We start from the raw sequence: 122293 nt of genomic DNA on the forward strand, positions 1-122293 counted from the left end.
TTTGTGACAACCGATACATGCATAAGAGATAACCAGTGGATATACTTAGTCAACATCAAGATGAAGATCAAGCAAAGATTATGTCAATAGATTCAAGGGTAATGGTTTATATATTTAACTCCAACCGATACTGATTGTTCTAACCGGTATTAGTTGATTGTGTGATGAGTTATCACTAATCATGATGAGTTATCCCACCGACAATTTTTGGCGGTATTTTTGTGATGAGTTATGATCACTTGACCAGATACACTGCACCTAGGAAATTGTGTTTTGATTTCTTAAGGCCAACATGAAATCTAAATGTCTATATATTGACATCAAAATGAATTATTCCATATGTATGTATGATAAGAGTGAAAGAGATATGTTATGTGCGAGAGACCGAATGTTAAGTTGCAGAGTATACTGAAGAGCAGTGTTGAATATAATTAGAAGGATCTGATCAAGCAAGTATTGTGCTATTCAAACAGATCAAACCAGTCCTGTTGTTTTCTAACAATCACAGTAGAATTCAAATCCCCTAACCGGGTAAGCTCTAACAAGCTTCAATGTACAAATCCTCTAACAAGTGATCCATTAGTTTGGGTTCACAAATCCTCCACCGAGGTTACTCCTAACAGGGTACTACCTTTCACAGGGTATAAGCTTCTAATCGAGCTTTGGGATATCTAACAAGATTCGCTCCTAGCAGAGCACTTTGTAGACCCTAACCGGTCAGTTATCTATTACTACAGATAGTTAACTTGTGAGTTCCATCTCACCGTGGTTTTTACCTATTTAGGTTTTCCACGAACAAACACTTGTGTTATGGTGGATGTTTTACTTATTGTGGATGTTGTTATATCATTTTGGATTACATTCATTGTGTTTAAAAGTTTTGTTAAATTCATCTACCGGTTAGAGTTTTAAGTAGTTCTATTTTTGGTGTCACTGATTCACCCCCCCCCCCCCTCTCAGTTCTTTTCAAGTCCATCAATTGGTATCAGAGCCTAACTTCTTTGAAGCCTAAACTCTTAGAAGGAAACCTTGAAACCACCATGGGGGACATGAGCTACCTTGAGATGGCTAGAGAGCTAGAAGCTAGCGAACATGAGCTTGAAAACCTAAGGGTCAAATTGAAAGCTTCGCAAGTCAAGAGGAGAGAGCTTACTGAACAACTATTGGAGATATCTGATAATAGTTCTTCAGATGTTGCCAATATTGATTCTTTAGCTGAAGAGGTTGAAAAGTTAAAGGGTGGAAAGATAAATCTGAGGAGAGAGCTGGAAAGTCTTGCTATCCGCATGAGTCAGGAACTAGAAGCCATAAGAGCAGCTGAAGATCTTAACCAGGAAAGAGATCATGAGATCGCCAAAATCAAGCGAGAAAATGCTACCTTGCATGAGCATTTGAATGTTGAAATAAAAGAAAAGGAGAACTTGCAGTTAGATCTTGAATTAGCATCATCTCTAATATAGAACCTATCAAAGCATAATGAAGATCTCACCAAACAACTTACTGAAGCAAATGGAAAATTGGAGAAGTTCAACAGAAGTTCTATCTTGCTAGATGAACAAATCCAATCACAAAGAATGAAAGGTGATATCTCTGGACTTGGTCATCACACATTTGAAAAGGGTGAATCCTCTTGTAGAAAGAGCAACACTTTTAAGAACAAATATGCTCCTAAGGTCAAAAAGCCTACCGATAAGAAGATCTTTAAACCTATTTGTTGTGTTTGTCATAAATCTGGTCACATTGCAAATGTTTGTAGAGACAAACCTAACATAAATACAAGTTTCAATACTAATGCCAGGCATGTGTCTAAGAAGTTTGAAGGTCATTGCTTCACATGTGGAATGTATGGACATAGATCTGTTGAGTGCAGATATGGAGCAAATAATCATGTATCGCATATGCATCCTAGACCGAATGGTAACTGGATGAGGAATTTTGACAACCGGGTCAACATGAACTGGCAAAGACCCTACGGCAACCAGTTTAGTCCATTTGAGATGGAAAAGGTAATGAATGTCATTTGCACCATCTATAATAACTTTGGTCATGTGGCTATGAACTGCACAAGAAGAACTGGGAGAGGAAATGCAAGACCTTGGAAATCATCTAGTATAGCTTGCTATCACTGCAACAAACCAAGGCACTTAGCAAAATTCTGTAGATCCAGAAATAGCAAACTGGTCAATTCTTCTAAGGATCAGAAAGGAAAGCAGAAAGTAAATGTTGAAGAAACTAGAGAGGAAATGAACCAGATATGGAAGAAAAAGAGTGATGACTCACCTGTTGAAGAAACTATTCCTTCACCCACTGAAGAGAACCCTGCAACAGTGAATTAATCTTTTTTTGTGGCTAAGGGAGCTTAACGATAAATCCATCTTTGGACCCCCTGAGATAAATGAGTGGTAAGAAAATTTTGAAGCATGAAATTCTGGTAACCTTTTGTCAACATGCTATCAACCGGTCTTCTCCTTGAGCGGTGAAATTAGGGTTTGTAACCCTAACGGGCGAGCATTTAATGCAGTAGGTAAAAATGATAAAATCGAGTTTTCACTTTGTTATTTTTACCCTAACACATTCAAGAGAGAAATTTGGAGCGCTTGCTAAGCTAAGAAAGATTGTTGGCTGATAATTGTCGAAGTTGCATTGTGATTTGTAATCAAGTTGATTTGAAGGTTTCAAAAGATCGAACTAGTGTGCACTTGGGCATTCAACTGGCAAATGAGGAAGCATGCGTGAAATAAGGTATTTATTTAAAAATTCCTCTTTGAATCTTGTTCATCTGCAATGACATCATCTTCAAAGTTTGTAGAAAGGTTAATGATTACATCTGAGCCAATGGAAGTTATAGAGGCAGAAAGAATTGTGTCGTATAATGAATTGTCACAAGTTCCTAGTGGATTTTTGGTTAGAGGAGATTTGTCGAGTTATATTGATTGTAAGATTGAGTATCTAGGATCACTGTATATTTACACTCAATTGAAATCCCTTTGTGATGAGAATGGAAAGATTCAAACAAAGTATGCTAGGGTTTTTGAGAAAGGATTTCATAATTCCGCTTATTTTCTAGAATATTTTGAGGAAGAGCATCAGAATCATTTTGAATCGGGTTCATGGTGAGAACATGTACTTAGAGAGAACTCACACAATTACCAAGGAATCCATTCAGGTTGTAATTGGTTATTTCTGAACCGGTGAAGTACTTGAGCTGAGGTGAATTTTAAAAGAGACGGTATTCTCTCTAACCGGTTCAACATCTGACAAATGTGTTTTTTCTGTTAACAATATCAGAGACCCGACTGTGAAACTGGCAGCTATGGTGATAGGCTACCGGGTATTTTACTCTAGTAGACTAAATAGGATTCCGTCAACAACAATACATACAACTCATACAATGATAGCTGAAAATGCAAATTATGATCTTTGTGAGGCTATTAGAAGACAATTGTTTCTAAATCTACAATCTATCAAAAAGGACAGCAGTCAAAAGTTCAAGTATTGACAGCTATTGGTCAGGTTATTCTTTTATTTTCAAAATTTTCTACCGGGAATAGGTGATATTGAATGGTCAAAGGACCTACCGATATTTGCTCAAATCAAGAACAACATCAAGGTTGTAAATAATACTTTTCCTGTTGCTATGAATAAGTATTTTAATGAGTTTCAGAAGAAGATGAGCATGAGAATGAGATTGCCTGAAGAAGTGGTAAGACATTTTGCAAAAGATATTTTTTTTATAGTTACCATTGATTTTTGTTTGATGCAAGCAATTGAGTCGAGAAAAGAAGAAATGGAAGATATGAGTTATGAGGTGAACCATGACTTACTGGTTGGTTATGCTAATAACCTATTAGTGTCTCCTAAAGATAAAAAGAAGGCAAAACTGGACATTGTGGTAGTCCAGGATGCACAAGCTAAAACCAGTATTGTTCCTGTCACTAGTGGAAAAGGAAAGAAAAAGAAAACTGATGAAGCACCTCCGGTGATGAAGAATACAAGGGTGACTCGGAGTATCCAAACCAAGAAGGAACTGACAACTAAAGTCTATACAAAGAAAGAGAATGAATCAAGGAAGAGAGGTCAAAAGTTAATTCTACAAGAAGAATCTAAGGGTATTGATACTGTGGAAGAACCTAAGAAGATGAAAGCTACCAGTAGAGTAGCAAAGTCAGTAAAGGAAGTGTCAAAGGCAACTGTGCCTATTGATATCTCAACTTTCAAGCCAAACACCCATTTTGAAAGAACAATGAAGACATTAGGGAGGAACAGATTTGACAATGTCAAAGAGCATTTTGATTCCTTCACTGAAGATGAGAATAAGAAAATCATTCAATAGGTAATCACTCATTTGTGTCATTACGGTAGATATCCACATGATCTTGAAAATGATATCTCAAATTCCTTCTACATTATTTTGTTAAATAAATGGGAGGAAGCTATAAAATTGGAAAAAGAAATTATTGATGAGATATTTGTACAATATTTTCCCAACTTATCTAAAGATGGAATAAGTGCTTTAGTTGATCAGTACAAAATTCAATTTTCTTTCAAATCAAGGAGATTGAAGATAATTAGTGGAAAAAGGGCAATTATTGAGACTGAGACGCATCAAATAGCCTGTGAAATCAAACAGATGCAAGAGCTCAAACAATCCTCTAAGGATAAGGAAGATACTGCTAATCGACCAAAAAAGGATGAAAAAGAGATTGTTCAAGCAGATTTGATCTATCATATCAAGGATGACACCATTATTCATGTTGTTGAGGATATTCAGAATACAGTTGATCTATCTGGAGACAACACTGCACCAGATATGGAGCCTCCTAAAATCACTGATATACAGGTTACATTAGTTGAGAAACCGACAACTCAACTAAAACTGGTCAATCCACCAGAACCTGAACAACCGAAGAAACCGCAATCTCCACCGTTTTTTTAAGATACTCACTCAGAAGGAGTCTATAGAAATTGTTGACACATAGACTTCTGAAAAGAAAACAAAGAAAAATCTAGAGAAAGCAATCATTAAGGTTACATCCTCTGAACTAGAAAATCCATAGCAAATTGATGAGGATGATGATGATGATTCATTGATCATTGCAGGGCCTATCAATGTTGACAACTTGAACGCATCTGAAATGATGAAGATTGCTAATGTTATGCAATCTAGAGCACATAAGAAGAGACTTAAAGAGAAAAGGGTTGAAGCTGAAACAATTCAGAATGTAGTAGATATTCTATCTGGTCTGCTACCAGACACTTCTACAGCACATCTGACAACCCCCATCAACAAACTTGGTTAGTTAGTTGCAGATGCATCTAATCAAATCAAGTCACTTGAAGAATCTACTCTAACCTATGCTGAGAAAAGTCACAAGTATGGAGAAAAACTTGCAAAGGACATTGATACTGGAAAAATGGCTTTGTCACATAATAAAGATTTGTTGAGAAAAGCTATTGAACAGGAGGAAAGTATCTTGCTTCTACCTCTAATGTTTCTTTTTTTATTCTGATATTACTAAAAGGCGTACAAAAACAGAGCAAGAGCTAGAAAGGATATGCACTACATATGTCCCGCTTCATGACTTTATTTTTTCTTTTAACAAATTTGTAGATGATTTGCATAACAAGTTGGATACTTATGATCATGAGAAAGCAAAGACCCTCTAGTCACTAAGGGAATTAAAGAGTCAACTCACACCACAAGTGGACATACTATAGAGAGCCTACTCCAATGCAGAAGCTATCTTAGCAACTCCAGAAACCTATACACTGGATTCAATGAAAGAGTTCCATTCATAGATAATGTCTACACTAGAGTACACTGAGAACGTGCTAGCGACATGGACAAATGCCATATCACAATTGAAGCAGAACTTTAATGTTATTTTCATGAGACTGGCGAGTGCATGATTCAAGTTTTTTTTTTAAGTTGTTGTTGTATATGCTGAACACTTTGATAAAAATTATATATATATATTGCTTTTTCAATTGAGCATTGTTGTCGAAGGGGGAGTAGAAATGTGTATGTGTGTTTTTGAAAAAAATTGTATAATGTATGTATTAAGGGGGAGCATGTTTATATGTGTAAATTTGTTTTTTATGCACACTTAGTGGTATTACTGTAAAATTTTCTAAGTGTTGACATCAATGCCAAAGGGGGAGATTGTTGGCTTGATGATGATTGTAATATATTCATCATATGTTGTCATTGATGAAACACATAGACACACATATGTTTATAATGTCTACCGGTGTAACTTTGAGTTGTTGCCACTACAACCGGTATACTAAGAGGTTTATTTATAACCGATACTTTGTGACAACCGGTACATGCATAAGAGACAACTAGTGGATATAATTAGTTGGCATCAAGATGAAGATCAAGCGGAGATTATGTCAAGAGATTCAAGGATAACGGTTTATATATTTAACTCCAACTAGTACTGATTGTTCCAACCAGTATTAGTTGATTGTGTGATGAGTTATCACTAATCCTAATGAGTTATCCCACTGAGAATTTTTGGCTGTATTTTTGTGATGAGTTATGATCAATTGACTAGATACACTACACCTAGAAAATTGTGTTTTGATTTCTTAAGGCCGACATGAAATCTAAATGCCTATATATTGACATCACAATGAATTATTTCATATGTATGTATGATACGAACGAAAGAGATATGTTATGTGCGAGAGACAAAATGTTAAGTTGCAGAGTATACTTACGAGCAGTGTTAAATATGTTTAGAAGGATTTGATCAAGCAAATATTCTGCTATTCAGACAAATCAAACCAATCCAATTGTTTTCTAACAATCACAACAAAATTCAAATCCCCTAACTAGGTAAGCTCTAACAAGCTTCAATGTACAAATCCTCTAACAGGGTGATCCATTAGTTTGGGTTTAGAAATCCTCCACCGAGGTTACTCCTAACAGGGTACTACCTTTCACAGGGTATAAGCTTCTATTCAAGCTTTGGGATCTCTAACAAGATTTGCTCCTAGCAGAGCACTTTGTAGACCCTAACCGATCAATTATTTATTATTGCGGATAGTTAACTTGTGAGTTCCATCTCACCATGGTTTTTACCTATTTGGGTTTTCCATGTACAAACACTTGTGTTATGGTGGATGTTTTACTTATTGTGTATGTTGTTATATCATTTTGGATTACATGCATTGTGTTTAAAAGTTTTGCTTAATTCATCTATCGGTTAGTGTTTGAAGTAGTTCTATTTTTGGTGTCACTGATTCAGCTCCCCCCCTCTCAGTGCTTTTCAAGTCCATCACTTTTAAGTTTAAAGCTATGTGGCTAAGAGACAACAATATCAGATCATTGGTTGAGAGTTGGTGGCGTTATACTCTGGAGAAACCCGGTAATAAAGCGTTTATCTTATTCAAGAAGCTGCAATACTTAAAAGAACAATTTAAAAAATGGAACAGGGAGTCTTTCAAGAACATTTTTAGTGAGAAACTAAGGATAGAAGAAGAGCTGAAAAGGCTTCATGAATAGATCATTAATCAGGGAATGGATGAGGAGGTTTATAGTAGAGAAAAGGATCTAAACAAGCGTTATTCTGAAGCCTTAGCAAGAGAGGAAACTTTTTGGAGACAAAAGTTCTGGGAGACTTGGCTTAAGGATGGAGATAGAAATACTAATTTTTTCAAACTTCAGTGGAAGTTAGGAGGACTCAAAACAAGATTTTTTCGATTAAAAATAGAAATGGTGATTCTATCTCAAATATGAATCAGATTAATTTGGAGGCGGTTAGATATTTCTCAGAGATTTTCAATAGTGAAGCTGACCTTGGAGATGCTCCTCATCCCATTTTGGATGTAATCCCCTCTTGTGTGATGGAAGACCATAACAAAATGCTTATGGATCCGGTGTCTATGGAGGAGGTTAGAAAAGTTGTCTTTGGTTTAGGATCGAACAAATATCCAGGACCGGATGGTTTTCTTGCTCTTTTTTACCAAAAGTTTTGGGATATTCTTGTAGCAGATATTCTGGATGTGGTGGAAGAATCGAAGAAAGGGGGCTTTGTGTTAAAGGATTTCAATAAAACTTTCATTTCTTTAATCCTGAAGAAGGTGGCGTTCTCATCCTTTGATGATTTTTGTCTAATTTCTTTATGTAACACCATTTGCAAGGTGATTTCAAAGGTCATTGCTAATACACTAAAATTGGTTTTGGAGTCTATGATTTTGAGTGAACAAAGTGGTTTTGCCCCAAGTAGATCTATTTATGAGGGCATTATCCTTGCTCATGAGGTTGTCCACTCTATTCATTTGGAAAAAATAGAAAAAATGATGGCCAAGGTAGATATAAGGAAAGCTTATGATGAGGTTAAATGGAATTTTCTTGTACAGGTTTGTCAAAATTTGCTTTCAATGTTGAGTGGATTGCATGGGTCAATGGTTGCATTAGTTCTCCACATTTTTTTGTCATTGTAAATGGTAGCCCCCGGGATTTTTTTGAATCTAAGAAAGGGATCAGACAAGGGGATCCTCTATCTCCCTTCCTTTTCATTATCATGGCGGAGGTGCTCGGTAGGGTGATTTCTAAAAAGTGTAGTGAGGGCTTATGGAAGGGCATTAAAATTGATGATGATGTGAATCCACTTTCTCACTTACAATTTGTCAATGACACTTTCCTTGCAAGAGATGCATCTGCCAGAGAAGCTCGAGTTATGAGGAGGACTTTAGATGATTATGAACAAGCATTTGGGCAGCGAGTTAACTGGTTTAAATCTGAAATTTTCTTTTTTAACATAGAGCCAGCTAAGCAAAGGGAGATTTGTAGAATTTTGGGCATGAGGTTGGGGAATCTTCCAAGTAAATATTTAGGCATTCCACTTTTTGGTGGAGCAAATAAAACTAATTTATGGAAGAACTTGGTTGATAGTTGTCTAAGCAAACTGGATGGATCGAAAAGTTGGTGGTTAACCTTGGCTGGAAGGATTTTGATAATAACGTCTGTTATTTCAGCCATTCCCATATTCTCTATGATGTTTCTAAAGATACCGAGTAAGGTGATTAGTGTGATTAAACAAAGGATGAGGAAATTTTTTTGGAATGGGGAAAATGACCAAGATAAATTCCTCTTTTGGGCTAGGATAAAGTTTGTCAATCTAAGTTCAAGGGTGGAGCAGGCTTGAGGGATTGGCATAAGATGAATGAAGCTCTTGGAGCTAAGTTGGTTTGGAATCTTTACACAAATCTAAGTCAACTGTGGGTTAAGGTTGTGAGAGCAAAATATTTGGACTCCTTAGAGGATTACATAATTTTTACTATTAGAAATCCACCCAAAGGCTCGGCTATATTGAACTTCATAGTAAGTTGCAAAAGTTTAATTATTGACCACCTAACATGGCAGATTGGTAATGGCTCTAAAGCTAAGTTTTGGGAAGACTCTTGGATAGGGTTGCCAGCCATCAAAGATATTGCATATTTTTCAGCTATTAAAGACCATTTGTTGCCCCTTTGGGGTGATCGAGTTAGAGACTATATGGTGGCCATTAATGGAGCTTTAGGGACATAATGGGTTTGGAAAGATCTGTCTACAACTGGCTTCTCAGAGTGGCTACAACTTCAGCTCAAGGAGATATTAGATCGAAGGAAGATCATATTCATAGGGAAAGAGGATAGAGTGGTTTGGTGTGGTTCTCGGGATTGGAACTACTCAGTTAAATTGGGATATCAACTTTTAGAGGGTAGGGAGGAGGATCCCTCAAGGGTGTATGACTTGTTCTAGAGAAAACATTGTCTACCAAAACTAGTGCTTTTACATGGCTAGCAGTGAAAGGCAGAATTCTTATTGGGGGAAGAAGGAAATGACTCGGGTTTATGGGCCCTTCTAAATGTGTTATGTGTGGTGCAATGGAAGAAATTGTGAATCATTTATTGCTTCAATGAGATATGGCTGCAAGGTGTTGGTTGAATTTGTTAGAAAAGTTAAATTGGCATAGTCCTTTACAACACACCCTTAAAGAGGTTTTTGAAATTTGGCCAAGACAAACTAGGAAATTTGCTCTCTCAAGTATTTGGCTTATTATCCACCTCTAGTTATATGGGAAATATGGAAAGAGCGCAATCATAGATTTTTTTTGGATAAAGGGGAAGAGGAAAGAAGATTGCATGGTAGAATTAATCATGTGATTGAAGAGGTTGTAGGATCAGCGGCTTCTCAATCTTGTTCAATGACCATCCCCTTCACTTTAGAGGATAGAAGAATACAGAGTTCTTGGCCTGGCATTAAAATAAGGCATGGGTCATGTTCAAGCGATAATGCTAGTAAAAAGATGAATTCATGTATTTCTTGGAGCCCCCTGGTGAAGGGTTGGTTCAAGGTTAATTTTGATGGGCCTGCTCAAGCCAGTAGAGGTTTGTCAGGGGCTGGGTTTGTAATTAGGGATGAGAAATGAGATTTAGTCAAATGTGGATCTCAGAGGTTAAGGAGGAGCACTAATAATGAGGTTGAAGCTCATGCTGCACTTTTAGCTGTCAGATTGGCTCAGGGTTTAGGGATTAGGAATCTGCATTTGGAAGGGGATTCTTTGATTATAATTCAGGCTATTATGAATGGGGCAATCAAAGCTTGGCATTTGCAGGGTCATATTTCATTGATTATTGAAGATTTGAAGTCTTTTGATAACTTTAAGGTGAGCCACATTAGAAGAGAAGGTAACCACATTGGAGACAGATTATCAAAATGGGCTTTATCCTTTGACCAAGAAAGTGACTCAAGGATGGAATATTTTCAAGGAGCTCTTAATTTAGAGGAAATGTAAGTTTTGTGATTCCTTCTCGAAGTGCTTTGTCATGTTATAAATGTGATAGAGTGGAATTTGAATGGCGTAGTGTCATTGATTTGTAAAGGACAATTTATTGCAAATGTGTATTTGATCTTGAGACGGTGGCATCATTGCAATTTCTTCCTCTTTTTTTGAGTGATGGCAGGTGTACGGGGTGTTTTGGATCATATCATTTCAAACTCATTTTATAGAAATGCAGTGGTTGTCGAATGTGTGAGGGGTTCTAGCAGCGCATGTCTTAAGTCAGAAAGGACGATCTTAATTAAGATGACAGATAGATGAGGTGAGATGGATAGACTCTTAATCATTTCTTTGATGTTATTTGAGCCCCTGTTTTCATTTAAATGTAAGTTGAAGTTGTCGTGCGAAATAGACATAGCTTCTTTCTCTAGTTTGAGTGAAGGAGAGCGGATAGAACAGAGCGATTTGGAAACCATGGAAGTGAACTTTACAATCAACACTAAGAAACAACAGAAAGGCTTCAAGGGTTATGTTAGTAAAGAGAGGATGCATGAACTTCTTCACTTCAAGGAAGAGGAGACGGTAAATGTAGCGTTAGGGGTTTTGGGGAATTTATTCATGGAAAATATGATGTGTTGGAGAGTGAGTCTCGATGTTATATCCATGATTATTGCTTGGGGCTTAGAATTGGGGAAAGACATTGAGGTTGTTAAATGGGTTGCCACATCACTATTTGAAGAAGAAATGTTGGAAGGTTTGGATTCCATTTTGGAGTGGTCTGTTCCAGGGGTAGGGATTGATTTTTTTGAAGGGTTTGAAGAGGTTAAGGATGCAAATGAGTTTGGAATTGTTTCCTTTGTGAGGTGGGTAGGAAAGGTTGATAAAGAAGCATATGAGTTGGAAATTGCACAGGCCTAGGAGAGGCTTAAGGAAGTGATTAGGTGTCATGAGAGAGAGGAGAACGACTGGATTCGAGCATGGCCGCGAGAGATTCATAGATGATGTCGATCCAAAAACAAGGGCAGACGGTGGGGAGGTGATAGAAATGTATGTGGGGCTTGTGAGTGGAAGGAAGCCAAACAACAGACTCACTCCTAACAAATTGAAGTTGAAGTAGGGTGATAGGTTTCGTTTGGAAAAGGTCTACTTTTTTGTCTTATGTAATATAGTTTGTTTAATATGTTCTAAGTTACTAGGAGATGAACATAGGTCTATTTTTTTGGATGGTTTATAGATCAAGTTTTCGGGCGGTTCTTTTGTAGATGGATGGCTATATGTAGTTTCTCTATATATTAGGGTGGTTTACTTTGGGATGTATAACAGAGTGTTTAGTTTGTTGGGGTATTGGTGGTCTCTCTTTGTTGGCAATTGTTTTTTTTTGTTACTTATATTGGGCTATTTTGGAGATTAAGGTGTGTATGAAGCCTAGATTCTACTCTATGTAAAATCTTATTTTATTCTATATTAATAAAATCCAATATTATTACTGGCCAAAAAAAAAACTACTGAAAAACTACAAATCACTAAGATAACTTTATTATCTTAAATCTTGATATTCCAAAAAATTTATAAACTTTGTTAATGTCAAAATATTTATAGAGCTCGAGCTATGAGCCATTTGCACTCAGAAATATCCATTATATCCATTATTGGCATCTGACAACAAAAATAGCATAATAAAGATTTTAATTCTATGGGTATTGAGATGACAATCAGTAACACTCCTTTCGCCTTTTTGTAATGAATAGGGGACACACCATCATGCTAAGGTCATGATTTGTTCTTCTTAGAAGCCATTTTTGAGGGATTTTTATTGCACTAATTTTTGCTTGGGACTTGCATGCAACTTTGTCTAGATGTGACATGCATTGGTATGCGCAATGATGTTAGAACTGGTAATCATGGAATGAAAAATTAAGAAAATTTCTTTTATATAGAGTTACAAGAAGGTTCGATACTACAAGAAAGTAGTTTTTATATAAGAGATAGGCTTGGGTCAAGGAATCAACTGACAAAGTATCAAGAATCTATATAGGAAAAACAATTACTTGCTTTTTTAATGTCATGGTATAGTTGGTGAAATGGGTCTTGTTTCAAGGGTTCTGAACTTCCTTGCAAGGAGCATCAGTACTATCGTATTCTGTGAAAGTTCACTTGCCATTTGCTTGAGTTTTATGTTTTGCATATTCTAGGTATATTCACTTACAAGAATGCATATCAACTTTCTTTTCTTTAGGGTGTGGTACATTGTTCTCCACCGCAAACAATTTCAAGTGTTGTCTAAGAAACTTAGTCCATTGACAAAACTAGGTTACTAGTGGGGCTCTAATGGAAGTTTTAGAATGGTCATAATTCTTTTGGACTTTTGGAAAGGGTCGCATGTACCCTGGTGCTTGAATAAGGCTACATTGTGGAATTTTCCCTATTTCTTCCATGTAATATTTTTTTAACATGGGTGTTTTCCAGTGGTGTGTTCTTTGGGCATGAATTCTGCATGTTCCAAACGATATGCTTTTCTCATCTAAAAGGAAAAGTTGATCAAGGAGTTATGTTTCTCCGAGTATGAAAAGTTAATTCTAGAATGAGAGACACCTCTTTTGGTTTACATTGTATAGTACCAAAGAATATTTACAGTTCTATCTCCAAGTGTTCTTTATATAGTCAGTCCAAGCCATTGAATTGGAAACTTGACATATATTGTTGTTTTATTCCTTGACGTATAGGATGTTTTCAGTCACATTTCCTTGGTGTTCTTTTTAAAATTTTCATTGTTTAGTTTGGATAACCCATCTTTTCCCCTTTGATGGATTATCTTTGCTCTTCTCCTCTAACAGACTATCTTCCTTTGTCAAGTGGCTTGTTTCTCTTTGCTGGTGGGTAATCCTTTGTCAAGTGGCTTGTTTCTCTTTGCTGGTGGGTAATCCTTGTCTGCACCGCTTCTTGGCACAATATTTCCTTTGTAATCTTCAATTTGCCAACAAAACCTCTTCGATTTTTTGCTAACTTAGTAGCTCCATCCTTTGTTGTCCATTCATCATTACATTCAATGTTGCATAGCTCCCCTTTCTACCAAGTATCAACGTTAGCATGGTTTGCAACTTGGTTTGTTCTTCCTTCAAACTTTCTTCATTAGTGGAAATTTCCCACTGACTTTCTTGGTTGTTAGATCCTACTTCTACTAACAATCAATCATAAGATCCTTCAACTCAGATCAGTTGCTCTACCAAAGTAGCATTGCATGGGTTTGTCATTGGTTTGACAACTCTCTTTGTTAGGAAAAAGCCTTCTTGTAATCTCCCATGTCAACACCTCTTAAACCTACCAATACTCGTCGTCTTCTCTCACCTCACATCTCATATAGATACGAAAACATGACTAAATCTATGTGGTCTTAAAATGTGCCAAGCACATGTTTGTAAGCTCGAGGAGATCCCCAATGACCAATTATTGCTATGGGTTCCCCATGAGCCCCCTTGGATGTCTCAGATTCATTGATCAATTTGATCACATGGGTTTGACACCATTAGAGACTATAACTACCATCATTTAGTAGAATGAGGTTGCTTGTTCCCCAACTTCTTGCATGTGCATCCTCGCGATCATGGATTTAGCATCTCTCTCTAATCATCAGCTAGATGGCCTGCATTTTTTAGCATGGCCATTGTAATGTTTGGACCTCCATTTTATGTATAAATATGGGTTGTGCTTTCATCTATCTTCTAGCTATATTTATTGAAATATAGGTGCTTCTTTGCTTTTGCATTTTTTAGCATGGCCATTGTAAAGTATGGATCCCCATTTTATGTATAAATATGGGTTGTGCTCTCGTGTAATTATCTTCTAGCTATATATATTGAAGTATAAGAGCTTTTATGCTTTTGTTCCTAATTTTTTTTCTTGGAGTGTGTCCTCTATCTTGATATTTTGTGTGATGGTTGCTTGCTCATGGTTGTCAAGTAAAAATGCACTATCAATATGAATTTGAAAATTGCAATCCTTGTTGATGCTTGTTAGGAGTTTTGCATACAAGTAATATCATAGAATTGAGTTGAACTAGTCTCAACCATTATGGTTGGTTAAATGTTTTAGGGAGAGTTAAATGATTACTAGTCTTGTGTCACATCGCCTCTTTATAAATAATTCTCTAACTCTAATCTCCCTTTTTCTATGTAAAATATTCTAAACCTTTTTCCTTCCTATTAGTAAAGTATATGTACAATAGCATTGGACTAGTTTTCAGTTCTACATTTAACTTATTAAAATTCAAAAGTGGAAATTGACCTTCTTTTAAGATTCTCATTTTTTTTAAAGCTATAGGCACGTGTTTCTATATTGTGAGGGTTTCTTGGAACTAGAGAATCCACAAGCACATATTTTCCTTTGGGCTTGGTGAGTTGGTTTGTGGACTTGTCTTTGCACTTGGGGAACTGATTTTCTTTGCTTGTCGAGGAAGACAAATTCTCAATGTCTTTTAAGAATTGCCTCTACATTTCTCATTTCTATAGTGTCCAACCCTACTTGGGGTATGTTGATTCAAAGCAATAATGATTTTTTGGCATGGTTGGTTGGACTTGACTTGGTCTTCCATTGATTCTTCATTTGCCTTCCTTTGAGCAATTCAATTTTTGTATCTTGGCAACATCAACCCTTTGAAGTAATTATAGAGATGTGCCTTTTTTATGAGAAGGATCTAAATAAGATCTCAAGAACACCCCTAATTTTTACATATAGATTTGTTCTTGAGAGATTACCTCTTGTGCAAAGGAGTAGAGTGTTGTCTCATTCTACCAATCATTTACCATTAGATAGGGGTCACCAAATACAATGAAATGAGTTATTTTTTGCTTGGAATATTGGCAACCCACTTTAAATAATTGAATACATAATTGAGATGATTGCTTCTGGCCTCATTAAGGATCCTCCCACTCTTTTGTGGGGATGATTCCATCTATTTGATCAAATATATCCTTAATGTTGCCAATGTTTGTCCGCTTAACCATGTTATTTTTTTTTAAAAGGGGTAAAAATGTATTGAATTAGGAAAAGCAATACAAAACCAAGGCTCACAAACTCATCTAAAAAAGGGGACCAAGAAAAATCACAAAAGAGCGTCCCCAAAAGGGGCACCACTAATCCACCATATCATCCCTAACAAGCTTCTCTAGATCTTGAGTATACGCGGGGGACAAATGACCCCAATTACCGATGTTCCAACCATCTAACCCTTTCAAAGCTCACTTGGCCAAACAATCAACAACCCTATTCCACTCATGTGGAACATAACAAGAGACAGACTCGAATAACTCTTTCGAATGGAGGATTTGACGTCCCACCATAGTCATATGCTAATCAACATCATCCATCCTTTGCTTATTTAAGATATCCACAATAACCCGAAAATCAGAATCGCAGATAATCTTACTCCATCCTAGAGTACATCCTCTCTCAAGAGCTAAGAGAGGAGAAAGAGCTTCCATGTAGTTATTAGATTGATGACACTTATACACTGAAAAGAAAAAGATATATTACCAGAGCTATCCCGTCCAACCCCTCCAACTCCTGCATGCCTTGGATTTCCTCTATAAGACCCATTCGTATTAATTTTAAGGGTCCCCATAGGAGGAGGATACCACTTTCTATTATGTTGGGCCTTCTATTTAGAAAGTCGAACTCTAACCTATTGCCTCCTAGAAAGGTCATCATTGTAATGCTCATAAAAAATATTCAATTTTTTGACAACATGCAAGTCTCTAGAATCAACTTCCTCAAAAAGATCACATTTAGCCATCAAATTTTCCTGTATCATGTGCGCAACCCGTAGACCCACTTGCTCCACCAACATTCTCTTATCTTGGAAAATCCTATGATTTCTTTCAAGCCATAACTGCCATATGATAAAACAAGGCTCAATTTCCCATGTCACCTAAAGGATTGAAATCTTAGCAGGAGGACGACCCAAACTATTCCAAAAATCAACCAAAGAGTCAACATGAACACAAAAATACTTCCAAACTCCCCACCACCAGTGCCACATATCCCTAGAAAAGGAACATTGGAAGAAGAGATGAGAACAAGTCTCCCCACTGTTTCTACACAAAAAACAAATAGAAGGCCCCTGAAATCCTCTCTTGTAAAGATTATCCTAGATAAGATATCTATTCTGAGCAACTAACCGCAATAAAAAAATTATGCTTAGGACAAGCCATTATGTTCCAAACTTGCTTCCCCCAAGACATATTTGTCCTACCAAAAGCCAAATTGTCTAGTTTTCGATATCTCGAAGCCACCATGAACTTACCCTTTAGGTTGGGGCCCCAGACAATAGTATCTACTCCATTGAGTGAATTACACATTCTATCAGCCAAAATTTCAGCAAGTTCTTGTCTATCTTCAATTGAGCCACCAGGAGGCCACTAATGTGGTTCTTTCTATCTAGCCACTTCTTCGTGCCCTAAGCTCATGATTACTTTGAAATCCTCAACTCTGCACCATCCTGCCTCAAGAAAGCTATTGCAAAGAGCCTACAAATGAGGAAAGTGAGAAATAATAGGAGAAAATCCATCCCAAGAATCCTTCCAGGAACAAAGCTTCAACATCCTTGTTATAGATCCATAATAGACCTTGCTTGAATAACTGTGCTTCTCTCTTAAGAGTATGCTAGATCATAGATCCACTTCCCCTTATATTGTTCAACCCAACAATAAGAATAATAACTCTAGTTGAAGTCTTAACCCAAAGTTTGGACATTCACTTGGTAAAGTCATTATTTCCATAACTAGTGTTCATTTGATTGTCAACCCAAGGACGTAATACTTGAAATGGGTCTGCACTATATATGCACTAAGTTCCTGCAATAGCTACCCTGCATTACTGCAGCAACTAACATCTAGGTGGAAAATATAAGAAAGAATTGAAACTATTGAAAGGCTATAGGAAAACTTCTACATTAACATAAATTCATTCAAGCAATACTAGCTAAGTTCAATGCTGCTAAAAAGAAATTACTTTCTTTTGGTTTGGCTGCAGGAACAGTCAATGGATCTGTTTCCAATGGCTGCAGGAACAGTCAATGCAAGAACGTCTACTGCAGCTAAAGAAGAAAACTAATTTTAACAAAGGCACGGGAACACTCACCAAGTGGGCCCCCTTGGATGAGTTATTCCAGGCTTCCCAAAAACAACTCTAAGTGCTCATAATAACATATCTTTATTCATTGTTCTTCGGAAGTCACTACATGATTCAGCATCAAAAGAAACTCAAAACACTTGTAACTTTATTTCTAAAATCCTCTTCTCTCTTTTCTCTCTTTTCTATTTAACCTATGAAAAGAGATAAAGACCTTTATTTAAAAGAAAATAATTACTTCCTATTACACAGCTCACACCAATTAGAAGAGGTGGATAGCTAATCAAGAAAGGAAATAGTCGGAGTTAAGTCACCGATAATGTGGATCTAAACCGAACCACAGTCATAACACATCGTGGCGGTTTTTTCAACACTAATTAGTAAACATTGTGCAATTACTTTTCCTATGTCATTCCTTATGCTCATCAGCATTTCTGTTGATTCGATCTTTCAATCTCCTCCTTAAATATCTCCTACAGCAATTGCCGCGATAGGAGATCCTTCCCAACAACATCAATTTATTCCTACAATATCAAAAAGAAAGAACATACAATAACATACACATCTATTTTAATTAATCAAAACATCTATTAATTTCACACATGATATTGCCTAAACAATCTGCATGGCAACGAGAATGAATAACATGGCTGCAGGAATAAAATGACAAAGACAAAACATGTTTTAATAGGTTCAGGCTAACATCTTAAATACATATAGTAAACTTTCGATACCTCATTACTACTATGTAAATCAAAATATGAGAAAAAATTAAGAGTTCTGAGGATAAAAATATGCTAATGTATCAACTCATCATGCCCCCCAACTTTAAGGTCTTGTTGATCCTCCAGTAAGAGGAAAATTCTTGATTATGGTACTAACTCTTAAGTCACCAACAATTCCTTGACCTATTCCTCCTGAAGGCAAATTCAAATAAAACCCCTTCATCTTTTCTATTCTAGACTATCTGGCCTCTTTTGTAGCTGCTTCATAGGGGTGATCTGTAACCTTACATCCCAACAATGGCCACATAAGTATAGGGGCTTGAAAGATAAAAGGTAACCAGTTATTGGTTTTCATCCTGCCCAGTTGGATATATTTAGGGGCTCTTTGCATAGCTGCATGAAAATTTGGCAGTGAATGAGGTTCTCCTTGTTTCAATTCTTCTGGCAAATTATTCCAGCATTGAGTTAGGCCTTCAATTGCAGTTGCACTTTCATTTTGAACTAAATTCTCATATGCTTGGAATATTTATTCCCTCATTGGCAACACTAGATTCCTCACATCTTGCCTTACCAATAGCTTCTGCCATTCATAATAGACAACTCTTGGCTCTTTTGCTTCCTTCCTCAGTGATAATGGACAATCAAATTCAACATCCCTGTGTGTTCTGGCCTGTGCTCCCATGTTGATCTCATTCTGAATCCATGACATTAAGGTTTTTATGTGGATATCACAAATGTATAACAAGGGATTCCACTCACTACCAGAAGTTACAACATAGTTATGTAAGTAAATCTCACACAATAAATTTTTCACAGCTATTGGGGAAGTCTAATAGGCATCATAAAATTCCTCAAGAGTTTCTAAAGAAGGGCTAAGGTCCCTGATAATGCAGTTTAATTTAAAATTTAAATACCGCTCTTTCAAATGCAGAGCATAAACTCTTGGCGGTTCCCTACATTGCATTAACTTCGGGACCATACTAGTGATTGTATCAACTTTGGCTTCTAATACTTCAATTTTATTATCCCTTTTTTCAATTTCCTTCTGTTGTTTATTAATAATCCCCTATAATCTAGCCCTTTCTATCTCCCACTGCCTATAAAATATTAATGCAATAGATAAATTGTTGAGAGATGACGGAGGTCTAATAGCTGCTACCTTTGGACGTGGAATTTCTTCAACAGGTTCCTCAAGCTGTCCTGCCACATATGCTAGACTTGAAAGTCTGTCAACATCATCCTCCTTCTGAATTTCAACCTCTGTTGGGCTTTCTTATTCTGATGATTCTACTAAAATAACCTTTGTTGCATCACTTACTAGACGAACTTTTTGGGTAGTACTCCTAGTTCTTCTTGCATAAACCTTTGGAGTGGTTGCAGGAACGGTTTCTACCTGCAGCTTTGCTACAGGAGTATTTCTCTTCGGTGTACACCTCTTGGCTACAGGGGAAACTTGAGTTTCCTGCGGCTGAACCATAGGTTCATATTCTGCATTAATTCCTTCTAATTCCTTCCCTTTTCTTTTAGAAGATGTCGATTCTCTTTGAAAAGAAGTGGAGGGCTACTCCATGTTTGTCTCAACCATCTCTTCCTCCGTAATAGTCACAGCTCCTTCAGCGATGAGCAATTCATTCTCTGCAGAAATTATGGGAGAAGAGGGTTCTCCCATTTCCTCCTTTTCAACTGCTAACTCATCTGCAATAGGAGCATCTTCAACACTAAATTGCAATATGTCTTCAAATACCCCCCATTCCATCTATGAAACATCCCTAAGAGAACGTTCTACTAGCAATTTTATCAAACCATGATAGCTGATAGAATGATTTCCATTCTTTTGTGTTTCTTTGGCACTTGTGGAAATGAGGTGATATAAAAAATTTGGAACATTCTCTCTCCGGCCATGCCGTAAATGATTAAGTAATTTGAAATGGGGTGAATGTAAATTTGAATACCTCCCTTCACAAGTAATGTACTTCATTACATATAAAGCCTCCTGGGGCCACTCTGCTGGAAGGGAAACCCTCCTGGTTCCTTGCTTGTCCACTATTAGAGGTCCATCTGTGGGGCGTGTAAATTCTACTCTGGCGCTTCTAGCATCTTTTGATTCTGGAAACAATTCTCTTTCCTGCAGCAACCCTGTAACCTCAGCTATCCGCCGCTCTGTAGCAATGACCCTTAATCCTTTAACAGTAGCCTCCCCTTTGTTAAATGAATGCATAAACTCAGAGGCAATTTCTTCATTATAATCCGTTATTTTCATAAAGTAGACAATCCAATCATGCTGTCGGAAATAATGCTCACAAAGAGCATCCTGTAGCAATGCATCATGGATTATTGGTTCATGGCGGATTGGATCTCCACCCATTTCTTAATCTGTAGCTGAGAAACGAAGAACCAAAATACTCTACAGACTGAAAATTGAAACTTCCTTACCTATTTCCAAATTTGGCGGCAGAATTCATTACTTTCTTATGCCAAAAAATATCTCATTAAAGGAATGATGGCAAGTAATCAAATCAAGGTACTGAAAAGGACGAGTAATTACTCATTTTGGAAACTGGACCATAAAACACCCCCCCCTCCCCAACTTACTTTGGCAGGTGTCCACATAGGCTGAAAGGATTCAGGGAAGTGTACGTGGATTTAGTAAAGGCAATAATCATAATGAAATCATAAATGCCTAGTTAAATTAAAATAAAATATGTACATACCTGCAAGTGTGCAAAAAGAATGGCGAATGAAATGAAATGACAGATAAGGAAATGAGATGGGATGACGTGGATGGAAAAATTTATTTATGGAGAATAATATTTCCATAAGACATAGAAATATTGTTGTGAAATGACGTGTGGAGAATTATGAAGTGGCAAGTATGTTCACTACAGAGGCTGAAGGAACCTTACCTCCAATACTTTGTTCAATTGTAGAAGGAACTTGACCAGTTGTTGCAGGAACTTGTGTTTGATCCTTTTTAGCAAATTGTTACAGGAACTCCTCTTTGCTGGCATTCTTATGATAAAGACGCAATCTGTGACCATTTACCAAAAGCTTGAACCAAACCGGGTCAATTGTTGTCAAACGAACAACTCCATTGTTGAAAAGTTCCTCTATCTCATATGGACCTAACCATCTAGTTTGCAGTTTTCCCATATTATCTTTATATCTTGAGTCATACAATAGTGCCCAATCACCTGCTTTGAACTTTTTCCCTTTTATGTATTTATCATGCCACTTGGCTCTCTGATTTTGTATCAGTTCTGTTTGTTGGACGACCATTTTTCTCCATTCATTCAAAGCATTTAATTCCTGAATATGATCTTTTTGTGCTTCAGAAAGTGTTATATTTAATTGCAAAGTTATCCTCAGATTTTATGCTCAAACTCAATAGGCATCATTGTTGTTTTTCCATACATCATCTCAAAAGGTGTAAAACCAATCGGTGTCTTCCAAGTTGTTTTGTATGCCCAAATTGCTTCTGAAAGTCTCCGAGACTAGTCTTTTTTTATGAACAACTACTGTCTTGGTAAGAATTGCCTCAAGCTCCCTATTTGTAACCTCTACTTGTCCATTAGCTTGTGGATGATATGGGGTAGATTTTTTGTGCCTTATACTGTATTCATTGACCAAGACTACAACAATGTTGAAGTAAATTGTGGTCCTTGGTTTGATATAATTTCCCTTGGTACTCCATATCTTGTAAATATCTCTTCATAAAGGAACTCAGCCACCTTATTATCTCTTGCATGTGTGATGGCACAAGCTTCCACCCATTTGGTTACATAATCAGTACATACTAAAATGTAAGATTTTCCATTAGAAGGGGGATCAATTGGGTCAACAAAATCTAATCCCCATTTATCAAACAGTGCAACCAATATCTGTGGATACAATGGCATCTCATCATATTTAGTAGGTCTCCCCATGCGCTGACATCTGTCACATTTTATTGAATATTATGCTAAATGCTTATATAATGTTGGCCAATAATATCATGTATTCAGTAGTTTGAGTGTTGTTCTTTTAGCAACAAAATATCCTCCACACGGCTCATCATGACATGCATGCAGGATATCATATGTTTCATCTTCTCTTACACATCTTCTCATGACTTGGTCAGGTCCAGTATAAAACAAACAATCAACAATCTATGATAAGTTAAAGCTTTTCTCAACTAGCAACCTTCTTTATTTAGGGGAGAAATGAAGTGGCATTTTGGCAGCAACTAAATAATTGGCAATATCAGCATACCAGGGAGTGTGGGCTTGTATAAGGAATAGATGTTCATCCAGAAAAGCATCATCTATTATTGTAGGATCTTCCTGTAATTGAAGCATTGAAAGATAATATGCAACCACATTGGACTTTCCTGGTTTATCAATAACCGTAATATCAAATTCCTGCATCAATAATAACCAGCGAGCTAATCTACCAGTAATTGAAGGCTTATTCATGAAATATCTGATTGCAGTATGATTAGTATGCACAAATATGGGATACCCTATTATATAGTGCCTGAATTTGTTGAGTGCATATATAACTGCTAACATTTATTTTTCAGTGGTTGTGTAATTTAACTCAGGCCCCTGCAAGTTCTTGCTAATATAATATATTGCACTCTCTGAGTTATCAACCTTCTGTCCTAAGATTGCTCCTATTGCATAATCAGATGCATTTGTATGAATTTGAAAGGGTAAAGACCAATTCAGACCTTTAAGAATTAGTGCTTTGGTCAAAGCGTGCTTGAGCTTTAAGAAAGCTTCATTGCATGAAGAAGTCCATTTAAATTCCATATCCTTGGTAAGTAGAGAATATAAGGGACTTGCAATTTTGCTGAAATCTTTGATAAACCTTCTATAATATCCAGCATGACCAAGAAAACTTCTGACATATTTTTGCTTTACCGGTGCATTGATATTTTGAATAACTTCATTATTTGTTGGGTCAACCTGTATTCCTTTTATAGAGATATGATGACCAAAGACTATATCTTCCTGCATCATAATGAAGCACTTCTCACTTTTTAATGACAAACTATAGTCTTCACAATGTTGCAAAAGTTTCTTCAAGTTCTCTAATGCTTCTTCAAATTTAGAACCATAAGCTGTAAAGTCATCCATATAAATTTCCATGATGTCTTGGGAAATATCTGAAAATATCCTTATCGCTGCTCTTTGAAAGGTGGTTGGAGCATTACATAATCCAAAAGGAAGAAAAAAATATGCATATGTTCCCCAAGAACAAGTAAATGTAGTTTTCTTTTGGTCCTCTGGGGCTATCTGAATCTGGTTGTAGCCACTGAATTCATCAAGAAATGAAAAGTATCTCTTCCCAGCCAAAGAGTCTAATACTTGATCCACAAATGGCAATGGAAAATTATCTTTTCTTGTTGCTAAGTTCAAAGCTCTATAATCAACACATACTCTCCATTTTCTCCTTTCTTAGGAACTATTACCAAAGGTGATACCCATTGACTATCATAGATAGGATAGATAAACCCAGCTTTTAACACCTTTTGCAATTTCTCTTTAACTATCTTTTAATGCAGGATTGATTCTTCTTTGTGGTTGTCTAAGTGGGCTACAATCTTCTTTTATGTAGATACGGTGGGTACAAACTGTGGGATCGATTCCATGCATTTCCTTGTAATCCCATGCAAAGGCATGTTTATGACACTTAAGCAAGTCCATGAGTGCTACTTTTTGAGTATCTGCAAGATCATTGTTGATATTCAAATATTTATTCAAATCAACTTCTATTTTGATAGTAAGATCAATCTAGGATATATCAGAAAAATGAGAAGTACAAACTTCCTGCAGCAACAGAGTATGCAATATATCAGTGGCTGCAGGAAAGTCTAAATTTGCAATATTTGGTACCAACTCCTACAATTGTTGTTCTTGTTTTAACTCATTTGTCAGAATTTTATAAAGAATTGAGTCTTCATGATGGAATTGCATGAATGGTCCTCTATTAATCATCATAAGGTGATTAATAGAGTCAACTCCCTCAGATTCTTCTCCCATAGTAGGCCAAATGGCTTGCTATTGATCAACTGGGGCTGAGCGGGAGAATACAAAGCTAATGTTTTTATAAAGTTCCCATCCGAAATAGTCATATCCCCTGATCTACATCCAATATATGCATCATTCGTGGCAAGCCAAGGTCTTCCCAAAATCACCGAATATCCTCCTAATGTCACCTTTGGAGACAGAATCATAAAGTCTGCAGGGTATTCCCAGGAATCCAAAGTAACAACCACATCTTCAATCATACCATCAGGTCAAATTGTAGAGTTGTCAGCAACTTGCAGGACTGTAGGTGTAGGTCTAAGACTATTTATTTCAAGTTGCTACATTACTTCCCTTGTCATCACATTAATGGCTGCCCCTAAATCAACAAAAACATTCCTTATATGAGTGCCAATAATGACTATATTCACAACAGGATTACCAGGATCAAAATATTTAGGAATTGAAACCTTTCCTAGCATAATATCTATCAGTTGACCCATCACATGCACTGTTTGCGGATCCTTCTTCTTCCTGCCAGGTTTTTTTAGACATGCCTCCCTAAGTGCCTTACTGTATATAGGAACATCTTTTATTGTTTGTAACAATGGGATTTTAATACATACATGTTTCAGTTGATCTATGATATCAAAACCTTGCTCATGTTATGTAAGAACTTCTTTTTCTTGCAATCTCTGGGGAAATGGGGGTAGTCTCTGTTTTTGAGGTATTGTGGTTGTTGGATTAGAGATTTCTTGTTCTTCTTGCATTTCAGTTATAACTGGAGGAGATGGATTAGGCAGAGTTGTCCCGGATCTGAGGTGAATATCACTTATAGATAGAGAATAGGTTGGGTATTGATTAGGATTAGCTGAATAAACTTGTTGTTGTTGCTGAGATTTAATATTAGGATTTATCATTGGCATTGGCTGAGTGGGCAACTACGTTGGTTTCAGTGGAACAACAGTGGCTGCAGGGAGGCATTATTGCAGGCGGTTGTGGGTGTTGAATAGGCTGTTGATATCCAGAAGATTGGGTAGTCCATGGTTGACTCCCCCTCCATTGAGGAGTATGTTGCCAATTCCCTTGAAACCAGTTCCCTTGTGCCTGAGGTGGATACCAATTTCCCTGTGGCTACTGCCACTGTGGCATTTGACTAGCAAAATGTTGCCCTTGGTCTTGAGGACCATACAAGTTTGGATAATTACCAAAATTTTGAGCATATGGAATTCCACTATAACTAGAAAAAGAAAGTGGATCCGAAGGCATACCTTATCTTTGGAAATTTGGCCTTCTTTGAGCAACATAGAAAACTTGTTCATCCTCACCTTGTATAGGCTTGAAGTCAGGAACCTCAAGATTTGCAACCATTTTACATCTGCAGTCCTTTTTTCTTTGTCTACAATGAGGGCAAAATTTTGCAAGAAATGCATCAGCTTCTTCATGCTTCTTCTTAGCTAAGAGTGTATCCAACTAAGTAGCCATATTGTTTATGATTTCCTCCTTAAAGTCCTTCAACAAATGGTTGTTCCATTCTAGAAACTCCAGTACTAGATGTTGATGAAAGAACTCCTGGCTTGAAACATCTGTTTTTTTAGAAGTTGATCTTGAATACTTCTTACAAATTTGTCCTATTTCATTCCATGTAGATTATGTAATGTCACCTCCTCCCATAAGATCCAAAGCATTAGTGCATTCATCACTGATTCCTCTTAAAAATATCAGCTTGAGGGAATCTTCATTTAGAGTGCTATGCTTGGACTTTTTGATACTAAACAGATACCTTTCCAAGTAATCCCCAAGACTCTCATCTTCTTTTTGTGTCATTCTAAAAATATCATCCCCATGGTGATCAATACCTCTACAATAGTCTTTGTACTTTGCAAGAAATAATCGTTTCATCTCGTCCCACGTATTGATTGTGCTACTACCCAAACTCATAAACCATCTTAAAGAGGATTCTTTCAAAGTGGCAGGAAATATTTTGAGTCTATGGGCATCTTTAGTATAATCAAAACTCCTATAGAGAACATCAAACTCAAACAGAAATGTGTCTAGATCCTCTGTCACTAATCCATAGAATTTAGGCAGGGAAGAAGCTGGAATGTTCTTGAGATTAGCATTATCATGCTGATCAGATATGGGAAACTCAAATGTTGGGTCCAAAGGTGGGGGTGGATTATTCCCACCAGGAGGTGGATTTCCTTGCATTGGACTTGTGTGGGGAATTCCCAAATGAAATTCTTCTTCTGCTGGTCCAAAAAGGAAATGAAGGTTGCCTTCAAGAAATTCAGATTCAGGGTGGTTCAAGTTCTCTGGGGTTTGATAAAGTTTAGCAAAAGGATTTATATCTAGGGAATTAATTTCTGCATGATGAGGATGACTAGGTAGAAATCTACCTCGAACATCTCTTCTTCGCCTATGCATGCAGGTTCATAATTTTTTTCGACCAATCAGGTATGCCAAAAAAAAAATTAACTGAAAACTAAAAAGACAATAACCATAACAGGTTCTTAGTTTGACACCATCCCCGACAACGATGCCAAAAATGTTCAACCCAACAATAAGAATAATAACTCTAGTTGAAGTCTCAACCACAAGTTTGGACATTCACTTGGTAAAGTCACTATTTCCATAGCTAGTGTTCATTTGATTGTCAACTCAGAGACGTAATACTTGAAATGGGTTTGCACTATATATGCACTAAGTTCCTGCAATAGCTACCCTCCATTACTACAACAACTAACATCTATGCGGAAAAGATAAGCAAGAATTGAAACTATTGAAAGGCTACAGGAAAACTTCCGCATTAACATAAATTCATTCAAGCAATATTGGCTAAGTTCAATGCTGCTAAACATAAATTACTCTGTTTTGGTTTGGCTGCAGGAACAGTTAATGGATCTGTTTCCAATGGCTGCAGGAACAGTCAATGCATGAACGTCTACTGCAGCTAAAGAAGAAAACTAATTTTAACAAAGGCATCGGAACACTCACCAAGTGGGCCCCCTTGGATGAGTGATTTCAGGCTTCCCAAAAACAACTCTAAGTGCTCAGAATAACATATCTTTATTCATTGTTCTTCAGAAGTCATTACATGATTCAACATCAAAAGAAACTCAAAACACTTGTAACTTTATTTCTAAAATCCTTTGCTCTCTTTTCTCTCTTTTCTATCTAACCTACGAAAATAGATAAATACCTTTATTTAAAAGAAAACAATTACTTCCTATTACACAAATCACGCCAATTAGAAGAGGCAGATAACTAATCAAGAAAGGAAACAGTTGGAGTTAAGTCACCGATAATGTGGATCTAAACCGAACCACAGTCATAACACATCGTGGTGGTATTTTCAACACTAATGTCTACTTGAGTAAGACATCAGTAAACATTGCGCAATTACTTTTCCTCTCTCGTTCCTTACGCTCATCAACATTTCTGCTGATTCGATCTTTCAATCTCCTCCTTAAATATCTCCTACAGCAACTGGCGTGACAAGAGATCCTTCCCAAAAACATCAATTTATTCCTGCAATCTCAAAAAGAAAGAACATACAAGAACATACACATCTATTTTAATTAATCAAAACATCTACTAATTTCACACATGATATTGCCTAAACAATCTGCATGGCAACAGGAATGAATAACATGGCTGCAGGAATAAACTGGCAAAGACAAAACATCTTTTAATAGGTTCAGGCTAACATCTGAAATACATATAATAAACTTTTGATACCTCATTACTACTATGCAAATCAAAATATGAGAAAAACTTAAGAGTTATGAGGATAAAAATATGCTAATGTATCAACTCATCATATATCATATCGAGGAACTTTCTTTCCCTCCACTCCCCCAAAATATTTAATATTGAGGATTTTATCCTATCGTTGATCCTGATTTATACACCATCTCCAAAAAAGTTTAGCAGCTAGAGCCCGACCAAGCATACCTGCATGTCGCAAACCAAGACCACCCTCCTGTGTTGGTCTACACACAGAATCTCGTTTAACCAAACCCCACTTTGAGGAAAGTAAATTACCTGTCCATAAGAACTGCTTGTGGAGAGCTTCAAATTCCTTGATAAAGCCTACAGGAGCTGTCTGAACAAAACATCTATAAATAGGGAGAGCCTAGACCATAGATTTCAATAGAGTCACTCTCCTAGCCGTTAAGAGCCATCTATTAGTCCAATGACTAACCCTACACTGAAACTTATCTAAAATCTCCTGCCAGAGCCCCTCCGATAAGAGACTTACAAAAAGAGGAACTCCAAGATAGACAAAAGGAAGATCACCAATTTGAAATTTCAAAATTCTAGCAATCTTGACCTGAATGGGAACAAGAGTATTAAAAATGAAGATAAAGGATTTCCTTTCATTAATCTATTGACCATAGGCTTTCAAATAAATATCAAGTGTCTTTCTAAAGTTGACAGCCTCATTGATTGTGGCCATACCCATTAAAGCAATATCATACACAAAATGGAGGTGAGAAGAAGGAGGCGAACCATGGCCCCAATTCCAACCTTGAATCAAGCCCTATGATAAATCCACCCAATCCTTTAGCCATTAAAATGAAAGGTAAGAGGAGAGGGGGTCAACTTGTTGAAAACCTATCATAGCACCAAATAACTTAGTAGGCTCATTATTAATAAGAAATGCAAAAGATGTGGAGGTGATGCAACTCATCATCCAACCAATCTAGTCAATTCCAAAACCAAAGGCATTAAGCACTTTATGCAAGGATCTCCAATTGACTCTATCATAAACTTTGGCCATATCTAATTTTATAAACACAGCCTTCTCCTTAGAGCTAGCCATAGAATGTGTAGTTTCTGTAGCAATAATAATCCCATCAAGAATTTGTCTTCCTACCACAAAACCCCCTTTCTCTTCAGAGACCAATTTATTTAGCCATGACTTGAGTCTTTCCATGATCAACTTCATGATTATTTTATAAACCAAATTACACAGAGCTATAGGCCTAAAAGAATCAATATTTACAAGGGCTAAAAGCCGCCCTAAGCACATGCTTTGAGGTGTATACCGTTGACTACAAGGGGGAGCTCTTCACCATTGAGCCTTGCTATATTGAAAGAATTAGTCTCCTTGCAACCTGTGATCACATAGGGACCGTGATGCTAAAAATGTGGTAAATAGAAAGGCATACACATATAATGAGACAATAAAACATAACGAAAAGCTCAATTGAAAACTAAATTAAAGATGCAAACCATAAGCCTTCCTTGAAATGTCTCATTTTCCTCTATTCTTGAGGACCTTGAAGGTATTGGATTGATTGGCTCTCAGCAGATTAATGACCTCCAAAGTGGCAACTCAAGAGTTGAGTAGCTACTTGATCATGATTGATTATGCAAATGATATGAAATGCATGATCTAAGAAACTAGATTAACATCCAAAATGCTAATTACTAGATGATTGAAATGAAAATGCCTATAGTAATGATGCTAAAACTATGAATGCAAGGGATCCTCATTGCTCCAAAATGGGGGATATTTATAGGAATTCCAAGGCTGAAGCTAAGGTGGCAGGAATCGACGGTCTAGATCTGATTTGAAGATATCAAGGGCCAAGATTGAGGAAGTTGGAGAAGAGGTTGGAGGAAGGGACACTTGTCATCTTTGTGGTGACAAGTGTCAAGGAGCCTTGCTCATGAGAGGGCAAGTTTCCAAGGGAGGAGACATGTGGCAAAAGTGCCATGTGTCTCAAGGGAAGAATATCCACACCATAGGAGGTTAGGATAAGGAGGTTAGGATGTGCAAGATAAGATAGGGTTAGTTAAACCCAGGGTTAGGTGGAATGGGTTAGGTTAGGTGGTTAAAAGTTAGGAGCCATGTGCTCATTTGAATTTAGAAATTCAAATAATTGGAAAATGGTAATTAATCTTAACAAACTTGAGTTTGTTAATTTTAATTAGGAATTAGAAGAATTGATTTAGATGGAGGGGAGGATTAATTAATTTAGATTGATTAATCAGAAGGGGTATGAAATGAACTATATAAATAAATCATGTAGATTTATTTACTAGCAGATGAATAAGGGAATTAATCAAATTTACTTGTGAATTCGATTAATTGGGAAGGTGGATTAATTAAATAACTATGTATTTAATTAATTATCTTCAGACCATTTTTAGGTGTATACAGGGACCACTCCATATGGCATCAAATTTTGAATGTCTCCCTAGTTTTGCTTTGTCAGTTTCCCATTTTAGGACAAAATCTCTAACTTTGAAGGTCCTATGAATGACATTCTTGTCTTAAGTATCTCTCCACTTGCCTCTGATGGACGTCTAGAGCCTTTTTGGCTTTCTCTCTGACCTCTTCTAGCTCTGTAAGTTCTGCATACCTTATTGACATGACATCATTTTCTAAGAGCTCCAACTAATGTGCCAAATCTAGAGATGGCAATTCAAGGGATAAGGGAAGCCTTGCTTCCCTTCCATATACTAGCATGAAAGGTGAGTTTCTTAAAACTCTTTTAGGAGTAATTTTATCAGCCCATAGGGTTGAGGTGTCATGATCTTTGATTATCTTCAAGAGTCCTTTTGACGATTCTAATGAGATTTTTGTTGGAGGACTCAATTAAGCCATTGCCTTGGGGATAGTAATTTGATGATGTTTTCAAAAACACATCATGCTGGATTGCTCATAGGTTGATATGAGATCCCACAAAGGCCTTAGGATTGTCTAATATAATGGTGGAAGGGGCTCCAAATCTAGTTTCAATTCCCTCAAGGAATTGAACCATTGAGCTCTCAGTTGCATCCTTTAATGCCACTGCCTCTGTCCACCATGTAAAGTAGTCTGTGGTGGCCAAAATCCACTTATGACCAGCACTTGATGTTGGATTAATGGGGCCAATAAAATCAAGCCCTCATTGAGCAAAGGATTGATCAACAAAGATGGGATGAAGAGTCAAAGATGGTAACTTTTGTTTGCTTGCAAAGAGTGCACACTCCTTGCACTATCTAACCCATTTGTGGGCATCACCAAATAGGTGAGGCCAATAGTAGTTTTCCCTAATGACAAAGAGTGCACACTCATTGCACTGTCTAACCCATTTGTGGGCATCGCCAAATAGGTGAGGCCAATAGTAGTTTTCCCTAATGATCTTCATGGTTGTGGTTCTTGTAGAGAAATGACCCCTTGCAAATCCATTGTGAAATTCCTCCAGCAACCTGCTGGTATGATCTCCTTGAATGCACCTTAGAAGAACACCATTAAGGTCTCTCTTGAATAAAACATCATCCAGCAAAGCATAGGGGATAGATTGTAGTATGAGACGTCTCCTCTTGGTTCTATCAAAGTGAAGAGGATAGCTCTTGTTGTGACCTTTTCACACATCACCCCATTGCTAATAGGGACCCCCTCTTTTCTTGCTTTTAACGTGTTTAGGTTGAGGTTTTGGTAGCTTAGTGGGCAATTTTATGTTTCTTGTGCCCAAGTCTCAGAGTTTTCATCACTCCTAATATTGTTTAGGGTTTTTGAAGTTATAGGATCAAGCGCGTGAAAATTGAGATTTTTTATGATCCTAGTTTTGTCTAAGTGTAGACCTTTTGAGCGTTAACATGTTTTTTGAACATCCACGTCGGTGATTTTAAGTGCTAAGGCATTTTTAGACCTTTTGGAGTTGTTTTCTCACTCCTAGGAAGTTAATCAAGTTGATTTCGCACTTTATCCCGATAGATTTCCTTGTGTTACACTCCAATTTATTGGTAAATTTGCCTGTCCAATTGAGTTTTATTGAGTTTTGAAATTTCCTAGTGATTTTGAGTGGAAAAATCATCATTTTCCAAATGAAAATCTATATTCTAAGGGTTAAAAGGTTAAAATTCCATACTAGAGGTGCTTTTCCCCTCATATTCCTGACTACCCATGGTTTTCCCCACTCAAAATCCAAATTGGACATGGATTTCCCTTGGATTCCATACTTGCCTCATTTTTTTACCACTGTGAATCCATACTAGGATCGATTTTCCCCTGGATGCATTAAATTTTGACTAAGTGTTAGGATTTATCCCGACTACCCACAATTTTCCACCAGGGAGTATGGATAGGATTGCAGATGACATTTGTCTTGATTCCACACCTGGGTCGAAATTCCACCAGGTCTTTTGTGACAAGTTTTTGAGGATTTTTTTGCAGACACTCAGTCTTGACTCAAGTCGATTTTCCACTGAGAGAGACTTTTTATGTTTTTAGTCCGGATTTTCATCCAAACTGGGTCATTTTCCACTAGAGGGGTACTTTTGTGTGAATGACATTATTTTAAGTGGAATTTTCATTCGACCTAGATCGATTTTTCCCTAGACTCCATTTCGGCACATTTGATGATTTTCAATGGGATTTTTTATCCCTACTGGGATCGATTTTCCCCTGGAGGGGATATTTTGACAATTTTAAATGTTTTTAATGGGATTTTTCAATCCCTACTTAGATCAATTTTCCCCAATTGACCCATTTTGGATTTAAAATGAAATATTTTAATAAAGTGAGCCCCATTTAATTATTTTTTAATGAAAAACAATGATTATTTAAAAAAATAAAAATAAAACAATTAATGATTTTCAATGAGCATTTAATGTTTTCAACCTTCTAGAAGCAAATCAGTTTCTACCAAGCAAGTATAAGAACAAGTGTTTTATCCCACATTTCTTGTGTGGTGAGAGATGATGATGAATTTAAGTTCAAATAGAGAGAGATCCAACATTATTTTATTATTGATTTTGCCAAGTATATCCATGCAAGGGCGATTTTTTCTCTGGTTGGCGATTTTGGAGGAAGTGTTTTAGTGAAGTGATTGATTAAAGACTATTCTTGCTAGGATTTTCCTCATTGCCATTTATTTTTTCCACCTCGGCAACTTTTGGTGGCTGCCATTGATGACTTTGTGCCATGATTTTTGGAGAGATGACGTCATTTTTGGTGAGGTAGCGATTTTGCTAAGGAGGGCGATTTTCCTTGATGTTGCCATCCTTGCTTGATGTTCTCATATTTGATTTGGCAGATTGGAGTGTACTTTGATGACATTCTCAGACTTGTTCTTTTGACGTCATAGTTCAAAAATTTTGATTTTGGTTTTGTAAGTGTTTGGTGCCATATTTTGGTGGATTCCCTTCATGTTTGGTGGTTGCCATTGTTCCTACTTGTTGTGATCATTGCGGATCTTAGTCTTGACACCATTGTTACAGCTGGTGTGACCTCCATTGTTGGTTGATCATCAATTTCTAGACTTATACTTTATTGCCCAGCCAACCACAACTTCAATGATTTACACTCGGAGGCATTTTGGGGGTCATTTTCAGTAAATCCTCAGACCATTTGAGAGTTGTCACAGGTCTGCAATTTTATTTTGGCTTCTTGTCCTCATAAAACTTAACTTATACCAGCCATACCTATGTTCCCAAGTTTGATTTCTTTCGCCATCATGATTGATTTTTATCAAATTTGTACATATTTTGAATGATTGCAACATGTTTTGAGAGGTTAATTTGTATAGTTGTAGGTTGTCTTCAGACTTGTTGGCAGCCATTGTTGACTTTGGAAGGTGTCCTTAGACATAATTTTGTGTGAAAACACAACCTTTCACATCTTTCCCTAGTCACTCTTGATCCGGTATACTCCTTTGCACTTTAATTTGCACAAAATTTCTAAGTATAAGGAGGTGTTGATTTCATGAGGGTTTCATACCCTGACCTTGTCACATTTTGTATTTAAATTGTTGAAATCTACCTAGAGTGTGGATTATTTTTCTGATTTCCATACCCTAACTAGTCCAAATCATTAAGAAGTCATGAAATTTATTAAGAATATTATATTTTCCTAAGTTCTAACTTCAAGCTTCGTAGAGGTGCAATGTCGAAGTCCGAACTTAAGGAAAGGAGAGAACAACTAAAGATACTTGAAACTGGATTCTATCCAGAATCCAGGATGCCATCCAGATGGAAGGAGATTACGGACATGAATGTGCATTTTCTAAACCTGAACCAGATGCGATGTTTGGAGTTGGAAGCCAGATTCCTTCCCTAACGTATGTGAACATTACGAAGAGTGGTATTTTTCAAGTTGCTAGATTTCCACAGTCCATACAATGCAGTGAGCTTATCTTGGAGTGTGCACGATGTTATGATCCTCGCTTATGAATGATCAAGACTCCTAAGGGCATCGTCATTGCCTACCTTGTTGAGGATTTGATTGTTGAAGTGTTTGGAATTCCACATAGAGCAGACGTGAATGATGTAACTAAAGATGAATAAGAAGACCGATATAAGAAGAAGATTGATGTGTGTAAGACCATGGTGAATAAGGATTGGATGATCGAGCCTAGACCTCATCATTCTAAGGCTCCCAAGACACTCATGTGCACAAATTTCAAAGAGGAATATAGTGATTTAGTATTCTTGCTTAACTGAGTGATGGGGATGTCACAGGGTGCAATATACGATGGATGGATGTTTTATTTCATCAAAGATTATCTTAGAGGGACATTGATAAATTGGTCTAGAATCATAAGGGATAATCTGGACTTTCAGTTGAGGAATGTGGAGCGGTCCAAGTCATTCGTCGTGACTTCCTACAAGGTATACATGCTTGCATAGTTTGTTACATACAAAGGATTGCTATGCAAAGGTGAAGTCGGGAATGGGCAAGGACAATTTAGGAGTTATGAGTGTTATCCGCAACTAAACATGTATAGAATTGAAGATTATAAGAAAGTGCATGATGTATTCATAATGTACATCACGTGGATGCTGCAAGGTGGAATCCATAGGAGGTTGTCCAAGGAGGCAACAGAGCTAATAGAGAAATATGGATCGTGGTATATACAGTTTCCCACTTTCATGTACCTTAGGATTCATGGGCTTCAATCCGAACCCTACAAACTTCCTAGGTATCCTTTCGAAAAAATGATCTTGTTGGAAGTGGTCAGACAACTTCTAGAGTTTGATTCCATTCAGAAAGAGAAGCATAGGACAAGCATGGCATTCCCCATTTCAGTTAGGAAAACGTTGGAGGTTTGCTAGTTTGCCTTAGCCACCAGCACTACGAGTGAGGAGCTTGCATTCTACTGATTTGAAACATACAAGAAAAGAGAAAGATTTGATCCAGATAAGAAAGTTGGAAGGATCAAGGGAGAGAAGTTCATCCACAAGGAAAACATAGAAGATTATTGGGCCAACTTGATGGACGAGCGGGCAATGAAGAGATGAATGTGGTCCACAATATCAGTGGATTTCATGAGGAAGTGTGGAATTTTCCTCATTCCTAATTAGGTGTTAGATGATAAAGATCATACGCATCCACAGTATGAAAATAAAATGAAGAAGGTGATCGTATTGCCTAATTGGTCAGAGTCAGAGGACATAGATTTGAAGATATTGATGAGAGAGGTCTTGAGTTTCTCTCGAGCATGGGTGGATATTCAAATGAATAAGTTAGTTGATATGAGTGTTTCCTTCACTTATGAAAAGATGTAGCTAAAAGAATCCACTTTCAAGGATGATCAAAGGACTATCAGTGATGTCAGGATTCACGCGGATGAGGAGAGTCAAGCTCCCAAGAGAAGGAAGAACACACTAGGAGGAGTCAAGGCTAGAGGGAAGAAGATTAAGGAGGTCAATACGAAGAAACAAAGGACTATCATTCCTTCACCTATCATTTCTTCACCCCCTCTCAATGTCTCATCAATCAAGGAAGTTGAAATGACAGAACAGAACAAGGAGACCCAACAATGTTCCAACATAGTGATACTACCAGAGAATATTTAGGATTTACATGCCACAACGACATTTTCTCCACCAAATGAGAATAATGATCAGTCGAGATCCCCTACTGTCCTTTTGGAGGTTAGTTTGGGAAATGAGGTATATGATTTGACCAAGAACAATCCTGATGATGATGATGATGATCCTATCTCAACATTAAGAGGGCTTGATCAAGAGATGTGTCTCGATGATGGTATGGAGATGGCCACTATTCCTAATTGGCTGATGAAGAGTATGGAAATGAGTAAGAAAATGATTGAGGTACAACCTATTCATAACATTGATGACCACTTAGCTAGGAGCAATAATGAGCCAAAACCTACGAGAGCTGAGATCTTGTCACACATAGGTAGAGATGGGACAAGAATGCGGATTGCACAACTGATTGTTCCTATTGAAGGTGTGACAATGAACATTGCTACTCCTATGGATTTCTAGATTACTTGAGTTGCCCTTGGCCATACTAAAAGAGAGAAAGAATTTTAGGAGATTGGTGATAACCTTAAGGCGATCAACACAAGATTGGATAGAGAGATTCAAGAGAAAGAGAAGTACAAAGAAGAGAATATCAGACTTAGAGAGTACATTGCAAGGATAAGGCGTAAGAATCCCACCCTTATTTCCCTTATTGCAGTTGATTATGGACTACATTCACACTATGAGGCAGTGAAAGATACACTCTCGGAGGTGGAGAAATGGATTGAAAGTGCAAGAAAATAGGCAAATGATTTCCTTACTTAGTTTGTCCAGGTATATGATAGGACAACAGGGCTTATGTTTAGAATCCAGTATTTGGAGGAAGTTTGGGAAGAATTATGACCTATCCAGGAGAGGAATATTCCATGCCTCAGAGCTTCAAAGAAGATTCCCAAATCCACATTGATCTGGGAGAATATTATGCAGAGTGGAGACAAATATGATTTCCATGGCTAGTATTGTTCATTGGCCATGAAGAAATCAAATTATGAGAACACTCAGTTGAGTTGTACAGAGATGGAAGGATCAATTCAGGATATTCAGTTGAAGATCCTTGCCTCAATTGAGGAGTTATTAGGTGTTGATGTTAGTGATGATAGTGGTTTACACTTAGCCGAATTAAGAGACAAGATGAAACTTATGTATTTTTGTCAATTGGACTCTTTAAAGAAGAGTCAGATGGATGATTTGGTCTCTTTGTTGATTCATGTTCATAGTTCGCAAAAGCTCATGCTAGATTGGGATAACACTTTGGATGCTTGCTCAGATGCATTAGATGTGATTTATTTACAACAAGATACCTTACCTAGCATTTTCATGGAGGAGTTAGATTCTGTATTGGCTAGATTCTTGGAGTATGCTAGGAGAGAGAGACATGCAGGGAGGAATCTTCTAGAAGATTCCCTATTTGATGACTAGGTATCTTTCTATTGGGTCATATGTTGGTGGCACCGTTTTTTATGTAAACCCTAATTAGGGAAATTCTAGGGTTTTGTGTGGCATGATCTTGGCCCTTGATTTAGTTTTAATCTTGGCCATCCATTTTGTATGATACTCTATATATACCTCATTGTCTCTCATTTGTAAGAGAGAGTTTTTGTAGAATTGTTGGTATATGCTGCAGCTATTTGAATCTAAATCATTGTTCAATTTGTTGGTGATTTTACTCTTCAAGTGTTGTTTTTCATTCATTGTTCTCAATCCTCCAAGTTAGATTATAATTTATTTTCATGTTTATTAGATTGAGTGGAAGATTTGTTGAGTATATTTGTGTGGAATCCTTAATCCATACCACTAGCATCTTGTCGTTGGTAAGTGTGCCTTGTGTGGTCAACTGTAAATTTGAGTAAGCTTAACTTCAATTATTATGCGTTCGTTGACAAGAGTCAACTTGGATGGTGTCAATGTTTGATGGTAATAATTTGAAAATCCATAAGTATACCTTAGATGATTGCACTAAGCTTGTGTCAATACCTGTATGTGAGACCTTTCCTAGTTTGATTCCACTAAATTTGTTCATCATTTCTTACATTCGTAGGATTAGAATAGATTTCCTGAACCCTATTCCTTTTGCTCATTTTTTAGTAAGTCTTAAGTCCAGAACTACAATGCCATATCCTAAGTTATCAACACACCTATTCCACATATTTTATGATCAAAGAAGATAATTCTAACATTTGTGTAAGTCCCCAAGTGAACACAACAATTCACATCGACCATTGAGTTACCTACTTGTCAAGACCTGACATGTAGAAACCTTGGAATCATTTTAGTTTATCTTACCCTTAGCATCTAAGGTGATTTTGTTCAAGAGAGGGTAAATTACCTTGCTATTTTACTTTGAAATGTTATGTGCATAAAACACAAATCAACAACTCCCATCTCTTAGGAAGGCAGACATTGTCTCGAACCAAGCAGTTTGCACATTTCCTTGATCTTCAATTTGTTCTTCTTCCTGCAACAAGAGGGAGATCTTTGTATTCTTTCCAAATGATGAATTTAACTTTTCACAGAGTCCTCTTCCCCTTACTAACTTGGTGATCTTGATATCAAGGTTATACTCCATGACCTTAGGGATCCATCCAACTCTCTTCTCACCTATGTCTTTGTTGAGAAGAAAATCCTTCGCGTTGGCATGAGGAACTAGGAGCTGAATTCAGTTGTTTGAGAGAATTTGTTTGAAATTTTTTAATGCTCCCACCACTGTGACTTCCTGCTTCTCCACATAGCTATACTTGAGCTCATAGGCCTTTAGGCCTTCACTGAAAAAAGTTATGGGCTGCTCCAACCCCTCCTGGTTTAACTATGTTAGGACAACATATATACTTTATTCTCCTGCTAAGGTAGGAGCTTGAGCAATAGCCCGCTTAATATGATCAAAGCCTTCCTTTTCTTCTTTGGTTCATTTGAAGGGTAGATCGTTCTTGAGCATGGCGGTGAGAGGCTTGGCTAAGGCTGTAAGGTTTGGAATAAACCTTCTTACATAGTTGATTCTCCCAAGGAATCTTTGTAATCCTTTCTTGTGGCATGGGAGTGAAAGAGACACAATGGCTTCCACTCTCTTTGGGTCTATGGCCAGACCATCCTTGGATACAATATGTCCTAAGAGCTTGCCTTGATCAGTGGCAAATACACACTTATTGGGGTTCAAGGACACACCATATTCTCTGCACTTTTCGAATACCTTCTAAAGGTGAACAAAATGGTCTGATGCATGTTTGGAGTACACAGTAATATCATCAAGTTACACAAGTACAAATTCTTCTAATACTTTGTTAAAGGCCATATCCATGGCTCTTTAAAAAGTGACACCTGCATTTGTTAGTCCAAAAGGCATTTTGTAATAGGCGTAAGTCCCCCATTTAGTGGTAAATGCAGTTTTAAATTGGTCTAATTTTTGGACTAGGATTTGATTATACCCTGAGTATCCATCCAAGAATGAAAATCTTTCCGAGCCACTTACTTTGGCTAAAATTTATTCCATGGAAGGGAGTGGATAATGATCCTTGAGGGAGGCCCTATTGAGTTTTCTAAAATCTACACACAATTTAATTTCCCCTCTTTTTTTAACTAGAACAAGATTAGCTACCCAAGAAGAATGCTTGATTGGAAAAATATTGCTAGATTCTATAAGCTTGGATAGCTCTCCTCTCATCAAAGGCTCAATTTTGCGGTTTATAGGTCTTTTCTTTTGTCTAATAGGCAAGTTGCATTGGGATCTAGCTCTATGTTATGTTGAGCTAAACTAGGATCAAACCCTTTTAGATCCTCATATGTAAAAGCAAAAATATCATTATACTATTGGAAAAGATTGACAAAAATATCTTGGTCTGTTTGGGAACATACCTTTCCCAAGTTAAGAGCTTTTCCCTCTGCTGTGATAATTGATTTGTAGTCTCCCTTTCTTGCGACCAGGTTCATAGCTTTGCCTTTCACTTGATTATCAAAGTTGAAGATCCCTTCCAAGGTGATCAATCCCTTAGGTAGCTTATTTGAGCTCAGCTACATAATTTGATCTCCATACTGAACCTGCAACATGCTTTGCTTCTTGTGTGAGAACTCTGCTTCATTTTGTAGGAAGCTCACAATCTGCTAATCAGAATTAAGGACTTGCCAATTCACTTGGTTATCAGGTACTGCAGGTCTTACTACAAGTCTAATTTGATGTTCTATCTCTACTACAACAGGAGATGGGATGTCATGCTGAGCACCCACTATTGCTAATCTATCAACATGCTTGTTTTGATTTCTAAGGATACTAAAAATATTGAAGGCTTCAAATCCTTTAATTAGGTCCCATGTTCTATTCTTGTAGGCCTTGAGAAGGTTGTTTTTGCTGGTGCTTTGGGCTCTAATCTAATTCACAACCATCTTACTATCTCCAAACACCTTCAAAGATTTGATCCCTCTTCTTTGTGTCATTTGGAGACCCAAAATTAGAGCTTCATACTCGGCCACATTTTTAGTGCAACTAAAATAAAGTCTAAAAGAAATTAATATTTCTCCCCTCTTAGAGAAATAAGAAACACATTGGCCCCTGCACCATTCTTGATCCTTGAACCATCAAAGAACATATCCCACAATCCATAAATGTTATTGCTTTCTTTGGATAGATTTGGGATAGGGGCATGCTCTTAGAGGATGCAATATGTACCTTTGATCTCATGAATGGGATCAAACTAGAATGCATTGTCCCACTCATCAAGTAGGCAATCAGGAACCTCCTCCAACTGAGTTGCTGGCTCTCTAATTAGGACTTCTTCATTATCCTCACGGAGAGTACAATTCATGTTGATAGGGCTTGGGGTATAGGGTTCAATGTGATCATTGGCAATAGGCTCGGTCCTCATGGTTACTTTTGTGTCATATCTTGTCCTAAATAGCATATGTGACTAATTAGTAGATAGGTAGCCACCTATCTTAGCAGTGAATTCCCAAAATAGATAAATGGCAAAATGGACAGGGAGCTCAATCACTGAGATGTCTTGCAACACACTACAACCCATACTGACATGCAAGGTTAAATTTAAATCTTTAATGACCCCCATGGGTTGGACTAATGTGCCATCAAGTTTCATAACTCCTCTTGTAATGGGCTCATACTTGATACCTAGGCGGTCAGCTACTCCCTTAGGCATAATTGAACTACTAGCCCCGCTATTTATCATGCAATTATGAACAAGTTTATCTCCTATGATTAATGAGAGATAAAAGGGTGGGGGCTTACTGATTTTCTTTTGATTTTCCTCCTCTAAAGGCTACACCAGGCTTGTAGGAGTCGAAGGGTTGCCTCCTTTGCTTAGGGTTTCTGCAACATTCATATCTTTTAGGGCCTCTTGAAGTAGATCTCTAAGATGAATAGAGAGTGCATCCAATGCAGAAACATAAAGGCTAGCCTTCTTCATTTGCTCTACTATGCTAAATGGAACAAAAACCTTAGTAGAGGTCTTTGTAGCAACAATATCCAGCTTTGATGTTGTGGAAACCTTTGGTTTCTCCCCTTGTGTACCCTTTTGAGTCGACTCTTGTTCTTTATTTGTAGTAGCCACCCTGTCAAGAGACGTTGGTATTGGAGCTTTTATGACTGCTTGTGGAGCTTGAACTACTGTAGTAGAAGCAACATTAGGATCTATGGCCCTCCTCTTTGCTCTTGTGTTGTTGGCCACATTATCCCCAATTGTCTGATTCATTCCACAAAATCAACCTCTTGCCAATTCATGAAAGTTGTATCTCCTTATGGATGATTAAAGAAATCACCAAAATGTTGTTGGCTCACTTTGTGCTATTAGGGCTTGAGAAAACTCACCATTTTGACATGAGGTTTGATTATGGGGCTAATTGCAATGACTGCGCCAATCATACTCTTGAGCAAGGTTATTTTGTGTTGGCACTAATGCTTTTGAAGTGTTTGCAGCTGATTGATTCAAACTATTTAAGGGCCCGGGATTGTTCCATTGATTCTACCATTAGTAATTGGACCTCTGCTGATAATTCTAATTTTGTTGTTGGTAGGGCTTATTGCTTTGAAATTGTTGCCCCTTCATTATCACCAACTCATTGCTAAGTACCTGCACTAAATTCTTAAGCTCTTGAACCTCTGGAGGCAATGGGGTAGGTGCACGTGTGAGTAGATGGCTTGTGGAAACCACTAGTATAGGTGCCAATGTGAGCTATTGTGGAGGAGCCTCTGGGAACAAGGCATTGGCTGCCTTGGAGACAACTTCATTTCTTGTATTAAGCAATTTTCTGCCCTTATGCCAATATCATATGCTCCTAGGATATTATCTCCTCCCATTGATTGAATCATAACAACTATATCATTATTTAAAGCCCTGATAAAATATAGGAAATCATGATTGGAAGAGGGCTTAACCAATCCAGGGATCCTATCCCTAGTCTGTCGAATTCTCTATTTGAAGTCTCCCACGAACTCATGGGGTGCTCTTTTGATAGTTGTCAGATGCTCAACTAGTGACAAATGGTCACTCTTGTCCTCAAAGTGTTTGCTTAACTTCTCTCCTAGTTCATCCCAATTATGAATGGAGTTAGGAGCTAAACCCTTATACCATTGTAGGTATTTTCTCTTGAATAATGAAGCTAGGAGCCTTACTACAACATTGTCCTCTGTCACATCAAATACAATATAGATGCTTGACACATCTTGAATGTGCTCCTAAGGGGTGACAAATGTCTCTCCAGTAAAAAATGGGATAGCCTTTGAGGATACTACTGGAATATCATTCCTTTGGGCTATAACCAAAGGTCTACCACCATTAAAGGTGACAGAGGTGTGTGCTCTAGGGATTGTCATGTGAAATAATAATCTATTGATGTGAATAGCAGGGCCTTTAGGCTGAGAAGATTTGATAATAGGGGGAGTAGAATGAGACCTTAGGGGTGTAGATACTTTTGCTTGGGTTCTCCTTGTAGGTGACAAAGAATGTTTGTCGCTTCTTCTTCTTCTTCTAGAATTAGAATTTAAAAGCTAAGAAGACTAAAATTTACCTCTAGAAGATGCTCTAGTTTGAGGTCTTGGCATGAAAATGGCAGCTGGTCATCACCAAGAGTTGAATTTGATCCTGAGAGTCATCAAGTGCTGAATGGGATTGCCTCCAAAGGCAAGAATGCCAAGAACAACACTGAATCCTTAGAAAGAATATTTTGAAAAGGTCTCACCGGGCATGCCAAAAACTGTTATCACAAAATTGTGCACCCTTGATGAACCCTCAATCTCATCAACCCTATAACACATGGAAACAACCTCCAAGTGTGGGACCTTGCAAGCTTGAGGTTGAATTTTCGCAGAAGGCCAACTTCCTATCAATCTGATATGCAAGTGTTGGTCTAAACCAACACATATAAACTTATTCTATTGATTTGAAAGGGGAAAAGGGAGAAGGAATGCATGAAAGAGAAAATAAAGTTTGCACCTAGATGGAAATGTGATCTCCCTGCCTATAACTGCACATAACACCAAAAAAATCACCTCAGGTATGCACAAAATTCTATCCAAGTTTTCCACCTAAGTGCAAGTGAAGGTTGGAATTCTTATGGAAGGGAAAAATGAACTAAGATCAGTTCACAATATGACATCCAAAGAGGGTCAACACAATCACCTATACTAAGGAAAACACATATGCATGCATTCAAATAAAAAAGTAACTAGTAACACAAGTTGTAAGAATTGAATCATTGCAAAATGAGAAAATTGTATTGATGCAAGGCAAGACAAAATTACAAGTGCAGAAGATAGACATGAATTTCTACAAGAGAATGGAAGAAGATCACTTCAAAATTTTCAAACTTGCCTTTATAACTAAGGCAATACTCAAAATGAACTCGACCAGAAACCCAAACCCTACTACAGTTAGGTTACAAGATATCGACAAGAAGATCAGACCAGAGAATGATCTAATGTCGTGCAAGTACAGTATGAGAATGACCATCATCGTTGGGGAAAAGCAAAAAAGACTCTGTAGGCAAAGAAGGTTGTGATATGATTTGCATTGGGATGGTGTCCACAGGCACAAAAGTCCTCAAACCACACTGAATGAGCATGGTGGCATCCAAAATTGGGCTTGCAGAAGTCACTTCTTGAGTTATGGAGATGATCCCTGGTGGTTGGGTGCAAAATGGATCAGATTTGGAGCATTGATCGATTAGAAAATAAATCTCAATCATTGAGTCAACAACTACCTCTATATAGAGAATTTTAATTCCAACCACCCCCCACAAGTTGAATACCCACCGCTGATCATGAGATCTTGCGTGAAGATGGGCACACAAGATCTCTTCACATAGTGCCCATTAGGCCCAACATAAGTTTAAAACGAAGCTGTCAAATCCTCCCTTTATGAAAATTTGACAGTCCAAAATGCACCATGTAGCAGGTTGGCCCTACTATCACATCGTTCGCTAACTCGTAAAACAAAACTCCATCGTTGAAAAGATTATGTGGGGAAGCGAGAGGAGAAAATAATAAGCCATGCTTACTTGCAAAATAGCAACATGGAAGTTGAAAACCATGTTGGGTAGCAGGGGGGGAGGAACAAAATAACAAGTCTCCCACTCACCTATAAAATAGCAAAGGCAGAAGATGAAAAATGTGCAAGGAAGCGAGAAGTCGTAAGCCCTATGCCAACTTGTGGAAACAAAGAGGAAACTGACTGCCAAAAACCTTGCCAGCCTTGAGCCGGTAATCTTAAGTGAATGTGACTGCCTCGAAAGGTCAATTCAAAAATAGAACTAGGATCCCGGGCAGGAAGAAAAAATTAGGACTTAGGATTTAGGGTTTTAGGAGGTCCCTAGGGGTTTAGTTGCATGATTTCTTTCCCAGTCAGAAGGGTGCCTCAAAGAGGAGATTTCAATGGCCTGGGTTGACATGGAGAGGTCAACAAGTATTTCTGCTATCCTCCATCCAAAAGCAAGAGACTGAAAATCTATCCAACCTCTCACCTATAGCCTCCACTCCACATCTTCTATTATTCCAGGTAAACATTTCATTGGTGGTTTTAACATCCACTAACCTCAATAATTCAATATTGTTCCTTAAAAGCTCTGCAGAAGGATCCAATCTTGAAATTCCCTCCCTTTTCTCTTCCAAACATGAGATCACATTAAAATCTCCTGCCAGAATCCAAGGGAGGAGAGGAGAAAGAGAACAAACAAATCTTATATGTGACCAAAGCAATGAGTTTTCCATAAAATCAGTTGGAGCATAGACAATAGTAAAAAGAAGAGTCTCATGAGATTCAAAGCTTGTGGCCAACAAAGAGACATAAGACTTGCTATAAATACACCAAAGTGGGACAATCTTATGAGGATCCCACAAGAAAAGGCTAATCTCCAAAATTTCCTTGAGCCCCAATGCACTAACACTAACCTTGAGGCCAAATCCTAAGCACCTTATTGAATATACCATCAATAGATAACTTGGTTTTTTGAATAAAAACCACATTAGGGGAATAAGAAACAATCTGATGGTATGATGAAAGAATAAGTATCCAGTAGATTACTGAGAGGGGGGGATGAATCAGTAAATAGACAAACTGATACAAACTTCCCAAACTCAAACTCAAACATACAAAGTAAAATTATCAATGAAATACCACTGTCAAGATCAATACTCATAAGAATATCTATTGACTGTTACAACAACTTAACAATAAACAAAATTTAACTTGTAAACATCCAAATGCTTTATCATATGCCAATGCTTCTGGTTAACATGCCTTATCAAAAATAGTTAAGCAGTTAATCAAATCAACCATAAGATCATAACCACAAAAACATTCACCACATCATACAAGTATTTATATGTGGAAGACCCAAACAGGTAAAAACCACTGTGAGATGGGACACAAGATAATATTTGAACTCTTCTGAAGTTCGCCCTGTTAGGAGCCAAGCCTGTTAAAGTTTTTACAAAAGTCCTGTTAAGAACTGATCCTATTAGGAATCACTCGATTAAGGGATTGACTACAAACTCCTTGTTAGAAGCAAATACACTGTGAGGAGTAACCTCAGTAGAGGATTTGGAAATCCAATCTAATGAACCACCTTGTAAGAGGATTTAATAAGTAACCAAGCTTGTTAGAGCTTACCCGGTTAAGGGATTTCAATTCTGTTGTAATTGTTAGAAAACAACAGGAGTTTCTTGATCTGTCTGAATATCACTAGATTTGCTTGATCAGATCCATTTAAGCTTCTATCTGCCTTTACTCAAATTGTAGACTCATTCTCTGGTTCGGCAACCACACACTCAACTAATTTCTGCCAACTCTTGCCAACACTAAACAAAACAACTTTATCGACCTTAAATACAAATCAATTAGGTCGATAACAACAAAAATCTAATCCTCTCATCGAGATTACAAACAAGTCGGTATAAGCATGATCATTGGATTTCATAGCAATCTCAACACATTAATCAAGAAAACCTCAACCGCTCCTTGATTACTGCTTCATCGAGCTCAATAACTCATCACGTGCTTTGCATTATATGCAATACACTTTGCTCATTCCCTAGACAAACAAATAATTGACCTTGTCTTCATACAATAACCTTACGCGTCACCATCATTACCGCTCAACATCTGATCATAAACCAACATAACCAATTCAACAGCCTTAATCAGTTAGGGTTTAACAAAAACAACTGGTAGGGTTTACCAGTTACATAACATAGAAAGGCTTTAACCTTTTACTCTGGTTACCGGTTCAACTCACAAAATTACATACCAGTTTACAATATCCTTCACAAATCTCTTCCTACCGGTTACAAGACAATATCAATAATAACAACAATATCAGCAATATCATTACCGGTTCAATTGACAACAATGACAACATAACATATCATTAATGCAATCTTCATGCAAATGCCAACACAATCAACTCTTGAATAGCCTTTTGTCTAGGAATTTTATTTAACCCCCTTACATTCCATGAAAGAACAATCATTTCTGGGATGGAGAGAAGTGGGAATCAATACTCTTCATAGATCTAGCTTCCACTAGAGTCTCGCCCACTAACTTCACCTTTTCCCCATCCTTCATCCTCCCCACCTTCTGGGTCTTCTCTGGAATGCCTTTTTGAGATCTTTTTGGTGAATTCCCAATCCCATAGGGGCACCATTACTTTAACTAGTCCCTTGTAAATCTTTCTCCATAATAGCTTCTGTGCTAATAATACTTAACCCTTCTTTGCACCTATTTTCTTCATAAACCCCCACATCACCCGAGTTCTCCAAAGGTAAATCGGTGTCAATTTTCCCACCCAGAGCATCCTCAGGGAGGATAAGTTGAGAAACATTTCCCTACTCATCACCTGGAACCCCAGCCTCTAAAAGTTTCTAGCCCATAGGAAGATTAGCAATAACCCCATCAAACTAATTGAAATCATCTAGAGCCTCAAACCTCTTGAAAATCTCATCACATTGTTTATCTTGTAGGTTTCTCTTTTGACCTCTTCCCCTATTACGGGTTTTAACCGAGATGAAACCCTCATTGTCCACAGAAATAGAAGCCTTCCCTTTATCCTGTTTAGGAGGTGCATTAGCCTACTCATTTCTAGAAGCCCCTGCAAATTTATATTTAGGACACATATGTTGCAAATGCGCATGTTCATGACAAATTCAACACTAAAATGACAAAGTTTTTAAACTAAGCTATTTGAACCAAGAATTTGGGCCTAACTAAATTTCCATGGAATTAGGTAAAGGCTTGCTCAAATCAATTATAGCACAAATAGGAGCATAAGTAATTACCTTCTTTTCCATTTTTTTGTCTTGAAGGCTCTATTGGCTTACCAAGTTGTGCAACAACTAGATTGAAGATGTCATTTCTCTAGAACTCCAAAGGGAACCACAAAATCCTCACCCAAACTGGGACTCTCGAAGGAAGCTCTTCTGTAGGGTTGAAACAAACATGCTATGGATTGATGAAAAGTTCTATCTAATTATAAAAATAGGGTCGCCCTTCAAAAGCCTTATTTCTCTCATACATGCATGAAAACATCGCCAAAAAAAACTATTAGCAACCAATATAACTTCCATTTCTCCCTCCAAATTCCATGTATGACAAGCCCATGACTCCAGGAAGAGATACCTGAATCCTCATGAACTTACATATTAGGGCATGATTACATAAGTAAGTAATATCCTCCTCAACAAAATTAGGAGGAATAACAAGAAGATTTGAGCTACTGTCACTCTTAGCTAGGAAACCATTTACCTTTGTTGGCCTAAAACCCCTTGCTTGAGTAGAATTTTCTCGCATTTCTGTACCAATTATTTTGAATATAGGATTCTCTCGCATGAAAATAATAACTATTATTTTTCACTGCATCTTTGAATGGCATGCCAATATCACCCAAAATTCTTCTTTGGGAAGCCATGCAAGGCCATCCCACACGGAAGACAAACACACAAAACCCTCACCAAATCGAGGGTAATACAAACAAGAAAAAGAATATGGAAATCCACCCACCAAGACAAAATGGCAGAATACCCAACTCCCAACCAACAATCACACCACCAAACCCCCAAAAGAATGCAACCTAACCATGCAACCACCACACACAGCAAATAAATGGAGACAACAACCTCACACACCCCCAACACACACCTCCCAAACACCCCTCGTAACACCCCCTCCACGAACTCACATGCACAAGGAATCAAATAGCTAGACACACCCTCACAACACGTAGACACCATGTATTCTTTGACTTCCACTTCACCATGTTATTGATGTAGATTTCAAACAGATTTTTTGTGGCCTCTTTTAAGGGTAAAGTGTTGGATTGGTTTTGAATGCTTCCCATTGGAAGTCTCATAGACTAGGATTCTGTAGGCCACTCTTTTTTTTGTCCATTCTAAGAAATGTGAAGACTATCTTTTTCAGAGCAACTTGTAGCTATAAATCATGCCTCGATGCAGTCCCTTTTTTACTTCAACTAATGCTTTTATTCAAAATGGGAGAGGGTCCCTTTTGAGATTAGGATGCTTGGATGAATGTCATTCTTGTACTGTTTAAGGGTGATGAACCTTCACATTGTAGTTAAGATCCAGGCCATGGGTGGAACAAAAATAGATGAGGCTTTTGAGCTCTCATTGTGAGTGGAAAATAATTTAATTTGTCTAGGAAGGATTGCTCCTTGGCATGCTTTGTCTTTACACCCCAAGATTTAATTCTTGTAAGTGTTGCTCAAATCCTTTCTTCTCAATAACAAGATAACCTTTGTTGGATCCCATTGGTCTCTAGATGTTTTGACTACAAGGAAAGCATGATGGAGACTGTGTGGGAATTTTTAAATGAGGGAAAAATTGCTTTGCCTTTACACCCCAAGATTTATTCACTATCAGCCCTAGTCAACCTCAATTACCTCCCTTTGCTCTAATATCCATTCCTCCATAACAACATAATATTTCTTGGTCCTCGTCAGTTTCCAAATCCTTTAACTTCAAGGAAAGTATGGTGGAGATTGTGCGGGCAATTTCAAATGAGGTTGTATCCTTGGAATGAAGTCAAGGCTAGCAATTTTATGGAAATCAGCTAGGATAACACATATGATATCGACTTGCTTATTAATTGTACCACCTTCCCTAACCTCATCTTATTCCTCTTCTTCTTACCTCATGTGCTTACCAAAACTTGAATTGCCACAAAAATATGTAGGAACACAAATGCCATCATCTTAATACCTTCACAAAATGTGTTGTTGGAAGATATTTCACCCTTGTGTTTTGGTGCATCGCCTATAATTCTAGGCATAAGTTGATTTTTGTGCCACATACCAATGAAAAATGTACTACACTTTATGAGCTTACCCCCACTCAACCTTCAATCTCCACAAGAAACGCTTGGTATGTTTGAGGTTACTTTGATGAACTTTATGTCCATGGCTCCTAGAGGAAAAAGTATTTGTCTTAATGACCTTCTCATGACCACTTACATGTGCTAAGAAGAGGATTCTTGATGAAGCTAGTTGTCTTGGTACCATCATTACTTCATCTTAGTTGGAAAGAATGGGATAGAAGGTCACTAATAAGGGAAATTCATCGGTAATGTTTTACCTTTGTAACATTTGATGTTGCTACAAAGTTCACTGCTTTCACAAAAACCCCTACATTTATAGCACATCAAAAGTTCATTATTGCTACATAAGTTAAAGTATGAATTCCAATTCTCCTTGTGAACCTATTGATTGCTCACATTTGTTACCTTATGTTCTCATCAACTCTAAGTCATTTCAATTCTAATTCTCCTTGTGAACTTCTATGCTCTATGTGGGAAGCATTGTCTCTGCATGGTCAAGTTGTGTTGGTAGTGAAGTTGTAATGTTCTAGATAGAGAATGAAGTCATTAAAGTATGCCAACGGCTAACTGATTTGAAAATCAATTATAGACATTAGGGTGATTGTAAGAGGGATATATATGCCTCCCACAACCTGAGACAAGGTTGGTTGTTGTGACTATTGAAGATTGGCAATAAGATTTGTGTGCTTTGTTGTGCAAATTCACAGTTTCCTGAGATAACAATCATTTTTGTATGAAATTGTACGAACATAGGGTGATCTAATGTGGCATGGTTGGATATAAACATGAGCTATCTTTCATTTGTGCCTAGTTTGGTTTTATTTAATTTAGATTTGACAAAGATATTGCATTTCTTCTGACTGGTGGTTTGAAACCCTCCATTCCTAGGGTTTTGGCACAAATATGTCCATAACCCCATACTCCATCAACAATTAGTGATTAAATTTGGTGAAAGTATGGGGTTAGGAGTCTGGTGTAATATTTTTTGGGTGGCAAAGCAAACAATGGCATTTGCCAATCAGAGGAGTCAATAATCAGTCTGGCATCTCTATGTGGCAGACTATGAAAGTGTGTGATTAACTGAGCATGTGAGTGAATTTTAAGAGGTTTGGGCATTGTTTGAAGGTGGAATGTGTGGTTTGGAGATAAGACAAAACCTTTGAGTGTGGTGGTTGGGTTGGGTGAAGAGTTTTGAGGGCACTTACTTTGGAAAAGTGACCTAATTTGGGTATTAGGTCTAGGTGAGTGTTGTGGGTTGACACCATTGGTCTAAAGCACCATAGGTTGGTTTTGGGATATGTTTTGGGAAGTTAAAATAGGTGTTTAAAAGTTCATTTGGTTTGTGTGAGAAACCAAGGGGTTGGAAGTTGTGATCCAATTTCACCCGAAGTAGGGCTACTAGGCCTAAAAGACCAGTATTGCAATTCATACCAAATAGGGGTTTGTGATCAGGGTTGGGGTCACAAATTGATTCATGAAATTTGTCTTGTCCAGGAAAATGAGTCTCTAAAACACTACCACTTTTTTGTCATGAAATACCAAAGTGTCATTGATGTGTGTGTAAGCCTTAGGAACAAGGTTGAGTCCCTTGTTAAGTAAAGGGTGTTGTGAAGGTTTGTTCCTTGTTTGGGTTGTTTGGCTAGGGTCTTTGGGAACTCTGCATCATATTGGTATCAGAGCTAGTTTGATTGTTGGGAAGAAATATTTTGGTGTATGCTGGAAGGTGAGAGTGAAGGAGAGGTTGGCATAATGCCTCCTAAAGTAATGATTGCAGAAGTGGCAAGAATATTCCAAGAGATGAAAGAAATGTGAGAAGAGAAGTTCAAGTCCTTAGAGGCCAAGGAGAAGGAAAAGAGAAAGGAGAAGGGAGGAGGTGGTGACACTGAGGATGAAGAAGGGGAAGAGAGGAAACCCCAAGTTTAGGAAGAAGAACTACCTGCAAATCAGAGAAAGTTCATATATGCCTTGAAAACAGTGAACAAAAACACCTTTGATGTCAAGATGGATATTCCTACATATATTGGGGAAATGGATGTTGAGGAAGTTGTAGAGTGGATAGATGCCATTAATAACTATTTTGAATACAAGGAAGTGTCCGAGTATAGGAAATTAAAGTTTGTTAAAACCAAGTTGAAAGGGGCTGCCTTAACCTGGTAGAACTACACTCAAGGTGAGAGAGTGAAGATGGGAAAGGAGCATGATCAACTCTTGGGATATAATGATATCCAAGATCAAAGCACAATTCACACTCATTCATTATGATTATCAGATCTATAGGAGGTTGCAAAACTTAAAACAAAAAGATTTGGATGTGTCTTCATACACGGAGGAATTTCACAAACTGAGTCTAAGGGCAGGAAATTGTGAAGATGAGAAAGAGAAGGTTGATAGGTACATGAATGGGCTCAAATTCAGTATACCAGATGAAATGAGTATGGTGATCCCTAGAACAACAGATGAATGTTTTCAAATGGCCTTGAGTGTAGAGGATAAGTTTAGAATAAATGGGGAACAACAAAGTAGGGGCAAAGGAGGAAGGAACTTTAGAGGAAGAGGAAGCTTTGGGGGAAGAAAGCAATTTCAAAAAAACCATGGTGAGTTCAACCACCAAGAGAAAAGTGGAGATTTAGGTTCAAGAGGAGGCTTTAGAGGAAGGAGACCCAATGGAAGGGGTAGGTTTGGTGGATCGGGTAGGGGTCCAAGTGTCTTCACAAGAAGATGCTTTAACTGCAATCAGGTAGGACACACTGCAAGCAAGTGTCCTGAGAAAGCGTCGAGCTCTCATGGAGGAGAGAGAAGGAACCAATTGATCGAAGAAGATGATTATCAAAGTGTCAATACCCCACTCAAAGAAGAAGACCCAACAATGCATGGAGAAAGCCTAATGATGAGAAGGACCTTGTTGAAGGTACGACATGTGCAAGAACCCCCTCAGAGAAATACCTTGTTCAGGACCACCTGTATAGCCAATGGAAAGGTATGTAAAGTCATTGTTGTAATTGGTTCAACCAACAATTTGGTCTCAGTAGAGATGGTAGACAAGTTTAAGTTGAAGAAGTTACCCCATCCTAACCCTTATAAAGTGTCATGGTTGAGTAAGGGACAACAAGTCTTGGTTGATGAGCAATCATGGGTGGAGTTTCAAATAGGAGAGTATAAAGATAAGATTTTATGTGATATAATCCCTATGGATGCATGCCACCTCTTATTGGGGCATCCATGGCAATATGATGTACAAGCTCAACATGATGGGAAGAAGAACTCTTAAATTATAACCAAGAATGGAGAAAAGTATAAGATGAATCATTTGTTGGATGATGGGGCAAATAAGCAAATAGGATCAAATGTCATGTTGGTGAGTGAAAAGGAGTTCTTAATAACCTTGAAGGAGAATGATAACTAGGGGTATGCTTTGATTTTGAAACCAAAAGACAGTCCTGATCCGCATAACAGTGAGGAGAACAACATTCCCAAAGAGGTCCAACAGTTGTTAGAGAAGCATAAGGGGATAGTAGTTGAAGAGATACCTAACACCCTGCCCCTAATCAGGGATATAAGCCATCAAATTGAGCTCATACTAGGGGCTACACTTCCAAACAAACCTGCCTATGAGATGACTTCATCTCAGGATGAGGAAATTGCTACACAAGTACAAGAACTATTGGATAAGGGGTTAGTAAGGAAAAGTCTTAGCCCATGTGTTGTTCCAACAGTCCTAGCACCCAAAAAGGATGGTAAGTGGAGGCTTTGCACAAACTCAGGGGCCATCAACCAGATCACTATAAGATATAGGTTCCTAATGCCCCAGATTGAAGACCTAATGGATTGCTTGGGAGGGGCATGCTATTACTCCAAGATTGATCTCAAAAGTGGCTACCATCAAATTAGGATTAGGTAAGGAGATGAATGGAAGACTGCCTTTAAAATGAATGAAGGCCTCTATGAGTGGTCAATTATGCCCTTTGGGCTATCCAATGCACCAAGCACTTTTATGTGCCTTATGAATGAGGTGTTGAAAGATTTTTTTGGTAAATTTGTTGTTATTTACCTTGATGATATACTTGTGTTTAGCAGGTCAAGACAAGAGCACTTGGAACACTTGGACATGGTCCTAAAAAAGTTGCATGAGGAAAAGTTGATGATCAACATGGAGAAGTGTTTTCATGAAAGAAGAACTTGTGTACCTAGGATTTGTCATCTCCAAAGGCAGCTTGAAGATGGATCCTACAAAAGTGGAGGCTATCTTGTCATGGCCAACACCAAGGACCATAGGGGATGTGAGAAGATTCCATGGATTGACTACCTTCTATAGGAAGTTCATCAAGAATTTCAGTCATATATGTGCACCCATTCTAGATACCATCAAAGGAGGAGTTAAATGTAAGTTTTCTTGGACTGATGCAACATATAGGACTTTTGAATACTTGAACAAAGGGTAGCACAACAACCCATACTTGTTTTACCAAATTTTGATAAGTTGTTTACTGTGGAGTGTGATGCTAGCAATCAAGCCATTGGGGCTGTCTTGAGTCAAGAGGGTAGGCCAATGGCCTTCTTTAGTGAAAAACTTAATGATGCAAAAAGGAAATACTCAACCTATGATTTGGAATTATATGCCATGGTGTAGGCATTGAAGAAGTGGAGGCATTACCTCCTACCTAAAGATTTTATAGTCTATACAGACAATCATGCTTTAAGTTTCTTGAACGGGCAGGAGAAATTGAACCATAAGCATATGAAGTGGGTAGAGCACCTACAAGCCTACACATTTACCATCAAACACAAGAAGGGACAAGCCAACAAGGTGGCAGATGCATTGAGTGGGAGGGTGTGTGTAATGCAGGAGAGTCAGTTACAGAGTATGAGGATTGATTCCCTCAAACATATGTATGAAGACGATGCAAATTTCAAAGAGATATATGAGGTTTATCAATAATTTTCAAATTTGTGTCATTCTGAATTCTCTGAGTATTTGTTGCAGAATGGTTTGTTTTTCAAAGGGAGTCAATTGTGTATCCCTAAATGCTCCATGAGGGAAAACATTATAAGGGAGAAGCATAGTGGCAGTTTGGGGGGACATTTTGGTCTCGAGAAGACCCTAGATTAGGTGAAAAGATTTACTATTGGCCTAGGTTGCAATCAGATGTTAGGAAGCCTGATGAGGGTTGTCACATTTGTCAAAGAGCCAAGGGGACATCATCTAATGCAGGCCTATATCAACCACTCTTTATTCTTAATACATCATGGGAGAGCATCAGTATGGACTTTGTATTGGCTCTACCTAGGACTAAGAGGGGATTTGATAGCATTTTTGTAGTGGTGGATAGATTTAGCAAGATGGCACACTTCTTGCCATGTAAATGTACAAATGATGCATCCAGTGTGTTCTTTAAGGAGATTGTTAGGATACATGGTCTACCCCTCAACATTGTCACGCATAGGGATTCCAAGTTTGTGGGCCATTTTTGGAGGACTTTATGGAAGAAGCTTGGCACTCACTTGTCCTTTATTTCAGCATACCACCCTCAAACTAATGGCTAAACTGAGGTGGTAAATAGATCCTTGGGTAACCTATTGAGGTGTTTGACCAAACAACATGGAGAAGCATGGGACATGATAATCCCATAGGCAAAATATGCATATAATGACTCCACAAATAGGAGTACAGGGTTGAGTCCTTTTGAGATTGTGTATGGTGTTCATCCAAGGGGGATTTTGAAACTCAAAGATTTGCAAGACTTTGATAAAAGGAGTGCACAAGGTGAAGACTTTGTTGTGACTATGAAGGACATTCATGACCAGGTAAGAGAGACTCTACAAAAGAATGTGGACAAGTACAAGGAAAAGGCTGATGAAAGAAAGAGAGATGTGCAATTCAAAGTAGGGGATTTGGTAATGGCTCATCTAAAGAAGGAAAGACTTCCAAAGGGGCAACCTACCAAGTTGTTGATGAAGAAGATAGGTCCATGCAAGATAGTGCATAAATTTGGCCAGAATGCATATGAAAATTGAACTATCCTTGGGCCTAGCCATTTCTCCAATTTTTAATGTTTCTGATTTGTTTCCATACAAAGGTGTTGTTGTTGTAGGTTCTGATGCAGGTTTAACATCAGAAGAGGATGATGATTGGGTGAAGGACCTACCACCTAGCCAACCATTGAAACTAGAGTGCATTTTGGATACCAAGGAGGTCAAGAATACTAGAAGAAAGTCATAAAAGGAGTATATGGTTAAATGGAGTGGTTTACCTGATGAAGATGCGACTTGGATGAGTGAAGAAGACATCTTGAAGCATGACAATTCTGTTGCAGACCTGGTCCCTCAAGGGACTTGAGTTCTTTCTACCCATGAGAGTATAGTGCAGGAACACCTAGGTGATTAATGGAGTCTATGAAGGATTTTAATTTGTTTTTGTGTTTCCCAATGTCTCAAGGAAGTAATAAGGTCTTGTGGACCATTCTACATCGTTTCACACATATTTATAAGGCTCTGGTGCCAATTATTCATTTGTAACCAATCAGGACAATCAAGAATTGGTCAACCTTGGTCAAAGGCCCCCCAATGTGTGCAAGTGGGTGAATATCAATGTATTTCATGTTTTTGAGCCATATGTGACCTATTGAGGATGGTTTGATGTATTTAGGAAGGTTGGATAGGTTGGAGTCAAATATTGCAAAAAAGTTGCATGACAACTTTTGCAACTTTTGTTGTCAAAATGCAAAATGTGTATGCCAACAGCTAACTGATTTGAAAATCAGTTATAGATGTTGGAGTGATTGTAAGAGGTATATATATGCCTCCCACAACCCAAGGAAAGGTTGGTTGTTGTGACTATTGAAGATTGGCAATAAGAATTGTGTGCTTTGCTGTGCAAATTCATGGTTTCTTGAGATAGCAGTCATTTTTGTACGGACTTGTATGGACATAGGGTGATCTAATGTGGCATGCATGGTTGGATAAACACATGAGTTAGCTTTCATTTGTGCTTGTTTTGGTTTTATTTCATTTAGTCTTGACAATATATTTTATTTCTTTTGACTGGCGGTCTGAAACCCTCCATTCCTAGGGTTTTGGTAGAAATATGCCCATAACTCTGTACTCCATCAACGACTGGTGATGAAAGTTGGTGAAAGTATGGTGTAAGATTTTTGGGGTGTTAGAGAAAACAAGGATATTGGCCAATCAGAGGAGTCAATAATCATTCTGACATCTCTATGTGGTAGATTGTGAAAGTGTGTTATTGACTGCTAAATTGAGCATGTGAGTGAATTTTAAGAGGTTTAGGCACTTTTTGAAGGTGGAATGTGTGGTTTGGAGACATGAAAGAACCTTTGAGTGTGGTGGTTGGGTTGGGTGAAGAGTTTTGAGGGCACTTGCTTTGGAAAAGTGACCTAATTGGGGTATTAGGTTTAGGTGAGTGTTGTGGGTTGACACCATTAGTCCAAAGCACCATAGGTTGGTTTTGGGATATGTTTTGGGCAGTCAAAATAGGTGTCTGAAAGTGTGTTTAGTGTGTGTGAGAAACCAAGGGGTTGGAAGTTGTGATCCAATTTCACTCGAAGTAGGGCTACTAGGCCTAGAAGACTAGTATTGTAACTCATACCAAATAGGGGTTTGCGATCAGGGTTGGGGTCACAAATTGATTCATAAAAGTTATCTTGTGCAGGAACATGAGTCTCTGAAACACTACCACTTTGTTGTCATGAAATACCAAAGTGTCATTGATGTGTGTGTAAGCCTTAGGAACAAGGTTGAGTCCCTTGTTGAGTAAAGGGTGTTGTGAAGGTTTGTTCCTTGTTTGGGTTGTTTGGCTAGGGTCTTTGGAAGCTCTGCATCAATCCCTCAATAGAATCATTAGTTGTACTAAATGTTGATTAAAAATGTGAATAAAGCTTTCAATATGAAATTAAACTAAGTACTTGCAAATCTAAATTTGAAAGATGACAATCACTAAAGAATGTGATTGCAAAATCAAAGAAAGAAAGAGAGAACCATAATATAGTTGACACCATATAAATGTGGAGAAACCCCTAATGGAAAAAAAACCACCACAAAAAGAGTGACAAGTATATTATTAATCCAAAGATAGATTACAACAACAATACACTTCTTTGAAGAATTTTGTAGAATCTAACAACACCTTGTTACCTACACAATTGGACAAAACTTTTTTATATTTCCACTAGCTCAAGGGCCCAATTTACATAACTCTTAGGAGTGAATACCATTATAGTATCACAATACAACAAGCAACAAAACCACTTGGAAAAATACCATGCCTACTTGGAATCATGCATGTAGCCCAAAATAGCCACTTACAAACGCTCTTATAGCTGTCATAAGTCATCTCACCAAACTAAACCAAGCCAAAAATATATTTTCATTAATGTAGTCATTGTAACTTGTAACATTTGTCATAACTGTCATACATGCATTGACAACTCCTTACATGTGTCCAACAACTTAAAAATAAAAGATTCCAAAGTGGATGCTTAGCTATTTTGTCATTTTCCTAAATTCCTAATGGTAGCTGTAAGTTTGTCTTTACAAGAGCTCAATGACCATTGTTGGTTAAACGGTTTCACCTCTTATGGATAAATTATAAATAATATTAGGAGAATAAATAATTTAAGGATTTACAGGGTTGATGACACCTAAATGCTAACAATTTACACTTTCAAGTATGAGTTTGCTTGGTAAAAGGAGCCACCATCATTGCAAAGAATTGGGGAATAGGAGAATCAGAGTGGTGCAATGGACATGTGGTCAGACAAAGGTACATGATGGTGAGTTTACTGATTTCATGCAGAGGATTATCATACTTCTATACAAAAGAGATAAATAGGTATTATTTGTATGAATGTTGCAACATAGTGTTTCAAATAGAAGAGTATACAATCCTCCTATATTAATTTATGATCCTAGTTATTAGCTTTGACATACATGTATATATTGTTCAGGGACAAGTAATCCAAAGGAAGGGAGGACTATAATGTGCACTTTTTTCGAATGATCACCCATCAGAGTCATCTAGCCAATTTTTATTCCCATAAGTCAAGGTTGGAGTTACAAGGGAATAAATTAAATTAAATTAATTATTTTAAAGTTGTCCCAATAAATTAAATCATAAGGATAACTTTATTTATTTAAAATGACTCAAATAAAAAGATAAAAAAATATTATAAAATTACTTTATGAAATAAAATGTTTTTCTAGAAGTTACGAGGAGGTTAAATTAGATTCTTCTAGAAGATGCAAATGGGTTTTTAAAAGGGGATATTGGCAAGTCATTTGACAATTAATTCTTGACTTGATATATTTTTAGAATTGTTTTTTGAAGAACTTGTGATGTAGAACCAAAAAAAACCCTTAGATCTTTGGTAGTTTGAGAAAAACCTAATTCTATCCCTTCAGTGGACTTTATTGAGTGAAATTTATACTCTTTGAAGACAAATTTTTGAAATATTAATTTAATTTTCTGAATAAAAGAAAGAAAGAAAGAAGAAAAAGAATACTTAATAAATAAATTAAATATTATCAAAGTGGGTTGAATGGTCGACTATTAGCATTATTTGTATATTCTCATTTTTTGGCCGATTAATATCTGGCAGAATCAGAAATAGGTAGTGGTTACTGGCACCTGAAGGTCCGCAGAAAAATTCGAATTGAACAATGTTGTCTGGACGCCCTCCAACAAGGAATCGATTTATCATTATATGTTTGCCGTGAAGATAATTAGGGCGACATTTTGATGCATATCGAAGCTCTTTTGTGAAAGGTAGCGTGGCAATGGAGGACAGCTTTGGCGTTTAAAAATTAAAATTATCACAGTGGAATTGGTGGATGTATGCTGGCCGACGTCCATGGTTCTGAGCAGATTGGAGTAGAGGCTGAATGTATCAGGACTCTAGCGTGGGGAAGAATGATCAAGGCGCAGCTCTGTACAGTCAGTTTATGATAGGAAGACAAATTAATACCTTCCCCCAAGATTTCAGCTCATTTCCCAGGCGTGAACTTACAGATTTGTAAGGTTAGATTGTACTATTTATAAACTGTCTCTGATATCTGCAATTTATGCTGAGAATCCTATATTGTTTCCACATTTCCATAGAATAAGAAAACAAAATCTTGCTTCAGTCTCTAATTAACTTCTGTTATTATTACTGCTGCATTTTCCTATTCAAATCTGTCCCGTGCACACCTGAACATTAAAACATCAAAACTGAATATAAAAATTTGTATAAGTAGTTCATATAGGCCCTCAACTCATCTCCCATTTGTTCATTCATCATTTTGTTTTGAGAAGGGTTGTCACTTGCTGCAAGTTTCCTTTCTCCTCTCTCCGATGTCCTTTGAGCTCTTGGCTAAGTTGCATCAACTGTCTTTTGTCCCTCAGGCTGGCAGGAATGATGCTTTGATACCGATTGTAATGTCTCCAAATTGACCTATACCTGTTTTGGCCCAAAATTAACAATTCCAACAATATAATTCACTTTACCAATAGCATTCTAAAATTAACCCATTTAAAGTTATTGAGTTTGAGAGTTAATGAACAATCAACATCATATGAAATGATAAATAAAGTTACTACTAGATCCTAAACCCTAGCTTATTCCCCATAACCAACCATAGTAGAGTTTGGAGAGGAAAACCACGTTTGGGTGCCCAGAGACTGTTCAACCCAATTAAGCCGAAGAGTGCGAAGCATCCAACTAAGACAACTCGCCCTTGGCCCACAAATGGTATGAACATCCAACTAAGACAATTCCATCCACTTGGGGTGGCCTACTCAATTCCAGGAACCAGTCAATTGTATCTCCCTAACATATTTCCTTCCATTCCGTGTATGATTGCTTGTGGGAACAAGGAATAGATAAATTTATTAATTACAAAAACATAATAGATTGACAAAACTTATTATTATCTCGGTCAAAGATATATTAAAGAGTATAGATACATAATAACATTTATCCACATTGCATACCAAATACTTTGTTAATTCACAAGTCTGCTGTTTGCCTGAATGTAGATAACTTATATCAATCTGATCTGCTGCTTACACTCAGTGTATGAGAAATCCTGCTCCTGTTCAATGCTTTCCTCCAAATGAAGCTTCTCCTTAAATATCCTTAAAGGAAGATGAATAGACACCTCCCTTACCCTTTCACCGAACATTATGTCTTCTCTAAGGTAATCACTGCCTCTTACCAATTAACCCCATGCCTCTTCACCTCACGTGGCCTTTGGAAACCAATCTTGTTAAGTGGATTGTTAACTCACAAGTTGCCGATTAGAGAAGGGACTCTATTGTGTAGTGATCGGCTTAGGAAAATAGAAATGGCGAAGTCTTATCAATAAGGCCATTGTCTGCTTATTGACACCCAGCAATAGTTTATTATTTTACTGTCTCTGGGTACGGTGGAGATGCATCATGGCGGGGCATGACAGATGATTAAGTCTTTTGGTACTTTTCCTATTTTGCCCATTTTTTGCCTTTTTAGAGCATAGAGGCTTTTTGATAATTGGGCTTTTTGAAGGAAATGAGAAATTCCATAGGGGAGACTTATGCAGTTCTCAATTGGCAACCCTTTTTATATGTCAATCATATCTGCTTTCATCGGTTCATCTCTGCTTTTATGGTTCTTGTATGTGCACTAATCAACTGTGAGAAAACTATGCATTAACTCCGACAATAATGTATAGATGATCTAAAGTCCTAGTACCTATGGGTTTGGTTCTTGTTTAAGATACGCATATAAGAAAACTTAATGGATTTTTGAACCCATTTTTGTTGCCATATCATTGCATTGTTGCACATTATGCCTCGTTGCTATGGAAACAACGTGGGAATTGGACAAACTAGACGATGATTATATGGTGACATGCATAAGATGAAATTGTTGTACACCCCAATGATCATGTCATCTTTTTGGGCAAGGAAGTGCGAATGCCACAAGTATTTCAAATATAAGTTGGTTCGGCTCAACCTATGCTTGAATAAAGAGTTATATAGCTATGCAATAGGGAGTTTATTTAGCAACAAGCTCACCTAAAACAAAGTGGTGCACAATGTCCATCAAACCTTGCTGAGCATCAATGCCTTTTGAAGCTTAGGCGAGAATGCCCTTGATTCCCAGACCAAATGTGTAGGAATTGAAACTAGTGGTTTCGAGTCTAGAAAAAGAAGCAACACAATGAGAATCTATAGAGGCTGAGGCAAATATTCTGCAAAAGTATAGGTACCTTTTCTTTTACTTGAGGAGGTGAAGCTTTAAACTAAGGCATTGTTGAGAACCATTTGAAGAAGTGTAATAGGTGTGATGTGTGGAGTGTGAATGACTAGAGATCTCACAAAGTAAAAGCATGGTAGCACTTTTGTTCAAATTTGATGAATGGGTTGCCCAATTAATGATTTTCTTGAAGCTGAACACATTTTGCAGCTCTACAGTGAGTACATTGAAAAGCTAGACAAGAGGAAGCTCCGACATCCAACTCCCAATGCCTACAATGTTGAGTCAGAATATGATTTAGATGGGAGTGAAATGGTGTAGCAGGCTATAGAAGAAGCACAAAAGTAATAGCAAATTTTGAAGTCCAACAAGCTGTTGGGATAAAAGAACTCCTTTGTGCACATAAAGAAAGACGTGGCTTTGGAGTGCAGTTGTTTGGAAGGTTGGTTTTAACAGAGTTTGGGTTGGCAAGCTTGACCAAAGAATAGTTGAAACACTTCAAGCTGATACCACCCCTAGAAGACATGAAAAGGCTAGATTGAGAAGCACTTACCATGTGGCTTTGAAATTCCCTACGGAAACTCATTGTTTCACATTCATCTAAAGCACCCAACATCCCCACCTCCCAAGGTTCCAAAAGAAGTTCTCTCATTGCAGTTAATTCTAGCAAGCGAGGAGGTTTCGAAAGAAGTGTTGCTACTTGTTACCAAATAGACTGAGATCAAAGGGTTGCAAGTGCAAGAAGATATCAGATTGATTGACCTTGAACCTTAACTAGAGTGCAAGAGAACTGGAAGAAAAAGGTGCTCCACACAGTTTGATGTGTCCCTATCAAATATTGGAAGACAATTGAGATCCAAATGGTGGCACAAGGGAGCCTTGAGTGAAGTTGTTGTATCTTTGGGAATATTTAAACTATAGGGGAAGTGCTTCAGTCGAACCGTAACACGAATAAGTCCACTCAACTGAGGGCTTTGATGAGGAGGAAATTGCATTGCAACTAAAAGGAACATAGGTAGGTACAAAAGTCCCTTCTCCTTTCCTTGTACGCTCCATAAATATTGTTTCAAATCTTGTACATTCTCCTTTCTATTCTCATATCTTTGTGCATTACACCCTGAGCTTGACCTTAGTGTTTCCTCTATTGAGTTTGCTTGTGTTACTATTGAAATTGAACAAATTATAGGTCAAAAAAATCTCTCCTCGTTTCGCTTAAACAATGGAGGCCATTACTATTGTGTAAACCACCATCCCTCCTATTCGTCCTTCTCCATGTTCGGATCTACCTCTTACAAATTCCTCCTTGCATAAAGCAATGTTTCTGGAGCCTCCTGTTGCATCTTCCCTGCTTATTGTTAATTATGACAATTTTTCTTCCACTGTGAATGCTTCACTCCTCCCTTTCCTTTTGTTTTAACTATGGAGATCGGTGAAATGCTTTTCGTGGGCATGACGATAGCAATAGCCTTTGAGCATTCTCCTCTTCTCTTCCCATCATCCTTTTTGTTTTCTGCTTTCATTCATTTTAACCCAAATATTGTCCCTTACTCCCTTGTTCTTCCTTGTCCTCTGCCTTATTTCTGCCTTCCTTTTAATTCCACATCCCTTAAGTTGAGTTTTTTTCTATTCTAGCAAATCATAGAGTAGTTCTAGAGACTCCAACAAGAAGCCTCTTAGTTTTTAACAACACTCTAGTTCCAGCCATTGCAGACAATCACACACTAGTTTAGAACAATATTCTATCCTCTTAGTTGAAGCATGCATCATGGGAGCATTTTTCCTAGAGTCCAAAGACTATTGAAACAAATGCAGCTAGAATATTGGTTTGTGGGTTTTGCCTTAGTTCATTTTCCATATGACAACATGGTCAAGGTCCACCAAAAAGTTAACAAAATTTTACTTTTCGAAGTGGACCTAACTAAGAAGAGAATTGCAAAAAGTGCCTGTTGATGATTTATAGCTTCAGTCGGATAAAATTAAATGTTAAATTGGCCTTAAGGCCTTCAACATTTAATAATATATATCATTATGTTATTTATTATTATTATTGTTAAATTGATTAGATAATAATAATTATTACTATATTTAATTAATAACATTATTATGTAACTAAGTAAATATAACATAAATAACATTAATATTAATATAAATTTATTAAGTAAATTCATGAAGCAAGTCTTTTTAAATCCGTGTTATTAAAGGTAATGTGGAGGGGCACGAATGGCCCCGTGGTCCCACATAGGGTCGTGACCCTATATGGTCCCACGGAGTCATTCAAATACCCGTGGGTATCCACATGGATGAGGACAAGCAGAAAGGGAACAAAAGCGGAGGACAGTGAGGACAGCGTAGGACAGTGCAGGGTACAAAGTACTGCGACTGCGACAACAACACTAAACCTGCAGACCAATAAGACATTATCACAGGAGTAAACATCAACATGGTATCAGAGCCAAGTTTCCTTCTATAAAGCCTAACCGCCTGAAGGAAGATCCGATTAAGACCCGATTGATATCTCCTTGAAAGTTTTTATTTTAAAATGACGAATGGAATCAGATTCAAAGACAGACTTGAAGGTGCCTCAAACTATGATTCATGGAAACTACGAATGATGTTGGTACTAAGGAAGAATGAGTTAAAAACAATAATAGAGAATCCTTCTAAACCTGATGGAAAAGACGAACAGAGTCAGTGGGAAAAGAACAATATTAAAGCAATGGAGTTATTAGTAGATGGAGTAAAGAGTCATCTACTACCTATCATTACAAGGTTAGATTCTGCATATGACATGTTCAAAGCCTTGAAAGACATGTTTGAGATTAACAACACGAGCAGAATACTCACACTTAAAAATCAACTTTCTAATATTAAAATGAGTAAAGAAGAGACTATCACTTCATATTTTATGAGGATAACAGAATCAATGAACTAGCTCTCATCAATTGGTCACATTTATGATAATAAGGAGCTAACTATGATAACTCTAAATGGGCTCCCTATCTCATGGGAAAACTTTAGACAAGGAGTTGCTCAATCCAAAGTTCCCAAATTTGATAGACTAAAAGCTGACTGCATTCAAGAAGAGTGTAACCTAATATCAAGAGGAATCATGAAACCCGTTGATGAAGATGTTCAAGTTCTAGTCTCTAGTTTGAAAAGGAAAAAGGACAAAAAGACATATGGTAATCGATCATTCAAGAAGCCTAGAGACTTCCCTAAAGTACAATGTTTCATATGTGACGAATATGGCCACATTGCAAGAACTTGTCCTCTCAAACTTAAACTACAAGCTTCCCTTGCTGAAGTCAGAAATTCAGACGTATGTTCAGAAAAATATGTTCTCTAGAAGAAACTCAAGATACCTTGTGATTGAGAGGGAGCTTACTAATAAAGATTGAGCACTTCTGAGGTAAAATTGTAAATATTGATTATTATTATTAATGCTAATAATTATTTTATGGGCCTTGTGTAAATCATAAGGAAGTGACGACTTCCAAATGATTTCCACTTGTATTTTTTGAGGTTATTGGAAGGTGACGATCTTACAATAACTCAAGATTGTGGATAGAATTGCCGACTGAGGCAATCCACACAAGAGCTTGTGGATAGAATCGCCGACAGAGGCAATCCACACAAGAGCTCATGGATAGAATCGTCGACAGAGACAATCCACGTAAGGGCTTGTGGATAGAATCGCCGACTGAGGCAATCCACGTGAGAGCTCATGGATAGAATTGCCGACAGAGGCAATCCACACAAGAGCTTGTGGATAGAATCGCCGACAGAGGCAATCCACACAAGAGCTTATGGATAGAATCGCTGACAAAGGCAATCCACTCAAGAGTTTGTGAATAGAATCGCTGACAGAGGCAATTCACATCTTGAAACTATGGTCCCAAGATAAGCATCATACGATTTATGAATATTGCTCCCAATATCTTTTATCCTCCCTAGCTAAGAGGGAGTGTTGATGATTTATAGCTTCAGTCGGATAAAATTAAATGTTAAATTGGCCTTAAGGCCTTCAACATTTAATAATATATATCATTATGTTATTTATTATTATTATTGTTAAATTGATTAGATAATAATAATTATTACTATATTTAATTAATAACATTATTATGTAACTAAGTAAATATAACATAAATAACATTAATATTAATATAAATTTATTAAGTAAATTCATGAAGCAAGTCTTATTAAATCCATGTTATTAAAGGTAATGTGGAGGGGCACGAATGGCCCCGTGGTCCCACATAGGGTTGTGACCCTATGTGGTCCCACAGAGTCATTCAAATACTCGTGGGTATCCACATGGATGAGGACAAGCAGAAAGGGAACAAAAGCGGAGGACAGTGAGGACAACGTAGGACAGTGCAGGGTACAAAGTACTGCGACTGCGACAACAACACTAAACTTGCAGACCAATAAGACATTATCACAGGAGTAAACATCAACAGTGCCTTCTATCTTAACAAACTCACACATCATATGAAGGATGAATGGAGTACATCAAAGGCACATAAAGGGTAGTCGGACATGGCTCAAAGAGAAATCAAGAATCTTCAAGCAAAAGAGCAAGTCCTTAAGAGCCACTTCTTCGCACAACAAGCCTTTATGGAAGAAAACTAGAAGTGTGCCATGTTGCATGAAGCAAATATCTCATTAGAGGTAAAACTAGAGGTGCCAGAAAGAGAATAAAAGAATTGGAGATTGTAGTAGATACATCTTAGCTGATTGATAATCTCCTTTTATCCTTTTAGGACCGAATAAACACTGTTGCTAGGATCTGATTTGGGATGGTCTCCTTTTTCGAGGACCTCAAGGAAAGAATTACAACATTGACTGGCATTCTTTTTGTCGTGAAGGCAACACTCTCAAATAAGTTGGTAGAAACCAAATTTTTGGTTCAATAGCTATAGTCTTTACCACAACTAGTACTAGAACATGAAGGTGTCAAGGGTAGTCATGAGGTGGCTACACTAATCTTTAAGTCCTGAAGTATGTAAAACAATTTGAAATATGTTAGAGGGCAGTGGCCCTCAGAAAGGAACACAAGCAAGAAATGTAGGCCATATTTGAATGTTTGATCGAGAAAGTTCCTTCTTTGTGGGTTGTGGATGATGTTCCATCATTTGCCAAAGCCTATCAACAAGTCTTAGCTATGGAGGTAAAAACTTTGACTACGAGGCTATGTGCATGTCGGAAATTCTTATAGGGAATCCTCACAACATGCTATTTCTTCGGTTGTCTTAAAGAAAGGCTTAGAATGTAGATAAAGATCCAAAAGATAACCTAAACCCAGGGCACCCACTAAGAGATCTCAAAGAGAGATTCCAGGTGTGAATCTTGTAAGTCCAAGTTGGGTTAGCTTGATGAACGGAAGAAGTCTTATTTGGTTTGCTAATAGTCATGGTTCAATAAGTCACACCATGTAACTAAAATCAAGAGACCTACGGATAAATAAATGATGCAATTGGTTCTTTGGTAGCACCTGCTCATCAAGTAGCAAGAATATGGTGATGGAAGGTGCTGTTGGAAGACATTTGTTTGTATGCCAGGGCAGAGGATTAGGCATTGGTACCTACAGTGTAATGGGAGTTCTAGGAACCTTTGCAAGCTCATCATTTTGTACGAGGGAGAATGATTTCTATTCACAACTCCTCGATGATGTCTGGCTAGATCCTAGGGCATGTGAATTTCTGGGGACATAATGACACAAAGTGACTGATATTTGGTTTCATAAGTTTTCTTTAATGTTTTTGTATGTTAAAATTAAGGAAGTTTTGCTATACTTCATAACTAATATGTGTAATAAAGCAATTTTTTCCTAAATGGATGTAACTAAATGCATGCAATATTGAGATGCAAATTAACTATATGACCTTTTGTATCTTCTTTTGCACTAGTGTAGTTTATTTAACTTTTACGATTTCAAATGGAACAAAGTAATTGAAACAAGAGAGAGCAAACAAATTTTTTGATTAACAAAATGGTAAGACGATAACACTCAATGCAATCTAGTTTTGTTATGTGATTTTAAATGCTTATGATAGTAATATACAAACAATGATTCAATTCCCAATGATTTAACAATGTTTAACAATGTACAAATGCTCAAGGGAAATTAAAATCAGAATCGTATGTTACTATTGTGTAGATCTGAGATATAAATCAGCAAGTAGGAGTGTTTATTTTATGCTCACAATAATGCTTGAATGTTTTTTAAATATATGGCAACGTAAAGCAATGTTTTGTAAATATCTAAAGGCTGTCCAGGCATGTAATCGAACATACAAACTAAAGCAGTCACTGGCTAGGAGGGACCTCAAAGAGATCAGTCCAGACCGGTCAGCAAGAGTAAACACAACAGAAACACAGGGACATGATGGAGGCAATGCATAATAGATTGAATTATATCATGAAAATTGTTTACAACCAACCGGTAACAACCGGGTTACAAAAACCGGCTCACATGCTTGCTAAAACATGCTCAAAATATAGAACAAGGTCACAACCGGGACCTCCAATCTTAAGATCTATCTTCTATGCTCAGTCTAACTCTTTATTACATTCTAATGCTCTATTACAATGATTTATACGATCCAAGGGGATCCGATCGGCCCAAAAAGGATCAAAACCCGAAGAACAAGACCTAACGTGCAAAACCAACAAGGTCGACTTCCGCCAAAGAAATTCCTTCAGAAAATCCAAAGGATGAAGTGTAGATCACGGGAAAAGTTCAGCCACACACGAAGGAACATCGGAATCAACGCTTAGGGCTCCGCAAGCTACAGAAGGGATCCGGTAGATTACCAATGCAAATAGGTCCAAGCAATCGGTAATAGAAAACTATCTCGGAAACCGGTAGCGATAAGTTGCCGGAAAATGATCCAAATGCTCCACGGTTTGGAAATAAGGAAGATGATTAGGTCTTCAAGTAAAATCCAACTCCACAGGTTCTGGTGAGCCAAATACGGGACACACAAAAAAAATGCTGAAACTGCAAACAAAAAGGAAATATTTTTGGTTGATGCAAGATTGCTATGAATCGGGGATGGTCTTGCATCAGACATCCGGGGTTGTTGAAAAAAAGTGAGTCTCTCACTTTGATGGGGTCAGAGGAAAACCAAGGCGTCTACCTCTGCTTGAGAAATCCAAGATGAATCTTCAACTGGTTTGTCCTTCCACTTCACAAGATACTCCTTATACTGACTGCTCCGGGTACTACGCTCAATCCTACTGTCCAAAATGTCTTCAATCTGATCCGGTTCCTTTCGGGGCAACTGTTTCTCCAAGTTTGCAATACTGACCGGATCACTAATCACCAATCTAAATCTTTATTCTAATTTCTACTTCTTCTATACTCATTTGCCCCTTGAATCTCTCCTTCCCTCTAGGGTTATTCGACTGTCTTCTTCTCATCTTCTCCTCAGCCTTCAAAGCATACTGGTAAGCTTCTTCAACTGTGGAAACCCTCTACGTACTCATCTCATCTTGAATGTTAAATGCAATTCCATTTATGTACCTCGCCACCTTTTCTCTATCCATCTCTCTATGTCCAGATCTTATCATCACCTTGTAGAATTCCTCAGTATACTCTTTCACAGTCATGTTTCTCTGTTTCAGGTTCTGCAACTTCTTGAACAGTTCCAACTCACTACTTATTCCGACCTCTGTCCTCCAAAATGAATCTAAACTTTCCCTTTATACCAACTCGATCAAGTCGGCCAAAGACCAACCGGCTCATGATGAAACGTACAAACGATAACATGTTGGCCCAAATCACCAAGAACATCTTCAAATGCATAAAACTTCACGTGGTCCTTTGGGAACATTGGACAAGGCCCAAAGCAACATCGCTCAACGATCTGCAAGTTACGGAAACCACTCGCAACCCGATTCCTCTTCGTTCCATACACTGCAAAACCAACCGGTAAGAGCACACCAATACCGAGCCAATACCGAGATCGATGTCTCACCGGGAACAAATCCAACCGGTAAGAGCACACCAATACTGGGCCAATACAGGGATCAATGTCTCACTAGGATCAAATCCAAGGTACCGGTTTGAACTACTCTGGTGCTCCTGCATCAGACTCTCGGGGTTAATTGAAAGGTGAGTCCCATCACTTGATCTGGTTCGACGATCTGTCAGTAGGTACTTGCAACTGCCTCAAGGGTTCGACGGTCTGACTACAGCTTCTGGTTGCCTCTCCTCGGCGATCTACCTGTCCACCTTGCAGCCTGCCTCGGTTCGGCGATCTGAACAAGTCTACAAGCTGCCTCAACTTCCTTTCCAAGCAACGGGTACATAACCAGGTCTTCTTCGATCAACAGGTTCACAAACCAGCTCTGATATCACTTAAAGCAGTCACCGGCTAGGAGGGACCCCAAAGAGATCAGTCCAAACTGGTCAGCAAGAGTAAACACAATGGAAACACAGGGAGATGATGGAGGCAATGCAGAACAGATTGAATTATATCATGAAAACTGTTTACAACCAACTGGTAACAACCGGGTTACATAAATCAGCTCACAGGCCTGCTAAAACATGCTTAAAATACAAAACAAGTCACAACCGGGACCTCCAATCTTAAGAGCTATCTTCTATGCTCAGTCTAACTCTTTATTACATTCTAATGCTCTATTACAATGATTTATACGATCCAAGGGGATCCGGTCGGCCCAAAAAGGGATCAAAACCCGAAGAAAAAAACCTAACGTGCAAAACCAACAAGGTCGGCCTCTGCCAAAGAAATTCCTCCGGAAAATCCAAAGGATGAAGTGTAGATCATGCGAAAAGGTTGGCTACACGCTAAGGAACATCAGAATCAATGCTTAGGGCTGTGCAAGCTACGAAAGGGATCTGGTAGATCACCAATGCAAATAGGTCCAGGCAACCGGTAATAGAAAACTGTCTCGGAAACCGGTAGCGATAACTTGCTGGAAAATGATCCAAATGCTCCACGGTTTGGAAATAAGGAAGATGATCAGGTCTTCAAGTAAAATCCAACTCCACAGGTTTCGGTGAGCCAAATCCGGGACACACAGAAATAAATGCTGAAACTGCAAACAGAAAGCAAAACAAAAAAGGAAATATTTTTGGTTGATGCAAGATTGCTATGAACCGGGGATGCTCCTTTATCACAAACATTAATAAGTAGCAATGGACAACAATCTGTAAGCCTTAGAAGGCTATAAATGTGTATGATCAGTGAGCAACAGACCTTGGGAAGCAACCAACCAATGGCCTAGTGAAGCACAAGTACCCATACAGATTTAGCAATGTGTTTCAATGGATCGCAAGCTCGTTTGAGGCTGTCCAAATGCAGGGACAGCAGAAAGATATTCCTTAGAAGGCTGCAAAAATTTGCCATAAAATGATTCACAAATTCTCAGAGGTTGTCACAGACTCACAACTGCATGACAGCAATATAAGAGCTGTTTGGAGACCTTAGTAGGTCTGATCAGTGAAAGGGAGGCCTAGAATTGATGATTCCAGCTAATAGGGGAAGAGCAGAGTGCCCAGATGTGCAATGCAGACCTTTAGAAAGGTCTGAGATTGAATGGAGGAGCCTAGAGACGCTTTAAAAGTTTACTGCAACAAAAAGACAAACAATGACAAACATAAAACACATACATAATATAACATGTATCTAAGGAACAAGAGAAAAACTAACTATAAACTAATACAATTTAATTTAAACAAAACTAACAACAATTCTAACAAACACACTAACTACAAAATTAAGAAAACAATAAATCCAACTTGTATACTGTGTGTGCACAGAATCAGAGGTGATTGATGCAAAATTGTGAACGACAGTTCCGAGGAAAGATTCCAAAGTTTTGCAATTCACTTGCAACTGGTTGCCACTTCAGTTTGAGTATGGGCAAATCCTATAGAGGAGTAGAAGCGAGCTGCATGGGGCCTGTTGGAGTTTAGAAGGAACGGGATGCAGTTTTGGTAGAGCTTCAATAGCAGTAATGGCTAATGGATTAGCAGAGCACTGACTGAAAAGGCTCAAAGATACGAAATCAAGAAGAGGACCCCCAAGAATGAAACAAAAATGGTTTAAGAAGGACAAGAGGTCAAGAATTAGGCAGCTATAAGAGGCCAAAAGCAGGAGGTGTTACATCTTGAAAGAGGGAGACAGATTGTTCAAAATTCTTTTCTTTTTCTTATATATCATACAAAACTGCCAGTATAATAGATTCTTCCCCATCATACAAAATTGGTGGTTTTAGCAGACATGAAATTGTTGGTGTGGTTGTGAAAAATAGCCATTGTGATTTTACAACCGTTGTGTGATAAAAGAAGTGATTTTGTCAAAGTAGGTGAAACCAAGAAATTCGAGATGAGGAGAAATTGAGAAAAGGCCAACTAAGACATGGGGTTTGGAAACATGCTAAAGGCGACTGTAAGGGTGACCGAGAGGCATGATAGTCTAGGGAAGATTGGTGATTGATCCATCTCATAGGTGCTCTAGAAGGCGCTTTTTGGAGTATTGTACCATCATATGACTAGATTGTTGGCTCATTGCAACTTGGTGCAAAAATGGGTGTATACTTATTTACCCTTGGAATAGGTGTGTTGCAAAATTGGGCAGTCGTCATCTTTTGAAAATAAATGTGGAAGAGGGATGAGGGGTGAGGGTTGTGGGCTCTTGTACTTGTGGCAACACGTGGTTATTGCCCCACTATCAACCTGCAAAATAAAAAGGGAACAAGATCATGGTAGCATAATGGAAAACTAGTTAAATCAAATATTACTAGGAGGGACAAACTCATCATGTTTGTGGGGTTGGCAGATTAGTACCATGTGCATGCCTCTCTAGCTCTAGCTCTTGCAAAAAACGAGAAATAGACTCAAACATAGCCACATTACAAATATTGGCAAAATCCCTGGAGAAAGGGATAGGATTTACCATTCATGTGGTGTCTGGGAGGTACTTATCCCATGTTGTTGGGTAATTATGTCATATTGTAATTAGAAATTTAGAACGTTACGTGTGTTACGGGTCGGTGGTTATGTGACGCTTGTCGGCAGTTGGCACCAGACAACCTACACTGACACCTATATATATGTACTTGGTTTCCTATTTCGTGGAGATGTTGTGGAAGAAAGTTATGTTTTGAATTTACTGGCATTTGGCATTAATGAATACATACATCTGAGTTCTTCTGTTTACTTGCATTGCTGTATACTGTCATATTTTCTAAATTTCTGTACTGTTATGCACTGTTGAACACACACGCCTCTCGGGGGAGAACACCCCATTGATCATTGGGCATCTATAAAAGGGATTTAATTTGACAAAAGTACCATAAACAATTGTAATGTCCCCAAATTGAGGTATACCTGATTTTTACCCAATGTAACAAGTCCACAACATAATTTGTTTACAAATAGTATTCTATAATTAAAACATATAAAAGCTACTGAACTTTTAAAGTAAATAAGAAATTAAATAGCATCACATACTTGGATCTAATCTATAGCTTCATTTCCACTAATCAACCATAGTAGGGGTTGGAGAGGAGAGCACGATAGGGTGCCCAAAACATTTGCCGCAACTAAGCCCAAGGGCGTGATATAACACCCCTTGGCCCACAAGTGGCAGGGACTCTTGTCCATTCAACATGGGGTGGCCTATTTAGATGGGGAACCTGTCTCTGGCCTCCCAATCGTGTCTCCTTCCTAACCCATACATGATTGCTTTTATTCTTTGGTTTCACTTCCAACAACCAACCATTGTAGGGATTGGAGAGAAAAGCACGATAGGGTACACCGCAACTAAGCCCAGTTGTGTGATATAATATCCCTTGGCCCACAAGTGACAGGAACTCTTGTCCATCCAGCATTGTGTGGCCTCCTTAGATGGGGAACCCATCTTTGCCCTCCCAATCATGTTTCTTTACTAACCTCTTCATGATTGTTTGTAGGAGAATAAGTAGATTAAATAAATAATTAAAGAATCTAGATAGATTAGCAATTCTCATCTTTAATTATATCAAAAATAAATAAGAGATTATATGTTAAACAATATCATCACATTGCATACCACAACACGTGCTAGATCCAAGACTACTGTATACTGAAAGCAGATCGCTTATATTCAAATCTGATCACCTTCGATGCCTTTCTCCAAATGAAGTTCTGCCATTTATAGCCTTTAAGAGGAACAGAGACACAACTCTTACCAAGAGTCTATTACTTCATAAAGAGGTGTCCTTTCATGATCAGTGGCTGTCTCTTCCCTCAATCACAGCTGCTTGGAAACGGTTTGGTTTATATATCATTCTTTATTCTACACAAATCGCCGCTTTGACAATGCTGATCCTTGTTGTAATATTCAGATTGGGGGTGTATATATTTTATTCCTATATTGTCTTATTCGTTCTATATTGTCTTTTCCTCCTTAGGGTCGGGGCATGACACTGATGATAATAAATCAGATTTTTGTTTTTTATTGGTTATTCCCTGATTTCCCATCAATTCTTATTTCATTCTTTTATTATTCTATTTTCCCTTCTGGATTTCTTATTCATTTAATGTTTCAGATTTATTATCCATCCTTTCCCTCCATCATTCAATGCCCTCTACAATTTGCTGCTTCCTCCCTTTTATACCCCTGATGGTGGAAAGGTGGTGCCTTTTTATTTCTGAAGGGATGCCCCTTTCAACGGCTGTCTTTTCATTACACCCACCGCCTTTTGATAATCATCACTTACTGCTGGGGCATGACACTTTCTTAAAACGTTTTCTTTATTCTTTTGCCTTTAATATATTTTGTCTTCTACTATATTTTGTCTTCTAGTGTCTTTTGTGTTCTAGCGTGGCTTAGCAGTTTGTCTTATTTGGCAAAAACATTTAACCTTTTTTTTTTTCCTTTAGGATTCTATGGGAGACGTATGAGAGGGGTTGGCTAAGGGATGTTGCTTAATTTCTTTCAAATTTTAGGGACATTACAACAATAGAAAGAGAACCATCCCGAGAGCTAAATATGGCATGCCCAATCAAAAGCATTGTAAAGAAGAAAGGTAAGCCAGAGACCTATAGGTCATGCAAAGAAAAGGCTAAAACTAGCAGATGGAACAAAAGATAATTGAAAATGAGAGCAAGGCACAAAAGAGAAGGGTGACAAGTGAATGGAGAAAGCAGTTGTAAAAAACAAACCTAACTACCGAATGAAAGGAAAAGCCAACAACAAAAACTATTCCTAGTGGAAAGCCAAAAACACAAGAGGAAGAACAAAAAAGGGAATGGTAACAAACTAACTGCTAACTCATGCCAAAAAGAAGGGTCCATTCAAAACAAGAACCCAAACGAAAGGGGAAGACAAGTGCAAAATCTTCAAAGCTAAACAATTGCCAAGTGGAAGATGTTTTGAGGGACATCTTCAACTTATAGATTAGCTCTAGCCTTAGATTCATGACAGTCTATACTTATAGTGGCTGTGGTCAATAAGGAGCACATTTCTATAATTGCCATCATCTCATAGATAAACCCTAGCCTTAGATCTATTATAGTCTATAGTGACTATGGTCGATTAGAAATGCATTTTTATCTTTTCCATCAACCCACATATTAAGCGTAGCCTTAGATATATAATAGTCTATAGTGATTGTGGTTGATAAGGAATGCATTTCTATCTTTGCCATCAAGTTTTCTCTTTTCTTACTTTTGTTCATTTTTCTCTTCCTTTTGATTTTGATTTTGATTTTACTTTGCTTTTTGTATCATGACCCACTAAGCTTAGCTCTACACAACCAAGAGGATGCAAAGGCTCATCAACAAAGGGTAGACTAGGTGGGTAATGACGCTTTATCTCCCTATTGTTGCACCCATGCAACTAGGTAGGTGCAAGAGCTTATTGTTGCCAGCTGGCAACGACCCTGGATTGAACTAACTGTGAGTCAAGCTGATCGTTTGCGCTCGACCGACCCCTAAGATATGATATGTCTGAATCCATCTATATCTATTGCTAGATAGGGCGACATATAGAATAGAGTGGATTGATCAGAAAAAAGAACCGGTGTTTGGTTTGGATGGATGAATATGCATGGACGATTGGTTGGTTGCCCCATAGATAGAGATGGCTTACATATATAAAGGACAAAGAAGGCAAGAAAGGTGGATATATAGCTTTGTGACTTAAATGACTTTTTATGACACTTCTTTTGTCAACATAGCTCAGCAATAGGCTCACTCTTTGGGGCCCTACTCTAGATGAGGTATAAATGGGAGGGTCCGCCAATAAGCCTCTAGGGTAAACAAGTGAGATCAGATATGATGGGAGAAATGAGAAAAATACAAGCATGGACTGTTCATGAAGCTCCTACCTAGTAAGGTAATGCATATAGATAAGGCTAAAGGGTAGGTGATAACAACAATGTGTGATATGGAAGGAATGAAGTCTATGAACAATGCAATTAGATCCTCAAGAATGCTATGAGTAAGAAACCAAATTATGATATGGAAATATGAGATACTATGCTAGCATAAAATGCTAGATGCATGACTATGATAGTCTAGATGTGATACCTTTTTAGATGGAAGTTATTTATAGTTTCAGCAAACTCTTTGCCTTCTAGTGTGTATAAGTGAAAGGTGCATTATTTAGATCTTCTATGATGCGGTATGACCCTAACTAAGTATGTCATAGCTTCCTTCAACAAGTTGACATACCATTGATGAGTATTGGTCCATTGGATGGTGTTGTGATGTTTTCACACATCGCCCCATTGCAAATGGGGACCCCCACTTTTTTTTGCTTTCTAGGATAGTGGTAGAGTCTTTGCTATTAGCCTTTGTGTTGAAGAGGTGTGGTTTCTCAAAGTGGCCAGGAGCTAATCAGTCAGGTTTGTCTCTTTAGGATGAAGTGAAATTAGTCAGTTGTCAAAGCTTAGGTAATGAATGATTATATGATGATCATTCCATTTGGATCATCATCATTGGCTTGTGAGATGTGAGATGTGAGATGAGGTGTCTTGGGGCGAAATTTGACCAAGTATAGGAAAATTTCCTTTGCTCTTCAATGGCACTGACAGTGACTTCCTTTGCTCTTTAATGGCATTGACAGTCACTTCCTTTGCCCTTCCTTGGCATTGACAGTCACTTCCTTTGGCCTGATAGAAGCAATATGTGAGATGAAGTGATGTGAGATGAGGTATCAATTCAAACAAGATAAGCAAGGCAGTTTGAGAGGTGAATCCCTTGGATGAAATTTCAGTAAGTATAAATTCAAGAGGTCTGATTGCACTTTATGGAGAAGCAAGTCGCTTGGGCAAAATTTGGCTCAGAATAGGAAAATTTCCTTTGCCCTCTTGGAAGAGCGACCTCACTTCCTTTGCTCTCTTGGAGGAGCGACCTCACTTCCTTTGCCCTCTTGGAAGAGCCACCTCACTTACATTGCCCTCTTAAAGGAGCGACCTCACTTCCTTTGCTACTTGAGAAGCCCGATATGACTTCCTTTGCATTCCAATAAGTCCGAAATGTCCTAGCTCTTCATGAACTGTGGTTTAATGCCTTTGTTAAGCAATGATTTTGATCCTTCAACCAGCGATCAGGCCTAATAGACATTTTTCTCAACATCCAAGAGGTCTGATGTAGATGCAAGGAGCCCGTTTGAAGATGAGTTGATAAGCTTAGGTGAAAGGAGGAAGAAACCTTAAGCATCTCTTATGCTTCACCTTATATACTACCTTGCCTTTGCTCATTGACATGGCATTAAATTGGTGAAAAGGGACAAATTAATGAAGAATTTGATGAGAGCAAGCTGGAGATGGCGAGTTTAATACACTTCCATTGCCCTCTTAGAGGAGCGATCCGACTTCCTTTGCCCCCTTGGAGGAGCGGCACCTCTTCCTTTGCCCATGCATAACCCCGACCTGCCTTCCTTTGCTCATCAAAAGGTCCGATTGAATAAGTATTATTGGCGCCGAGGGTTTGAATCTAAATGGAAATGTTAAAATACAAACAAGTCAGCCTACAATGTAAAAAGACATAACCCTCACATTAACACCTATATAGAGGAAGTCTTCTATCTCAATTAAGGCATTATTCAAGCAATCATTTTCAATGATTCTGATCCAAACTCCAGGCAAAGTGAATCCCATATTGAGGCAAAGTGAAAGGTATTAGGTGCAGTGATTTTGATCATTCTATTGATCAAAATTCACCCAAAGCATTAGAATTTTGATTGAGAAGGGTTTTGAACCCAATTTGGGAGGATTTTCAATCCACCTTGAAGTGAAAAGGGCAAATTTTCCACATATGATCAGACCTGTAGCAAACACAAATCAGACAAAAACAGAGCATATAAGGGATGAAAGATAGGTACAAATTAAAAATGAATTATATATTTGATGCCTTCTTGTTTATTTTGCAGGTAACTAAAGAAAAATCGGGAGGAAGTCTGATTATAGGAGGATCAGAAGAACACTTCAAAGAAAGATTTCATCACCTAAGTGAAGGCAAGGGATCAGCAGCATGATGAAGATTCAATAAATAAAGAGAAACTTTGCAATGACAACATCATGGCAAAGGTGAATTTAGGATAAGGAGAACAACAATGCGGGCACAAAGATCAGCATGTTCTAGGCTAGCATGTGGAAGCACAATACCTTCAAAGTTTTCGTTCCATCATGGTGACATGAAGAGGTCAGATCCCTGAAGTGTAAAGGAGAGATCATACAATTATCTCAGGGCAAGATAAGCAAGCAAAGATAGAGGATTAGCTTGAACGACACGATATAATTTGGAAACACGCCTTCGTCATCATCACTACTGAAGTTTGAAATGTTGAGTATCAAGAGATATTGCTCAATATTCATTCATGATGATGAATCAAATCTACAAGTACAAATTGAGGTGTCATCTTAGTCGTAATTCCACCAATCGGAAGGTTCCTTATCAATATGTCCAGATTCAATGAACCAATCTCATCCATGGAGGCACAAACTCCAATGTACCTACCCTCACTATCTATTGGTCAAATATTCAAGATAAGACATGTGTCCAAATATTGTAATTATTTCATTGGCTAAGAAGAGTTTATTGTAACAAACCCTAATTAGGGTTTTGTTGATATGTTTTTCATGCACATGCGAACACAGAATAAAATACCAAGGTATCTTATCCTCTCTTGAACAAAGTTTCCCCGAATGCTGAAGATTTCGCCTAAGGTTCAATCGAGGCAACTCCAAGGTTCTAATATGTAGGTTCTCTATGTGTGGATAAGCTCTTGTGGTATGATGTGATTTTGCTGGAATCACAAGGGGACTTACGTTTGATTGCCCGAGCGTTTAATCTACTGGAACTCAAGTCTTATTTACTAGATGGAAGATAAAGAAATGACTGAAGATACAGGGTTTGGAGAATCTAATCTAAGGCCTAGAATGCAAGAAGATAAATGAACGACTAGGTGGAGTCCTATTGGGCTAGGTCTCACCATCAAACTGAACAATTCAACACTAGCTCAGTGCGATCTTCTAAGGGAATTTTGAAGATGTTCAAATTGTTACACCACAAGACACTGATCACCATTCAAGTTAATGCATGAACAATAGACGTGTAACAACTCGAGATTAAGCTTATTTTATGCCAGTTGACCACGCAGGGCGCCTTACAATTAGCAAGAGGCTAGTGGTTTGGACTAGGCGGATTCCATGCGAGTGCATTCAGTAACTTCCTTCATTCAATCTAATTAACCATCCTCTAAAATGAAGATTCAACAAGAGACCATGCATATTGCAAAGAAACGACACATTTCACCACAACTTCAATGAAAATGGAGTTCATTTACAATCAAGGCAACAATTCCTCGCCTTCTCCTCCTAATCTACTCTAATTGCTATTCTATTTTTATTGACTATTCACTATTGGCTAATCTCTAACTATTCACTCTTCTCTATTAGCTAACTATTAACCTTTACAAATGAAGAGCCAGAGCCATATATAGGGAGCCCTTTACAATTCAATGGCTCTGATTGATTTACAATCAATGGCTAGGATTACAAGATGAAAACCCTAATTAGGGTTTGTTACAACAAAACTCCCTTAGCCAATGAGAAAATTACATTTCATAAGCATGGACCAATAGATGTCAGGGGTAGGTTCCTCGAAATTTGTGCCATCACTGGTGAGTTAGGTACATTGAATCTGGACATGCTGAGGTGGAGCTATCTGACTGGAGGAACAGTGACTGGGATGCCACCTTGTCTGGCGTTTGTGCCTTGGTTGATCTTCTTCTATCCTTGATGTACTTGATGGATGGCGTACCTACATGACTCTTTTGTGTTCGATGAGGCCTCTTCATGGTCGAGTCACTCCTTCTCTAGTAGCTCATCTTGCTTAGAAATGTTTACAAGATCCTTCTTCTCTGTCATCCTGTGGTTTCTCTATGTGGTAGAATGAGGTCTTTGAGGATAGCCTGGTCCCATCGCTTTCAATTCCTTGAACACTTGAAGTCCTTCAACTTAGTAGCATCTTGAGTCCTCTCTCATGCATTTGAAGTGTCCTTAATGATGATGAAACTCAACGAGGTCGCCCTTGTCTTGACCCGATCTTCCTTCTAGCCTGACCTTCTTGATCTACAAAGAAAACAAAACATGATTAAGAATACATGATATATATTCATTCTAACATGATATTTCTCACCTTAAATCATCAACAAGAAGGCATTAGAATGAAATTCGCTCAGGATCCTCTCCAGGGACAGGCCCTATAGTGAAATTCGCTCTGGACCCTTTGGAAGGGTCAGGAGCGAAATTGGACAAAGTTGCTCAATTAGACCTCAATTTCAACATTAACTTGCCAAGACCAAGTCATTCGCCTCCAAAACTGTTTAGGAATGGGTTTTGCTCAAGGACTTAGTCAAAACTTTAGATCTCCTAGGAATTTTGCTCTGGACCCTTTGGAAGGGTCAGGAGCGAAATTTGCATTTTAGCTCAATTTTCATCATTTCTTTGCCTCAAATCTCTTCTCAAGGCAAGAATACATCAATCTTACGCCATAGGGATAAAATGTCGGCTTCAAACAAGGAGCAAAATAGTGTTTTAAGAAATTTCGCTTTGGACCTTGGCCGAGGACAGGACAGGACCTATAAGGAATTTCGCTCTGGACCCTTTGGAAGGCTCAGGAGCGAAATTTGTGATTTAGCCTCAATTCCATCACTTCATTGCCATAAATCACTTTTCAAAGGCAAGTACATATCAATTCTTTCCTAACCATGCCTTAGAAATCATGATCTTGGTCTCAACAAGGAGCAAATAGAGGTTTTAGGAAATTTCGCTCTAGACCCTTTGGAAGGGTCAGGAGGGAAATTTGCATTTTAGGACAAATTCTTCACATTTTGTGACCACAACTTACTCAAATGCATGCCTAAGGATGCCTCTAAGTTCAATCCACCTCAATCAACACTAGGCTTGATACAAAACTGGGAGCAAAAGGAGGTTTTAGGAATCTCGCTCTGGACCCTTTGGAAGGGTTAGGAGCTTGGAAAATTTTCACTCTGGACCCTTTGGAAGGGTCAGGAGCGAAATTTGCATTTTAGGTCTAAATCCTCCACCTTTTCACCTCTCAATTGCTTCCAAGGCATGATGACATCCTAACTAAGGCTCCAAGGCACAAAATTAGTCCAAACTTGAAGCAAAGGGAGGATTCCATGAAAATTCGCTCTGGACCCTTTGGAAGGGTCAGGAGCGAATTTTGTCTTTTGACCTCAAATCCATCATTTCCTTCACTTTCATTTACTTCTTAAGGCAAGAATATATCAGTCTTCCCTCAACTAGGCCTTAGGAACTAAGATCTTGGTTTGAACAAGGAGGAAATTAGTGTTTTAAGAAATTTTGCTCTGGACCCTTTGGAAGGGTCAGGAGCTTAGAAAAATTTCGCTCTGGACCCTTTGGAAGGGTCAAGAGCGAAATTTGCAATTATGCTCAAATCCTTCACTTTTTCATCACTTCACTTCGTTTCACACCTCAATACTCTCTCAACCACGCCATAGGGATAAGGTTTAAGAGGAAAATTAGGACCAAGAAGGGAGATATAAGGAAATTCACTCTGGACCCTCTGGAAGGGTAAGGAGCGAAATTGAAATTTGCTTTAGACCCTTTGGAAGGGTCAGGAGCGAAATTTGACATGTTAGTCTCTCCGTTAGGATTCATATATGGAATATAACATTTAAGTATAAGTGTCTTATACTTTAAGTTATATTCCATATATATTGTCAGGATGTTTGAGAGTGGTTTCGGACCTCCAGGAGTTATAATGCAAAATCTAGTTTTTAAAGGATTCTTCAATTTTCCATATAGTCAAATTTCAGGATCAGGATGACATTCCAGACTTAGCCAAATTTCAGGACATTTGAGGATCAGGATGACATTCCAGACTTCTTAAGGTGAATTGGCTCTGTTCTTGATGTAAGGGATGGGACCTAGGAGGACATTATGCATTCAACCAAGGTTTGATTTAGCAACTTGAAGTGCGATCGGATAGTACACAAAAAACACCCCAAGAATGATCTAAATAACCCCTAATCACTCAATTGACCTGACCTCTTGAGGAGATCTACCTACTGACCCACTTCAACTTAAGCAGAGCCTACTATCCTAATGATCTCTCTGACAATTCTCTAATGCAAAGGCTAAAAGCCAAGACCAGACAACCAAGCAAAGAAAACTAACCCTAGAAAGGAAAAAGTAGGGGTCCCCATTTGCAATGGGGCGATGTGTGAATACGTCACAACAGGTTTCCATCTTGTAATCTCGGCCATTGATTGTGGATTCAATCCAAGCCATTCATTTGTAAAGGGAGCACTATAAAAGGCTTCTCTCTCTCATTTTGTAGGGGGTTAATAGCGAATAGCAAGTTAATAGTTAGTAGCTCAAGAATAGTTTAATAGAAGTTAGAATAGAGTAGGAAAAGAGGAAATTGTTGCTAAGGCTTGTAAATGGATATACTCTTTTCATTGAAGATATGGTGAAATGCTTATTTCAACAAGCTACATGGTTTCTACTTCTCATTTGCTTTCATGTTGATTAGTTGAATGATAGAGCGTTGTGCATGATTCATGGTGAAACTCTTAATCCATACCACTAGCAGTTTGTTGATTGCAAATTCGCCTTGTGTGGTCAACTGGAATACTTGAATGAGCTTAAGTTCAATTGTTATTTAATCATTGATATGCATTCAATTAATGGTGTCTATGCTTGATAATGATTTGAAAATCATCTAATTTCCTTAGAAGATTGCACTAAGAATTGTGGAGTTGTTGTTTTGCATGTCAAAGCAAGGCTTAGTCAGTGTACCACGGGGACACGTTTCCCCCCCTTTTGGGCCGCGTCTTGGAGAGGGGGACGTTTCCCGGACGGGGGGACGGGGACGCGATGTCTCTCGACGTCCCTCCACCACCACCGGAGCTCTGCCGGAGATGGGGAAACACATCCGCGTCTTCAAGTTTCCTTGGGAGACGTCTCGACGTCTCCTTGGGAGACCCCCAGGCGTCTCCAAGTTTCCTTGGGAAACTCCCAGGCGTCTCTTGAGGGGCGAGGAGATTTGCAAGAATCTCCCATCCGACGTCTGCAAGACTCCTTGGGAGACTCCCAAACGTCTCTTGAGGGGCAAGGAGACTTGTAGGAGTATCCCGTTCGAACACGTTAGACTCAAAAAGCAATTGAAATCCTTAATTTTTTTTAATTTTGAGCGATTTGAGCATTTTACCATTTTGTCTTTTGTAATGCTATTGCTATTTGCTACTCATTGTAATAATGTATCATGTAATCATCATTATAGACTTTGTGATATTAGATATTAATATGATATTTTAATAATAGAAATCTCCAATTTGACAATTTCATTTGTCAAATTTTATTTAGCAATTAGCATTCAAGAAATCTTTGTATTTAGATTTAATATTTCAAATTTTGCTATTTTGTAATTTTACCAATTTCCTATAGTTCATTTAAAATGTAATTCTTATACTGTTATAATTCTTTTCACAACTAGTTTTTCAAGTACAATAAGTATATGTATAATTATATCAGCACCACCACTCTGCCACCCCCCCGGCCGCCGTCCCCAAACTTAGGCCCTTTGTCCTCAAAACCCGTCCCGCCGTCCCCAACGGCCGTGGAACACTGGGCTTAGTCAAGTTTCACCAAAGATTGTCCATCGTTCCTACATTCTTAGGATTAGATTAACTTCTTAAACTCTATCTCTTTTGCCATTTTATTTTCCAAAGCAAGTAGTTATAATCTAAGTTCCAGCAATTCAAGCATTCAAGTATTCAATGTAAGTCCCCTTGGATTACCAGCGATCACATCAACCAATTGAGCTATCCACATGTCATGACCTGACTATAGAAACCTTGGAGTCGTCTAGGTTGATCACATCATTTAGCATCTAAGAAGATTTTGATCAAGAGAGGATAGAATACTTTTGGTATTTTACTCTGTGTTTGATTGTGCATAAAAAACACATCAACAGATGGGTGGTCCAATTTGTATATTCTCTCTGAAAGGTTGAGAAATGATGTGATAATTAAATAATTTGGCACAAAGCACCTATGATAAACTACATGACTTAGGAAAGCATGTAGTTCTAGGATTTTTCTTGGAATCATGCTCATTTTTTCATGTTAAAATACATGTTATAGTTTCCATCCCTAAGGGAACAAACATCCATGGCTTCATGCTCATATCTTTGTAGCAACAAGATCACTTGTGGTTTGTTTGTTCCAATGGTTATTCAAGTCATCCTCTCCATTTAATGCCACTTTGATTTCGATCTCAGCTCATGAGATGAACATGTAGTCTAGAAGGCTCCCTCTTGATAAAGGGAGGGGCATTTATGGTGTTACTAGAACTTGTAGCCAAGAAGTGGTCAAGGAGGGATGAGGCATTAGGGAAATCCTTAGAAAAGCTCTTAGAACAATTCAAATCCTCATCTTCAAATAAATCAACCACACAAATACATTCAATCTCATCTCTACTCGTTGTAATGCTTGAAGGGCACAAGTTCCCAAGTAATGGACATTGAACGTGAAAACAAAAGGTTGATCTTATTCCTGAAATCATGTAATATCGATAGTCATTTTTGTGGAAATATTTGTGATATCTCTAGAGCTTTTTCCTTTTTGGGGTTGAGCTTTAGGTTGGACCAAACTTTTGTCATCTCAACCTTTTTAACCAAAACTAAGGAGGAGGGAGAGGTATTGGTTTGGTTTGCTAGGAGTTTGAAACTTTGAAGTTAATGTAAACCTTGGGTTTCTTTATAATTTTCCTCGCTTTAATCATGTTGAAGGGATTAGGACCTCCCTTTGCTATAAACACTCTCCCTAAATGGAGGAAGCATATCTCTTGGAACAACATGGAGCAAACAAACCTCATCTTATGGATCAACACCATCCTAGGAGGAAGTTATAGTTAGTATCCTATCAATGACATAGAACTTGGTAGAGATAGTCTTAGGGCCAAGGGTAATAGGAAGGGTAATCTTTCCATTGGTAGTAGCCTTCAATTTTTCATACCCTCTTAGGGTGTTTTGGGAGCTAGTGATGTTTGTCTTTGCATATACCATCCTTTGTAGAAGGGACAAAGGGACCACATTTACTACATCTCTATCATCTACCATAGCCCTCTTTATGTAGTTTTCATAGACCCACGCTGGCAGATACATACCAAGGTCTCCTCTTGCTAATTCAGCCTCATAAAACATCTTCCAAAGCTCAAAGAAGAAACTTGTGTCACATAATTCAACGTTTATTGGGTTAAGGTCAAGGTTAAGATGGTTGACTTGTGTTTTGGGAGTTGAGGTGATGCCTTTAAAATATTTGAGACCTATGGTTTCCAAGAAAATATCTCTATGGGCCAAAGGCTTCCTAATCAAGTTAATAAAATAGGTGGGCGAAGTAGATTAAAGGTCATTCACTAGATCATAGGGGCGCATAGGAGGAGAATAATCATGCTTGGAGTAGACTATGTTAACTTTGGGTTTGGACCCAACAATCAAGTGCAAAGTTTCATTAGGGTCTAACTCTACCATAGTATGCATCTTAGATTTTCCCTTCCATTCAAGAGGGGGAGCTAGGATAATTTTTTTTTATAGTGGAGTTCATATAAGCATTAATCGTTTTGGGAATTAATTGGCAAATCAAAAGTATGAGATTTTTTGAAAAAATTGGATTTTCAAAAAAAACGTAAAAACTTGAAGAAAAATAGTCAAAAACTACTTTTTAAAAATATTTAAGGGCATTTCCATAGCATAGTGATATTGTAAGCAAATAAAATAGAGACTTCAACACATGAATTGTAGAATATAGATTTTCGATGCTTATATTCATATTGGAGATGACATGCAAGCTAGAAGAGGTGGAAGATTTAGATTGGTTATATCATTGATTGGGTCCTCTTTAGTTGTGGCTTAAGAAAGGGTTTTGGTAAATCCTTAAATTTGCATTTGTGATGCAATCGTTCCTTTGATGTGAAAAGACATGTTATCCTAGGAGCTAAGGAACATTTCTATAAATACATATTTCTGATCCTCAGGTAACCTTGGAATAAAATGGTTATAATTTGACAAATCTCTGTGTTGTGCCCCTTAGTCCTATGAAAACATAGTATCAAGTGGGATAAAACATGTTGAATCAATGGTAGGAGTTAGGGTGACTATCATTAAGATATTTGTTGTATTGTTATCAGCCCTCATTTTGATAGCTATTATTTGAAGGAGGGTAATCAATAACATTTATCACTTGATTCACGTTTCTTTGTATGTTGTCACCACTGTCAGTGCAACCACTGTTTGCTGCAATAGTCGCCTCTATTTTTCTTGGTTGGAGGGGCATTAGAAACCCCATCTATGGTTGCAATCCCTTTGCTTTTCAAAATTTTAGAAGCGAAGGCTTTGTTGCTAGCATTTTGGTTGTTACTCTGCTTAGGAGTAACCAATTGTCCATTAGAACCATGCATGTGCCTACCACTATTAATTACAGCTTGATTAATATGCAAAGCACTCACTAGGGCCTCCTTATAAGATCTATAAGGGAGTTGCTTCACTTCTTGCAAGATCCCATGAGTTCTAAAAAAGTGGTGCGTTTTCAGTTGCACTCCCTTGGTATTTTTTTCAAGTTTTGCCTTGTATTTAGTTCTGATGGTCCATCTTTTCTCTTTTATGTATTCTATCTTCTCTTCTCCTCTAGTGGACCATCTTCCTTTGTCAAGTGAGTTGTTTCTCTTTATTGGCAAGAAATCCTTGTTCATGCTCCTTGTTGACGGAAGATTTCCTTCAGAATTTTCTCATTTGCCTCTCACTCAGCAGCTCCATCATTAGTTGGGCATTCATTATTACATCTAGCATTGCAGAGATCTCCATTCTGCTAGGTATCAATTTCAATATGCCCCCCACCCTTCTTCATGCTTCCTTCAAGCTTTGTTTGGTAGTGGAAAGTTCCTAGTGACTTTTTCAATTGTTAGAACCTACTTTGGCCAACCATCCATCACAAGATCCTATGACCTAGATCAGTTCTGTTGTTGAAGTAGCATCAACATGGGGCCTGCTAGGTGTTTATTTGCTGACACAACTCTTTGTTAGCAGAAGTCTTCAAGGACTCTTTGAAGTTGACACCTCTTAAGCCCATTAGCACCCTGTTGACGTGTATTTTGTACACTATCAAACACAGAATAAAATACCCAAGGGTACCTTATCCTCTCTTGAGTAAAGCCTCTAAATGCTGAAGATATCGCGAGAAAGGATCAATCAGGGTGACTTCAAGGTTCTTCGTTGTAGGATCTCTACGTGTGGATAAGCACCAGTGGTCGCTGTAAATGCTGTTTCTTCAAGGGGCCTTACGTTTTCGAGCTGTAGGAACAAAATTTTCCTAAAAGGCTCTCTAAGTCAATTACATTATCCTCATCCTCAATCACAATCACCCTTGTCAGTCTCTCCTTCAACCAATTTGGAATGGCGGATCTCGTCTCTCTAACTTGTATTTCTTTAGGCAATGGTTCGTCTTCTCGGAGAGGAGATGTCACTTCATCATCATTCTTTTCTTCATGTAGCTCATCAACTTGGGGAGATTGACCTGATGAATGCTAAGTTACCTGCCCCTTTTTAGGTTTATCATTTTGTACCATCGACTCCATAGACTCATCAACCTCAGGCACCGTCTTCTCTTGCCCTTCAACCTGACTTGTCCTTTTTTCATGTCGAGAAGACGTGCCTGATGAGCGATCTCGATTGGCCTCTTGCTTCTTCTTGGAGGGTTCCCTTTTCTCAGGTCTTTCTTTCCTCTTCGCGCCTCTAGGATGAGAATTGTCTTCACTTGCGCTTGCTCCTCCTTCTTCTGGTCTTTCCTCCAAAGTAAAAGTCATTGGTACGTTTTGTTCTCTTAACTTTTGATGTTGTACATCCACCCATCTGTGAGTACATGACAAAACTGGAGCCATCAAAGCTCTCAAGTCCAAAATCTCAGGCTCGTTCCAATCTATCTTCACTGCTTTGTCCTCTCTGTCATAGGATGACTGGAGATGTCTGCCATTGTCCTGAGCTTGATCGGCCACTCTGTAAACTTTACATTTCCTGATGAAATCTAAAGGTAATCTGGAATGCATCTTTCTTTTCACTTCTAAATCATTTGAGAGATTCATCCAAAAGTCCTCTACCTGGAATTCGTGTTTGTATTTCCTACCAGCTGTCTCTTCCATATAACCATGAGGATCGAAATTCTCCCTCGAGGCAAAGAACGTGAATGAATATAAGGCCAATTCCTTCTCTGCATCATCCAAGGCTTGAGTATTAGGACATACCTCAACTGAACTCCCCAATATGATGGGCACGGGAATTCCATTTCCATGCCTGTGTCTGAATGTCTTGGCATAGGCTGCCAACTATCTGGTCACCTCAAGTAGTACTATCCTGTCTGTCGGATACCTCGGCAACATGTAGGGAGGCGAAGGACACCCATGAACTCTGATATATGTAAACTTTTGAAATTGGATGAACCAAGCACCATACCTCTTTACAAGCTCTTGTGCATCCAGAGATAGTCGATTGTGAATCTCGCCTTGCAATATCCTAGTGACGTTCATCGTGAAGGTATCATTGACAAACTTGTAGTCACTTCCTGGTGGATGATGCAAATGAACATAAGAGTCACAAACTCTCACCTCTCCGGGTCCTCTTCCGATCACTCCTCTGTGAGGTAGTCCTGCATATTCGAAACTCCTGATCAAGGCATATATGACGTATGAGCTCATGTGGAATGACTTGGTAGGCTTTAGTCTTCTTAACTGCACGTCCAGGCAATGGCTAATAATTCTAGCCCAATGAATCGTTCCTTTCCTTTGAACTATCACTTGGATGAAGTAGAACATCCACTTCTCAAAGTAGAAGGCCTGAGGAGCCCCTGTAACTCGATTGAGCAAAGTTATCAAATCTTTGTACTCCTCCTGGAAGTCGATCCTATGTGGTGTGTTGGGAATCTTGCTCAGGCGAGGACGACTTTTGAGTAACCAATTCTTATTGATGATGCTCAAGCAAGTGTCTGGATCATCTTCATACATTGACCTGGCTCCTTCTAGGCTTTTGTAAATCATATCTTTATGCTTTGGAAGATGGAGAGCTTCACTTATAGCCTCCTCTGAAAGGTAAGCCAAAGTGTTCCCTTCCTTGGATACGATTGATCTTGACTGTGAGTCATAATGGCGGGCACACTCGATCATCAGCTCATGACACTGGACCACTGGAGGGAAACCGACCGCCTTGATGATGCCACTTTCAATTATTCTCTTTGCGACAGGTGATGGCTTGCCAATGTAAGGGACCTCTCGAAACTTCTTGACACTGAAGTTTCCCAAGTTGGTATCTCCAATATTGCTCCACTTGGACACGATCTTGGTCTCCAATTCTTCATTCCTCTGATCTTCCTTCATGAGAGCTGGACGACTAGTAGATGCTCCTGCCTTTGGAGTCGCCATCCTGACACCTACACAACATTTCATAATGAGTAATATACCTTAAAGCGTAGAAATATAAAGTAGAAAGGAAGATTTAAGATTTTAATTAGGAAACTTCATGATAAATCTTGAGTTATCATTTCCTAATTAACTACATCAAACTTAGAATTTTCAAAACAAAGCTCCAAATTCGAATCTTCAATAATGGTGTCAAGGTGATTTCGCCATACCTCCCCTTGAGAATTAACTCTAAGAAATGATGCAAAAATAGGAGAATTCGCTTAGGCAAAAATGTAGATCAAAGCTCTCCCTTTAGCAAAATGCGCCTCCTTTAGTCTTCAATACTTAAGATAAATTCGCTCCAAATAGACCAGCTTTCGCACTTCCTCTTGCTCTCCAAATTCGCACTTAAAGTAATGAGTGAATGATTGATTAAACTTGATCAAAACATCCCTATTATATAGGGCGCTCACCACCTTACTCCCCATAGGCCGACTTGGCAAAATAGGCCAAAAAAATAAATAAAATTGCAAAAAAGGAGAGGCCGACTTGATAAAATAAATGAAAATAAGCCTCCAAGCGCTCCATTTTTAATTTTAATTTCACAAAAATTAATTTTAAATGCCTTTATAATAAAAAATTCGATAGGCTCAAAATTAATTTATTAAATGTCAATGTGTCTTTTATTAAATGCCAATTTAATTAATTTTTTCAAATATTTCGAAGTTGGCAATTTTGGCATCTAATGCGATTTGGAGAATATTAACGCCCAAATATGGTAAAAAATAATGAATGCCACTAACTTCGCCCTGGTCCCTTGGAGAGGGACAGGAGCGAACTTTTAATTTAGGCTTTGCATTCCTTATTTTCCATGTTCAAAACTTCATCTAAGCTTTTAAAATGGCATTTTAATTGGAGTTTTGAGTTTAATTTCACTTGATCTCTAAAAGGGAAGTGCATTTAGGACTTTTTGCCCTGGACCCTTGGAGAGGGACAGGAGCGATTTTCACTTTTGGTCTTAATCCTTCACCTTTTATTTGTCGATTCTCGTTGTGGGGTAAGCAATGATCCCCTTCGTCCATTCAATGCATGCTCAACTTGTTTTTGCAAGGCAAAATAGTTTCTCCAAAGATTTTCGCCCTGGTCCTCTAGTGAAGGACAGGAGCGACTTTTGCATCTTAGCCTAGGATTATCAAGTTTTGGAGGCAAATCCTTGTTCACCATGTTTTAGAAGACATCTCTCATCTTGCACAACCTTGCCTTAGCGTAATCTTGGAGGGAAATTGTTGATTTTGTAAAAATCGCTCTGGACCTTTGGTGAGGGACAGGAGCGCCTTTGAGTCCTTGTGCAAATTCTTGATCGCTTCAATCTTCAAATTACCCTCAAGGCGTAGAACATCACACTTCACTTCCTCTTGAGTCTTGGAAACGAAAATATCATCTCAAAATGTAAGATAAATGGGCATACTTGGAAATTTCGCCCTAGACCCTTGGAGAGGGACAGGAGCGATTTTCCTTATTATCATCAAAATTTGTGGTCCTTGCATCTCAATTCCACCTCAAGGTATTTTAAACATCCTTTCAAACTTGCGCCTTGGCCTAGATTTGTCCAATCTTGGAGAGAAAGGCTAGATAATATGTTTTTCGCCCTGGTCCCTCAGAGAGGGACAGGAGCGATTTTTCACTTTTAAGCTTATCCGTCCCTTGTTAGCCTTCCAAATTATCTTCAACGGGCTAAACATGCCTTCTTCCATTCATTTCAATCACAAAACTTGCCTTGTCTTTGCAAGAAAATGGCACTTTTAGAAAATCGCTCTGGACCCTTGGAGAGGGACAGGAGCGCCTTTAGTCATTTGGGTTGATTTCCTCCTTTGTGGACCACACAAATTATATTCAACGGATAGATCATGCTTTCTTTGATCTCTTCAAATCATAAAATCACTTTGATCCTGCAAGAATAGTGCAAATTCAAAAATCAAGCTCCGGACCTTCAGTGAGGGACAGGAGCGAACTTTGTCTTCTAGGCCAAAATGCTTCATCTTTCACCGTGAAATGTCATTGCTAGGGAAGATTTCATCTTGTTACACGCTATGAATATGAGTTCAAGTCCAAGAAAGGTCTAAAAATGTGGATATAAAGAATTTCGCCCTGGACCCTTGGAGAGGGACATTAGCGAATTTACCCTTCTAGGCAAAACTCCATCATTTCATTGTCTTTAATCAAGTCTGGATGCTCTATCACGTTCAATCATCTCTCCACCATGCCTTTGATGTTTCAATTTGACCAAACAAGGTCAGGAATGACTCAAATAAGCCTTTCGCCCTGGTCCTTCAGAGAGGGACAGGAGCGCCTTTTCCTTTATCCTTCAAAATTCTTCATTTCCATGCCTTCAAACCTTCAAAAGCATCAAAGCACGTCCAATCATCTCTCCTGGAGTGCCTGCACAAAACAAAATAGAAAAGTCAGTGACAAATATGCATTGAATAACATTTTCGCCCTGGACCCTTGGAGAGGGATAGGAGCAATTTCACCCTTTCTGGCTAAAATATTCAAAATTTAAGTCTCCAATCATTTCACAAGGCAGAGTTAGGTCATCTTCAAGGCCAAGAACCAGTTAGCAAGTCCTCTCAAAACAAGAAATTGCACTTAGAATGAAATTCGCCTTGGGCCTCCAGTGAAGGACAGGAGCGATTTCTCTGTTTCAGGCATCATCTTACCTCCAAAATTGATCAAAATTTACCTAGGCAAGAATACATAGTTTCACCTTCAAAATGCTACCACTTAGACAAAACTTTGGATTTTTCCTCAAAAACCCTGACTAGACCTAACCTGAGACCTATCTGACTTTCCTGACATGCTTACCCTATCGTCTCAATCTCAATCCTCGGGAGGACGCTTAATAACTTTCAAAATTTGACTGGACTCAGCTTGAATAATGTCCAAAAGAAACCCCTAAGGTTTAGCCCTAGCCCAGATAGACCACTCACTCAAAACCCTAAAAGCAGAGAGAAGAACAGGCAAAACAAAAGCGAAGAAGAGGGGGTCCCCATTCTAATGGGGCAATGTGTGAAATGGTCACAACACACCCTTATTTTTCTATTCACTCTCCCATCTTGTTCAGATGTCAACACAACCAACAGTTTTTGTAAAAGCATAAAATTCCTTTTCCAACACATTTGGACGCATGCTATGTTTCTACTTGCCATTATATTGGATTGGGACCACTTATTCTTCAAAAAGATTTGGCAATCATTTAGAAGGATGCTTGGCTATCAATTATGGATTTCTTTTGATCATCATCCTTCTATAAAATTGGAGTTGTCAATATTATACAACACTTGTCTGCGCTTTATGCACTTAACCTCATTGTATGGCATTAGGGACAATAGTTTCAAATCATACAACATACAATATAATAAGGGAACATGCCTTTCTTGGTCATAGATCTTATGGGTTTTAACTTGTCATCTAATATTTTGAGGCTCCTTTTGCTACTTATACATCCTATAAGCAAAAGTAGGACAGAACCATTTCTTGAGTAGAGCCCTTCATTAGTCTCGGGTAGCATACAAACCTTTACAAGGTAAACATGGGGTTGAATGTCACTTACAATGTGGGAGACAATCTGATTACAAACAAATGTTTAATTTTCTAAGAACTGACTTCATAACATGTTAGAGCATATTAGATGTGGTCCACATACCATTTTGCAGACCATTAGAACAAAAAAGCTTTATTCTTCCATCCTTTGGCTAATCTAGGCATTTAAGATCTATATAATGTTAATTTATAGTAAAAAATCTTTCAACCCTAAACTGGTTGTCACATCAATTTTACAAGGCTGCTAGCTTAAAAAAGATATGAGAGAAACGAAGAACTTACTGAAATGAGCTACATAGTGGAACTGATAGATGGACAACTAAAGACTCTGAGTGAACAAAGAATTTGGAGGAAATACAATTAAAAAAATAAAGGACATAACGGGTTTACTATTAATCTGTCTGCCTTAAAGGGCATCAGTCTTAATTACACAGACATTTTAAATCATAAATAAGTATTTGAAACCATAAATCATGAAATCAAAATAAGCTTGGAGGATTTATCATAAAGCTTAATAATTGTAGAAACATTTTGTATCTAAATAGACATGTGCTAGGTCCTACAGATCAATTTGGCCAAAAGGATTTAAGAAGTTATATGAAATCATAAATCATGACAATCAAACAAAGCTTGGAGAATTTATCATAAAGCTTAATAATTGTAGAAACAATCTTCTATCTAATTAGACATGTGTTAGTTCCTACAGACCAATTTGGCCTCAAGGGTTTAAAAAGTTATCATACATTTAAAAAAAGCAGGCACAAGTAGTGCATTCCCTAGAAAATACTTGGGACTACCAGCGAGCTCTTGCAACATACATACTGCTAGATACCAGAACATGGACCACTAGAAGCAGTAGACTATAACATAACTGGTTAGCAGAAAAAGAAGCATGACAATCAAAAGCTACATTGGATCTTCCTTCCCATTCATATTAGAGATAGTTTCCCTATCTATGGTTGAATCTGGGAAAAATTTTCGCATATAGGAAGGAAATGAACCACTAAATGTTTGTCATTTGTAGTTATGTTTATTGTGTTAATCACATTTGTATTTTATGTGACCTTAGAACTACATAAGTTTCAGCTATTAATGGTTGTAGGATGGGAGTTGTGGGTGTAACTCTATGAGGGATTTGGAATTCCTATTTAACATAATATTTATTATAATCATTACAAAGCTTAGTCTATTAGAGCAATTATCTTATATTCATTTTTGCAATTTGTGTGTTCTTGTAGAGTTTTCTGTCTTTTGTCCCACCATTTCCCACACGAACTATAATTAGTGTTGTAAGAATAATTTCTGTGGAAGACATTAGGTCTTTGGTTTCAGAGGGTTCTAATGTTTTCATCTCAACCTATGCCAACAAGGAGTTTTTTGCTTGCAGTCTGCAAGACCAAATTTGTAAACATACTTTTATTTAATGGAATCTTAATGTTGCTGCTTCTCTTAAAACCATTTTGATTGGTACTTTGCCTCGTGGATTACTTTCTTGCATAAGATGTCCCAAAAGTCAAATAAAATGTGTGCTCATTGTTCTTTACACAGCAGTGGATCACCATCAGTTCTTATTTTTCAAAATCTTTTCTTCTTCTTGATTTTCCCATTTTAAAAGGTGCGTTTTTCGTATATTTTTCCCTCTCAGGATCAAGTTACTTTTTATCCATCTTTTCCATCTGTCTTCCTTTGTACCACTCTATTTTTGGCATTTCCACTGGTTATTTCCTCCCATTTCTAGTAAACATGGATTGTTTTGTTTTCTTCTACAATATTTTACAGTATACTCTTACAACTCTTAATCAAAATTTGCATACACTCTACTCGTTTGCAGGTGCAAAAAACATATCATGACATTTGAGACACTGTTCAAATTGAGACACTAAAATCATTGTAAACAGGATCATCATTTTGTGGTCATGGCAAATGATAGCATGTGGGATGGCACTCTCAGTCCAGAAGATTTCCAGGTTGCATCAATGAATTTAATAGAAAAATGGGCAATGTGTGAGTCCACATTTCAACCATGGAGATGGGAGCCTTGTCCAAAGTTACCCTGGGGAGTATCTCATAGTGTGAGTCTTTTTGGTATTCCTTGTAGAGAACTGAATGTTTGAAATGTTTTGTCTGTTAATGTATAAAATTTGTTCACAACGAATTGTTTTAGGGATAATGATGGTAAAATGTTGGATTCTACTGTATAAAATTGCAGGAAAATGGCTATTTGTCGCTTGGAGATATCCTTATAAACTACCTAAATTCGGTAAGCACCAAACATGATTTACATGATCTTGAATGCCAAAGTTTCTGGATTAAATTGTGTATATTTTTTCCTTTGACGTTTTGAAGCACACACTGTGATTCATCATCAGGAAGAACAAGTGTGATTTGAAACGTTGATGGAAAAAATACACACAGTTTAATCCTGAAACTTTGGCATTCTACATGATCTTGCTTTTCATTTTTTTCTGGGACACCAGGGGGAAACTCTGTGCGTGCCTTTGGTGTTATATTTTCTTAAATCAGTAGCTCAAAATATTATCTGGATTGAAAATTATTTTTGTAGTCACTTTAGAGTATTTTCACATTTTATTTCCTCATTTTTGAACCCAGCAACATAATGTAGCTGAAGGTGAGTATGAACTCTAGCACGGAGAAGAACCCTTAAATCTCTTACCAGTGTGGCAGGATCTAAGGGTTCTTCTCCCTGCTCGAGTTCATACCCACCTTAAGCTACATTATGTTGCTGGATTCAAAAATTATTTTCATATTCACTTTAGAACATTTTCACATTTTTTTTCCTCATTTTTGAATCCAGCAGCATAATGTAGCTGAAGGTGAGTACGAACTCGAGCAGGGAGAAGAAACCTTAGATCCTGCCACACTGGTAAGATTCTTTTTCTCTTGAATCATCTCATTTGTTTTATTTGATGCTTCTAACATATGCATTAAAAAATTAAACCAATCACAGGTAAATTTAGGAGCGATCACACTTCATTCCTTTAGGATCATGTGCATAGAGATAAAGAGGAGGCCTTATAATTTACTTCAGATTTCTGAAGAGCACTATTAACTGAAAATTCAGATGTACAAAATATAATACCACCATATAGCAGAAAACAAGATATACTGCCATTTGGTCATTCCACTTCAATGCAACACATGATATTGCAATGCATAGGATGCTGATGTCAATCCTATTATGACAAAGCCTTTGAACCAGTATCATATATGTATATATATGCCAAGGAGTTTACTAAGGGCAGAGATAACTCAATGGAGAATATGCTCCAGGAAATATTGTACATGTTCAAGAAGGCATCCTGTACACTCCAAGGTATCAAATACATAGTTGCAAATAGTACACGTAATTCAAGCCTTGCTTATTAAATAGTAATTTTCTTATGCACAATCATTCATAGAGTTGTTCAGACTGCAGAATTCATTGTGGAAATGAAGAATTGAACATGAAACGTGGGAAGAAGATCATAACAACAAACATGCACACAATTCAACACAAGAATTTAACTCCAGATAATGGGGCTGTGCCACCATCCGTTATCACAGAAAATGTTAAGTTACAAATTGATAAGGCCATTGGCTCCAACAACCCATCATTCTTGTTTAGCATTGATTTCTCTATACCTCATGAGTGTATCAGTAGCATTACATAATTTTAAAGGACAGTATGGGGACATGTGGGTGGCTTTTAGAAGTACCCTGCCCCTCCCCAAACCGAGCAGAGTTTTGGAAACGTTTCCAGGACGCCTCTGGGAGTGATTGGGGATGTAGGGGATGGCCAGAAGTCCCCGGGCCTTGGCCGTCCCCTACGTCCCAGGTCACTTTTGGACAACCAGACAAAAGAAACATATTTTTTTAATTTGAAAAAGGGTTGGCTGCACCCACAAGGACCCCCAAACCACATTAAACAATACCAAAACCTAATCTAAGCATAAAATAACCAAAAAAAGAAAAAGACATTCATTTTCAGATTTGCAAAGGAGGAGAAGAGTAGCAAGAGAAGGAGCAGTGACTCAAGACTATTATGGACTTTATGTTTATTGTTTACAGTTTATGTCATTTCTGTAAATTTTAATCAGATTTATACATTATATTTTAATCAGATTTATATAATAGGTATTAATTTTTTTAATAATTTTAAGTATAGATCATAATAGAACATAGATACTCTTCAGTATGATTTATCTTGATTTGAATCACTGCTGAGTATTACAAATTCAATTTATAATATATATGGACTCTGTATTAATAAACACGAACTACTGTATGTATCTAGCAACTTCGAACTGCTGTATATATCTTCTATTAATCTGAGTCTGTCAATCTGCAATATGTATGGATGTCAATCTTTATATATATGTGCCTGACTGAAGAAGATAATCAACTTCTCTGTACAAGATTGTTCAGGGACTGGTTCACTGAACTCTAATCTGTGAATAGTCTGATCATTATGCTCTCAATATCAATGTTTGATCAATCTGAGAATAGTCCGATCTGCACACAATATCAATGTTCGATCAATCCGAGAGGAGTATGAATTGCAATATAATTATTTCGATAATACTTCTACCATTCTTAGTAATCTGTCTAACATTAGCCTTTCAATGAATCATACTTATGTATGATAGCGATTTACACCTTTCGAAGTCGTGTCTTTTTCAAGGGTCACAACCACAACCGATTCATAATTGAATCGGGTTTATACACAAACCGATTCAATTAAAATCGGTTATGCAAAACTAACACCCGCCAACATATTAGAGTAACAAGTTTATATTAACCGATATAGACAATCATTTAATTAGGCAATTACGATTAGAAATCAGATAAATAACGGAAACAATAATTTGCTAAATTATTAACTGATCTAAGTAAAAATTAGATAAAGGAATCAAGTAATTGTAAAATACAAATGTCAAAGGCTGATAGGCCAATATGACATTTGATTTATCTACATTAGATAATTTAAGGAATTAACAATTTCATAGTTGATACGTGGAGCCTTTGGGCACATTGACAATGAAAGCATTTGAATTCTGTTAATTTGTTTGTCGATTCTCGCGTGAAATCTCAATTTAAGTCTGATGCTATGTATTAAACTTCTACAATGTCTATGACGAATGCTTTATCAATGTTATGATATGCATATTTGAAATTTCTCTATATTTTTAAAAATTCCTCTACTTTGTTAACAGCTATCCCCTGCCATCCCCTGAAAAATGGCCCAAAAGTACCCCTGTACTGGAAACACATCCGTCATCCCCTGCTGTTTGCATCCCCAAAACTTGGTGGAACATAGATTTTTGACAATAATTTGTTCAAAATAAGTCAAAATATGTAGAAATTTTTATTGTAACATGCTGTAAACTCACTTCTTTGAAAAAATCTCCAAGAAATTCCTTGCTTTGAAGCCTTTGGAGCGAATCCAGTGAACACCAAATTTCACAATAATTTCTTCAAATCAGCTTCAAATGACCTCAAATTTGGTCTGTACCAGCTTCAACATGACCTTGATCAATCCTATGAAAATCCAAAAATAAGAAAAAAAATTGCCAAATTGAGATAAATAGGTGCTTCACAATTTGATCACCAAAAATAATTGCCTTTTTCCTTGCCTTTTGGATGCCAAGATTATGCTTTGATACCATTTGTAATGAAATAGCTTGCACAATAGGAGGATGCAATAGCAAATACTAGGAAATATGTTAGAAATACTTGCAAGTGTTCAGTAATAAGAAGCCACTTTGAGGGAGCATACCTCCAAAAGTCTTCAATATGAAGTAAAATTTGCAATATGATAATCAACTACAACTCGCTACCTCCTAGATATACCATACTTATGCCTTTGATGCCATCTAAGGCGACCAAACTGGTGCAGGAGCATCGACTTTACTTCATTTTGGTTTAAGTGTATCATAGGAGTTTTAGGGTTTTGATTTTGGTTTGAATAAAGGTCAATGGTGACCATTTTGTATTTACTCAATAATGTTTTCTTGTAGGTTCTGTTTTGGAATACAAAGATGCTCTGTCGGTTGTAATTGAAACACCAACAGTCATGGTGTCCAGAATCTGAAGTTTTTTTATAGGCCTCGAAAACTATGAGGCAAGGGTTGTTGCTAATTGTTGCTTTTTCATTGTTGAAAGATTGGAAGGAAGGAGGAATAAAGTCTTTTCATTTTCTGCTGCTCATTTCGGGTGTTTCTGAATTTTCTTTCTGTTCTTGTTTGCTCGACCTGTAGGGTCTCGTTCAGTAGGAGTATTTCATCTTTTGGTAGTGATGTTATGAATTGATCTGTTCATTGATCCTTTCTTGCATTTGTTTGAAGTTCGGGTGGTAAGGAAGATAGGAGTCCCTGTCATTTTTGTGACAAGAAGTGTTTGAACCCGATTGGTCTGTGAGGTTGAGAGTCTACGATGTAAATGATTACCATTCCACCTTGCTGTTAGATAAGACCAGGTGGAATGGGTAAAGTTAGGGTAGTTTTAATGGTAGAATTAGGTTCTGCAATAGAGGTTGGAGAGGGGTTTGTCACTCTTTAAAACTGAACCTAGCATCTTCATGTGCTAGGTTAGGAAGTTTATTGCTGTCTGTTAGACAGAAGACCCTATGAGAAGGGTAGGTGAATGGTGAGAGAGAGACAGTTTCCACCCTTTGCTGCATCAAGTGGTATCAGAGCACGGTTGTAGATCAAGAGGAAGAAGTGAATGAAACTAGGTGCAAGTAAGTTGAAGTCCAAGATGCCTCTGAAAGGTTATTCTGCAGCAAGGGAGATTTGGGAGTTGAAAGGTCAGTTGCTCTCGAAGGAAAAACTTTTCAAAGAATCTCAAGAAGCAACCTTGGCCTGGTTAACAACTTTGGAGAAGAATCAAAGAAAAGGAATGGTCAATGGTGACCAAAGTGATGAGGAGGAGAAAGGGGGTGACGGTAACAACCCTCCCGATGCGGTTCAGTGGGTGCCAGAGCCACCAATGGAAAGGATGCTCAAGCCTGTGAAAGGGGATAGTGTTTCCATGGCGAAGGTTGAAGTGCCCATGTATGGAGGAAAAAGAGATAGTGAAGAGCTCCTAGCATGGATAGATGCACTTGATAATTTCTTTGAATTTGAGGAGGTAGAGGATACCAAGAAGGAAAGGTTTGCCAAAACAAAGTTGAAAGGTCCGACACTCATTTGGTGGAATTTTATTCAAGAAGAGAGGGTGAAAGGAGGTAAAACAAAGATAGTGTCATGGGACAGAATGGTCTCAAAACTCAAGGCCCAGTTCTATCAGTTGATTATGTTGTGCAGACATTTAGGAAACTTCAAAATCTGAAGCAGAAGGATATGGATGTTATTTCCTATACTGAAGAATTCCACAAATTGACTTTGAGGTCTGGAAACCATGAAGATGAGGTGGAAAAGGTTGCAAGGTATCTAAATGGGCTGAGATTCAACATATAGGATGAATTGAGCTTGGCCACCCCAAGGACTATGGAAGAATGTTATCAACTTGCTTGTAAGGCTGAAGAAAGGATTAAGAGAGAGCAAGAACAGCAAGGAAGAGGTAGGGGAAGAAATTTAAGAGGCAGAGGAAGTCATAGTGGAAGAGGATCACAAAAGGACCTAGGTGAGCAGAATACAAACCAAGAGTCTAATGGTGATACAAGAGGAAGTTTTAGGGGTAGGAGACTAGGAGGCAGAGGAAGATTCAATGGACCAGGAAGGGGTTCTAATACTTTCTCAGGGAAGTGCTATAATTGCAATCAAATTGGACATCCAACATGGAAGTGTCCTGATAAATAAGGTACCAGTTCTTATAGTGGAGAGAAGAGGAATCAATTAGTGCGGGAGGAGGATGAAGGGAGTGTGAACTCTCCTTCTGTTCATGTCACTCCGGAGATGGGAGAATCTCTGATGATTAAAAGGACTCTAATAAAAGTACCAACCATCAAGGAGCCTCCTCAAAGGAAAGCTTTGTTCCGAACAACTTGCAAATCTCAAGGCAAGGTATGTAAAGTTATAATTGATTCAGGTTCAACAGATAATATAGTGTCTTTAGAAATGGTAGAAAAACCGAAGTTGAAGAGAATTCCTCATCAAAATCCTTATAAGATATCATGGCTTAATAAGGCACAACAGGTACTTGTGAATGAGTAGGCATGGGTAGAGTTTAATATGTTGAAACATGGACCAGCTAGGACTCGAACCTAGGACCTTCCATACGCTGCTGGAGTGCTCTACCACTGAGCTACTGGCCCCTTTTGGACCAGTCCATCGTCGGTTCGGGTGTGGCTTATTTCCAACACCAACACCCCCCCTTAAGCCACACCTCTCGTGTGCTTGGGGCTCCTAGCCTGGACTTGGCTTTGATACCATGTTGAAACATGGACCAACTAGTACTCGAACCTAGGACCTTCCATACGCTGCTGGAGTGCTCTACCACTGAGCTACTGGCCCCTCTTGGACCAGTCCATTGTCGGTCCGGGTGTGGCTTATTTCCAACACCAACATAATATGGGTTCTTACAAGGGTAAAGTTCTTTGTGATATTGTTCCAATGGATGTGTGCCACCTTCTTCTTTGAAGGCCTTGGCAATCTGATACGAGAGCGCAACATGATAGTCATAAATACACATATGTTATTGAGAAGGATGGAGTGTCTTACATCCTTGAACCACTGCAAGAAGATATGGATGCAGCTCATGAGGGACCTAGTGTCATGGTGGTGAAGGAGAAGGAGTTTTTGAAAGATCTTGAGGAGGAAGGATGTGGATATGCCATTGTAGCTAAGCCAATCTGCAATACTGCAGCTAGTGACAAGGAAGAAGTCCCAAATGAAGTGCAGGGTCTACTTGACAAGTATGAATATTGTAGTGGAGCTGCCAAATGCTTTGCCTCTAGTCTGGGATGTAAGTCATCACATAGACTTAATACTTGGTGCAAGTTTGCCCAATAAGGCAGCATATAAGTTGACACCTCAACAAAATGAGATAAAAAACCAGGTGCAGGAGTTGCTGGATAAAGGTTTAGTAAGAAAGAGCCTAAGTCCATGTGCTGTGCCAACCGTATTGGCACCCAAATAAGATGGGAAGTGGAGACTTTGCACGGACTCCAGGGCTATAAACAAAATTACAATTAGGTACAAAATTCCTATACCTCGGATAGAAGACCTCATGGACAGCCTAGTAGGTGCAAGGTACTTTTCAAAGATAGCTTTAAGGAGTGGTTATCATTAGATAAGGGTAAGAGAAGGTGACGAATGGAAAACAACATTCAAAACCAATGAAGGCCTCTATGAATGGTTAGTGATGCCCTTTGGATTATCTAATGCCCCTAGTACATTCATGAGATTCATGAATGAGGTCTTGAGAGATTTTATCAATAAGTTTGTAGTAGTATACTTGGATGACATTTTAGTCTACAACAAGACAAAAGAACACTTGGAACACTTGGACAGGGTGTTAAGGAGATTGAATGAGGAAAGGCTAATGATCAACCTCAAGAAGTGTGTGTGGATGAAAGAGGAACTTGTCTATTTAGGATTTGTGATCTCCCAAGGAATTTTGAAAATGGATCCCACCAAAGTGGAAGCAATAATCAGTTGGCCTACACCTAAGACAATTGGAGAAGTTAGGGGTTTCCATGGTTTGGCAAGTTTTTACCGCAAATTTATCAGAACTTTCAGTCATATTGTTGCACGAATGATTGACATCATTAAGGGGGAGAAAAAGATCAGGTTTCAATGGACAAAGGAAGCAGATCAGAGTTTTGAATTCTTGAAGAAAAAGGTATCACAACAACCAATCCTTACACTTCCTGATTTTGGTAAAGTATTTACTATTGAGTGTGATGCGAGTGGGTTTGCAATAGGTGCAGTATTAAGCCAGGAAGGAAAACCAATTGCATTCTTTAGTGAAAAACTAAATGAAGCCAAAAAGAGATATTCATCATATGATTTGGAGCTTTATGCCATGGTCCAAGCACTTAAAAAATGGAGACATTGCATTCTACCTAAGGAGTTTGTAGTATTCACTGATAATCATGCTTTGAGTTTTCTTAATAGCCAAGAGAAACTAAGTCATAAACACATGAAATTGGTAGAATATCTCTAGGCCTATACATTCACCATCAAACATAAAAAAAGACAAGCCAACAAAGTAGCTGATGCATTGAGTAGGAGAGCAGGACTAGTACAAGAAGTGCAGCTCCAAAGTGTGGGAATAGACAGTTTTAGAGGTATGTATGCTACTGATGCAGATTTCGGTGACACTTTTGAAGTATGCCAACAATTTCTAGGTTCATTTCATAAAGACTGAGGATTTTGTAATACAAGATGGGTTACTCTTCAAGGGGGCCCAGTTGTGTGTGCCTAAATGCTCAATGAGGGAGAACTTGGTGAAGGAAAAACACTGTGGTACTTTAGGACATTTTGGCTGTGATAAAAATTTGGAATAGGTCAAGAGGTTTTACTATTGGCCAAAGATGCACTTGGATGTGGAGAAGTTTGTTGATAGTTTTATGATATGTCAAAGGGCTAAGGGCTCAAGTTCCAATGCCGGTTTGTATCAACCTTTACCCATACCATGCAGACCATGGGAGTCAATAAGTATGGATTTTGTGTTGGGACTACCAAGGACTTCAAGGGGGTTTGATAGTGCTTGTGTAGTAGTGGACAGATTTAGTAAGATGGCACATTTCATTGCATGTAAGACAACTAATGATGCTTCTCATATTGCACATTTGTTCTTTAGAGAGATAGTAAGAATTCATGGTTTGCCATTGTCTATAGTATCAGACAGAGATCCCAAGTTCATTGGTCATTTTTGGAGAACCTTGTGGAGGAAGCTAGGAACTAATTTAACCTTCAGCTCTACTTACCATCCTCAAACAGATGGGCAAACTGAGGTTGTGAATAGATCTTTGGGCAATTTATTGAGATGTCTGACAAAAGAACATAAGGAGGCTTGGGATTTGATCTTGTCACAGGCTGAATATGCCTACAATGACTCAGTCAACCGTAGTATTGGTAAAAGTCCATTTGAGGTTGTTTATGGAATGCATCCAAGGGGAGCCTATGAGCTGAGAGACATAAGTGAATTGAACAAAAGAAGTGCACAAGCTAAAGATTTTGATGTAACCATGAAAGATATCCATGAGCAGGTCAGAGAAACTTTAAAGAAGAGTGTGGGAAAGTATAAGGAGAGTGCAGATTTGAGAAAGAAAGATGTCCAATACAAGGTTGGGGATATGGTGTTTGCTTATCTCAGAAAAGAAAGGCTTCCCAAAGGCAAATACAGCAAGTTGATGATGAAAAAAATTGGTCCTTGCAGGATTGTACACAAGTTCGGTCACATTGCATATGAGATTGAACTCCCACAAGGAGTTGCCATCTCACCAATCTTTAATGTGGCTGATTTATACCCTTTTAAGGGATCTGCTGTTGCAGGTCAGGAAGTAGGTGAACCCGAGGATGCTGAAGTGGATTGGATTAAAGATCTTCCACCTAATCAATTGGTGCAACTTGAAGCTATCTTAGATTCCAAGGTGGTGAAGAGAACAAGAAGGAAGGAGTATAAAGAGTACTTGGTCAAATGGCTTGGTTTACCAAATGAGGATGCAACTTGGATGTCTGAAGCAGACATTAATCAGCATGGAGTAAAAGTTGAAGACCTCATTTCATCAGGAGGATGAAATTTTTTCCTCTCTGGGTGTATGGTGTAGGAGCACCGACTTAACTTCATTTTGGTTTAAGTGTGTCGTAAGAGTTTTAGGGTTTTGATTTTGGTTTGAATAAAGGTCAATGGTGACCGTTTTGTATTTCCTTAATAATGCTTTCTTGTAGGGTCTGTTTTGGAATACAAAGATGCTCTATCGGTTGTAATTGGAACATCAACAGTCATAGTATGACTGTTGGTGTCCGGAATCTGAAGTTTTTATAGGCCTCGAAAACTATGAGGCAAGGGTTGTTGCTAATTGTTACTTTTTCGCTGTTGAAAGATTGGAAGGAAGAAGGAATAAAGTCTTTTCATTTTCTGCTGCTCATTTCGGGTGTTTTCTGAATTTTCTTTCTGTTCTTATTTGCTCGATTGTAGGGTCTCGTTCAGTAGGAGTATTTCATCTTCTGGTAGTGATGTTATGAATTGATCTGTTCTTGCATTTGTTTGAAGTTCAGGTGGTAAGGAAGATAGGAGTCCCTGTCATTTCTGCGACAGGAAGTGTTTGAACCTGAGTGGTGTGTGAGGTTGAGAGTCTAACATGTAAATGATTACCATTCCACCTTGCTGTTAGATAAGACCAGGTGGAATGGGTAAAGTTAGGGTAGTTTTAATGGTAGAATTAGGTTCTGCAACAAAGGTTGGAGGGGTTTGTTACTCTTTAAAACTGAACCTAGCATCTTCATGTGCTAGGTTAGGAAGTTTACAGTTGTCTGTTAGACATAAGACCCTATGAGAAGGGTAGGTGAATGGTGAGAGAGAGGCAGTTTCCACCCTCTGTTGCATCACAAACTATCTATATAAGGCTATATAAATGATTATATGACTTAATAAGGGTTATGCTAGCCACAAGTCAGCTACGCATGTACCAATACAATTGATGGGTTAAAGGCATGACAATAAGCATATGGGTCCAAGTGTATCTTAAACTTATTACAATGCCCTCTTTTCTGCATAGGAGTGTTGCAATAATTTAAAAAAAAATGCCTCACTAAAGGATTTCTTTACCTTATAGAAATCGATCTAGCATGGAATTTTATGCCTTGAAATTTTAAAGGTCCTTTCATCATAAAAATAACGACAAGGTTGGTGCAAGGGTATGAACAAATGATTCACGACTTTCTTATAGTATTAGAATATAATCTATAGTAGGTTTGCCTCTTTGATTTGCTGAACATACTATCTTCCTCAACAGCCTCACGTAATCAAATCACCATATTACAAGGAATCTTAGGTTTTTTGAAAAGGCCTTTGGAGTCACAGTTTAGTTTGAGGTTTGTCGGTTTACAGAAACTCAATAGGCTTATGCACATTGTTTTCTTTCACTCTGATCTATCTTTTGAGATTGAGTGCTAAATTTTCTACTTACCACAATATACCCAATATTCTTTTCAGGGATCAGTCTTGACATTCAGTTTTAGGGTTTTGTTATGCTACAAGGTCAGGGATAACCAATGGGAAGTATTTTTCAAATGATCTTACAACAAATTCACAACTCTACTTCTCATAAGACTGGTACTAAGCTAAAACACATGTAAATTTTTGTGGAAACTCTTTAGAGGCCTACTTATATATGATTCATTATGGTACTGAAAACAAAAATTAAGAAATCTGAGAACTACCAAATCAGATTTCAGTTTGCAATAGTGAGGACTCAAGTTGCATGTTGAAGCAATCTAGGCTACAAGTGCAACAGATTCTGGAGCAATAAAGGACTTTTCCAGCTTACTATGACCTCTTCAGGTCCAGTGAGGTCCTTTTAGGTCAATTTCATGGTTTCTTTAATAGACATAATAAAGAGAAATTCTTTCCAGAGTTCATCTGCAAAAATTAGGCAAGTCTGCAGAAGCAATTAGCTTCATAACATTCATTGGTCGAAGTACCAAAGTGATACAGGGAAGAGAGTGAGTCTTATAAACAGGGCTCTGAAATGTTTTTGGACATACATACTAACCAAGAGTCAGTTTGGGATCAATGGCTCATTACAAATGATATATTGTACAAACGCAGCATCTATATGCAGAAAGATGATTAAACTACAAGCTTGAAAATCTTGGGATTTAAGGTAAACATTAGATTCTATCAGCTTCAAAGGATGATTGTCTAACTAAAATCTAGTTGCACAATTATTGAGGTTACGTGTCAGAACTGAACTAAAACAGGAACTAGTTTCTATCAAGAATATTAAACCGTAGGATAAGTTGAATAAATCCTCTGATTTTGATTATCTTATTTGCCACCATTTTACATCTACACAATATGAGCTCATTTATTTTGAAACTCATTCCCTAACGAGTCTCAAGAATTTGTTGATTATTAAGTTGGGAATAGTTTGGAGTTTGTAGATATGAATGCTCAAGAAATTCCACTGCCAAAAGAAATAACTTTAGTGATGTGTACTATTTCATGAGCAGGGCAAAACTTTCTGTAGTTGTGGTTCTAATTTTTTGGTTGGTACTATGTTTTTGGTTTCAGGTCAATAGTCATCACTGTGAATCCCATCTCTACACCTTTCATATTGTCTACAACCATTCTTATAAAGTTCCCATGCTTCTTTTTCATGGTCACAGTATTGGTATGCAGTTGCACTTCTTGATTTTGTGTCAATTTGCTTTTTTCTGTTCAGAATTATGAAAGCAGAATAAATTATAAAGATTTGATTGAAGCATAATTTTGTACATATCATGCATTTAGATGGGAGACCGCTCGAGTTGGAAGAGATTAAGAAGGATCTTCCATCACATTCTTGTCAACTACTTGAGGATTCAAAATGGACATTTCTTACACAAGAGGTGTATACAAACATTTTCTTGAAGGAAATCCCAATGATTTTGTATTGCAGTTGCTTAGATATGTTTTTCATTTTCTGTATGTGTATGCATATATTGAATTGTATTAAACCATTGTTGCCATGACAGGAGCATCCCTATTTAAACCGACCATGGTATGCACTTCACCCTTGTGGAACTAGCAAGTGGATGGGCTTTCTTTTCTCAAGCAGAACATCCTCAAATGTCAAACCAACTACAATAGTTGAACAGGATCTAACACAAAGCGAGAGTTGTTTGTTGAAAGAAGACAATGGACAGAACTCCCCTACCATGGAAGAAATCATCAGTGGTGGCAACAATTTTAGCAAAAGTAACATTGAGTCAACCACATGTAATACCTCAAGGACAGAGATTATTTCTCAATACCTTATTGCCTGGCTGTCTGTAGTTGGTCAAGTGGTTGGGCTAAGGGTTCCATTCGAAATAGTAAAGTTGCCTTCCTAGGCAGGATGTATGACTGGTTTAATAATCATAAATGCATGTCTAGTTCATCTTTCTGCTTTCTGTATTTGAGCTTTTAATATTGCAAAATATTAGATAAGACTAATAATTTGCCTAGTAGGCTGCCTATGTTGTTGACTCTTTGATAAGGTTTGGAAATTTGCAAATGCAATGAAAGCAATTTACTTTTGATAACATCAAATCCGAAGGATGTTATTAATTTGTAGACAATATATATTTGTTTTGGCTTATTTAAGATAAAAAAAGGGCTTAGCCTATCGCCTGAAGAGTCAAGTACGTAAAAAAATCAGAGGTTTGACACAACATGTTCTGGATGAACGCTATTTTAGTAGACAAGTGTATGTCAATTACTACCATATCATGCTGACATCTCATGATACTTGCCTTTTGATATTCTAGGTACACGTACTTTTTGTTTTCAATGATTTCTATTTTGGGAAAACTGGGAAGAAACTGATCCTAATAGTATCACGGGGGTTATTTATTTTACTAACAAACATATTTCTAGAAGTGTTTGGAATAATTAATTTCATTTACTGTTTGGTTCAATTTGCAGTGATTCTTTATATGGACTTTTTCTTTTGTTTGTACAAGGGTTAGAATTTTGATATTATTCTCCTCAGGTGTGCCCAGAAAAGGGTCTTGAAATGTGGGAATTTAAAATGAACAAAACAATCCCAAATTTAAGGAAAAAATTAATAAATTATGTGATGATTTATTGGAATTCAGTTGCAGCCTGACTTGATATATCATGAATAGTGGTACACAACTCTTTGAACCATGAATAGTCCACTTAGCACCTGCTGCATATAATACCCACGGCATTTAATAAAATTACTTAGCAGTTGAGAAGACTATAAGAGAGAACAGATGTAAAAATTTGATTAGAAGAAGCCACTTTGAAGGGGCAACTGCTAAAAGTCTTACAATAAGAACAAAACATCATATATGATCCTTAACAGCTACCTACCACTTTCTTTATATAGGCACCATTGGACAATATTAATGCCATAATCCTAATGAGCCTGGCCTAAGTTACAACAAACATACTTAGGTACCAATAAATAACTAAGACAAGTATGTGAGCCATGGTTGTCAAATATCCCAATACTTTCAATGGGTTATGGGCATGGCCTGCTCCCCCCTTGAAACAAGCATTGTTGTCAACATGGATCAATTGTGGTTTCTTGTGCATTAAAGCTTCATTTTCCACATGGCATCTTCATTGAGCAGTTTCTTTCATTGGATGAAGTAATGTGTTTAACTTATTTGCTTCATGGTGTGTATGGAGATTCTTTAGTACCTAAGATGCTTCGTTCCTCTTCATTGAGCATAGGTAATGCTATGTGTTGGATTCCGTTGTCAAATAACATTCTTAAAACAAGACATTATAAATTGTATTTGTTTTTGTTGTTGGAAGCATTTCCCGCTTGTATGCTACATTGACAATCTTATGAAAATTTTGATAAGGAACACGATACTTGGGTGAGGTCTTGTCATCCTTATTTTGTTGTTTCATGAGCCTTTGCTTATTTGGTTGAGACATTAGAAAACCCAATCTCATGCTTAAAAATTCCTTTCACAGAATGTTGGCTAGCTTTCTATTTCATTTTGTTTCATGCCCTAGACAAGTTTTCCTTGAGACCATAAAATAGTTGTTTTTGATGTTGAATGCTATATTCTACCGTGAATTCTTGGTGGTGGTTGTGGAGTCTAGAGAAAATAACATTTTCTCAGAACTTATTTAACCTTTTTTGAGCAACTTTTCCATTTGATTAGAGTTCACATATTTTGGATCCTCTGCATGAAAATCTCTTTAATTCGTTTTAAATTTTTTTTTTTGGAATAAAAGTGCATGAAGAGTTCTTGGACATTCATCTTGATGGTGTGCTTTGGTATGAGCCATTGGATTCCCATAACTATAGTTGCATTCAATAGGAATGATAAACATAGCGCTAGTTTAAAGGTTGTTCCCCAAGGTAAGTTTGATATTGTGACATTTCTTGGGATAACCAATAGATCTTGCATTTGTAGTGTATAAAATTTAACTCTTATGGAGGAATGCATAGGTTCCCCAAGAGTAAATTTTATATCCCACACTCAGATGAGATGAATCATCTGTTAAAAAAAAGTTAGATCATACTTATTACAAATGAAATAAATAGCTGAACAACAAATTACAAGTTTAAAATATGGAATACTTCATTGCTTGCTATTGAGAATTAATTACACTGCTAACACAAAATCTTCAAATGTAATTGTAGAACAATGAAAAAAAAGGAAGGAAGCAACAAAATGGAACAAAATCACTTGAAAGCTAAGAAAAGAGAGATGTTGCTTTGATATTGTTCTTCTTCACAATCCCACGAAGGTGATAATCAAAGAGCTTCAAGACAATAGCATGCATAGGAGAAAAAGATTGCTAGATATAGTGAAAATGATAGAAATTTTTCAATAGTTGCAGAGCCAAGCATTTGAAAACCAAAAATCAACTTTTTTTTCTTTCAAAATGACAAATCGAGAGCATTTTGTTCAACATGATTGCATGTAAAAAAAATCACTTTTGGATTATTTGCATGAAGATAACAAACACTTCAATGGCTATTAAAACTATAAATTTTTGCAAGATGGTATCGCATTGTGTAGATGTCCACGCATAGCATTTTTGTTCAAAAATTTGAACTTAGGAATTCATGGATGTCATAAATTGCTAGAATTATCAAGTTCAAGTGTTAGCATATTGTAATTAAAATTTTCTAAAGCATAGTTCTACAGAGAGAACATGATGTAGTGTGAAATTACAAGGGTATGTAATTTTTGACACTAAATTTTGCTTCCACTTAAGAATGTATATGAACTATGCTAAATAAGCACACTAAGTACAAAATAAAAATCATTACTCTAGAGGATGCAAAATGTTCAAACTAGGTAGATATGCCCCTGGGAAGAAGACCTACAAGACAACAACTTTACAACCAAACATGTTAGCTGAAAGATATATTACACATGAGAAAACACAACCAAAACATTCACACACACACACACACACACACACACACACACACACACACACACACACACACACACACACACACACACACACACACACAATCACACAATCTTTAAGAATGTATATGAACCATGCTAGATAATCACACTAAGTACAAAATAAAAATCATTACTCTAGAGGATGCAAAATGTTCAAACTAGGTAGATATGCCCCTGGGAAGAAGACCTACAAGACAACCAAGATATCTTGCACAAACTATGAAAACATTATGCAACAACTTTACAACCAAACATGTTAGCTGAAAAATATATTACACATGAGAAAACACAACCAAAACACACACACACACACATGCCCCTGGGAAGAAGACCTACAAGACAACCAAGATACCTTACACAAACTATGAAAACATTATGCAACAACTTTACAACCAAACATGCTAGCTGAAAAATATATTACACATGAGAAAACACAACCAAAACACACACACACACACACACACACAAACACAATCTTAAGAATGTATATGAACTATGCTAGATAAGCACACTAAGTACAAAATAAAAATCATTACTCTGGAGGATGCAAAATGTTCAAACTAGGTAGATATGCCCCTGGGAAGAAGACCTACAAGACAATCGAGATATCTTGCACAAACTATGAAAACATCATGCAACAAATTTACAACCAAACATGTTAGCTGAAAAAGATATTACACATGAGAAAACACAACCAACACACAACAAAATGTTCAAACTAGGTAGATATGCCCCTGGGAAGAAGACCTACAAGACAACCAAGATATCTTGCACAAACTTTGAAAACATTATGCAACAACTTTACAACCAAACATGTTAGTTGAAAAAGATATTACATATGAGAAAACACAACCAACACACACACACACACACACACACACACCCACAATGTTCAAACTAGGTAGATATGGAAACATTTAAAAACATTATGCAACAACTTTACAACCAAACATGTTAGCTGAAAAATATATTACACATGAGAAAACACAACCAACACACACACACACACACACACACACAACCAACACACACACACACACACACACACACACACACACACACACACACACACACACACACACACACACGCACACACACACACAATCTTAAGAATGTATATGAACTATGTTAGATAAGCACACTAAGTACAAAATAAAAATCATTACTCTAGAGGATACAAAATGTTCAAACTAAGTAGATATGCCCCTGGGAAGAAGATCTACAAGACAACCAAGATATCTTGCACAAACTATGAAAACATTATGCAACAACTTTACAACCAAACATGTTAGCTGAAAAATATATTACACATGAGAAAACACAACCAAAACACACACACACACACACACACACACAGACACACACACACACACACACACACACACACACACAATACACAATATTACACATGAGAAAACACAACCAAAACACACACACACACACACACACACACACACACACACACACACACACACACAATGTTCAAACTAGGTAGATATGCCCCTGGGAAGAAGACCTACAAGACAACCAAGATATCTTGCACAAACTATGAAAACATTATGCAACAACTTTACAACCAAACATGTTAGCTGAAAAATATATTACACATGAGAAAACACAACCAAAACACACACACACACACGCGCGCGCACACACACACACACACAAACTGGAACTTTGCTCCTAAAATCTGCAAACAAGGTTGTTGATTACCACCGAGGCCTATTAAAGAGGTATGGGTAGCAAGCTACATTATGTTAGAATGAACACAATGTTTTTGATTTACCATGGTTACTACAAGTTGTGATGTAGAATAGCAATAAAAAAGGTAGGACATATGAGGACCCAAATAGTAGCAAGTTGTATTATACTAGGCTGTTCTTATGCTATCAAGCTGCAAAGAGTATAAAGATTATTGCTGGTTTAAAAATTAAGAAACTAGAGTGTGTGCATTGTGAGAGCCCCCCTTAAACTAATTGCATGATTCATGAATGCAAGTTATTTTAAGGAGAGAAATAAATATTGATTGAAGCATCAACAATGATGTTATGTCATGAAACACATAACATTGTGCTCATTGAATGACATCATACAATTTATGGATGCCACATAAAACATACAACATTCTTTGCTAAAACATACATTGAGGGATCCACGAACCTAGGGTTGGTATAAATATATGAGTATCCTGTATATCATTAGAAGGAAAAAATGTAAAGTTGCCTTGCCCCAAGGCTAGTGGATGTACAAGTACAAAGGAGGAAAGACACACAAAAACAAGCAAAATTTTTGGGTGAACATGGAAGAGGCCTAAATGCCTTGATGCTTTGCATTATTCCAAAAAGTAACAGATGCAAAGTACAAAAAATAGAAGAATCATGATACAAATAGAGAAATTTACAACATTTCATCTATTTAGTATCCATGCACCTACAAGACTATCGTGGGTTCTATAGAAGAGATTAACAAACATAAACAAGCAAGTACGAGGGACTACAAAACTAACAAGCAAACCTCTATGTCAAATATGAAGGTATTTATTCGAGGATCATTCCCAAATAGATCATCAATCTCCCAATCTTGATTAGAAGGAAGGGATGCCAAGCCTATAAAGGAAGTACTGCTAGAATTAACTAGGCATTTCAACTACAATAATAACTTAGGAAGTAGCCATAAGCACAACATATTCTTGAACATCTTGTTAGGCAAGTATCAACGATCTTGTTAAGATTGAAGATAGTGTCTAAATATCCATGAAGGATTCAAACAAATCCTCCTCAAGTGGGGTGGTTGTTGATTCACTATCAGAATATATAACAATAGGACTATCACTATTGATCTCCTGAATGGGAGTAGGAATAGGAGAAGAAGATGTTTGAACCTCTTTTGTGCAAAGAACTAATGAAGAATGGTTTGGAGATGGCAGAAATGTAGGTTTAACATTTATTTTTGGTATGATGGAGGGGCAAATGCTCAATTTTTTGGGAGGTGGGTGGGGGATGTTGATGTCAATAGTGGCAAGACAAAGAACATCTAGAAATATTTGATGGCGGGTCCTCTAGAATGGAAGAAGTGAAGCAAGAGTAGCACTCAAATTTTTTTTTGTCTTAGGCGTATCTAGTGGCTCAAAGAAAGGAGGAATATTAGGAAGATTTGTAATGAGAGGAGGGTTCATCAAAGGAGGCAAGAAAACATGCACCCTTTCGGGGTGAGGCTCATCAAGATTGCAAGGGGTAGGAGTTATAGGAACACCACAAGGACATGGAGGAGGAGGAGGAATGACAAGATTTGGAGGTAGTCATATTGGAGGAGGATGCTCAATAGCGGGCATATCCATGGAAGCTTGGCAATTCTTGCATTCACGTGCAACTAGATTTTTCAATGATAGGGCTTGGGAATAACTATAGGTGGGGAAACACGGGGTAAGTGCACAACTATGGGGGACCAAAAGGGGGTCTTAAGTATTTTTTTTTTCTTTTATGAAATTAGGAAGGATTGATCTTGGATGTGAAATTGGAGATAATTACACTAATTTTTTTGAATATGCAACAAGAACAAGAGTGTAGTGCCCTAAATCTACTTTCTAAACTACTATCTTTTTTGAAAATGGTGGAGATTAATGGGCTCAAAAATAGGAAGTGGTCCTATTTTTATCAAAAAAATATTACATAGTGTTTGACATTAACCCCCTAAAATGTTATCTTTTTTTAGTATTTCAAAGATTCCTTTAGTGAAAAATTAGCAATCACGATGTAGTTTATGCGCGCTTTTTTTGCTAATTTTTCAATGAATATATGATATTTTACTAATTTTGAAAGTGGACACATCCTAAAAAACATAAAATTGAGTAGGCTCCCCCCTAATTTTTTTGGAAACTAAATGAAAATCATATTTTTTTGACTGTGTATAGAATGGAATTTAGCATCTAAAATGTTTTTTGTTTCAAATTTTAATGAACGAGTAAAAAATGAGACCAAAAATAGCATAGATAGGTTTTTGACAAAAAATATAGATAATAGCAAAAGAAATTAAAGATCAAAACCTTAACATATTTGAAACATGAAAAAAAATAATATGGTTAGGAAGCTATAAGAGAGAGTTGACTGTTATCGTATTATTTTTAAACCTTGCATTGCATGGACAACATGCTCAACATTGTGTCATTTTTCTAAATTTTGTTCTAAATACATTTGTATTCATTAAAAACTTAGTCCAAGACTTTAGGTTGGATCCCCAAGGAAAATCCAAACCTAAGGTTTGGAATTTCTCAAAGCATCATATAACATGAGCAAATTATAATGTGCTTGTGTTGCCGAGAATAAAATTGTGTTTTGCACTCTTAAAAAATATGTTCACAGAATTGCAAGGGCATTATAACAGGCTTGTGTTTCTATGAAGGAAAATGCTCTATCTCCCCCCCCCCCTCTCTCACTCTTCTCTCCCTCTCTCTAATGCATTCATGTTTCTGTGAAGAGAAACACTTTCTCTCAGTGCCTTCTTCCTCTCTCTATCTCTTATTCCCATCCTCATCTCTCTTCATCCTTCCTCCCTCTCTTGGTTCCTCTTTATACCTTTATCTCCTAGACCTAGGGTTGAGGGTTGAGAATATATCATTTAGGGTTGAGGACATATAGGGTTGAGGGTTTAGGATTGAGGGTTGAGGACCTATAGTTTTGAGGGTTGAGAGTATAGCATTAGGATTGAGGGTATAGGGTTTATGATTGAGGGTATATCATTAGGGTTGAGGGTATAGGGTCGAGGGTTGAGAGTATAACAGTTTAGGTTGAAGGTACAAGGTTGAGGATTAAGAGTTAACATTTAGGGTTGAGGGTATAGGGTGTAGGGTTGAGAGCATTTAGTGCTTAGCATTGAGGGGTGAGAGTATAACATTTAGGGTTGAGGGTATAGGGTTAAGGTTTGAGGGTTAAGAGTATATCATTTAGGGTTGATGGTATAGGGTATAAGGTATAGGGTTGATAGTATAGTGTTTGGGGTTGAGGGTATAGGGTTTATGATTGATGGCTAAGAGTATAAGGCTTAAGTTTGAGGGCATATTGTTTAGGCTTGATGGTTGAGTATAGCCTTTAGGGTTGAGAGGGTATATGGTTTAGGGTTAAGGATATAGGGTTTGGGGTTGAGGATTAAGAGATGAGGTTTATGGTTTAGGTTATATCGTTTAGGGAACCAAGGGTTGACGATATAGGGGTTGAGGGTTGAGTATATAAGGTTTATGGTTGAGGGTATGCGGTTTAGGGTTTAAGGCCTAGGGATCTAAGGGTATAGGGTTTAGGTCACAGGGTTAAGGGTAGAGGGTTTAATGTTTAGGGCCTAGGGTTGAGGGTATAAGGTTTAGAGTTTAAGGCCTAGGTAATAGAGGGTATATGGGTTTAGGGCCTAGGGTTGAGGATGTATGTTTTAGGGTTTAAGGACTAAGGTTGAGGGTGTAGGCTTTAGGGTTTAGGGCTTGGGGTTGAGGGCTTATGATTGACTATGGGGGGTTGAGTGTTGAGGGCTTAGGGTTCATGATTACTAATGAAGGGTTGAGAATTGAGGGTGTAGGGTTTATGGTTGTTGATGGAGGATTGAGTGTTGATGATTTAGGTATTAAATTTGAATATTTAAATTTTATTGATATATATTATCAATCTCAAGTTTTAGGGTTTACATATAGGGTTTAGGGTTGAGTGTTTAGGGTTTAGGGATCAAATTTAATTTTTAGGGTTTATTGTATAGGCTTTTAGGTTTTTAGTCTCGGTTTTGAGGTTTATAGTTGATAAGGGATGGTTAAGAATTGAGGGTTTATGGATTGAGGTTATAGGGTTTAAGGCCTAGGATTGAGGGTGTAGGGTTGATAGTATAAGGTATATTATTCGGGGTTGAGGGTTGAGTGTATAGGGTTTAGGGTATTGGGTATAAGTTCGAGGGTAGGGTTTCAGGTATTAGGTATAAGTTCGAGGGTATATTGTTTACAATTGATGGTATATGGTATAGGGTTTAGGGTTGAGACTATAGGTTTGAGTGTATAGGATTGAGAGTTTAGTGTCTAGGCTTTAGGGCCGAGGGTTTGAGTGTAGGGTTTAGCATTGAGGATATAGGGTTTAACGTGTAGGGTATAGTGTTTAGGTTTGAGGGTATTGGGTATAGGGTTGAAGCTATAAGGTTGGTTGAGGGTATAAGGTATAAGGTTTAGGGTTGAGGGTAATGGTTTAGGGTTGTGTGTAGGGTAGAGGGTTTAGTGTATAGGCTTTAGGGACTAGGGTTGAGCTATAGGGTTTAGGGTTGAGGGTATAGGGTATAAGGTTTAGAGTTTAAGGTATACGGTTTAGAGCCTAGGTTGAGGATATTGTGTTTGGGGTTTAGGATTTTAAAGTAATAGGGTTGAGGGCTAGGAGTATAGGGTTTTGGGCCTAGGGTATAGGGTTGTGGGCCTAGGGTTGATGGTATAGGGTATAACATTTGGGGTATTGGGTATAGTGTCAAGGGCATAGGGTTTTAGGCATAGGGTATGAGGTAAAGGGTTGAGGGTTGGGCTATAGGGTTTAGGTTTGAGGGTACTGGGTATAAGGTCAAGGGTATAAGATTTATGGTTGATGGTATGAGGTATATGGTTTAGATTTGAGGGTATAGGGTTTAGGGTTGAGTGTCTAGGGTTGAGGGTTTAACATATAGGCTTTAGGGCCTAGGTTTGAGGTATATAGTTTAGGGTTGAGGGTATACGGTTTGGGGTTTAGGTTTAATGGTATAGGGTATAAGGTTTAGCGTATAGGTTTTAGGGACTAGGGTTGATGCTTTAGGTTTTAGGGTTTGAGGGTAAATGGTACAAGGTTGAGGGTATAAGGTTTAGGGTCTAGGGTTGAGGGTATATGGTTTAGGGTAAAGGGTATAGGGTTGAAGGTATATGTTTTAGGGTATAGGGTTTATGGTTGAGGGTATTGGGTATAGCATTTACAATTGAGGGTACTTAGGATATAGGGTTTCTGGTTGAGGGTATATAGTTAAGGGTTGAGGTTATAACATTTAGGCTTGTGGATATAGGTCATTGGGAGTGTAGGATTTAGGATTGAGGTGATATAGTTGAGGGTATAGGGTTTAAGATTGATGTTATAGGGTTAAGGGTATAGGGTTTAGGTTGAGGCTATAGGGTTGAGGATATAGGGTTTAGGATTGAGGTTACCTCTCGCTCCCTTCCTCCCTAACTCTCTCTCTACCTCTCTCTCTTGCTCCCTCCTTCGCTCTCTACAACCTGGCTACCTCTCTCTATCACTCACCCTGTCTTTGCATCTTTTTATTTGTGTGTCTATCTCTCTCCCTTGTTCCCTCTCTCTTTGTCTCTCTTTCTCTATTTGGTTCTCTCTATCTCTTTGACTCTCTAGCTCTTTTTCTTTCCCCATATTTATGTTTAAGAACTCTCCATTTAGGTTATAACGTGGGTGTGTTTTAGGGAATAGGAAAAAATGGTAAAAAGGCACGTGATATGTGATTTAGGCCCACATGATCTATTATTCTCTATATTCTACACATTATCTAACAAATAAATGCTTTTTCATGGTGTTGTAAAACACAATCATATTTTACATATTCCACCACCTTTTCACCACCTTTTTCATTTATCAACATAGAAGAAGTAAATTGGCACACATATGTTACCATGATGTGTGTTTTAATTGGTGTGCATATATGATCCTACATTACATATCATACTACAAATTGTTTAATCCTATTCATCAAGCCCTAGCATTTGTAAGTTTCTTGATCAAAGCCAAAGGATATGATCAATTCACCAACTCTAGGGATTGGCATAAGCTTTTAGCTTTTCCCACAGGTGTAAATTGAGAGGATGAAATGTTACCCATCTTCTTCTTGTTCATGATTGTTACCATGTCACTTGCTTCTCTTTCAACTCTTGGACTTACTATGTATCTTCTAATAAACAATACGAAAAAAATAGTCACTTATAACATTAATCTATGAGATATGACATATAGCATCTATGAGATATGACAAGGAAAAAAAATGCCTTTAGATCACAAGTATCCAAAAACTCCATAATCCATTAATGAAAAAAATATGATTTGGAGCATCCATCAATAGACTCATCCTACCATTTTGTAAACTTTTTATACATATATATGTGTCTTGCTATTGTAAGCTGTCTACACCTACAACTCATGCATGTCTAGTGCCTCTTGCTATTGTCTCCTAGAATATGAGGATCAATTGTGTTCTCTTCGAATGACAATACATTGAAGTCCATCACAATATTGCTTTGACTTGGACATACCATATGCAATATGAGTAGGAAAGGTCATTGCCAAAATTCAATTTGACCATTGCCTTGATGAATCTCCTTTGCCTATAGCTCTCAAGCTCATTGGAAATTCATGCACAATTGCTAGATCACATATACACATAATTTGATGTATGAAAGTTACTTGTAAGAAACCTATAACATTTATAATAGACCTATGAAATTCCTAAGGAACCTATGGCAATCCTAAGGGACCTATGATAGTCCTAAGAAATTTATTATAGTCCAAGGAACCTATGAATGTCCTTAGAAACTTATGACAATCCTAGTGAACATATGACTATCCTAATAAACCTATATTGTCCTCAAAAACTTATGACAATCCTAAGGAACCTATGACTATCCTAATAAACTTATGATAGTCCTAATAGTCTAAGTGGAAAAAACTGTCAAACTTTGATGGGTTGTTTCTTAACCATGACTCACACAATTATTTCCTTTGAACCAATAGGGTCATGTATGTTCCCTACAGAATAATCTCTCTCAAATTTTAAAATTTCATTCCATTTGGTCATGACAACAATTTTTTAAAAGTTGTTGATTCAAGTGTCAAGTGAATTCAATGAAAAATTATTAGCAAACATAATTTTTGTTTTGTGCATAGTTGGATCGAATTAATAGTGTGAACATGTTCGTGTGGTGGGTTTGCACTAGGAAAGGTTCTGTTTCGCACCCTAGTTCCCCCAATCTAGGCTACACTATGCTAAAACTTTCTCTTATGATCTCCAAGTGCCAAAAACTATCAAGCTTTAATGAGCTATTTTTTATAATCCATGACACATATGCACATCCACTCAAACCTATAGGGTCACTTAGGGTCTCTCCATATAATCTCTTGCTATTTTTAAAACTCCATTCCATTTGGCCATGGAAATACTTTTAAAAATTTATAAAAAAACATTTAATGCTTTCAATGAAAAGTTACTGGGAAGCATAATTTTTGTTCTATATATTTTGGGGTTGAACTGACAAAGTCAACAAATCCAAGTGGGTGGGTTTACGCTAGGAAAGGTCCTACTTTTTACCCTATCTCTCCTCATAATTTTGCGCTACAATATGCCTATGCTTTCTCAAATTCCAAAGTGTGAAAAATTATGAAACCTTGACAAAATGTTTCTCAAAATTTACCAACATTTCACCATTTCATTTGGACTGACGAACTTGAAAAGCCGCCTATAAACACTTTGTGCTCGATAATTCTAAATAATACTTGCATCCTCTATTTTACCTTGACTGTTGGGATAGAGTTAGCTGATGCCTATTCCTTAGGTACTATCATTTATTCTTCTCAAAGAAAATAAGTTTACGATCTATGAGCCTTCTTCTTTCACACGACATTGCTCTATCAAGATTTCACCCATTGCAGTAAATTCCTCATTGTTGCCTCACATAGGAGTATAGGTTGTGTTTTAGCCCCAATGTGGTTGATCATCCTCTCAGACCAACTATGATCGGAGCCTTGGTAAGCAATTGCCTCACCAACTACCTAATCAGATGTGAACCCCTCCTTGGGTAGATTCCTCCCTTTTTGCTCCTCACACTACCTCATAGAGGTACTAATTCTATGGGGTATTAGCAACTATTTTGAGTTGTTGTTGCCCTTGGGGCGATATTTTCTTGAAAGTTACAAAAAGCATCAAATGCACTCTAGGAAAAGTTTCTAGCAAGCATAATTTTGATTCTGTGCATCATGGGACTGAACCGATAGATCCAACACATCTAGGTGGATTGGTTTGTGTTACAAAAAGCATCAAATGTGCTCAAGGAAAAGTTGCTAGCAAGCATAATTTTCATTTAGTGCATTGTGGGCCTAAATTGCTAGTTCTAACACATCTAGGTGGATGGGTTTGTGTTAGGAAAAGTCTTGTTTCACTCCCCAACTCTCCAAATAATTTAGGGCTAAACTATATCTGT

General features: G+C 37.8%; 1 protein-coding gene across 3 annotated transcripts; it reads left to right on the plus strand.

Moving 5' to 3' along the window:
- Positions 1-59800: 59800 nt before the first annotated feature.
- LOC131043546 (ubiquitin-like-conjugating enzyme ATG10) lies at positions 59801-109058 on the plus strand. 3 transcript variants are annotated; one of them, XM_057976760.2, is made up of 7 exons: positions 59801-60255; positions 95920-96093; positions 96231-96281; positions 96837-96905; positions 108206-108305; positions 108425-108522; positions 108649-109058. In XM_057976760.2, exons 2-7 carry the CDS (start codon positions 95938-95940, stop codon positions 109003-109005), a joined length of 831 nt encoding a protein of 276 aa, XP_057832743.1. In that variant the 5' UTR covers positions 59801-60255; positions 95920-95937; the 3' UTR covers positions 109006-109058. The 3 variants fall into 3 exon arrangements, with proteins under 3 accessions (XP_057832743.1, XP_057832745.1, XP_057832742.1); XM_057976762.2 differs by having other exon boundaries at positions 59802-60255; positions 95853-96093; positions 96840-96905; XM_057976759.2 differs by having other exon boundaries at positions 59803-60255; positions 95853-96093.
- Positions 109059-122293: the final 13235 nt, after the last annotated feature.

This window comes from Cryptomeria japonica, chromosome 2, assembly GCF_030272615.1.
Source record: "Cryptomeria japonica chromosome 2, Sugi_1.0, whole genome shotgun sequence".
Taxonomy (NCBI): domain Eukaryota; kingdom Viridiplantae; phylum Streptophyta; class Pinopsida; order Cupressales; family Cupressaceae; genus Cryptomeria; species Cryptomeria japonica.

Coding starts and splice junctions, on each gene's coding strand:
- LOC131043546 (XM_057976760.2), top strand. CDS start 95,938: ATGGCAAATGATAGCATGTGGGATGGCACTCTCAGTCCAGAAGATTTC. Junction 96,094..96,230: donor CCTGGGGAGTATCTCATAGT/GTGAGTCTTTTT, acceptor ATAAAATTGCAG/GAAAATGGCTATTTGTCGCT. Junction 108,306..108,424: donor TTTTCATGGTCACAGTATTG/GTATGCAGTTGC, acceptor TCATGCATTTAG/ATGGGAGACCGCTCGAGTTG.